This window comes from Podarcis raffonei, chromosome 10, assembly GCF_027172205.1.
Source record: "Podarcis raffonei isolate rPodRaf1 chromosome 10, rPodRaf1.pri, whole genome shotgun sequence".
In the NCBI taxonomy this organism is placed as follows: Eukaryota; Metazoa; Chordata; class Lepidosauria; order Squamata; family Lacertidae; genus Podarcis; species Podarcis raffonei.
The window spans coordinates 47,754,413-47,897,146 of NC_070611.1; the positions used below are offsets into that span (position 1 = coordinate 47,754,413).

Consider the following 142,734-nt stretch of genomic DNA (forward strand, 5'->3'; position numbering starts at 1 on the left):
TGCCCCCAGGGCCGTAGCTAGGGGGTGGTGAAGAAGGCCCCTGCCAGGGGTGCAGGCAGGGTCTCCCCTCAAAATCAGCTTAAAAATACGTCCATAAATATGTCTATAAATAAAAATATTGATTATTGCCTCATAAGAAAAGGTTTTAAATAGAGGGTCGTTATATGATATGCAGGAGCCCTGTTTTTCCCTATTTTTTGTGGCTAGGGGGCACAACCTGGACGGTTCTGCCAGGGGCAGAAGATCACCTAGCTACAGCTCTGCCTGCCCCCCACCCTTTTATTACATTAATGCTTAACAAGCTAACCCCAGGGGTGGGCAAACCTTTGGGGGTCCCAAGGACTGCATGTGATGCTGGACAGTGGTTCTGCATACTTACATGTGTGTACACCCACAGAAAAACACAAGTACCCTCCCATCTCTCTCTCTCTCTCTCTTACACACACACACACACACACACACACACACTCCATCAGGACATGAAGGAGTTAAAATAGCAAGTGAGCGGAAGGTGGGGTACCACCTGCCAGAGCAGGTAGCGAACAGATAGTCTGTGCCCAATTTCCTCTTTGATCTCCCGAGGCCCTAGTTATGCAGGAAAAAGGATTCCTTTGCCATTGTAAATCTCTTTCTGTCTGTTAAACAGTTTTGTAATAAGTGGATATATGGGTTGGACTTCTGATTAAAACCAGGCTCTCAGTTCATCAGACTGTCTCCACAGTTCTGCTATTTATTAATTTTATGCGTTGCATTTCTAAACTACCCTTTGTTCAAATGAATCCCAGGACAGTTTGGAAACAAATCAATAAAATACAGGTAAAAATATGAACTACAAATAGGACAACAGTTTAAAACATTAGGATAGAAAGCAGCAGCAAATAAAAATAATAATAATTAGGGCTGTGCACCTAATTCAGCCTAGGCTTAAGGCCAAGGCCAAAGCAGGCATATTTGGAGGGACTCAGGTGTGAGACAAATCAGGTACAGACAGTCATGGCTACAAGTTAGTTTGGAGAGCCCAGAGGGCAGAACATCAAGCAAGAATGAGAGGCAGGCAGGGTGGGAAAACCACATGAAAAGGGCAAGGCCTACATAACCAGCAGTGGCGTCTTTCTAGGAAAAAGTAGGTCCAATGCTGTGATTTTCCTTCTTGCCAGCCTGACACAGGATCAATGCCTTTGCTCAACAGCTGTTGATCAAAGGCACTGTGGGTGTGGCAGTTGCTTTAGAAGCAACCTTCCTGCAGGAAACCTACTTGTGAAGCAGCACCGCACAGAATCAGATCCTGTGTGGTAACAGGTGCTGTTCCTTTGTGCAAAGCCACTTGCAAAAGAGCAGGACTGCCAGGATCAGATCCTCCTGCTTATTAGCTGTTAAGCAGGAAGATTCAATCCTATATGGTGCCCCTCCCCATAAATCAGTAGCATAGTGTTCCCCAAATTTCCAAACTTTGTGGAGAGTCTAATCTAGACTTCTGCACCCTGATGCCCTCCAGAAATGCTGGACTCCAACTATTGTGGCCAATGAGTAGGGATGATAGGAAACAGTGTCTAACAACATCTGGTGGACACTAGGTTTATCTGGAGGGAACCAGGTTAGTGAAGGATAGTTCAGTCGATACCCCTGGAAGATTGGGGAAACCATTGTGTTTTGACTTGCTGGCAGAAGCCCATGAAGGGACTGCTCTTGGAAGAGTATTCCAAAGACTTAAGTGCTCTCTCAGAGATGGCCTTCTCCCCATTGCCATCCACCACAGAAGGAGAAGGTCCCTGCAGAAGACTGAATGTAATGGGCAGGTTGATTATGAGCATTGAATTCGCCTACGACCATGCACATTGCTGCGGACCCGGAAGTAGCAGGAAAACAAAAATGGTCCTAAAAGAGTGTGAAAACTGCAAACACTGGCACGAAAACAGTGTCAAGCAATCCCACAAGCATTTGCAAGTGCAATCCCAGGAGCCCTTGCACCGACCTTTGAGACCTGTGGAGAGTTGGAGTTCGAGTGAGGAGGTTTGGAGGGTGTTTGCCGGCTTTATCAATGGTGTTCCCCATACCATTTCACCTAAACGTGCCATTCCCGTATAGGCAAGGCTTGTGCTCTACCGTTAAACCCTCCTTTAGTCAAGAACTGTCCAATCTTCCCTAAGTGGGAAACAAACGCAGAAAATGTTCAGCTTCCTCATATCCATTGGCTTTGGGCAAACAGATAAAAGAAAATGGGAGAAGTAATGTTTCATGAGTTTCATCAAGTTACCAGAGCAAAAGATACCGGGGGGTGGGGAGTTCATGGTGTTGCATCATTCACCCCCCTGGAAGCAATCAAAGAGAAACAAAGCTGATTACTAGACCAGTTCAAGACAGACAGAAATGCACTGGCTCTAGGGTAACATTCAATCTTTTCCTGAAAATGATAGTCCAATTTAGGAGTGACACCAGATGCATAAAATAAATCAAACACACAGCCAGCATCATATCTGGTTGTGGATTCCAGGTGTGCTTAATAGTGCAGGTGCAGTATATGATTCTATGATTCTATGATTCTATAAATAGGACACAGACTAGATGTGATCCTGAACAGGTACATTTTATTTTTCATACCTGACATCCCTTTTTTGTTGGGCCTGCCCCACACTTTGAGAACCACTGGACTGTACTAAACTGGTCCCCCCTTTTCTGAGTAGTTTCACAGATGTCACAGAACAATCTCAGTGGTACAAATGCTCACATTTCCACTGGCTTGGAAAGCAAATTACAACCTACAGTAGATGTGAAAAACCTCCCCAGTTCTTGAAGACCCTTCCATAATTCCCAGAGACCTCAGTTATCATGACTAGGATTTTGGATCAGCCCTACTTAAAAGAATATCTATCCACCCCTTCCTGACTTGGCAGCACATTATGTTAATTCTCTCTGTGTGTGTCTTAAAAAATAGCTGCTACTTCTCCAGACCTATATATGGGCCATGGTGTTAAGAGGAAAGGGGCTTTAACCCTTTGCCTCCCATCACGGTCCTGATGAGAATAATGCTTCAAAGCTGCTATTTGCCCCAGAAGGGAAGTTGCTGTTGGTGCCAATCATAGAACAGCATTTCATAGCAGGTATTTTCATTAGGACTGTGGGAGAAGCTTAACTTCCTCTCTACCAGCACCACAGTTATGATTTGGATGGTAGTGGTAATGCTGGGGGAAGGAAGACACCTGCTAAAACACACCCACATAAATGCAAAGACACACTTAACATATTGTGGAGTTTGGCCAGTTCTTCAAGAACACCCAAAGTGAGTGTACCTGCTTTGACAAATGAAAATCAGTTGCCCTACTGTGTGCTGGGCTCCCTGGCAGTAGCTCTCCATGGTTTCAGGCAGGATTTTTTCCAAGCTCTACTTGGAGATGTGAGGTTCTGAACCTGGGACCTTCTTCATTCCAAGGAGATGGTCTAACACTGAGCTGTGGCCTTTCCCCACATGCTGCAAAAATGTTGGCAAGCAAAACGAACCCCCCTTCTCCCCATACGGTCTTAAAACCCATGATGTTTGTTTTTAACACAAGTGTGCTTATTCATTGCTTTCTTATTTGTATAGACTTCCCAGTTTTCTGCTTAGCAACAAGGAGAAAAGGATGAGAATAAATCATCAGGAAGATCACAGGATTTGCAATAAGGCTGATGATATGGTGATAAGATACTGGGCTAAATCGTGTTATGGGTGAAACAGTAAAAGAAGCACTAACATGGCCTATTTGTCTTGCTCCTGACCCAAAGAACACATGCCTTGCCTAGAGAAGGTCGCAAGTTCAAGAAGACTATCAAGACTCCTAGCCATGATGCCTATGTTCTCCATCCACTATGTCTCTGAATACAAGTTGTTGGGAATGGCAAGTAGGCAGAATGTTGTGGGACCAAGATACTGGACTAGATGGGTCACTGGTCTGATCCAGCAGGATCTTCTTAGGTCCTTGGGTTGGAGAAGGCTGTTCAACTGAGTCAAGAACTAGAAAATATTGAGAATGAAGCAGATCTGACCAGACTATGACCTTTGCCTTGCCACTTGCCTAAACAGATTATTATGGCCTCATGCTGCTGTTTCTCATCCTGTAATAAGGAAAAAGTTATGTCAGTCGATTAAATGGACTGAGCACCATTTAGGGCAGAAGTACTTTATGGATTTAAACAGGGTTGAGCTGTCATTGCCTCTCCCCAGAGAACTCTGGAAATTGTATTTTGTGAGAGGAGCCAGGAATCTCCTCACAGAGAGTATAGCAGCAGTGAGCAGCGGAGAACTGTCAGCACCTCGCCTGATCTTTGCAGGTGGCCATGTCGGTTAAAATGCTACAAAACCAGGCTACAAGTCTAGATAGGCTCCCTAGACTTCAGACACGAGAAGCTTTGGAGGTGGCACTGGCGAGCTCTTAGGTCAAATGATATTTCTAAAATAGAGCTGAATGCCTCGCAAATGCAAGGACCTGGGACATGAATAGAAGGAGTCATGGAACTAGTCAGCAAAGTTACATTCATGTTCAGAATCAAAGCTGGAGACTTTACAAGCATCATAAAGAAGGCATTCCGTTCCCCCTCCCTTGCCGAGCGTCATGCTAGGGGCGACCTTACACAAAGAGAATATTTTGCAGGCCCTCTGTAAATTTGTCTGGCAATTTACTGGCATTTCCCCTTTGCAGTCTTGATGACGATTCAGCTAGCTGTGTGTCACCCCAGCGGAACATCTGTGTGTGCCCCCACTCCACCCTCCTGCAGTTGAAGAACTCCCACCCCAAACTTTTAGCTTCAGGGGACATTAAGGCTGCAGTCCTATACCTGTTTACCTGTGAGGAAGCCCCACTGAATTTGCTTCTGAGTAGACATGGCTATAATTGCACCATTAAAAGTCCCTGCAGCAAAAATTGTTATCTATAATAGAGAAGGGATATAAGAAAAAATAAAAGTTATGAACTGGCCAGCTACGGAAGGAAAGAAGGAAGGAAGGAAGGAAGGAAGGGCTGGGTCAGGATTAGAATTCTTTATATACCCGTAGATACACACATGCATCATTGCCTCTTCAGGATCCTCAATGCCCTCTTTGCCTCTGTGATGATGCTATCATAGCTGCCAAGTGTCATCTTCACACATGAGCCACCATTATACTAAGAGATTAGAAGCTGTTTCCTTTTGGAGGAATGATTGTCTGGAATATTTTGGGAGGCTCCACATTTGTACCCTCCCCCCAACAGTCCCAGCATGGAAAGATTAGTGACAATCTCTCACCTTTGCCTCACACATTCCTTTCTCATTGATTCTGGAGGTGTACAATCACCTTTCAAATCACAGAAAAAGAGGAGAGAGAGAGAGAGAGAGAGAGAGAGAGAGAGAGAGAGAGAGAGAGAGAGAGAACCCAAGAGAGGCAGACTCTGTGGTGGAAGGCTCTAGAAGCTTGCACGAGTGTGAAAGAAAGTGGTTTTTGTGTGAGGCACAGCAGAGGAAGAAAATGAAAAGAATCTCTGTGGGTCCTTTCTTTGCTGGAATCTGCCTCTGCAAGGCTTCAAGGCATATGAAAGACTCCTCGGACCTTGAAGAGGAATGGCTAATCGATTGCCACTGCAGGCAGCCCCTTCTTCAATTTCTGTGTGACTTAAAAAGTGGCGTAAATAAAGATGACTAACCTTCAGCTCTCTTTTCCATCCCCCTGCTTTAGTTCCAGTGAGACTTCCTGACACCACCAGCAGTGACAGATAGAGGCAAGCAGACAAGCAAAATCCATGCCAATTTACTGCTGTTTGTCAACAAGGCCTGAGTGACTGGAGTCTGAGAGAGAGCAGACCTCAAAACCAAGAAGAATGGCATCAAATAGGGTTTCATAGTTCACTTCAGAAACAACGAAAACCTTCTCCTCACAGCCTCCAAATATTTGATGCTGCTTCTGTATCTATGGAGAAGCATTCCATTTGGGGACGAGGCACCCCAAGCCCTTGGAGGTTCTCTGGCTGTAGGAAAAAGTTCAGAGCGACGACAACGACCCAAAGGCAGCCCTGTTGTGGCCTGCAGCCCGTCTCTTGACGTCTCTCAACTCCTCGAAGCCCTATCTGCTCCTTGGTTCTCTGAGGCAAGGCAGGACGGGCCTTTAAAAAGCTTTGTGCATGTGTGTGGTTGTGTGTGTATTAATCACATGATTGTTGTTCACCTGTATCTTGAACAAAGACAGTGCACTGTTAAAAAGCCCAAACAAGAAAGCAGGCAAGGGAAGGGGGGAGAGAGTGCAGAGGGAAATTGAAGGGGTTGTTGAGAGAAAGAGAGAGCCCTTATCAAACTTCCAATTCATGGGTCTCCCATTCCGTCAGCACACTGGTGTTATTGTTCGGCCGTTGTGTGTCAAACTTCTTCTGCCCTCCCCTGCCCAGTTCTGCTCTACTGTATAGAAATATTTAATTGTGTGAGACCCTCCATTTTTCCCCTCAGGCCGCTTTGGGACAACACTAATTTTGTGCCCCTAAAGCAGGAGACAGACAAAACAGCTGCCACCTTCTTATTTAGGCACTGCTGTAAAGATAGTGACGGCACATGCATACCTGTGCATGCAAGTTCATTCAAATGTTTAGATGAGATAATGAAGGGCTAAGGGGGCTTGGGGGTTTGATGTGGAACACCTTGAGACTGGATTTTCTTTTCATATATGGATTCCACTTACCAATTTCTCTTCTGGTGGACTAATCTTCCACATTGTTTAGACCTCTAATCCAGGCATAGGCAAACTCCGGCCCTCCAGATGTTTGGAACTACAATTCCCATCATCTCTAGCTAACAGGACCAGTGGTCAGGGATGGTGGGAATTGTAGTCCCAAACATCTGGAGGACTGGAGTTTGCCTATGCCTGCTCTAATCACTAGCAGGAAACTACTATGACACCATTTATATAGGAGTACGTCCCCTTGAATTCAGTAGGACTTACTTCTGAGCAGACATCAGGGAGGGAGCCTTGATGAAACCATTTTCTTCCTGATGAGCTACATTCTGGGTAGGGCAACTGTATGGTCTAGTCAAGTATGGTCCACCATTATGCTGGAGCTTACATACCACTATAAATATACCAGCTGTTTACTTTGTGACAAGTGGCAGGTTGGAGGACTAGCTTTGCTATGGGTACAATGCATAAATACAAGAGCAAGCTCATAGGCCTGGGATGGAGAACATGTAGTCCTTTGGATGTCCCATCATTCCTGAGTCTTGGCCATGGTGACTGAGGCTGATGGGAGTCTGAGTCTCCAACATCTGGCAGGTGACCACAGGTTCTCCATCCCTGTCATAGGCAACACAGTTAATATGGCTAGCAGCTTAGTTAAATATTGCCCCTTAGATGAGCCAATGAGACACTGAGCAAGGGAAGCCTCCTCTTCCTCCTGCTGCTTTGCGAACTGCTACAGTTTCTTGGTGTGGAGAAACATGGGGCGGTGCTATGGTTGCCAAAAGAGGCTTCAGTCTCCTGTCTCCAGTCCCCTCTCTCTCTCCCTGAGTTTTTTTAAAAGGAGCTCCAGACCAGAGCTTCCAATGGAAAAATGTCTAAGGCTGACACTGACCATAGTGCAGTACTGAGTTTCTCATGGCTCCAACATTCACCCTGGAAGAAAGCGCCCTTTGTCAAGGTTGGAAAAGATTGCCAACATAGCTGAGCAGCAAGTAGCAATGCTGAGAAGTTTATCAGAGTGCTTTTTCTCTCTTGCCTTCCCTTTTGCAACCAGCAGAGACTTCTCTTACTCACATTGAATGCTCTTCGTGGTCTTCACCTCCCAGTGGTCTTGTTCATCTTTGTCAGGATTCTGAACGTCTCTTTTACCATTTGTATCCTAAAATCTTCCAAACTGTCTTTTGTAACTCCATGCCATATTCTGCTTTGCTGGTGCTACATTCTCCACGATCTTGCTATAAGCCACTGCACGCTTTCTTATCTCCTCCCAGAACAACTGCATTTCATCCACCGTTTTTATATTTTATTATTACATTCTTATCCTGCCCTTCCTTTAGGGAGCACAGAGCATACAAGCCCAGCCCCTTGCAACACCCCTGTGAGGTAGGTTCGACTGAGTGACTGGTCCAAGGCCACCCAATGAACTTTGTGGCCTGAGTGGAGATTTGAGCTTGGGTCTCCTGATGCAACACTCTAACAACCTATTCTATTTTATGCACATTTATACTGTTTTTCTGCCCTAGCAAGCACCCTCAAAACAGTTTACACAAAATAACAAAAAATACCATAAAAACCCCAAAACAATGATCATCAATTTAAAATCAGTAAAGGCCACATGAAGTAAGAACTTTTGCACAGCCTGCCTAAATGCCAGCAGGTATTTAGTCTCACCTCCGCTGGGAGAAAATTTCCCAACTGCGGTGCTGCCACAGAAAAGGTTCTGCCTTGTGTTTATGCCAACCAATTCTCTTTTGATGGTGGAATCTATAACAGGGCCTGTGAAGATGGTCTCAGCCAGCAGGCAGGTTCCTGCTGAAAAATACAGGAACCCTGGCTCTCCAAGCAGCCATTTGTAACTCCAAATCTTTATTTCATTTTCATTTCATTTCATTTTTCACCAATTAGTACATTTGCCATGACTGTTGGGATTGTGTGTCCCATTCAGAAAACGCTATCAAGGCTCATCTATTACATCCACTTCAAAGAGAGACTTGTGCTTTGAATTTTGTTTGCATGTCAGTTACTATCAAAATCAGCCAAGACATAAGAGGAAGCTCATTATCCTTTTTAAAAATAAAAATAAAAATCAGCCTGTAGAAATTTATGTTTCGGACATGGGCTGAGATGAGTGACAGGACTAGTTTCCATGGTGCACCTATCATGTGAATGTGCCGCCATGTGATAATATCTCTCTGTTATCACTGAAACATGTCCTGCCAGTGATAATACCTTTCTTTTTCATCGTGTAAGGAATTTCCATGCTAGCACCAGCCCAGAGAACAACTCTTAGCCATAGCATGGACGGTCCTTCACACCCTGAGGCATTAGGACTTATTTGTGGTGCTACAGGGCTAGTCTGCACAGGACGACTCCAATTCAGAAATGCCTCTGCTTGATAAAAACATAGAAAGCTGCCTTGGGCCAAATTGTACCATTGCTCAGGGTTGTCTACACCAGGGATTCTCAACATGGTGCCTCTGGTCTGGACTACATCTCCCACCATCCTTGTCCATTGGACATGTTGACTAGGGTTGATGGGAGTGGCTGTCCCAGAACATTCGAGGGTTTCAGACTGTAAGATGCCAAAGACTGAACCAGGCCCTGGTCGTTATAACATCATTTCATGAAGCATCTTCTCCATGCCAGTACCACTACAAATCCCCTAAACGGGATGGTGGTGGTGCAAGTTTCATGTTATGTGAGGAAGCACCATACACTTTGGGACGCGGGTGGCGCTGTGTTCTAAACCATGGAGCCTAGGGCTTGCCGATTGGAAGGTCAGCAGTTCGAATCCCTGCGACGGAGTGAGCTCCCGTTGTTCAGTCCCAGCTCCTGCCAACCTAGCAGTTTGAAAGCATGTCAAAGTGCAAGTAGATAAATAGGTACCACTCTGGTGGGAAGGCAAACAGCATTTCTGTGTGCTGCTCTGGTTTCGCCAGAAGCAGCTTAGTCGTGCTGGCCACATGACCCGGAAAAACTGTCTGCGGACAAACGCCGACTCCCTTGGCCAGTAAAGCGAGATGAGCGCCATAACCCCAGAGTCGTTCGTGACTGGACTTAACAGTCAGGGGTCCCTTTACCTTTTTACCATACACTTACCAGTGCTCCCCATTCAAATAGCAAAGGGGTGAGGGGAGTCCTTCATACAAAGGCATTTCCAAATGAAAAGAATGAACTAGGCCAGAGATAAACGCAAATGAGCTCTTTATGCTTAACTGAATTACTTGTTTACCATCTGAACATCCAGATTCCTGTGACTGTATAGAGTTAGTGCTAGGAAGATTCTCACTCCCCACTTTTTTGCCTCTGTTTATTTCCTGTAATAAATATCACATTAATTTGTGACTCTGCACGATTCATCACATTCGTGACTTTGTATAAGTTTTAGGAATATGCTATCCTTTGGGGATGGTAATTAGCCAGCCAAAAGAGGGTCTATGAAGTAAACAAGTTGCATGCATCCCTTGTCTCGTGGCATAATAAATCACTCCATGTTTGCACCCCCAGGTTTCCAGAACACATTGGTTATGGAAAGTTTTCTGGCTGCTGGATTCAGAACTTGAAGGGATACATGTAACTATTAAGAGTTGCAGGCAGGGCCTGGTCTTGTTGTTCTGAGACCGCTGTATTCCTCTCGCAGAGCTACAATTCCCAGGGTGGTTTAACAATAAATTCCTCTTCACAGGAAACTCTGGGAATTGTAGCTGTGAGGGGAATAGGGGTCTCAGAGCCTCTATGCTTGAAGAGAGAATGTCCATCTTTTTAAAAAGGATCCCAGAGGTGGCTTCCCAGAGTGGCTTGAGCTACCCAGTTAGATGGGCGAGGTACAAATACTATATTTTTTTCTTGCTTTGAGACTGCAGAAATATGGACTCCCCCATATGACCTGTTTACTGAGCATCCATCCTGATTTGCTTGCACAAAGCTTACGGTGAGGTTAGACCAGGGGTCAGCAAACTTTTTCAGCAGGGAGCTGGTCCACTGTCCCTCATAGCTTGTGGGGGGCCGGACTATATTTTGGAGAATAAATGAAGGAAGTCCTATGCCCCACAAATATCCCAGAGATGCATTTTAAATAAAAGGACACATTCTACTCATGTCAAAACACGCTGATTCCCGAACCGTCCACGGGCCAGATTGAGAAGGCAATTGGGCCACATCCAGCCCCTGGGCCTTAGTTTGCCTACCCCTGGGTTAGACAGTGCCTGGTATTTATTGAGCATTCAATGTGATTTGTTTGTGGGGAGGTTATACAGCAATGAGCATTCATCCTGCTTGCTTGTGGGATGTTTATACGTCTTCCTGTTAGTCACTTGTTAACCCGACTCTTTTTAGTGCATGTCCCTGTCACCTTCCTAACCATAAAAATTCTATTGTCCATATTCAACCAACCTGTTGCATTAGCTTCTCCTAGCACAAGGTGGATTCCTTCCCTCTCTTCCTGCTAGGTCTTCTGCCGGCAAGTCGATGTCTCACTTACTCTTTCTTTTTCATCTGGAGGCCAGCAGAAACTCTGCACCTGGGCTCTGGGGTTTTTGTTTGGCGGGTGGGCTGCATGCCTCTTTCCCATTGTTTGCTGCTTGCTCTTCCCTCCACCCTAAGCTGAATATTACCCTGACATGGGAACAATCAGGCCAGTGTTTCCAGGCCATGGTGATATCCCTGTGGGACCAGGAGACAACCCCCTTTTCCACTCCCTGAGGCTGCTCCTTGGTCTGGAGGCTTTTCCATCTCTCACACTGGCTCAAAGAGCTCTAACAAGGGGGAAGTGGGCACTTTGCAAGCTGAGTTTATGCGATACAATTCCATCGTCCAAAAGTATGCACTGGGGATCATTCATTATTCCCTTGGGTAGAAGTTACCAAGCTCTGTTTGTTAATTGATGGGTTGCTGCATGGTTCATAGCATGATCCCAAAGGGTCCTGTTTTTAAATGGCAATCAACTCTGTGTGGCTCATTACATTCTCTGAAGGAAATGAATACACAACTATTTGTGCCAAACGTAGCAGGACATTATATCCATAGAGGTATGGGCTCCACTAAACATAGGTAAAGGTAAAGGGACCCCTGACCATTAGGTCCAGTCGTGGCTGACTGGGGTTACGGCGCTCATCTCACTTTATTGGCCGTGGGAGCCGGCGTACAGCTTCCGGGTCATGTGGCCAGCATGACTAAGCCACTTCTGGTGAACCAGAGCAGCACACGGAAACGCTGTTTACCTTCCCGCCGGAGCAGTACCTATTTATCTACTTGCACTTTGATGTGCTTTTGAACTGCTAGGTTGGCAGGAGCTGGCACAGAGCAACGGGAGCTCACCCCGTCGCGGGGATTCGAACCGCCGACCTTCTGATCAGCAAGTCCTAGGCTCTGTGGTTTAACCCACAGCGCCACCCGCATTCTCCATTAAACATAGTTACTAGTTAAAAGGATTTAGGGTGCAATCCTATACTCATGTGAAGCCTCATGGAATTCAATGGGACTTTCTTCTGAGCTGGCATGTACAGGAATGCACATGTTAAGACACATGTGGTAATTGATATACATTCTCAATAGGGTTCCATTTTGATAAAACATTGGATGCTCATGTGAAAGCAGATTCCTAGGGAATTGGAGTCCAACAATATATGGATACTCCTGCCTTAAACCATTGTCAGAGATCATGCCTACAGCAGTAGAAGATGCAAGAAGCAGCTCCCATGCCCATTATTCCAAGAGTGGACTTGGTGTAGCAAGCAGAAGTTTACTCTCAGTCCCACCCTCCAGTAGCAAGCAGGAGAGGAAGACAGGTGAAAGGACCCCTGGAGCACCTGGACTGGATGGGAGATAAAACCAGCCACATCACTCTTTCCCACTTTTGACTCTGTAATGCTACAGCTATGATTTCTGGATTAACATCTGGCAACCTGATCAGCTACAGAGTCCTCGGAAAGTGGCACTGATTGCCGCTTAATTAATTAATCACCCATTATTAGTGACCAAGCCATAAGAAAACAAAGATCATAGCAAGGGATGGGGGAGAAATTTGGTTCAGTTCACATTTTAATGCAAAACAACCTAACTTGCATTTCCCAAAACAATTCTTCCAAATCTGCCCTTCTCAAATTCTTATGGTGCAGTTGCAGAAGAACACATGGAATTGACATTATACTTTTCCAACTGAGACATGTGGCTTGAAACCTTGTTCTCCAAGGATGAGATAGACATCAATTTTACACGCGCACACACACACACACACACCAAATATTTTTATTTTATAGATTTTCTGTCTTTATTTCAGAGGATAGAGATGTCTTCTTTTATATACAGTGGTGCCTCGCAAGACGAAATTAATTCATTCCGCGAGTCTCTTCGTCTTGCGATTTTTTCATCTTGCGAAGCACAGTCCGTCGCAACTGCGCCTCTTCAAGCAGCTTTGGGGAAAAAGCGAAAAAAATCGCAAGACGTTTTCATCTTGCGAAGCAAGCCCATAGGGAAAATCGTCTTGCGAAGTGACGCAAAAACGGAAAAACCCTTTCGTCTTGCGCGTTTTTCGTTTTGCGAGGCATTCGTCTTGCGGGGCACCACTGTACATCCTTCATTACTGTGAAAATCTGGTTCCAACCCTCAATCCATTAGCAATACTGTTGTTGTGAATGTGTTAATGCTTGTGCAACTGTCACAAGCACTAGTTGCACAGTGCCTAAGATATCACTTATGACAAGGGAACAAAAAATATAGTTTTAGAGAGTTTTCATTGGAGGGAGAGGTGTTAAATAATCTGTTCATAATTTGGGGAGAACTCTCCTATCTTTCCGCACAAATGCTCATATTGGAATGGGCAATTGTGGTTTCTCCAGGTTTCTCATTTCTTTCAGTCTTAAGTTCAGTTCTCCACATTTCTACACCAGCATTTTAGTGTGGATTTGTTCTAATTTGCACATTTTCCTATGCAATTTTGGCCAACATGCACATTTTTGCAAAGCAATTTCCCCTAATATAATGCATTGGGCATGTTGCTGTCATTAATATATGCAATTTTTAGACGCACTGCACTTTAGTACATCCATTTTTGGACAAGTAGATTGGCTAAAGAACTTCATTGCAAAATTCAGAACATTGCAAATTTCAAAGGATTGTGGTGTTTGGGTTGACATATTATTTTGGAATGTGCAAGCTAGGTAGGTTCACCTTTAAATGCAAAATGAAATTTTCCCTCATCCCTAGCCTCAAATAGCCTTTTCAAGCTTTTAATTATATCTTCCCATCCTGGTATCTTCTAGAAATGGATCCCACAACCTGGAGATGGCAGAAGCAGATATTTAAGATTCTAGCTATTCCTAGGATGTTCCATACCATTTCTAGAATATTCTGTACCATGTGTGCAAGATGAAGACACCCACCCTGAAGGACCTGCAAGTGAAGATGTTGCCATCTTTCTCTTCCCCATAGGCTCCAATAAGTGTATGCATTGAGACATCTAGGAAAGCCTAGGAGGAGGGACACAAAGGCCTCCAGATCGCACATGTTATACAAGTTCTACGCTGAAGGAACTTCTATATAGCTGTGCTTACACATTCATATTTCCCCTTTGTGGTGGCTACACGAACGTAGGTCTTCTCTGTGAGAATATGCTGCAATACTCTGGGCGAAGGCAGCTCTGCAATGCATATACAGCTGCCACAACAAAATCTCTGTGTGTGGTTGTTGACACACAAACACACACACACTCCATTCCATATAGGAATTTTGTTCAATGCAGTCCTTAAACGCCATCCCTTCTTATACCAAATAGGCCTAAAAATGCCCAATGTTAACCATCCAATGTAAAAACAAATTAAATAAATGTTGACTGCACCACCTTCCCCCCCAAAAAACAACAACAAATAACAACACGCCTCTATAAGTGTCAGTTTGAGATGGGGGCTGAAATGTGCAGTTGTGGAGGGGGGTGCCTTAGAATCTCCTGCCTGCATACAATGAATGCATCTGGGCCATAAAGAGCTCTTAGCTCCACCCTCTGTCTTTCCCTCCCCCTGTGTAAAGCGGCAAGCCAGTCACAGAGACATTCATCCAGGGTATTAGGAAAAACCAAGCCTCCCCTTAGGAATGGCACTTGTCTGAGAGTTTCCTCAGCACACAGCTCCTGAAAAGCCACCAGGCTTGTGAAAGGAGAACAGAGGGGCTATTGGGATACAAATTACAGCTCTCTCAGGATTTGCCCGACAGAGCGGCCGATGTAAGTTTCTCTACCTGAGCTTGGTAACTCACTGTCTCTTTCTCTCTCCCCCTCTTTCTCTCTCCTTTTTAAAACACATCTGACAGTTTTCTCCTTCCACTGAGCTTTGGGTGAAGAATTACAGATTGAAAAGGCAGCCAATTTGGGGTGGGGGCTAATTTCTTTTACGTTAGGGAACCAGCTAGGTGCCTGTGCCAACTTTATTTTTAGGTATTGCTTTCCTGAGGTTGGTTAATGTCTGACAGGGTTGAAAAGTGATAGAAGCTTCAAATTTTCTAGAAGTTTTTTAACATACGTATATATATTAGATATATGCGATGCACACAAACTTTAAAAATAATAATATCTGGAGCGTAAGTGAACCAGGAAGGGAATATGAAGCCAAAATATTTCCAGCCCATTCTATGATGCCTTTTACCTGGTCTGCTTCAAATGGCGCAGTGTGTTTGAGACGCACTCCGAATACACTAATTCTTACACAATCATGAGGCGTTTTGTCTTGATCCTTTAATACTTATAACCACCCATTTCCCCCCAACTGCTGATATTCTTGACTCCAGTATCAAAGCAAGTTAAGAAACTGCAGGCATATTTGGGATTTGGAAGGAGAAATTAAGAAATAGGTCTTGTTTTTTGGTCTTCACCCTCTTGAAGACCTCCCCAATCTTTGTTTGTAAGATAATATGTACAGCAAAAAAAAGCGGATTCTCATGTTAGAGAAACTTTATGGCACATGTCAGAAGTTTCCAGCTAATTAGAATGTTTTCCACTCACATTTGATCACGGCTTTTGTAGGTCCCATAAAACAACATGTTAATGTGGTAGGATCCACAGATTTTTATTAAGCGTGTACCAAATCCTTTCCAGATTATTCAGATATTTTGAACTTTTTTAGCTTTAGTGTTCATTTAGACCTTTTTTGTGTGTGTGGTTCCAGTTGGAAGACGTTGGTACCTGAGGAGTAAAACAAAGAGGAAACAATGACAGACGATCAAGACCTTTCTGAGGTGGAGATGAGTCCTGTGGGTTCTGAAGACCACCACTGCCTCTCTCCAGGACCTTCCATGGCATCAGATGTTAGCTCTCACCTTAGCAACCCCAGCAGCGGTGAGATGGGGAAGGTGAAGAAGGAACAGCAGGACTCAGAAGCGGATGACGACAAGTTCCCAGTGTGCATCAGGGAGGCCGTGAGCCAGGTGCTGAGTGGCTACGACTGGACCCTGGTGCCCATGCCTGTGCGGGTCAATGGAAGCAGCAAGAGCAAGCCCCATGTCAAGCGGCCCATGAATGCCTTCATGGTGTGGGCGCAAGCAGCCCGGAGGAAGCTGGCAGATCAGTATCCTCACCTCCACAATGCAGAGCTCAGTAAGACGCTTGGGAAGCTCTGGAGGTAAGAATGGCTGGGAGAAAGACACCACATAAGATGAGGGGAAACTGGGGTGCACTAGAGAGTGGTGGAAGCTCAGCAGGCATCGATTGATTGGTTTTAACTTTTGCTTTGATGTGGTGATAAGGGGAGAGCAGGTGGGGTGATCCAGGAAATAAGGCACAGATAAGTGGCGTAGGGAGCAAAGCATAGAAGGCACTTTCTTTCTTGATTATGTGCTGCCAGTATACAACTTGGTCCATGTTTTGATTTGACCTGTAATCCTATTCCATTGCAAGGCCCAGTTAATCTGGCCGCTAAGCCACAGTCCCAGCAGTTGGGTTTTCAGAAACTGCATACTTCACCTTCTCCTCTTGACCTGTTGCGTTCCTTCTTTCTACTACACTTTTGGGGTTCTTCTTCAGTTTTATCCCCTAGTGAAATCACAAGTCTCTCCTCTGCTACATGCTGTTTATCCAACAGTTCTGAAGTCCAAAACAAGCAGTGTCATGGTGGTGAAATTAAGGGAAAGATTAATTCGAAAATGTAAAGTTGACAGCTTTCATGGCTGAGAGAAAAGAAAAGTGATTTTCATGGAACAAAGGCTGAGCAGCAAAATGACAAAATTGTGCTCCCCTGTATGCAAGCTGGTTTTCATTTCATGATTTTGAGCCAATCTTTGATTTGTGAAAGTTCAAATTGGAGTGTTTGGAATTTGACATTCTGTGTCTGTTGAGTTTTCTAGCCTGGCATTTGTTTGTATTTGTGTTTTTTGTTTTTAAAAACATCCTTAAATGTATTTGTACCTGTCTTGAAGACAGAGTGAGCATGAGTTGGCATGGCGGGAAGGAAGGAGCAGGTATGGCAAAGGACAGAAACTCAGCCCCCTGTTACAGACCATCGCATTGTTGTTTAGTCACAGATATTGATAATTGGTGATTGCCTGAAGGTGATTTGGATTTGGAATTTGGCAGCTGTGAAATATACGAACAATGAAGAGTCGTGGGGTGGGGGGAGGCTAATGGAGCAATAAACAAGGCTTGTAATAAAAGGCTGATGGAGAGATAAGGAAACACAATCAGAATATAAGATCCCTTATATTGCCACTGAGCAATCTATGCCAATGCATTGCTTCTGGCTAATTGGACTGTCACAATTTGGGGTTGTTTCTGTTTATGGAACAACATGTTACTCCAACCATAGTAGAAACAAGCCAGTGTCCACTCAGGTAGCGAGAAGGCACTTTATGTTCCTTATTCAGGTGCACATATGTTCATATAGTAAATCTTTGAAGACAACATTCCTTTGCAAATTTACTTGGGAGTAATCCCAACTGAACATACCGGAACTCACTTCTAAGTAAATATGCATAGGATTGTACTGTTCAAGACTTTCCAGATTATCTGTTTATTGTGCATTTGTTGTGCGGCTCTTGCTCGCCATTTAAATGGAATCTAAGCATCTTACACTAAGGAAGCATGACTGTTTCAGAGACATTACATTTCCCTGGCATTCCAGTAACACTATGTTGCAGGTGGGGAAATGTGATTATTTACCCCACCTAAGAGGACTGTTGTTGTTTGGAGCAGTGTCTAGAATCATGCAGTTGTGAGAATGTCATGGGCACCTACTGGACAGTGTCCATGCCCTCATGCATTATGGCAGGCGCAACTCTGCCTCCAACCCACGTTCTCCAAATGCTAACCTGCAAAGAGAGGGCTAGCAAGTTGGAGCTGAAAATAGCAATCCTTGCTAGTTTCTTGCCCCCAGCAGCCAGTCTCCACATGCCTTGTCTTGAGGCTTTATCTGGACTTATTGCTTTGGTTGATTTGATAAGAAGCTCCTGAATGTTTAATTTTAGCTGGTTTCATTCCCAAGTGAATCCTGACTTTGTAGGCAAAATACTTCCCTTCTCCGGAACATACATCAGAATTTTTTTTCTTTTTTAAATTGGTACCTCCCTTGGCACAAAGGCTGGTTGTGCATTTTGTGAGGATGGGCACTGCATTATTGCATTGACACAGGGACTTGTAAAGCTCTCCTGTGAGATTTGAAATGCAGTGGGGCTGTTCATCCACGTAAACCTTTAAGAACGAATTCCACCAAGGCAGGATATCCCTTCTACTTCAGCTTGCAGTACTCTGACAGCTTAAATATTCAAAACCCACAAAAAACACTCAAGTTAGGCTTGAGCAAAGCTTAAATTATTTTCTGTTTGAGTTGAATCCTTGAGGTTATGGTAAGGATGTCAGCTTTTATCTGAAAATCTGATTATTAGAAAATACCTTCAAGACAAAACAAAATGGAAGACGCAGGGCTTTTCTTTAAAAAATAATAATTATCACATGACTCTTGGTTTTGAGTGAACAGATTAGATATATGCAACATGCTGAAATCTTAAGATCCGGCCACCCTGTGGGTTTTTTCCTCTCTCTTTTTTCAAATTCTTCTCCCATCCACACCCTAACTGCCATTCCTTCATCTAAATAAGCAGGGACCTAGTTCATGTGATTAGCTTTGCTGAGCAATTTGTCTGTGGAAAGCCATGCAGAATCCATGTGATTGCTGCAGGGCCAAGAATGCCACTTCTTTTCAGGCTTCTTGTTTATAGGAAGGGCTGTAGCTCAGTGGTAGGGCATCTGCTTTGCACGCAGAAGGTCATGGGTTCAGTCCCCGGCATCCCTAGGTAGGATGGGGAGAGACTCCTGGTCTGAAACCCTGGAAAGCCCTTGCCAGGCATTGTAGACCAGGGTTTCTCAAAGTAATCAGTACTGACCCCCTGAAGGTTGATGAGACTCTTCAGGGAATGTATAAAGACCCATGGGTCAAAAGGTCATCGTGGAAGTTTCTGAGATACAGTACAAAAAAATTAATTAGGAATTACGAGCCTCAGAAATAAAGGCCGTGGGCATGTACAGAGTGCACATCCCTTGCCAATGAGTAACGGTGAGCGATTGTTAATAAATATCAATTATATCTTGATCTATTTTCATCTTATTTCATTTACATTACAAAGAATTTGGGATGGGGTTGATGACGACTTTATAAGCTCATCAGTGAGTCAATGAACTCAGAGGTTTGGGAAATCTTGTTGTAGAGACAATACTGAGCTCAGCGGTCTGACTCAGTATAAAGCAACTTCCTATATGGAGAAATGCTTTTTCACTGCCACGTTAGAGTGGTCAGAGACACACCCCTTTCTGTCACTGATGTCCCCCCCCCCCTTATGGCAATTCATAAGAATTCAGACTGAGCTTCAGTTAAAGGGTTTGGCTCTCCACTCTTTCCGCCATATTATATCTGACAGATAACCCTCTTTCTACGTCTAGTGGGCACGAAGCAGAAATATTAAATACAGACATTTAAAGGCAGGACCTTTGGGTTATATCCATTTTTTAGTTTACCTCTGTGGTGACAGAGAATAGCACCCATCAAAACCTTTTCCTCTGTCTATCAAACCACCTCCTCTCTTTTCCTAAGTCTTCTGCCTGCAGTACAACTCAAACAAAATGGCTTCCTCAAAGAATTAAAATGGAGAAATGTGGCAGACCGTAAATTAGATTCCTAAGGCTTGGCACCAGTTGATTTGTCCTGAAAAGAAAAATCTTGCTAGATCAGGCCATAAGCCCATTTATTCTAGCATCTTATACTCACAGTGGCCATCCAGATTCCTCTGAAAAGCCAGCAAACAGGACCCGGGTGCCACAACATTTACCCCACGTGCGATTCCCAGCAATTGTCCTGCCTACATATAAATTTCTCCCAGTCTAAATATTTAGCCATCATTCCCATAATGCTTCACTGGTATGTGGACTTAAATGCTTTGCTGAACCTGATTAAGATTTTGGAAAGATGTGTACACCACTCACCTGACTCTTCCTATACACATTTCCTACTTTATCCACTAGTCATCATCATAATAATGCTATACCTAACTGATTTAACCCAACTGACTGTTGTTGTGGCATACAGACAAGTTGACTGTAGTTCAGTCCTAGGCAGGGAATCCTTTGAATATTCCATTTAGCCATTCAGTTAAAGGTTCTCCTTTTTCTCTGTAGCTTTTATTTTTAAAATTGCGGGAATACCTGCGTATATTAATTTTCTTGCTGCTTGTCAAATGGTGGCTCAAGGGATTCTTTGACTCATTTTTGCTGTGGATAGATTTGTAGTAAACCTACCTGGGCAGGCATCTCATTTAGCTCAATGGGACTTACATCTCTGCGGGACTTACCATAACAGCCCAAACCTTACCATGTCTGCTCAGAAGTGTGTCCCATTGAACTCAGTAGGGCTTTCTCTAGGGAAAGTGGACAGAGGATTGCCGCCTAAAGAGTGCGTTGCAGTATAAACCAATAGGGAAACCTATGTCTCTATTGCATTGGTAACAGTAGCACATACATCTGTGTAATGCCTTGGTCTCTGTTGGCTGAGAGGAGCAGACTGAGTGTCGACAAAGGTTAGTTATAATTGTCTGCATGTACTTTCTATGTAGTCCCAGTCAGAAACCATTCCTTTCTCCCCGACCCTTATTTGATGTGATTTTTCAGCGTTGCAAATGTTTAACCGCTCCACAAATGTAAGGATTCAGTTATTATAAAATCTTTTAACCTGTGTAAGAAAAAATCCAACTAGCAAACAAATATCTGAAATATATAAATTATGGTGGAGGGAGGCAAAACAACAACAACATTTTTTGAGTGCCGTCCACTTCCCTAACTAGCTACAAGCTCAGTGATGGTGTAAGGTTGCAGTACCTGCCTTTTAAACCCTTCTCTAGTTAGTCTGATATGTGAATCGCTAAACGGAATGACGATATCTTTGGATCTCAATATCCTTTAACTCATGGCTGCATTTACTTTCATTGTTCTTATATTATTATATTTGTCTTATTAATGTCTTATTAGCTCCGCTAGTAGAGCATGAGACTCTTCATCTCAGGGTTGTGGGTTTGAGTCCCACATTGGGCAAAAGATTTGTGCATTGCCAGGGGTTGGACTAGATGACCCTACAATTCTATGATTATTTGATATCTTTAACACATTTAGGCCGTGATTCTAAATTTACTTATTAGTGGCCTGGATGAGGCTCACTGAATGTAATGGAACTTATTTCAGAGTAGCAAAAAAAAAAAAAAAAAGAGTTTAGGATAGATCTGTACTGTGGATACTGGTATTTTTATGGGTCTGCTCATGCACTCCCTACAGTGAAGAGAGCTGGATACTACCTTATGCTTCCTTTTTGTACTAAAAAGTGCTTATGAATGCTCATCGTTTAAGGCAGAAGTCTGGATAATATTCAGCTCCCTTTTAGCCTTAGATCCCTTGGTATTTGTCCTGCATGCATAGTTCTGGTTTTAGGAGTGTATTCACAGCATGTCCCAGTGGCTTCCACGAGGACAACCCATGGGCCAAATCAACATGGCTGCCTTGTGAAAAAAAGGGAGGGGGGAAACACCACCAATGTACGCCTTTACTTGTTTAGCCTTGTTTGCTTTTGCTAACAGAGACTTCCTTGTGTGTCTCGCCACTAACATGGCTCTACACGCTTTCCTCATTTTTTAAATACTCTGCTGCCGCCAACGCTTCAAAATCAGCAGAAATATTTTAAAATAAATACTACACCAAAATACACTTACCCTTTTTTTTTTTTTTTAAAGAGAACTTTCTTAAGAAGGAAAACTGAAATGCAACTTTACTTTGCAGTTCTGATGTGGCAGCATTTGAGCCTTTAGAATGAAGTTCGTCTTCCTGGGCTCTGTTGCGTAGAAAGGAAGTATACTACTACTAATCTATTATTGTCATTATTATTTTGATTCTACACACACATATATAAATCAGAGAGGTCACGCCATTTACCAAATACTATAGTTCTGCGACTTCCACTCCTTTCATTGTGGCTGGGGTAGGTTTGTGTTTTCTTCGCACAAGTGGCCAGTTTCAAATAATAGGGGCTGCACAGTGGCATCATGTCTGGTGGATCGCTCCCAGAAAGATTCCATTGTTGTTGTTCCACTTGAGTTGGGAAGGATGGGAGATAGCAAGCAGAATATAAGAGTTCCAGAGCTCTGGTTTGCCGCTAGAGGGTCTTATCTCTCTCCCACCCCCCACCCCCAACGCTGCTTTGGTATGTTACAGCAGCAGTGCTACAATTACATTTTAAAGAAGGGGGTGGATAAAATGTATTTGCTGGCTCTTACTGGACTCCAGTTTCTATTATCGCTGACCATTGGTCATGTTGGCTGGGGCTGGTGGAAGTTGGAAGTTGGAATTCAAAAATGAATGGAGGACTACAGGTTCGCCACCCCTTGTTTTAGAGGAATGAGAAAGATGGTGGAAGGAAGGAAAGATGGGGGCGGGGGAGAGAAATGGTGGCATTGTATATAAGTAAGTCCCATGTTGCACAGGTTGGTCCTAGGTCCAGAAGAGTGGATGGGTGGCATTCTAGAGCCATTGTTTCAGGCTGTTTTCACTCATGACATGAGGTTTAAAATGTGAGTGGAAAACTTGCACTTGGCCAGAATGACAAATGCCTCTCCTCTGCATTATATTCTGCATTGGGAACAAACAAACAGGCAAGAGAGATGTAAAGGTATTTAAGCTGCAGATATGAAAAAACTTACAGCACCGGGTTTGGGAATTGGGATCAAATGGTGACTGGCCTTGGTGCCCCCAAAAGCTGATGCATTAAAGTCAAATGATGAATCGCTTTGGCAAAATATAAATACAACTTGCTCCTCTTATTTTGACCTGTGGTGTGGTTGTTGCTCCGCTTGTGCTGTTAGTAGTTTCCACATCCTTCCCTTTCTGTGACTACATTCTGTAGTAAAAACAGGAGCTCCAGACAAATTTTTATTTATTTTATTTTAAAGATTTATTAGGCTCCACGGTAGCCTTTCTTTCCCCTTCAAGGAATGCAAAACTATTGCCTGAATTTCCAGATTTCTGTTGTTTTAAGGGACACCCAAGAACATTACAGTCCCTCAAAACATAGCAAATACTGTTGCACTCATGTCCTGCTTGCGGACTTCCAGTGGGCATATTTTTGGCCACTGTGAGAACTGGGTGCAGGATTAGATGGGCCTTTAGTTTGATCCAGCATGGCTCTTCTTACGTTTTAACAACAACTAGGCTGTTTACACACCATATCTTGCATAAATCGTAATGCACGTCCTTTGTTTCCAACCCCATGGTTCCAAAACATTCCTTATTCCTGAAGTGTTGATCTGTCAATCCAGTCCTGTGACACATGCTCCTCAGTCACTGCACTATGGGAACCGCTGTCTATAGAGACAGACACCAAGGGGCAGGGCATTATTCATATCTGCACATCAACACGACCTGGGAGTTCATTGGGGGAAGGAAAACCTGCAGTTAGTACTTCCAAATACACTCAGAATTGTAAAGATAGGCAGCACTTTAAATTTGCAATGTGCTTTAGGTCATCTTTCCCACAATATGTCTTGTTTTATGGTAGGGTAGCCATGTTACATACCTCTGTTTGGAAGGGCAGTCAGAAGACAGCCCTCTATTTGAAGAGTTGTTGATGTTGTTGTATTTCTATACCACACTTATCCAAGGATCACAGGGCAGTTTACAATTTGAAAACACCGGAAATACATAATGTAAAAACAAACAAATCTGCCCCATGTCTGGTTTAAATAAATTTAACTATAGAAAGAGAGATCAGGAGCTTAGAAGCCACTCATCACAATTAGCCACCCCTGGTCAGTAAAAAAAGCAGGCACACCAGTCACTTGGTGTCTTCCCCACTATGGTGTGATGTACAGTGGTACCTCGGGTTACAGACACTTCAGGTTACAGACGCTTCAGGTTACAGACTCCGCTAACCCAGAAATAGTACCTCAGGTTAAGAACTTTGCTTCAGGATGAGAACAGAAAATGTGTGGTGGCAGCGGGAGGCCCCATTAGCTAAAGTGTTACCTCAGGTTAAGAACAGTTTCAGGTTAAGAACGGACCTCCAGAACGAATTAAGTTCTTAACCCGAGGTACCACTGTATTGTAGTTCTTTTTAAATTATTGGAATTATTTCTAGAGCCATGTCTATACATATGAATTTCGTTATGTGAATGTTATGCGAAGTGATCTTTTTTTGGTCCATACAAATCCTCTTTTTTGGCAGTCCATAACTGGCCACCCTATTTTACTGATGAGGAGCTCCAATACCCCCTCCCTCGCTGCACAAACACACCAGGTCTGTAGCTGAGTTGAGCTTTAACTAAATAGATCTCTCAGCTACTGGGCCCTGCTGGTTCTTAAAGGCAAAGGCCAGTTACTTCATCCACGATTAATTTCCTTCACAGATGTATATTTTACTTAGGGAATCACATGCACATTCCTCAAGAGTCCATTTTCTTAAGTGAGGAACGCACATGTAGCAAAGCAGACGTGTTGCGTTCATTACAAGTTACAGCGCACATGTGGGTTACATGTAATTCGCTTCAGAAAAAGTATGTGCAGCCTGTGTCGCTATTTTGCATGGCAATGTACATATATTTGGAATCCTTGCCTTCTCGTGTGCCTTCTTCTCTTTGCTCGTGATTTTGCAGAGAACCTGTTTGTCTTTTGAAATGTTGCTGTCAGGTAGTGCAGTAGTTGGGGTCGCTGTACACTGACGGAATCAACAGTTGCACGGGCATCGGCAGGCTTGTGAGCGTGGCAGAATAAATCTGAGTGAAGCACACTCAACTGCTATCTGTCCCGTGGGCAAGTCATGATAAAACCACACCTCTGGGAGACATAAACAGGCCTTTGAGTGGTTTGCTGATTACTCTCCCACTGGTTTGTTGTGTGCCTTCCCCATATGCTATAAGGCTTACAGTGTGCCTTGAGTTTTAATCGTATTCAACTGAGTCCTACTTGAAGTAGATTCATTGGAATTAGTGAACCTACATTAGTCGTGTCCATTATTTTCGATGGGTCTACTCTGAGGAGGACGAGCTTTGAATACCTCCCATCACAATTATTGTTGACAATGTGAAGGGCAATTACAAGGGAATCAGACTCTGTGGCAACATCCGTGATGCTAATGGCTTCATTTTCATGCTGTAATTAATCGGTCTAATTAATTCCCAGTTATTTATCTCCTTTGTTGAGAACAGCTATTTTGCAGCCTAAAAAGCATGTTGTCTTCTCATGATGCTCCATTTTACTGCTGGCTTTTCCGGTGGTAACTGAGGCTGAAATCCTAACCCTGTTTACCTGGGAGTAAGCCACATTGAATTCAGTGGAACTTACTTCTGAGTAGACACGGTATGGGTTGCAGCCTAAAACATCAGACCACTCTTCACAGGCTACACCTTGGCTTAAGCTCAAGGTCACCAGAACTCAGCCCTGTAACAAAATTTTAGAGCTGCTCAACCGTGGAATATATGGAATTATAAATGTGTATGTCTTGATGTATTTTTAATCCTTGTAATCACTTGTAAGCTGCTGTGGAAAAACATCTATTTTGAAATGTGAGATAACAACAACAACCAACAGCAGCCGCAATGTGAAATGTTAAGGTCCTACGGCACGGTTTTCAGGGTCAGCTTCAGTTGTAACTTCTAGAAATGAACCCCTAGATGCAGCAAAGAGAAAAAGGAATTAGAGACCTCCACCCTAGTTACGGTGCTTCCAGATTATCACTATTTTAGGGCGGGATTCAATCACATACAAGCAAATTCAAGTTGTGCGGTTATCACTGACTCGGACTTGGGGAGGTCTCTCACAACAAATCCACTCCCCACCCTCTGCAAAATCTGACTTCTTTGCGAAAAGGAAAATGATGAGTAAATAGAATCATAGAATGCACTGGAAAGTGTGCTATAATACTTGCTTTGACACGGTGTCAGCTAACCTCCTTGTAAACAAATAAAAATGAATGCTCAATAAACAGGCTGTTTGGAAGCACCCTTAAATAAAGAAGTTACAAGGGGTGGGTGGGTGTGTGTGTGTGTGTGAATGCACACGTGTTTCTTTCGACTTGTCGGCTTGCCGCCTAATGATCCAGTTTCCCAGCTGAATGTGTCATCTGTCTCTATTATACAGTATTTTATTTTTGGTTGTAATCCTTCTCAGAAAATGTGGAAATTTAGGCTTCTGGGGTTAATCTGTGATAGACGATTCAAACATGCAGGTTATCACTGGACATTTCAGCTAACAACAATGCTTCCTTGGGAACTTAAAAGCAGCGGAAATTAAACTGCTGCCCCCACCCTGCCATTCTGCCAACTTTGGTGAGGCTAATTATATAGAGCTGATTTCTTTTAATTTTTTTTTAAATGCATCAACCTAGAGTAGTTTTGAAATTGAATCTAGTTGGTTAGTTGACGCTTTTCAACATGTTCCTGTAAATAACAAAAATCGGTATCCAGTGCCTCAGACTGAATGCCAAGAAATTGCTGGACCCAGGATAGCTGCCAAATTCACTTGGCCTTCCCTAGGGCAGGGTGTGTGTGTGTAACCTGTGGACCACAACTCCCATCATTTGGCCATGCTGGCTGGGGCTGATGGAAGTTGGAGTCCAATGAAATCTGATAGTTCCATACCCTGCCATAAGGAAACCTGAATTCTTCTAACTTAGTCAAATCCTAGAATGATACTCTTTAAGGATGATTCCAGGTGGGTATCTATTGTGGGGCAGGTGCTGCTTAAGCTTACATTTTTTGCAGCACTTTCACAACTTCATAGGCATCAAGAGGTCTCTGTGGCGCAAGGGGTCATTGTGTCTGGCTGTTGGCCAGAAGGTTGGTGGTTCAAGCCCACTCAGGGGTGACTAGGGGCAGAACCTGAGGGTTAAACTCAAAGACCCTCAGGGTCCCTTCCAACTCTACAGTTTTATGATTCTATCCCATATTCCCCACTTTAATCTGGATTTACCTTTCCGGTAAGAACTCACAAAGTTAAGGCAACTTATTTGCAATATCTGAATACAATATTAAGTCTGAATCTGGAAGCACTCTTAAGTCTGAAAGGATGATCCTAGGCGTGACTATTCAGAAGTCAGTCCCACTTAGTTGAGCTGAAGTTGAAGAGGTAGGCTGAAGACAGTCAAAACAGTGAGATAGAGGGAGAAACGGGGACAATTGGTAATACTCAATGGTGTCACACCTATGGGAAGGGAAGTGGTGGCTTTCATACACACACACATACATGCAGGGTATCTACAGACATTCTCCAAAAAAGCCTGTAAACAGGAGCCTCGCCCTTTTGGAAGCAAGACAAAACAATTATCAGTATCTGGCATAATGCACCAGGAGAGCAAACTTGTTTCACAGCTTGAAAAATGCAACGCCAAGATACTGGTGTCCGCAGCAGCACCCTCTACTGGACAAGAAGTCAAATAACAAACAACTGGTCACAGGAACGAGCCGCAGAGGAGTAGCTGTTGTTGCCACAAAGGAGGAAAAGAGGGAGGGAGGAGAGTGCTGAGGCACATTAAACACAAATTAATTTCTTGGTACATGAATTTATGAAAGAAGTGAGATGAACCAAGGCGCATTGGAAATACTCCCTGAAGCGCCTTCGTTTCAGTTGAGCATGCCCAAGAATTTCAGTAAGCAATCTGGTCACAAAGAGATGTTAACTCTGGAGGCATATATACACACGAAACATATATCCGTATTATAGCAGTTTAAAGGTTTTCCCAGACAGTCCTTGGGAGATGTAGTTTAGTGAAGGTTCTGATAATTATGTTAGAAATCCATAGGCATGGACAAGTCTATCCGGTTTCTCAGTATTAAGTTCAATTCTCCACATTTTCACATCTGTTTACTTTTCATTAAAGAAGCTCTTGTGAAAATTCGCCTGCATGTTCGTGCCATTTCCCCCCTAATATACACAATTTTGCAAAACAATTTCCACCTGATATAATGCATTTTTGTACGTTGTTTTCACAAACATATGCAGTCGTATGCACACTTTATCCTAGTATGCAAACATTGCCTGGATGCAGAACTGCATTGCAAAATTCAGAGAAGTGAGAATTCGGAAGGGTTGTTGTGTTTCAGTTTGTGTGCTGTTTCAGAAAGTGTGAATAAGGCAGATTCACCTTGAAGTACAAACTGAATTGAGCTTCTTCCGCAAACCCCTCTCCCATCGCTAGAGATTCCTATGATCCTCATTGGACTATGGTTCACAGGAAAGGGGGGGGTTACTTGTTAACCCATTCTATGCCTGTAAATAATAGGCCCTCACATTGAGCCTTTCCATACAATAACTCAAAGTGTGCCCTGGCCACATTTCACCTGTTGTGCAGTACTTGCACAAGTGATGCAACCAGCAGCAGTACCTCAGTATCCCATCTCTGCATCCTAGTTGTAAACATAACAAGTGTGTTGTGGAAGTGGAATATTTTTTTCTGTTTATTGCATCCCCTCTCTCTCTCTCTCTCTCTCTCTCTCTCTCTCTCTCTCTCTCTCTGAATGCCACAATGCACATGCTTCTCTTCATGATTTGGGAGAACACAGCTTTCAAACCCAAAACCTAAAATGAAGCATTAAAAAAACCAAAACCCAGACAAACCCTGAAATGGATCTGGCAACCAATAGAATGTGAGGGAGAGAGGGAGGAGCTGTTTTCTGCCAGGAATGACATCACAGACGGCTGGGCCCAACAGGTGCCTATGACCCTCATGCAATAACAATCCATGTGCTACATTGACAAGGGCTATAAATAGTGCCGAGTGTTGTGACACTTGTGACATCGCAAGAACAAAAGCACAGCCTGAGCTTCATGCCCACAGACTGTGCTCCACAAATGGCAGATAATTGTAGAAATCTTCCACATTCAGTTCACCTTGCAATTACGGGAACTACTTTCACACATAGTTCAGAGCTTTTTGAATGAATTTTGCTAAGCTAAAATAAAGTTTTAAAAGGTGTGACTGGCAAGACCCCACCAACAGCATACAAACTGATACGGCTAACTTGACCCAACAACCCTCCCCCCCCCCCCGGAAAGAAAACTCACAGCAGTCGGCTGAAGGCAACTAACCATACCCTGAGTCCCCAACCACTCTCAAACCAATGAAAACTAATTATTGAATAGAAAGGGAACCTACACATGTGTACCTGACACAGAAATATCACACATACACTATGTAAAAGAATGAAAGTTTACTACCCCCTTTTTCTCTCCCCAGTTTTCTCTCCCTACCTCTCTTCTTCCCCAACCTTCTACTGTATGCAGCATCAAAGTCTCATATCGAATATAAATGATCTGAAAAAAGGACTTTATGATCAGAAAACAGAAACGATGTATGTACTTTTGTAACCCAAGAAAGTCTTAATAAAAACATTTTTTTTAAAAAAAAAAAAGATGCGCATGGCTTTGAATAAAATTGATGCTTCCTAAATTCCCAGAATCAGCCTGCATGCCAGGCTTTAGACTGTGAACATGTGAAAAAATATTAAAGGTGCCTTTGAATAAGTATATTTCCCTTAAGTGATAGCTTCCCCTTTAAGGCAGAATACATGCCTTAGGACTTGCATGTTTATTGTGGCATATGCTTTTATATGTTAGGGTGCCCCTTCGTGATCCTCAGTTAGCATGTTGGTGTACAAATCTCTCTCTCTCTCTCTCTCTCTCTCTCTCTCTCTCTCTCTGTGTGTGTGTGTGTGTGTGTGAAAGTGTATGCAAGTGTGCATATGTCTGTAAGTGTGTATATATACATGTGTGTTGTTTTTTCTCTGGGCACTGGGAAAAGGGAGCCCTTTCTCAGCACTCAAAGAGAGAAAACAGCAAGCTGGCCATGTAGGGAACTTCCTGCAGGGGCAGATCATTTTGTTTTCCTCTCTGCGAATGAGCATGAAGTGACAGGAGGGGTCTGGGAAGTCTGATCCAGCCTTATAGTTCCCCACCTCTGATGTAGAGAGCAAAAACTGTCAACAGTGGCATCAAATGGTTAAAAATTATAGCCTGCTGCTCTGCTTATTTTGCATATGTGTTAATTGAATTGTCAGAAATGCATTTAAAAACTTAAATGTACGTTTTCAAAATAAGCACAGTTAATTACTCACACCTATAATGAGACAGGAAACCACTGTCTCCATTCAAGTCTGAGTGGATAGCAACTAACGTTTTTATAAGTTAGCAGATTCATGCTCAAGTCTCTTTAAAGTTCCTTTGGTCTCTCTCTTCTGCATTCGGTGCATGGCAAAATAGGATGTAAAAAGTCTTTGGGGTGTGTAAATATGGAGGATCCTCTCTCGGAGCAGCATGAAATGAATCCATTGGCTGCCATAGATTTGGGTTTTTTTATTCCATGCCTGCATGCTAGAGGCAAGAGGCCTATCAAATATAACAGATGGGTTGATGGGATATCAGCATGTGGATAACAGCTGAATCTTTCTCGGCACACACCGCTCTGAGCAAATTGTCCCTTGGAGCAGTGCTTGCAACATCTGCATTGGGTCTGTACACACATATGCATAGATACAACTGATCTCTTCCCCCACTCTATTCCCTGCCTTAATTCTCCTCATTGCTCTCTATGGGACCAATGGCTGAGCCCTTCTTATAGCACTGACTCAGCTGTAGCAGACACCGATGAGTAAAGAGGCTTGGCAAAATATATCAGCCGCATCCTTTGCAGTCACCCACTAATAAAGCCACTACACTATAGACATACTGTATTTTTCCATGTATAAGACTAGGTTTTCCCCCCTAAAAAATAATGTCCAAAATTTGGGGGCATCTTATACACAGATAGAATAGATCTCCCCCCATTTTCTTAAATCAGAGTCCCCCAAAATAGGGGGCGTCTTATACATGGGGCATCTTATAGACGGGAAAATACTATACTTTGGCACAGATGGCCAAGGTGGTGCCCTCCATATGCATACCCTCCCACTGCCCCCACAATGCCAGGATTGTCACGAAAACCCTTAAGCCATTACAGCATCTCACTTCCTCATGCAGAGTCCCAAATTCCCAAGGGCCCTTCCCTTCAGTACAGCATTTCAATGTGTTACTAGAAGTTCAGTTCTGTGCATCCTTCTAACACATTTACTAGATGCGCTCAATATGGCGTCACTTCCTGTTTTTATGAAAACAAGTCACCTGAATGCCCCCAAGAAAGTTTTTCACCGTTTCCCCGCCCCTCAGTCGGTTGGACTCCCATAAAGAAAGTGGAGAGTGGGGGAGCGAAGGGGGTGGGGCCTTCTGCAAGGCCATTGCCATGGCTGCAAGGGGTGTTGTGGGAGCTGAAGAGCAGCCATTATGGTCACTTGGCTCCAGCTTGGTTCGTTCGGCCACTGTGTCTGAGTCCATGCCCTAGCCTCTGAGGAGAAGAAGGCACGGCGGATAGCAATGATGACACTGAGGTAGACTATGTCCCTATTTTCACCTGAGGAATGTTGGAGGGTATGCCGTATGTTGTCAGGCCCCAGCTCCCATCAACTCCAGCCAGTAGCAGTTAGGGAGGATATGAGTTGTAGCATGGTGGTGATGTGGGGGGGGGGAGTAGGTAAAGGATCCCTGGACGGTTAAGTCCAGTCAAAATCAACTCTGGGGTTGTGGCGCTCATCTCGCTTTCAGGCTGAGGGAGCCGACGTTTGTCCACAGACAGCTTTCCAGGTCATGTGGCCAGCATGACTAAACCGCTTCTGGTGCAATGGAAACTCCGTGACAGAAGCCAGAGCGCATGGAAACATCCTTTACCTTCCCGCCGGTGCGGTACCTATTTATCTACTTGCACTGGTGTGCTTTTGAACTGCTAGTGTTGGCAGGAGCTGGGACTGAGCAATGGGAGCTCACCCCCGTCGCAGGGAATCGAACCACCAACCTTCTGATTGGCAAGTCCAAGAGGCTCAGTGATTTAGACTAGTTGCATGTGCTACGACTACAAATGTAGAAGCCACGGCAATGGATCCCCTCCGTGATCACAAAACTGGAGTGTAGATGCCACTCTGACTGCATCAAAAAGTATTCTGCCTATGGGGAGGAAGGAGGAGAAGGTCCAGTTAAAGCTGCCTTAATACCAATTGCATTTACATGCCAATCTTTCTTTCTTTCTTTCCTGGGTGCCTGCAAAAATTCCATTGCACGAAATGTCATGAAGTAGGGGGGACGCCAAGGCAGGAAACGAGTGAAATCCAAATCCCGCAAATCTCCTGGCCTCTCTGCCTGCTCATACCGGTTTCCCTTCGCTAAAGCTGATTTGAAGTTCTGATCCCCAGGAAGAACAAAGGGAAGCCAGGTGACATAGCAGGAGAAGACAAGGGCAGGGTTGGGCCACGGGGTAGGGTGGGAGGAACGGAAAAAGGACTTGGTTGCACAATGCAGTCAGGGAATCTCAAGAGCAAGGCTGCTATCGAGCACTGCAGTTCAAATCTGGAGTTCACTGTTTCTGTGGCTTGTTTCCTCCTGACAAACATGTATCTGTAATATTGCACATGATACATTTTTCACAGTAAAAGGAAATGACATCCTAAACTCAGAAGAAGCAATATGGTTAGGCACATGTGGGTGCCATAACTGAAAAATCCATCCCTGTGCATGCACTGGGGGTTGTAGCTCAGGGCAGAACATCTGCTTTGCATGCAGAAGATCCCAGTTTCCATTCCCAGCATCCCTAGGTAGGGCTGGGTAAAGCCTTCTAGCTGAAACCCCAGAGAGCAGCTGTCTGTCAGTGTAGACAAGTACTGGGCTAGATAGCCCAATACTCTGACTGACTATAAGGCAACATCCTATGTCCACTAGCATAAGCAAGGGATGGAAGCTCTGGAAAGCTTGCAGAAACCCAGTTCCCCACTAGCTTGTACTCAGACCCCCCAAGTGTCCCAATTTTCCAGGGACATCCCTGATTTAGAGAAGCCGTCCTGTTTCTGATTTGATGCCAGAATGTCCCACTTTTCCTTAGGATGTCCCTATTTTCACTGGAGAAATGTTGGAGGGTATGGAGTTATCTGACCCCCAAGCCGTCTGAAGAAAATCCTGTATAGGGAAGGTTGTTTTATTAATGTTCATTGTTTTATCATGCTTTTATATAGGTTGGAAACTTCCCAGAGTGTCTGGGGCAACCCAGTAAGATGTGTGGTGTATAAATAGTAAAATTATCATTGTGAAATGGGACATCCCTATTTTCATTGGAGAAATGTTGGAGTGTATGTTGTACTTAGTACCTTCCAGGTTTAAAAAAGGCTGGATCCTTTGCTGGAATGAGTTTTTGCTTCTTCCAGTGTCAGAAAAAACCTAATTATGCTATCCTAAATTGTTCCAAGCACGATTATTCAACGAGTCTAAGCCCAGCTCCTCATTGTCTCCAAAAAGTGGGAGACCCAGGAATTAAACCTATCTGGAAACCTGTTTGGGGGCTTTGGGCAGATCCAAACCATACATTTAAAGCACATCCAGTGTACATTTAAAACTTATGACTTCCCCCAAAGAATCCTGGGAACTGTAAGTTTCCTACTCACAGAACTACAATTTGCAGAGCCCTTAACAAACTACAGTTCCCCGGATTCTTTGGGGGAAGTCATGTGCTTTCACTGTGTGTTGGGTGTCCTTTAAATATAAAGGTGCCAGGCAAAAACATCCCTCTTCCCTCAGGCCTTTGGCTAATTAAATGATCTATAACCTTTTAAACTGTTTGGGGGAAGTATTGTTTTGTTTGTTGCTACGTTATGTATTCATGTATTTTTACATTGAAAACTGCCCTGTGATCCTCAGAGGAAGGATGGTATAGAAATTTAATTTAAAATAAATAAAGTAAATAAATATGGTGTGGATCTACCTAAAGCACCCAGAATAGGTTTCAAAATGGGTTTGATTCCCAAGTCTCCCGCTTCTTGGAAACCATCAGGAATAGTCTTGGACTCATTGAATAACTGTGCTAGGAGCAATTCAGGATGAGAGAATTAGGATCCTTGGGGACATTTGTGTGTGATAAATAGGGGCAGGAAGGAGACACAGGAAAGCTGGTGCTGAACTCAGGGTGACTCAATCGTTTTAATCTCCTGGATTAAAGCCATGGTTGGAATGCAGTTATGTGGCGGAGACCCTCTCAGCCTGGTGTGAAGTTAGGTCAGCTCCACTAGAGGTACCACTGCAGGACATCCTGCCCAAGAGGGAAAAGGAGACGCTCAATCCAGGACTGCCCCAGGCCATTTGCTTGCTGAAGTGAAATGCAAAATGGTGTCCCTACCATTGTGTACAGAAGCGGACTGGACTGGCAGTTGGGTCATAATTCAACCTTGGTGAACGAGGCAGCGCCCTCTATGGCTTCATTGGATAGCAGAGGCATTTGAGGGAGGCAGGGCAGGTTCCTCCAACACCTTGCTGCCACTCCTCACCCATCAGCACATGCTGCCTGAGGCAGCGTCCTCAGTCTGCCCAATGGCCTTAACAATTCTTAATACTATGTTTTTAAATTGGTGTAACTAGCCCTGAGATACCACGGTGAAGGGTGGGTGAGAAATGTTGTTGTTAGGGCCTGACTAAATCAGTCTTAAGTCTGCCACTACTTTTGCTATGGGCTGCTTTGCGTTCATTATTGCTGCCATTAGCTCTTTCCCCCTTTTTTTCTTTGTCCTGAGTTTATTTACTTTCTAGCAATAGACTCTGCAGAAAGTTTGGTTCTGCATTTGCATAGGCCCTCAGAAGCTTCTTCAGTTTATACTTTCTCCAGAAGTTAACTCAAATTTTCAACTAGAGAACTTGCATATAAATGAAAAAAAATTGCATGTGAGATATTACAGTTAGGTCTGTCTTGGCTGGAAATGTCACCTAAGCAGCTTTCACACCCTGGAGCTTTTCCGTTTCCTATAGAACACAGAACGGCATTTGGGCTGGTGGGGAATAACAGTCAATTTGTGTTGCAAAATAGAATGACCATGGAACCATATTCAGAACAGAAGACAACACCGAAACTGGAATTCTGGAATCTACAAAAGTTGTGTAAATTATGTTTGAGCAAATTAGATGGGCTAAATAAGCATATTTGGGAACAAAGATAAGAAACGTGGTCCACTCGATGCTGTTTCTTATGAGGGAAACTGACAACAAGCATGTACACGACACCTTGATTAAAATCTGGTAAGAGTTGCCAGGGTCCAGAAAAAAATTACTCCAGGGTCACCATTTAGCCATTCCTGATGTAGTATGAAAAAAGGTTGTGGTCAAAGCTTGATAGCACCTGCAAAAGAGGTATAGGAATTTGTCTAGTCCATGACTAATATGATGAAGAGCAGTGAGATTCTGTTCTAACTGGAGAAAACTCAAAGTGCTACAGGAGTGACCGTACCGTTCTATAGTGTCTTTCATCATGTGTTTTCAAGGCTCTGTGCTGTGTATTTAATTAGTCACCCCAAAACAGCATCTAATAAAGCAGCGCCTGTTAAAGAGAGTGGAAAATGAGATCAGAACACAAGGACCCTAGAATTTTGTGTTTTTTTAAATGCAACAATATCTGGGATAATTAAATGGGACATTCCCAATTGCACAGCTTTCAAAACTACACAGAACAAAATAAAGAAAATTAAAAGACATTTTGCCCGTGTTACTGAATCTAAATAAAACTGTGCTTAAGGTCAACATCTTTGCCGGTGTGATTGAATTGCAATTTACTACTGATAAATGGATCAGATGGCTCACTGGCTGAGACTAGAACTGTATCAAAAAATGGGGAGCTGATCACATATGCAGGTCGTTCATAAAATGGCCCGAAGAGCCTCACCCTGCCACTGCAAAACCTCTGAAAGGGAGTGCAGGGTTGACAGGGGTCACAATGGAGCAATCCACTTTCAGAACATATTTGCCCCTCTTTCCTCCAATGCTATGGCTTCTGGTGGGTTTGTGGTTCCACTTTTAACAAACTCTTTCCGCGTGTCCTCCCCCAACACCCCCCTTCCTCTGTTTCTTTAAGATTGTTGAATGAAAGCGACAAGCGTCCCTTCATTGAGGAGGCGGAGCGGCTGCGAATGCAGCACAAGAAGGACCACCCTGATTACAAGTACCAGCCGCGCCGGCGGAAAAATGGCAAGGCCGCCCAGGGTGAAAATGACAGCCAGGCCGAGGGAGAAGCTGGTGGAGCAGCTGCAATACAGGCACATTACAAGAACGCCCATTTGGACCACAGGCACCCTGGGGAAGGCTCTCCCCTGTCTGACGGGCACCCTGAACACCCCTCAGGTTAGTCCCATAATACAGTTTAATCCACAGACATAGCCTGAAGATCAGCAGCTGGGTATATCAGGGGTAGGCAACATGGTGTTATTTTTTGACTCCCACTCCCATGTGCCCCAACCAGCATGGCCAATGGTCAGGGATGATGGGAGTTGTAGTTTTACCTTCATCTGAGGACCGTCACTTGGCTGCCCCTTGTCTAACTGTAGAGTACCATCGTGAAAACAAATGGTTGATTTTGTTCCTATTTTTCTGACCTGGCATAGTTAAGATATGGCACAAGTGAGTTTGGCAACTTTTTATTTTTTTAAAAACAAACCCTCATGGTTCATCATTGCCAAAGTCTAAGGACTATATTTAACCCAGCTGTCATTTTGTATTTCATTAGCTGCCCAATTTATTTTTGCCTCTTCTCTAAGGAATGATGCTAGCACAGCTTTCCTCCATCTAGTGCAACGGTTCTCAACCTGTGGGTCCCCAGATGTTGTTGGACTACAACTCCCATCATCCCTGAGCTCTGGACCCACAGCTTGAGAAAGGCTGATCTAGTGCCTTCCAGATGCTTTGTGCTCTGGCTCCCATTGACACCAGCCAGCACGGCCAATGATTAAAGGTGATGGGAGCTGCATCTCAACAACATTTGGAGGGCTTCAAGCTAGGGAGCTGCTCTAGCAGGTCTGTGCAGCGAAGGGAGACAGGTCAGCTGCTCTCTTCTTCTGCTATGAAGTTGTTCTCTCTGCTTTATCTGCGGCGAGGTGGTAACTGACATCTTCTCTTGGCTTCCTCCTATGTGGTTTTCATATCACAGGTCAGAGCCACGGACCTCCCACACCGCCGACCACTCCAAAGACAGAATTGCAGTCCGGTAAGGCTGACTCCAAGAGGGAGGGGCGTTCCCTTGGGGAAGGAGGAAAGCCACACATCGACTTTGGCAATGTGGATATTGGGGAGATCAGCCACGAAGTGATGTCCAACATGGAGCCCTTCGACGTCAATGAGTTTGACCAGTACCTGCCGCCGAATGGACATGCTGCTCACCCAGGTCATGTCGGAGGCTATGCTACAGCTGCTGGTTATGGCCTTGGGAGTGCCCTGGCTGCAGCCAGTGGACACTCGGCCTGGATCTCCAAGCAGCATGGAGTCTCCTTGTCTGCTGCCACATCATCGGTGGTAGACTCCAAGGCACAAGTGAAAACAGAAGGCTCTGCTCCGGGGGCCCATTACACTGACCAACCCTCCACTTCACAGATAGCATACACCTCTCTCAGTTTGCCCCACTATGGCTCAGCTTTCCCCTCTATATCCAGGCCTCAGTTTGACTACCCTGACCACCAGCCCTCAGGACCCTACTACGGCCACTCCAGTCAGGCTTCTGGCCTCTACTCGGCCTTCTCCTATATGGGGCCCTCCCAACGGCCCCTATACACTGCCATCTCTGACCCGGCACCTTCAGTGCCACAGTCTCATAGCCCCACACACTGGGAGCAGCCTGTATATACGACCCTCTCGAGACCCTAGGGAACGGGGAGCAGTGACCAAAGCAGCAGCGGAAAGGCTCCGGAGAATCGGCCCCAGAAGACGAGCCTCCGGGTCCCGAGGTCATTCGGTGTAATCCAGTCGCCAGAACCCACAGAATATCCGGGCGTGTCTATCTTGACCGCAGTTATTGATGGCTCACCTGGCTGGAGGAAGGTTCCCAGCCACCCCCCACAATCCCAGTCCTTGATTGGCTTCCGAGGTCCCATAGGCCTTCTAGATGAGGACGATTCTAGGCACGGAGCAACTAGTCATGGCGGGTTTTTTTGTTTTTGTTCAGCATATTAAGGGTTTAAAACAAAATAAAATTGAGAGATAATCCCTTCCCTTCTCTCCCCCTCCCTGAAGTTGTCCAGACCATCATCCTGATGGTTTAGAAAGAAACACAATGGACGCAATTCTGCCACTCGCTGTGGGTGAAGGCTAGGTGGGCACCCTGATGGGGTAATGTTACAGGTGGAGAAGTAGAATGGTGCAGCCGTCCGATATGGACCATGCTCTAGGACATTCCTGCTTCAGAGTCGCACGTGCATGAAATGTTGCTCCCCATTGGAAGACCAACCTATGCTTGCTTTTCCTGTTGATATTTGGCACCTGCGCCCACTTTCCCTTATCCATTCCATCGCCTCTCTGCTGCCTGGCTCTCTTAAGACTTAACTACACAGTACTTTGGACTCAGGAACTGCATTATATGCTCTGGCCGCCTTTGCATCGCAGCATGTAAGCATGTGCATACATGCTGGTCCCTTGGACCGTAAAAAAAGCGAATGGGACTGAATCCAACTTTGTTGTTATGAACATTTTGTATTCCTAGTTTGTTTCCAACACTTTGTGGCTCCCTTCTAAACTCCCCCAGCTACCTTTCTAACATGCCAGAAGATACCCTACCAAAGCCAATATTTTTCCTTCCGGCTTACAAGAGTGATTGTGTGTCTATATGTGTGTGTGCACATGTGTGTGCAGAGTGGGTGAGGGAAAGCAGAAAGATATCAGTGCCTGGAACGGTCAGTGTGGTTCTCCTATTTTCTTAAACACAGGCCAAATGTGCAGGGAGAACTTCTACATGAACACAATGCTAGGACAGACATATCCTCATTCCCCCACGAGAGACAGCTCAAGGCGTTTTGGTGCCCGAGGCAGAGCATGCACATGGCTTGCCAAAAACATTATAAACTAAATCACCAATCATTTGCTCCCGCTTTCCAAAATCTGCTGTGTGTCAGAGGCTGCCTCACCCTGCCTCCTGGCAGGGCCAATCCCTGTCACATGTTCAAAATTGTTAGCAGCTAAGTTCTGTCTTTGCCACAACAAGGAGGACCTTGCTGGTGTAACTGATGTGGAATGGGCATTTAAAGAAGAAGTAGGGCTGTGCAGAATTCAGATGAACCCATGTTCACTTTTGAGTTTTTCAAATGGAGGCAGCCTCTTCAGCTAAATCAAATTTTGCCTTTATTTTCCTCTTCTCCGTGGCCCTGATGCATGCCCATTCCATAGCTTCAAAAAAGGAGAATGAGCATGTCACTTTGATGGCTGCCGTGACTTAGACAGTACCAAAAACACACCCCGGAGAGGCCAGACACTGTGCAGTTGCATGAGGATAGACCCACAACTGGCCACCATGTACATTGTGGTACTTGCTGTTGTTCCTAACCCCTTTGGATTGAGACGACTGAGGCTAACCTCCCCAAAAGTTATGAGCTTTATATATGCTTGACTCCATTTTTCTGCTATGGATGATTATCTCTTCTCCATGGTGTTTGAAAAGAACATGTAGTATGCCTGTAATCCTTGTATGCATGCAATCTATTAACTGCTCTACACCCTTATTTATGGAAGTAGCACATCCTCCCCTGTTCCCAACACCACAACCCTCTAGCACCATTAACTTTGCATCAAATGTATGGAATAATAAACTTAAGAGGTTTCAGCTATGCGTGTCAATTTCTATTTCTTCTTTTCTCTTTCTCAATCCCCACCCCCACCGCCCAAAAGGGGTGTAAGGAAACTATTTCTATCTACACATACCCTTCTGGCTCACGCATTTTCTTCTTCTTATTTATATGTTAAATCTGAATCTCGCCTTTCCTCCAAGTACAGTCATACCTTGGTTTTCGAACAGCTTAGTTCTTGAGCATTTTGGCTTCCAAAAATAGTTCGCAAACCCGAAAGTGATTGTTCCGGTTTGCGAACTATTTTTGGAAGCCAAACGTCCAACGAGGCTTCAGTGGCTTCCGATTGGCTGCAGGAGCTTCCTGCAGCCAATCAGAAGCCGCGCTTTGGTTTCCGAACGTTTTCGAAGTCGATTGGACTTCTGGAACAGATTCTGTTTGACTTCCAAGGTACGACTGTAGTGCTCAAGGCGGCTAATAGCAGTAATGCAAATGCAATATGAAAATGGTGTTTCATATTTCTTCCCTAAACATTGTTGAAAGGGCACAAATGGTAACTAAGAACTGTCTTTGCTGGGTGACCATATTTCCACCCAGTTAGTTTTCAGGTATAATCACAAATGAGATCCACCCCCTGGTCTGCATCTAATCTTTTGGTAGAAGCACCCATTCCCACCTTCTGTGGGAATGTAGTGACAGGGGACTGGACTAAGCAAACGCTGAGGTCCGTCGCAGCTAGACATGTTCAAAACTATCCATTTCAGTTTCTCATTTTTCCAGACTTAAGTTCAGTTCTTCACATTTCCACATCAGGCCCCCAAACTATTCATTTTAAAGTCCTCACCAGTATTTTAGTGTGAATTTGTCCCTGAATAAGCACATTTTTGCATGCAGCTTTACCTAATACACACTTTTTTGCAAAGCAATGTCCTCTAAGTTAAAGCATTTCTGTGTGTTGCTTCCATAAATATATGCATTTTTGTGCACATGGCATTGCGAAATTCAGATAAATGCAAATTTCAAAGGCAGGCTGTGTTTCAGCTTGACTATATCTTTGGGAAGTACAAATTAGGTAGGCTCATCTTTAATTGTGATCTAAGCAGAATATCTCCCCCATCCATACCTGCAACTGATTCAATGCATTTGTAAGTTACACACTGCATTAAGTATGACTTCGTTTTGTAAGCCTCCTTCTAATCTATTCCACTGGGTAGCATCACATTCTAGTAGTACTGAAACACATACAGAGAGAGAGAGAACTCAGAGAACCTGCCTTTATCATGCATAGCTCAGTTAAAGCCAAAGGTTAAGTAAAAGAGGATGTTCTGCCTCCTCCATCCCATCGCTGCCTGCACACCTCCACCAGATTGCTTATGGCAGCAACAACCCATCCTTTGCTCCACACCACTGGCATATCCACTCAAAACCATGATTCCTTTGTTTCAAGCCTCTGCACTACCCTTGAAGGCAACTGATACCCTCTGATCTCGGAGCTGTCATACTGCACAGTAGTCAGGAGGAGAAAGAAACACCATTTACAGAAGCTTCCCCCGGCTTTTCCACTCCATCAGATAAAATGGTTCCACAGCCAGCCTTTCAAGATGACGAACAGATGACACATCCTTTCTTCACTCTGAAATATCTTTTTGCAAGGCCAAGGGTAGCAAAAGGTAAGAAGGGGGTGATACGCAGCCAGAGGTCACTTCAAAGAGTTAGGAAATGCCACGTTTTTGAATGACAGAGCAGACACTTTGCCCGTTTTCTGTGCGTGGGCACATGCAAAAATGCAGTAGGCGAGTGGGTTATGCATTTGGCCTGACATTATCCCGACTGGCTTTAATGGGAATCTTTGGCTCCACGCCTACAGAGGGTCTTTCCAGTTCAAATGCTTTAAATGCCCAGCCAAATTAAGCAATTTGGACCATGCCTCCATCATGGTGCCAGAAGTTGCCTAATCAAGTGAGGGGAGGTACTCTGCCTCAGTTAAGTGCCCACGTAGCCACCATTGCACCCATGGATTAAAGTAAGAGGAGAAAGAGGATTATAAAGGTATAGGTCAGCAAGCGGAAACATGAAGAACTGCTCTTAATGTATGCATTACCCCATCTCTCTTTGTAAAAACAAGCCCAGAGCAGAGTTCCTTCACCATTTAAAAAATGCAACACGTGTAATAAACCACTAAGAAAATTATATTATTCACAAACTTAAAACACCCAGTAAAATCTAATACAGTGGTACCTCGGGTTACGTACGCTTCCGGTTACATACGCTTCAGGTTACAGACTTCGCTAACTCAGAAATATTACCTCGGGTTAAGAACTTTGCTTCAGGATGAGAATAGAAATCGTGATCCGATGGCACAGCAGCAGCAGGAGGCCCCATTAGCTAAAGTGGTGCTTCAGGTTAAGAACAGTTTCAGGTTAAGAACGGACCTCCGGAACGAATTAAGTACTTAATCCGAGGTACCACTGTAATCAAATACGGCTCAACTGCTAATGCACAGCAAACACCTGGGCAAATGTGGCCTCTGGCTGGCACTGGAATCTAATCAGAGTCTGTACCAGCCATGGCTACACATTCAGATGCCTTCAGATGGCAAATGAGACAGAAATTAGGATACTGCTTAATTCTAGAGGGCACTTGATCCTTCATAACAGATTTATTGTGGCATAAACTGTGGTGAGCTAGAGCCCACTTCATCCGATGCATCCCAAGCTTATGCCAACATAAATATTAGTCTTTTAAGATCCCAAAGACTGTTTTTGCAGCAACACACTATCACAGCTACCCCTCTAGAAGTTGCTCCCTGGATATGCAGGCAAAAGCAACAGCAGAGCAAATTGCCTTGTGGTTAAGTGCACATGAAGACGTGCCCTTGGAAAATCCAAGGCAGAGAAAATATTTTAAATAGAGCGATGGAGAAAAGCCATTTTTAAAAGTTAAGAATAAAGTGCAGGTTCAAATCCTGCCTTTGCAGAAGCACAGCTGGGATTTGGATTAGGGGAACGTGCAAAAAAGTGATGCACATGAGACCAAACACCCAGCCTAATTCAAGTGATCCCCAAACTTCCCTATGAAGAAGACTGCTTAAGAGAGCGGTGGCAGGCTCTCTTGGTCACTGACTGGCAGGAGTTAGTGCCAACGACTCCACTTCTGTCTTCCCAGCAAAAGCAGGATCCAGCACCCACCAGCTTCCACACTGGACACAAAGGGGCTGCACGTTCCCTTTCGCAGTCTGGTGGGAGCTGGCCTAGAGTCCCTCGCTATCCCTTTAATTGTATCTGATATAGATGCAAGGCTTGGGCTGGGGGAAGGGGGGAGCATTAAAACAAAGAAGCTTTTTTTAAAAAAGAGGACCAAGAAAACTACTCCCGCGCTCCATTGCAGATGCCAAAATGATCGCACAAAGGCACATTTCATTACTGAAATTTCATCACGCCAACGTGATTAAACGCCAGGGGGAGCGGGGAGGACAAGGAGGCCTGTAAGCTTTAACTCCACAGATTAACCTTTTCCTGGCCAGGTTGCTGGGAGCACACAGCACATTCCTTGTGGCTTCAGTGCCCTGCTGCTGCTGACAGCTGCTTATCATACCCCTTTAAAGCAGTCATTTCTCAAAACTGCCTCTTAAACCGCTCCCTTGATTAAATCGCCATTCGCATCTCTGCATTCCATTTTCACATGGGAAGACATTATCGATGGGTTGCCTGAAGCAACACACAACACAGAATGAAGGCTGTTGGTATTTGAGGGCTGCGGCTGGAGTGGGGGGATACGGCCATATCAAATCTGCCTTGTCAGATGTAGCTCGGGATTTCATGGCACCCACGGCAACTGTTGGTCACTGGCAAGGCACATATGGCCTACACTGGTCACATGGATGAGGAGTAACAGGAAGCTGCTTTAGACCGAAATCAAGGCTACTGATCCATTTAGCTCAATACCATCCCCACTGGCTGGCATTGGCTCTGCAAGGTTTCAGGCAGGAGTATTTTCCATAGCGCTTCCTGCAGATACCTGGGACAGAGCCTGGGATGTTTTGCATGCAAAGTGTCATGGACTGACTAGATGCAGAAGAGTGGCAGGAACCAAGGAAAGAAGGTTCAGAGCTAGGGGATCGGTGGTGGGATGACGACGAGTGGTCAGAGGGAGAAGACGGGACAGTCTGGAAGGAGGAAGAAGCTGAAGGGGCAACAGGGTTTAGTGAGCAGGAAGAGGCTGGGGCAGAGAGCAGTCCTTATTCAGAGGAGGTAGAGGAGGGGGAATAGGAGACAGAGAGGAGGCTGGCTGCTGAAGAATCCAGGAAGTCTCCCCGTCCTGATGCGACCAGCTTCCCTCGCCACTGGTCTGCCAGAACACAGAGAGAAATGAAAAGAGCAGGGTAGAGATTGCATGCAGACACAATTCCAATTGCTTGGGGGAAACCCTGGAGAGGAGGGGACTTAGGCAAGACCTACATGGGGGCAAGACCTACTGAGGTGACTAGGCCTGCACTGTTTTGCTTTATTTGAATTGCTGACCTCCACTGGGCTCCAGCTCCTGACACAAAGCACGTGCTCTACTGCTGGGTTTTAAGGCAACATTTCAGTTTTGCAGCTGTCACATGATGCGGTGCAATCACACCATTTGAATGGCAATGCCCATCAATTTTGGGAGTGGGGTCTGGCTCCCTCAAATATTTTATGAGGGGGGGCTGAAGACCCCTCAGCCCCAAGGAGTTGTCTCCTATGAGATCAATTCAGATATGTCTTCCTCTTAGGACTGATGAATCCAATTGGTTTCCAAACATTCTGGAGATGTTGCCAGCTGCTCCCACTAGTGTTTTGGTTTGTAGCCAAGTTGATTATTGAAATCAAAAAGTATTTTGCCATGATCTCTTATGCTGCTAACAAGAAGGATTTCTACTTGGTTTATGGAGTAGTTCTTGGCAATGAAATTGCAAGGAAGAAGCAACCTGAATACAACTGATGGTAGATTTGTGCAGAATTTAACTAAAGTAAGTTTACACTTAGACTCTAGATCAGGAGTAGCCACCTTGGTGCTTTCCTAATATTGTTGGGCTCCAATTATTTCTGGCTAATAGTTATGCTGGCTGGGGCTGAGGCAAGTTGTATCCGCATCTGGAGGGGATATTGGCTACCACAGATCTAGATTATTAGAATTCAGCAGACAGAGTGTAACAGTGCTTCTTGACCTCAGTGACTTTCACCATTATAGATCAGAGGTAGGAAATCTGTGGCTCTTTAGATGCCCAGACAGCATGGCAATAACCAGGGATGGTGGGCGTAACATCTTGAGTCCTACAGATTCTTCACTCCTGATTCATGCAGCCTGGAAGTGCTCCTTGACTGTGTATGGCTGATTAATTCTCTGGTGGAGAAAGTGTCCAGTAATGTTTATCATCACCTTTTGTTGGCAAACCATCTAAGACAATCTTTTAGCCCAGAATTTTGCTCCTATCGTCTCTGTGATGGCAAGGCCTGGTTTAAACTGTTGCAACGTGCTGCCCTGGACTGTTTGGAAAGGTAATACAGAATGCACTTTCCACCTACTGGCAGCTTTGTCTAGGACAGATCATATTATTCCGATGCTGATCTGTCTGCCCACTTCTTTTTCGGCCCCAATTCAAGGTGCTGCTGTTGACCTTTAAAACCACTTTACATGCTTAGGGAGTGCCTGCTGCCTCATGTACTTCCATTTACATTGCGATCAGCAAATTAAGCTCTGCTTTGTAACTCGTCATGTATTTATTTATTTTGATTTATTACATTTATATACCACCTTTCCTTTGATGATCACAGAGTGGCTTACATTTGGTGGAGTCTGTAAGAGCATAGTATAGTTAGGGGTTCTTTCCCCCACCCCAAATTATTAAAATTTCACTTCTGGAATTCTTTGCCTAGGGAACTTCAGTTGTCCACCCACTTTGTAGCTTTGTCATCCGCTTAAGATGTTTTGTTTCTGACACTTTCACAGGTTACCACCAACTGCTTTTTAAAACTTGCAGTGCAGCAATTTAAAGGTGGTGCTGTTTTTAAAGGGTGGTTGTTGCTTTAAAATCTGCTTTCAGTACCTAAAATCTGGAATTAGTGCTATATGCAGATCTTTAGATCATCTAAGATACACAGCAAAAACAATGAAGAGGCACAATTAATTTGTCAGTCTTTAAGATGCCAAAAGACACTGTTATTTTTTCCAGAACAGACTAACACAGAAACCCATCCAGAAGCATCCAAATAGCTGCTCTTTTCTATTTTGTTTTTTTCAAAAGTGAATATTTCCATTTGTTACCCACAGAGTGCCTCAAACAGATCCCTGCCTCAATAGTGGTTGATTCACTAAAATTTAAGAACCTCACTTCCTTACAATAGGAGGACCAGATGTACTTACATTAAGGCTATGATGGGATCTGTGGGAAAGAGGTGCACTGATACATACCGTAAATCATAGTTTATGCCTAAAGATGTAAAACAGAGCCTCACTAGGTTGGGATTCATAGAGGCAACTGTGCTTTCTGCTGCAGAACTGCCACTGTAAGAGGATCCTGTTGATTGATAAGAAGCTGGGGCAGAAGAAGGGAACAATGGGAGATTTGATGAGAGTTGCTCTGTGATACTCCTGAGAAGCCCACAGAGCCAGCCCTGATCAGAAGGGAAATTGGGGGTTTCCAAGGCAACTTGTTCCCAGGCACAAAGGCATGTCTGTCTGCTGGCAGACAAGAGAAAGGTCTCCTCTACTACAGGCCCCTGGAAAAGGGTGTGGGTTGGGCAGGGGGGAGGGTGTCTCTCAATTGCCTTAGAGGGCACCTGGCAGCTGCACAATCACTTTAAAAAACACTTAAATATACAACATGGCAGTCAGAAACAAGTACATGAGAGTCTGTTCTTGTGGCCCTCAACTAGTTTGCTGATGTAGTATTTCAAAGCTCAAATCTAGCAATAGGCCAAGTAGCCTAGAAGCTCCAGAAAAACAGAAAGGAAAAAAGGATACTATGACTTCTTCACAGAATTAAGTTGTAAGAGGAACAAGTAAGCAACTAAACATTTATAGTGGGGTTTTAGTATTTATTTACACAAAAATAAAAACATCTGCAGTCAAAGTGAAGTCAGAGCACAGAAGGATAGCTGATCAGTCTGTGATAATTAGCTCATCCACACCCCAATCTTCATAGCTTCCATCTGGCAGATACCGGCGGATTATTATGGGAATCTTCCGGGCTCTGCAGGGAGGAAAGAAAAGTATATAGAAGAAGGCACTTTGGCCACATCATGGAGTTTCGCATCCAAGGGCACTTTGGTGGGGTAAGATCACACAAAATGTTTACAAAAACTTCTGACATTAAGTGATGAGTTCCCCCACAGCTCAGCAGGAAATGGTTTGATTTAGTAATACTGAATCCCAATCAATGGATCATCCCCGCCCCACCCCCCCGAGGTGAAGAAACAATTGAATAAAGATCCTGCTGGGATGACACAAATATCTGACACATGTTGACCTATCTATAACACATCTGTCTAGCAGAGTCTAAAGAGCTCACACACCTCATCAACCACTGAAACGGCCCCACCTTTCAATGGAATACAATGGCTGTAAAAAAGCATTTCTAAAAGTGAACATTTCAGGACTGAAAGGAAAGAAACTCAAATCCAGATTAATCTAAGTACGACTTTTTAGGTCAACAATGTAATTAGCCAGCTTGGAATTTGTCCAGGACATCAGGCTTATAATCTTGCAGCACATGAACAGTAAAAAAAACCCCACATGAAAATCTTTAAAAATCACAAGAATTCATTACATAGCCGTGTCCAGAATGGCGTAACTGGTGCCCCTCATCATGACTCCTTCCACACAGCTCAAACATGCAGTAAAACAAGCTTACAACAAAACAAGCTTACATACTTTTAATGTTTGGACTATTCAAACTTGTTTCCATGAAGTTATATAGACACAGATGTACAGATGCTAAATTATATGGAAAACAAGAGCCAAATCTCTAGACTCTTACGGAGAAAGCCGAGCTATAAATAAAATATATAAAAGTCTAGCACAGATGTGAGGAAAGGTTGATTGATTTGTCCTGCTTTTTCTCATCACTTCTGTAATGTGTGAAGCTGAAGTTATGAATCTCACTTGTATTATAGCAGAAGCACAAGTCGCCAGCACTTCTTTCACAACTCCTACGTAATTTATGAAGTGGCACTATGGCTTTCAAGCTAATGAAGGTTCTACTGCACTTTTAATAAGAAAATGAATTTTCCATTTAAACTCCATATCAATACCAGCCTTGTCTGTAATCTACGTGTGAATGAAATGACAGCAAATATTAAGAGATGGGATGAAGCCCTCTTCTTCACATTGCTTTATATCAACTTTCCTCTTTCAGGGCTGAGCATTCTACAACAAATCACGCACACATGGTTAAAATCTCCAACTTACTTGAGTTCTTTCATTGCAATCAGTAACGGGTCTGTCTCTCCTTCTAGCTCTACCATCACTGGGGCACACATGCTGGGAGGAGGGGAAACAATTCCAAAATCATTACAGCAATAGGGATATACTGTGTGGCAGTAGCAACTCTATTCTCAGTTCAGAGTGGGCAGTGAATTCCATCTTGCATCATATTTTTTATTTAACCTGTATTTTTATCCTTCTACTGTTAGCTTTTTGACCTAGTTTCATGATTTCTGCTTGCTGCTATTTTAACTGAGGTCACTTAATACCACTTGCTTTATTTGAGATGTTTTGATTGTGTTTTTTAAATTTTCTATTGTAGTTTTTAAATTGAAAGCCACCTTAGGGGCCCTTTTGTGGGCAAAAAGGCAGAATAGAAATATTTGAAATAAATAAAGCAAACAGAGAGTATAATTGTCAGACACACACATTATTCTGACAGGCGCCAGCAAACATGTCTCAGCTGGTTTATCAAAGCAACTGCGCTATGTGGGACTCCTATTAACTTCAGGGAGAAAAGCAGTCCAGGGATCTTTTGTATCTACAAACTACATTTATTTTTGCCCTTTCAATGTTGTGGAAAGATACTGTTAGGCTCAGCTCAGGAGTACTGTATTGCATTACACTGATTCCATGTGCTTCCCTGAAGCCCTAAACAGAAGATATTGCCAAACACTGGACATCACTTCACTTTCAGTGACCAGTTAATCCTGAGCAGAGAAGGGCTGTTTTTCACTTCCAGATTTTACAGAATGCCAAGCAGGGAAAATCTCCATCTTCTGCAAGACATCAGGTATCTCAAGTAACAACAAACACAGGTGGAGCAAGGTACTTTCAGTACCTCACCCTAAAGCTTCCCTTTCTCTTTGCCCAGTAGACTGGAGTAGATGTAGTAATTTTGGTGCCTAGATAGATATCCCACCTCCTGCCCTTCATACCTTCCCTTGTGTGAACAGTGAAGTTATTATGTGCTAATATAAGTAGCATCAATGTACTAGAAAAAATTGTTTTACCAGGAAACTTAAGAGACTTGGACCACACATCATTTATTCAGAGCATACAAAATGTCTAGACCAGGCATCCCCAAACTCAGCCCTCCAGATGTTTTGGGACTACAACTCCCATTATCCCTAGCTAACAGGACCAGTGGTCAAGGATGATGGGAACTGTAGTCCCAAAACATCTGGCAGGCCGAGTTTGGGGATGCCTGGTCTAGACAATACACCTTAAATTCAAGACAGTTTTTATTTTAACAATTATGGATGCAAATTAGCTTTCTAAAGCTAACATGAATAAGATTGCCTGGAAATACTGGTCTTTTTATGAAATAACCTGTATATTATTATAACCAAAACATGCACTAAGCCAATGCTGCATTCACATCTAATATTACACCTGGATGAGAAGTTGAAGAAACATTCTCAGCAAAATAACTATGCATGCTATACTGATCTAGCTCCTACAGGCCTATATTCTGTATTCATGGCATATTAAGTTATACAGCAACAGGTATTAACTCAGAGATACAGAATGGGAACCTCTTTAAGAAGAAGAAAACACTTCTCCTTGACTAAGCTTACTTATCAATGTAAAGAAGATTGTGCATCATATACATTCACTGAAAAATGAAATGTATTTACTAACTACAAGAATATAAAATATGAAGAGAAAAAATGAAATATTATGTACCATTTTGTTATATAATTAGTATGTAAGCTGATAAGTTTGTTTTTCCCTTTCATTTCCACTATTTTAAGTATAAACATTTTTTTTAATTGAGTTGATGCTTAAATTATTTTAAGTTTTAACCTTTTCAGGTTTTTTGTTGTTTATAATGGATTTATTGTTTGCTTGTTTGTGGACCCATAATAAAAAAGACCAACCCCCCCCGCCTTATCTTAGATACTTTAAAGCACATCTCCATAACAGCACTCTAGAAAAATGAGATACCTACATTTTATGACAATATAAGGGACTGGAATTATATGAAAACCTAGAACCAGAGTAAAAGGTGCAATTTCACATGCTCATATGAAAAGCTTTCAGTGGGTGGCAGATTATATGCAACCTATTCTTTGTCACCCCTTATGCACAGCTTACTTCTTTTGGTGATCCACTGCATGTGTAGTTGACACACATGTGGCCCCTCAAGACCAGAGTTTTGTGTGGGTGTATTCTGCAACATGTCACTGTCACAATAACCGTGTGTTACTGGCCCATCCACACATCATGTTCTGAAATGCTTCCCAAATGTTATTTTATTATTGCTTTCTGGAGGGGCACTGTTGCACAATGGGGCAAAAGAAGGGGGCAGAAAATTATAGAAAAAGCCTAAAACCTTCTGGGATTTGGCTAAAACACCTAACTTGCTTTATAGCACAGGGGTATTATCCTTGGTTGGAACGCCAAATCTCCTGAGGGGGAGGGGACTGAGATAAGAACTAGGTGTAGATCTAAACAGAAGTAACTTTAAACACATGAAATAAGTTCTACCAATTTTCATTGACGAATATCCATATTCCTGGACCAAAATCATACTTACGCTATCTGGAGAGCACGTGTACCAAGAACTCTGGCACGCTCATATTTGGTCATATAAGGAGTGGTGATTCGCTTCTGGTTTGCCTGCTGGCGTTCTCCAGAGGGGAGGATTTCTACATTTTCCTGACCCTCCTGTAATACAAACATAAGGAATTATAACCATATTCACAGAGTTATATGTGTATTAGTTGTTAGAGCCACTTGAGATCAAATTCAAATCTACAGAGAAGATTTCAATAAAATATGTTAAAATAAAGGTCTGAAAGAGGAAAACCATTAGAGAGAAGTATTTATTTGATTAACACAGAAGACTAAGTTTTACCATTTCAAAAAAAAAAAAAAGAAAGAAAGGCTATGAGATATGTTCACCTTAATAGATTAGAACTTGTTCCCTAATCTTTTTCTATTGTTCTCATCACATGAGTTTTGGAGGAGTTGTTGACGTTAGACATAGGAACCGTGCAGGTACAGGTTACAGACACAGATACAAGAACTGCAGGTAAATGTTGGGATGTTTACATAGGCTATAGGACATCATATACTGAAGTCACTTACCTCCTCAGCATTTTCCAGATCATCCAGTCCTTCATCTTCCTCCACATCATCAAAATCATCTCCATCAAAACTGGAGGAAGAAATGTATCAAAGGCTTATATAAAATTTCAGAGCTCAAATCTTACTACATCACTGTCTTCAAATACTCTCTTGCTTGTTTTCATAATAGCCACTAAATACTCAAATAACTTTTTGTGGAATTGGCTAGTTACTGTATCTTGCTTAAACTTTACTAACAGCAAGATTCCCTTTGCAAAATCATCAACAAAACATGTTCAGTTCATCTCCTTTGCCAAGGCTTCCAAGATTGGAGAACTGAAACCTGCCATCACAGCTCTCGTACATCGTCCAAGAATCTCGAAATCCCAGCATGAATCTTTTGCATATCGCAGAAGACTTGGGGAAAGGTTGGTGGCAACATGCAGTAGTGGCTAGTCAAAGTTTGTGGGCCACTAGTCCTGCTTCAAGGCCTAATGTGACTCACTGGATTCCTTCCAACTTTAAGACACTTTGGACCAGTTCAAAATACTATACATAATATGAGGTGAGAAACTTATGAGCATGGCTGCCATGACATGAGATACATAGCATGTACCTCCATGTAAACAATGCACCTTATTCTCACAATCCTTTCCATTGCATTGAGTGGAAGGTTTGGAAGCTAATAGTCAAATTAATTTATGAGAGTTTGAACTGAATGCTTGGCTTATGTTTCAGCTTGGCAACTAGTTTAAAGAGCGACCACAGACAAATCACAGCCTTTCAGTTTTTTTCACCTTAATACAGTATAAGAAAAAGGGAAAGAAAAGAACCCAACCACCACCTACCAAAATCTGGATTCAAGCACAAGACTGCTCTCCCCTCCATGGACATAGCCAAAGGGGGCAGGGGGGGCAGCTGCCCCCCCCCGATCAAGTAAAACAATAGAAAGACAGTGGTACCTCGGGTTAAGCACTTAATTCGTTCCGGAGGTCCATTCTTAACCTGAAACTGTTCTTAACCTGAAGCACCACTTTAGCTAATGGGGTCTCCTGCTGCTGCCATGCCGCCAGAGCACGATTTCTGTTCTCATCCTTAAGCAAAGTTCTTAACCCGAGGTACTATTTCTGGGTTAGCGGAATCTGTAACCTGAAGCGTATGTAACCCGAGGTACCACTGTACGTAACTAATTGACCAATCACATCACTTCTGCCCTCTCCCCTAACAAAAGTCCTCCCCCCAAAAAAATCCCACGCTCCCCTCCTGTAGTTCTACAAACTGGTATTCAAAGAGATTACTGGTGCCAACTGTGGCAGCAGGGCACAGCCATTGTGGCCAATAGTCACTGGCAATATTTGGTCGATCCTCTTCTAAAATCATCGAACTTTTGTGGCCAACACCACCACAAAACTGTTGGTCAGCCACGAAGCTCACTGGTTGAGTTTTGGCCAGTCCCTCTCTCTCCACCTAACCTACCTCACAGGGTTGTTGTGTGGATAGAATGTGGATAGGAATAACCAGGTATGCTGCCCTGAGTTCCCTGGAGGGAGGACGCAATAAGAATAATGTCAATAATGGCGTTTAATATTTGGGAATCCGGCGGCACAGCACAGAATAAGCGCCCTGCGTAAATACCACCGCTGCTGCTTACAGAAACCCCAGCGACCCACCCCTTTCCCCTCACGAGGGTCCCTTACTTATCCTCGTTGTCAGACATGCTGTGGTTTTTCCGGGTTCGGCGCGATCTCTCGCGATACCAGAGTCTCCGACGAGAAGCGAGGCGCCCAGCACGAGGGAGCCAAGAAACGCCTAACGGCACCCCGGCCGCCGCGTGCAAGCCTCGCAAACGTTCTACCGGCAACGATTTTCTCGGCGCAAGTCGTTCCGGGTCGCAGCTGACGTCACCGGAAGCGGACGCCGGAGGCGGTTGCTATGGCGACGGCAGCCGCCAGCTCGGGCAAAAGGAGCAGGAGGATGTGAGGGTTTCGTCTTTCCCTTACAAATGAAGGGAACAATTAAGATCCTATGAGGGAACTTTTTTCTTTTAAAGGTAAAAGGGTGGAATTGGGGCGTCCACGGTATATGTAAGGCGGAAGAAGACTGTCCCTCCGTTGTTTGCGAGGCAACAAGCTGCTCCGTGGCATCACGTGCGATGCCAAAATGCCCCCTAGAACCAGTCAGGAATAAGAAATGCGCGCGGATTGTTGTAGCAACATGCACGAGGGGCTGTGTGTTCCCTTATGGAATTGCTGCTTCGTTTGTATTTTATTGTTTATGAAACGTGTTCTTATCTTGTATTTTTATACCGGGAACTGCCCTGAGATTTACGGATGAAGGGCGGTATACAAATTTAATAAAATAAAATAATAAAGATATCATTTTTGTCTTTAAATTGGTCTTGTGAGAAATTCTGGCTGAGTGCCTCCCCCCCCCCCGCCCCAAAGCACCACAACTGTAGTTTAGCCATCACTGAGCTGCAGTTCCAGCACCATTAACAAACTACAGTTCCCAGTATTTTTTGCGGGGGGGGGGGTAGGCATGTCGGCTTTAAATATATGGTGTGTATACAGCCTCAGCATGAGAAACTCATATGTTGCAATAATACCTGAAATATTTGGCTTCCTAGAATCATAGAGCTGGAGAGACCAAAGAATCCGCTAGTTCAGCCCTCCATCACATGACAGATGACCATCCTGCTTAAAAACCTCCAATGAAAGAGAGTTCACCACTTTCTGAGGGAGTTCATTCCACTGTTGAACAGCTCTTACTGTCATAATGTTCTTCCTGATGTTTAGTCGGAATCAGCGTTCGAAACTCCCATTGTTCTAGGCGCTTTGTATTCTTATTAAGAAGTGTGTCTAGACACTCCATTGTGGTGCCTATAACCTAGGTTTAAGGTGCCATTTAGCTCCTAGCTTTCATATCTCAGTTTGTAACACTGGTCAGAATATCTGTTCTTGTAACTTGAATCTATTGGCTTGAGTCCTACCCTCCAGAGGAGGAGAAAACAAGTTTTCTCAATCTTCTGTGTGACAACCCTTTAGATCTTACTTGGTACTAAGTCCCACTGAAGTCTGAAGGGCTGATTTCTGAGTTTTTATGTGTTTTTATTCATAAGAGAGGCATATAATAAATTAATCAATATTTAAAATAGCATCTCAAACACAGTTCTAAAAAAAACCCCAGAACTGTAACAGCATCAGCTGCTTTTTGTAATTTGCCTCCTGTCCACCCAAACCAAAAGCCATTTGAAAGAGCCAAAGATTTGTAGCTTTTCAGGTCTGATATCATTATTCAGAATGAGAGCAAATGCTGTAAAAAATCTGCTTCTACCAACTGAGGTTCCCATCCCCTTCAATGATGGAATGCAAAGGGTTTTCAAGGTTAAAACCAGCACCATGAATATGGACTGGAAGCACATTAGCAACCAGTACCCAGTAAATATGCATAGGACTGGACTGCATATAAGGCAATCAAATCCTGAATTCATTTAAACCATTACCTGTAACATCTCAAAGTATAATTTTCACTCCCCATCTTTTTTTCAGTAGTACCTGACAGCACAGTGAAAGGGTAAAATTTGTTGATGTTGACCAACGTTTATTTGAAAAACTATATTTGGTGTTGGAATATGTCTTAGAGCTGTAGTTCTAACCAATGCAGAAAATGCATTTCCCTACCTTTCTTTTAAAGGTGCTGAAATGGCTGCCCGAGAAAGGACCACACCTGCTGTGGCAAAAGGCTCTGGATTCTGGCATGTTCCCATTGTAACCGAATATAGCCAGGAAACACAGAAACTGTTGAAAGGTAATTAAGGCTGTTAAGCAGATATTAGAACAAGACTGAGCTTTCGTAGACCTTGCCCAGCAACTCTGTACCCTGCACCAGATCATTTGGCCATGCTGCCCTGTATAATCTTCTGTGTGAATGCATTCCCACGCACATAGGTCCTTGAGATTGTAGATCCACATTCACTATCACAGTCTGCAGTCCATCTAGCACTCATCGCCCCTCTTTTGCGTCCTGTCTACACCTTGGGCAACAGCAAGTGCAGATACAGCAAAGTCTCTGCAGTTACATGAACACTGAAAGGTGCTTTCTACCAGGTCAGATCATTGAGTCATCTCAATCAGTATTGTCTGCAAAGATTGTATGCAGGGTGGGAATCTGGGACTCTCCAGATGTTACTGAACTCCCACCATTCCTGTTTATTGTCAATGCTGGTTGGGCCTGATGGGAATAGGAGCCCAACAGCATCTAGAGGGCCACAGATGCCCCACCACTGCTCTATGCTGACTGGCAACTGCTCTGCAGTCTTACCCAGACTGCTTGGACAAACAAGGGGCTGACATCATGCATACTACCACCGTGATACAGGTTTTCTTTGCGCCAATAATAATAATAATAATAATTTATTATTTATACCCTGCCCATCTGACTGGGTTTCCCCAGCCACTCTGGGCGGCTTCCAACAAAGATTAAAAATACAATCCACATGGCATGAGTATTATTGTATAAGTGCAAGAAAATGGAGTTATCTAATTTGTGGGCTTCTCACACTTCTGATTTAGCCCTCTTTATCCATGTCTACACTTAAGAGCACAAGCCAAAGAATATATATTACGTCATAATACAAATAATTTTTAATGGTGTTGAAAGTGCAAATCGGGATTATAAAGTAAAGGCCTAGTTTCAGAACCAATTTCATAAATGATGACTACAGAAACAAACCTACATCAAGTCCCTTCTTTGCCTAGCATGTGCCAGGAAGGATTTCCACACCTGCCACGATGTAGTGGAAGCAGCTTTTGGCACACTACCATAAGCTGCCCAAGCTCCCAACGCATGGAGACAAGTGCATGTGTCCTATTTGCCATGCTCTGCAGTTAGCTCCATGTCGGCAAAGATTGGGTTTCTCTCACTGCTGCTGTCCACTGAAGTTTTAATGGAAACAGATTCTAAACTGATCTGCAATTTTGTGTTAAAAAAAAAAAGCTTCTGTATAATGGCATTTCTGAATAATACTTTTAAAAATGAAAGATCCAGTACAAACTCATAAAAGTGTCTCTTTCCTTTGGATTTCTGTGGTTCAGAAGGTATTTAAATATTTGTATTCTTTTTCAGAAATATGGGGAAAATCAATTATTCCATTTGGGGGTCTCTTGAAAAGTTCAAATAGTCATCACCATTTCACCCAAGAATTCCACTTATTGAGATCAGTGGGAGCTGATGGCGAATCACGCATTTGAAGATTTAAGTAGTTATTTTGCTGTATATACTTTAACCCCCCCCCCAAAAAACCCCCACACACGTTACCTAAGATCTTTTAAGAATCTGTAGGACCATTGCTCTTCCTGTTTATGTTAAAACTAATCCTGTGAAGGTGATGATGTCCTAGGAATTTTCAGGCCATGATATTTACAGATAGCTTCTGTTTTTCAGTGATGATGCAAGAATCCAAACTTACCAACTTCCAGCAACGTCATCTCACAAACTGCATAAAGCGTGAGTTATGTCTAATTTCAGCCTTGCCGTTACACTTAGCATTGCTGCTGAGTTGTTGGTTGTTACTAGTCCAAATACGGTTTAGTCACATTCATCTTATCCATTTACAAACAAACAAATCATCCCTTTGGAAAGGAAATTAGCATTGACTCAAGCAGCTAAACAGAATGTAAGTGGAAATGAGTCATGGATGATTCCCTAACAGATACTAGTTCTATCCAGCTGTCTCTGTAGAGACATAATAAAGGCTGTTTTATTGTTCTGGTCACTGCATATACTGTAAAACTAGATTTGTAAAACTAGATTTGGGTAGTTTTTATTAAAAGCTGAGAATCAAAAGATTCTGAATGTTAAATGTCATCTACCATGCTGCACCATGCATTTGCAGCCAAACCAATTGCCAGAGCCACTGCTGAGAGGTTGTGAGTAGAGCACTGTGCATCTGCTTGGCTGTGTTAGGCCTTTGGTTCAAATCTGAGCTCTTGAAATGCTTGGTTTTTACCAAGTATACCTTTGAAGCCTCAGGATTACATTCACTTACTTCTATCAGTAAGTCACAAGATCTACTTCAATAATAATAATAATAATAATAATAATAATAATAAATAATTTATTATTTATACCCCGCCCATCTGGCTGAGTTTCCCCAGCCATTCTGGGCGGCTCCCAATCAAGTGTTAAAAACAATACAGCATTAAATATTAAAAGCTTCCCTAAACAGGGCTGCCTTCAGATGTCTTCTAAAAGTCTGGTAGTTGTTGTTCTCTTTGACATCTGGTGGGATGACGTTCCACAGGACGGGTGCCACTACCGAGAAGGCCCTCTGTCTGGTTCCCTGTAACCTCACTTCTCTCAATGAGGGAACCACCAGAAGGCCCTCAGTGCTGGAACTCAGCTGAACGATGGGGGTGGAGACGCTCCTTGAGGTATACAGGACCGAGGCTGTTTAGGGCTTTAAAGGTCAACACCAACACTTTGATCTTCTGCTCTTGGTCTTTCCTTCCTTAGGAGGTGACTCCCTTCCTGATAAATGCAACCCAACATCCAGCAAAGAACCAGAGCTTTCCAAGCCTGTCTCACCACCAAAGGCTTTTTTGTCCATCAGTCCATATGGAAGACCTCGTCTCCGGCCTGCTGAGATGTGCCGGGCAGGCGATGCATACATCCGGGAGAAATTCAGGCCCCAGGCCACCCGTAAGGAAGCAAACCTTTGCAAATGATAACATTCCCAGGGGGCTAATTTTGAAATGGGAGTTAAGTAACCATGACAACATTTTGCATTTATGTAGCGCTTCAGAATGTAAAACGGATTTAGTGCTCTTCACAACAGCCCTATCAGGTCAGCATTAACAGTCCTTCCATGTGCAATGGGTGGGTGTGTTTGTGCTGAAGCTGGTGGATAAGTGACTTGCCTAGGGCCACCAATAAGTTTATGGTTGAGGGCAGGATTTGAACTGGGAAATTCCTGGCTTCCAGCTCCTAGCCACAGCAGTGCAGTAGCTCACAAGCTTTCTTTGCAGTAACGTTTATGAAAGTTCCTGTTTGTGAAAGCTCAGCAGAATTTTTAGACCACACACTGAAATTTTACAGGTGTTAAACCAGTTTTCACACCTCTCCTCTGAAAAGCTTAATAGAATCTAGTTTCCAGGACGTTGGATCTGAAAGGAGAATGAAACAAGATTTGGAATATTTTATAGGCCCTATTTTCAATTATGGAGGTTTGGCTGGAAGGAATGTGGATGCTGTTGGGTTGGAGCTTCCCCGAGATTTGGCTTTTAATACTAAAAATTATCAAAAAGACTGGCAGAGGGGACATGAAAGAGACTTAAGAGCCTCGGATTTGAGATCTCCGGGCTGATGGCTTTCTGAGATTGATGGACTTATGCTGGGGACTGAAACCGGGAAGGGGTTTGGGTGGATTGGAAATTGGGAACTCAATGTGTATATAATATAATTTCCTTTTTGTTTTTCTTTTAATGAGCGTAGGGAAATCCGTGGAATGGAATCTTTTTCGACCCTAGGGAAACATATTAAGAATAAGTATTTAAAGTATACCCTTAAAAATATCGCAAAATCAAGGATTGTTAGAAAGATGTTGGAAAAAGAAAACTAGGTGGTTTTGGCAGAAATGATATAAAGGATTAAGTAAAAATGAACTGATGAAATTGATGAAAGAGAGAGCGCAAAACTACAATATATTAAAATAAATTTTTAAGGTTAAAAAAAAGGTTGGAAGGATTTGCTGAAATGAAAATTTTTGAACTAGAATACAAAAATGGGAGGTGTGAGGAGGTCAAGGAAATAAGTAAAAGAAGAAAGTTATGTAAAGGTTTAACTTGCTTTTCTTTTTTTCTTTTTTTTTCTCCTTTTCTAAATGATTTTTATACTTTTTTTGTCTTTTGTATTTCTTTTTTCTTTTTCTTTTTTTGTAACCTTCAAACTCTGAATAAATATTATTTTTTTAAAAAAAATAGAATCTAGTTTCCATTACTAAGGCTACAAGCCTTATGCATGTTTACCTGGGAGCAAGCCCTGTTGAACATAGTGGGACTTAATGCCAAGTAAATATGAATAGGATTGTGTTGCAACCTCTGCCCTCCTCTTACCAGTTTTGGTGCCCGCCATACCTTGCTGTGTTCAGTTTGTTTCACATTAACGTTGCTGATTGATTTGTGTCAGAACTTCTACCCAAAATATTTGTCATTTTCATGATGCATGGCCTCCGCAGCCTACAGTCTGTGGTGCCTGATTTTGATAAGTCTCCTATGCAGACACCTTTGTAGGAGCTCTCAATATCTAGCACAGAAACTGCCTGAAGAGCTTGCAATAGAAGAAAGCACTTCTCCCCCATGTTGTACATCATCTGCTTGCTTTGGCATTTGTAGGAGACCTGGAGAAGGAGAAGGAAAGACTCCAAAACATTTTTGCAACAGGAAAGGACAAAGTTGAAAAAAAGCCGAAGAAAGAGCCAGTCAAGGTAGAAGAGAAGGTCCCAGAACCAGACCGGTTTGAAGAATGTATGTACAATGGATTGCCTTGGTTGAAAGCAGTGATCTGATGCTCTATGTATGGTAGGGAAGCTGCTCTCCCATTCTGAAGCATAGGAACTGGTCAGAGGAAAGTAAGGGTTGTATTATTGGGTTCAGGGAGAGCCCTAAGTAAAGAAATCTCCCTTATTGTGTCTTGTCAAAGAAAGTTACCTCACTAAGTAGGAACTATAGAGTGCAGGACAAATTCCACCCTATAAACATGGTCAGTAGTGCCCTCTGTTCCCCGTGATGGCACTACAGCAGTCTGATACAAGATTAATACATATTTAAGATGGGTATAATGAGTTACAAGGGCTAGTTTCGTGTCTGAGCACATACAGTGCAGACCTGACTCAGTAAAGCTGTCCAAATATACAAGCAGACTAGGCAGGCAGCCTAGTTTTCCTAGTTAAATGAACTCCTGCCACAATAGAAACAGCACATGTATTGTGGGCTTGTGTCCTCTGTGTAAAGTGAATTCACACTGCAGACTCCCATTAGTTTAGGAGCCCCAGAGGTGCATCCCATTTGCATGGGAACGCCTTCACAGTGCCAGTGCCAGCTGGGACATCAAAAACCTTGAGTTGAGCTCATTCTGAAAAGCATCTGCCAGTGGTGCGGGGGAATATTCTCATATTTGATTTGGAAAACATGCTGAGTAGGTGATATACATACATGCAAGTTGGGAAAGCTATGCATATTTTCCTCCGCATTCAAATATGTTGATTGGTGGTGATCAGGCAAAAGTCATTTCATAAACTGCTCTGATGATTGGTGGGAGGATGGTATAAAATTAAATACTTTTATAAATAAAAATAAAATAAAAAGGAAACAAAATGTTATTTTAAATTTTTAGGACAGTATTTTTACAATATTTGTAATTGTTTACCTTTTTTTAGTAATTGTTTTATACCATTTTTTAATAGGATTGTATTTTTAATGTATACTAAGGCACCTGTGTGGTGTATCAAAACTAGAAGGGCAGAATATAAATGCTCTGATGAAAGATTCCTGCTGGATCAGCGTAAGGGCCATCCAATCTAACATTCTGGCAAGCAAATGCTGGCTTGTACTTGTTGCCCTCCAACCACAGCAAATAGAACTTATATGCTCAGCTCCTCTGAATTTGGAGTTCCTATTTAGTTATTATAGCTTAGCCTTCACCAAGTGAGTAGTCCAAAACATCTGGAGGGCACCACACCCATCTTCCCTGGCCCTTGAGCCATGCTGCCTGGGGTTGATGTATATTGGACACCAGCAAGTTGATATCCATAAATTTGCTCAGTCCCATTTTAAAGTTACCTAAGGCTCTGACCGCCACTTTTATATTGCAGGCAAATTCGACAAATTAATTTGGCACTGTGGGAAGACTTCCTTTTCATACATGTAAATAAACCAATTCAGTCATCAAGCTTTCTTTCCAAGAGAGCAATGGTCCTTTCCAAGTTTAAAGAGCATACTAAAAATGAATACAATATGTGTAGTAATTAGGAAATTGGATAAGTCAGAGTTCCGGGAGTACTTATGTGTTCCTGCCTTCAGGCTCCCTCATTCCATTGTTTCATTTTCTCTCCCCCCCCCCCCAATAAAATACTCAGTGGTTAATGAAGTTCAAGATAGAAAGAGGTTTCTGGAAGAAATGGAGGCCCTGGGACAAGGCAAATTGTACCGAGGGATCATCCTCACTGAAATATCACAGGTATGTGGCCTCTTCTGGTTTGGACATTCTGTCATGTATAGTACTGAGCGTTAGTGTTCTAGTCTGATAACTGGCCATAATCTATTTTGAGAAGGTGGGGAAAGATTGACCGCCAGGTATATGAAAGATATGAAGAGCCTTAAAAAAAATGCTACAGGTGTGGGAGTAAATCTCTGATACTTGTTGCATGTAATTTTGTGATGAAAGTGTCTGGAATTCTCACTGTCTCCCCTTTCCCTGCTTTTCGCAGAAGGTACGAGAGATGGAGATCATCGACAAACAGAGGAGTGCAGAACTGAAAGAGGCGATGGCTAAATCCTTCAATATAGGCAACAAACCTGACCCTGAATGCACAAGTCAAGAAGACCAGTAGTCCTTTCCCACTCCAGAACATGATTATTGCACAAGGGTGCCAGAACTAGGCTTTCCACAAGACAGTTTCAGAAATGGCTCTTAGCCCTTAAGTGGCAAATGGAAGTTTCAGTGCCCCCAGGGGCTTTGTTTTTGCAGGAACTCAAAACATTCTATTTTCATAGCTCTTAACAGCAAGAGGCCTTTTCGAGGGTGTGGTTTAAAAGCAGCCATAGGATTAATGCCTGGCTACAGTAAAGGGCATGAATGGGCATTTCTTCTTTAAACAGACCAGCAAGGGGTAGAACTTCCACACACCTATCTAGTCTCAATATGAAGCATAACAGGATGCAGTTTTCTAGAAGGTTGTGCTTCTGCTTGTTAAAATCACAATAGCCTATTATAGGAAGTGTTTGGGTCAAAAGCTTCTGTCTAAGCTCATATCCTTTACTTTTCACACATTTTCCGGTGAAAGTTAATGCTGCCGTCTCTTACAATCTTGTGTACAATTATACCTGACAAATAATGTTGCCTGCTGCTTCAGAGCTAATAAGAACACTGTGATGACTTGTTTTTAATTTTATGGCTACCTCAGTGAGATTGGGAGCATGTAGGAACATGTCAGGACCAACCTAGATATAACAGAGGGCACCCATGTTTGTTTAGTCACAGGCCTACCCCATTCATGACTAAAGCTGGGGTCGAGGAGGGCTGATATCTTATTTGCTTTAACTCACTGTGCTCTGTCACTTGAAACATTTTCTGGCTGTTTAGCTCATGGTTGGTATTGGAACCAGGGCAAATGCCTGAAGTGACAAGAATGGAAAGAGGTAAATTGGGGAGGGAGGAGGCAACCAGCTCCCCTTACCTTTTATTGTAAAAAGAAAACTTACTCCAGTTTAGTTGTGGGGCAGAAGTGTGAATACAAAATACAGCTGCCCCCTCAAGGCTAGTTTACCCCTCATATACTCTTCTCATATTATTATTTTTAAAAACAAGACTGGTATGAAATATATACCTGAGACGTCTCTATTTTATATGCCCTGGGACTACCTTTATATGAGAGGGTCTGTTTTGTTTCTACTGTGATTCAAAATGGAGAAATAAACACCAACACTGTTGCTAAATACAATAGTTTTATTTCATTTGTTTGTTCCCTGCATGTAAGTGGAGATTGTGGTTAATACAGTGTAATTCTGTCCATCAGGGCTAGGGGGATTTGTGATGGGAGCCTCTCTGGTGGCATTTTGTAACAGTTTTGTTTTAGAGGGGAATGTTGTGCTCTGGGATCAAACCCCAGGGTGGCCTTTCTGTGGAGAGCAGGATTCAGCAGGAGGTCGTCATCCACTTATGGGGAATGATAACAAGGCCCCGAACCAACCCCGGCAACACTGATGAACTCAGATCCCCTTCTGGGACAGCGTAGGCTGAGCATCATAGCCAGGGACTGGCCAAACATTCCATCATATTTGGATAAGGCAGCACAGCAATTTGCTCTGGGCTGGTAGTCTACTCTGCTAACAAGAACCCAAGACTAACAGCTGACTAACCAACACCTACAATACTATCAGTGTTTAACTCAGACCAAACAAACATCTCAATAAATAGCTCCTCCACTCGGAGGAGAAGGCAGAAAGGAAGGTGGGAAGGCCCCTTCCCTCCCAGCACACACGCAAACACACACACGCGCAAACAAATAAAAACAAAGCTGGAAGGGAGAGGTGGAAATTCAAGCTAAGGAAGCAGTATAGAAAGGAGCCCTCTTGCACTCTTAGGAAAGTATATACATGTCAAGCTGAGGGGGGAGCAGCTGGAATCCCCCCCAAATGGGCTAAGGGTGGCACTGGTGAGCAAGGCAAAAAGGAAACCTTGTTGGCATTGAGTACAGCATCAGATCTTACGCCCTCACAGTGGAGGGGAACGTTGGACCCTTTCCCAGCCCACTGTGTCCCTTTGAAGAGCACCATGGATGAAATTTAGCAGCAGCAACCAAGAGGGTGAAAAGGCCCAGTGAGTGTCCAATTCAGACCTTATCAAGTACATGAAAATCCAACCCCCTTAAGCTTTCCTCCCTGCATTGCTAAAAACAGTTTCCAAGAGACTCGGCATTTGCAGCACATTGGCAGCAGGAGAGAAATAGGCCACTGGTTAGCTCTTGGCTGTTTCTATCCGCCCTTATGGCATGGAAGCATTTCCCATGATACTCGGTTTAACAGTTTTAAGCCAAAACAAAAAAATAACCATGCTCCAAAAGCCCAAAACCTTTCCAAATGACCCAAGTGGGATTTCTGACTAGCAGGCTAATGAGAAAAGGGATTTGGAGCAGGGGAGAGGAGTCCCCGTCCCTGGACTACTATGGAAAGTCTCCTCCTCCCCGAAGGAGAGGGGTACGAGGCACATGTGACTATCACAGTTGAGAGACGGGAGGGGGACAATTAGTGCAAGTTTCCCACAGACACCCAAATTCTGCACCGCTCAGAACCAGTAATAAGAAGTACACACGTACAACCGAGGAAGCCTAAAGCTATTTCACTTTCCCACCCCTACCCAGAAGCCAAAGAAACAAGTAGCTTCCTCCTCCAGTCTGTCCCTCCAACTATTTCAGTGCTGACTAGGCTTGCCCCACCTCTCTCCCCTTTTACTAGGCAAAGGAGCTTCTGTTGATGGAAGCTGACGGAATTTCTCCGAGGGAAGCCAGCTTTGGTGTATGGCGAGGCATAGCATTGGTGGTGGCGGGAGGGCAGGGAAGGAGCAGGAGGCAGAAGCCCCATTTGCCAGGTGGCCGGCCAAACAGGACCGGTTTTGTCCCTCCCCGCTTCTGGCTGCCTCCTGCTTTAGCTTTTCTCCTTGGGCGACTTGCTCTTTGACTCATGTTTGTTCCCAAGCAGTTTCAACACTTTCATGGGCTTGAATTTCCCTCTCTTCTTGCTTTCAGCTTCGGTCTCCTTATGAAATTCTGGAGAAAGGAGGGAGGGGGAGAGAGAAAGTACAGTGATCACTTTCTGTGGAATGCACCTGGGGTTGGGCAAGAGAGGAAGGTAAGAAACTGTTTTCAGCTGAGTCAGACAGGCGCTCAGCACTGGCAGCAGCTCTCCAGGGTTTCAGACAGGAGACGCCAACACTATTTGGAGATGCCAGGGACTGAACCTGGGCTAAAGTCCTCCCATATATATCAGGATCTTCATGCAACAAGTCTACACAAAGCCTACCCTGGCAAATGCTTGTAACATCATGGATGCTACAGTTCTATACTAAAATTAAGATTCAGTAACCAGAAAATCCAAATGCCTCAAGGGATTACATTAGCTAAATTAGCATAAATCTGCTTATTTGCATGCTTCAGACAACAGGCCATTTGTCAAGTCAGGACAAGCATTGTTTACAGAATCTGGAATTATTATTCTGCAAGGGATTGAGAAAGGAGGATCATCACCTGTGGAAAAATGCAAAAAGGGAGGAATAGCAACCACTAAATAGATTTGTGACCCTTGCTGTTTGCCAAAGCAAATATGCACCTAAAGGGTATATTAGATGACTGTATTAGAAACAGTCTCAAGCTGGAATTATCCCTGGGTGTTCAGGGTTGATCCCAAAGCTTTGTACATCCTGCCATTCTGCAGGAGTCCAGAAAAAACCTGTAATGTTTTCTTAGTCACTGAATTTGGTTTCCTGATTAAAAGAAAAAAGAAACCAGGAGGACAGAAAAAGGTTTCTAGCCTTTTTGGATGTGAAGAAAATGCTTGTAAATGCAGTTAAAATCTCAGAAGCCATAAAGGAGACTGAATTTCCTATGTTTGGGGGCAGGGCTTTCAGTGCCTTGCATAGTTTCTTGCCCTGCCCTGTGGCTAGCAAAACCAGACTAAATTAGCAAATTAGCAAAAACAAGCATGCATCCATGAAAGAATTTCCATGGCTTTCATTCTTCCTCTAAAATAGTTGCTGCAGAAGGGAAGGGAAAACTTAGATTCCCTTTGCCCCCCAAGCAACTATTAAGAGGGAAGGATTCAGATTTAGGTGCAATGTCTCAGAGCTTCCTCCTTCTGTATTGCAACTGCTTCCGAGATGAAGAACAGGACCTAGGCTATAGGGATTATGTGCTGCCCTGTGCTGGGAGCGATATTCCCCAACAACAGAGGAAACATGCATGCACCACCCATGGCCAAAGGCAGTTTGGGGAGAAAGCTGAGGAGCATTTGACATCCTTTCCGTCCCAAATCCCCCCCACCTCGGCTTCCTGCCCCTACTGCATCTGCAAGCAGAAGGCTACTTTCCTGAGTGATCAGCAGGATTACAAAAAATAAGAAAAATTATGCAAATTTACTTAATTTTGCATTTAAGTCATACAATTCAGCTTTTCTTGGAGCAGAATTCAAATTGCTTGAGTGCATACTTTTAGTGTGTTCAGTATGGAAAGGACACATAAGCACACTGTGTCCTGGTTAACAGTCGTTTTAACTATCTAAATGAAAGGTGGGTTAGAAATATTTTAATAAATAATATTCAGGAACCAATGCCTTAACTCCTGGACCTCTCTTACCTTTCTTTTTAATCATGGCTTCCAGCATTTTGTCCTCTTCTTCTTCCCTGGTAAAACAAGGGGAAGGAATAGTAAGATTTGGTCTTTGCCAGAACAGGTCAAATTTGCAGATGACACCAAACTGGGAGGGGTGGCTAACACCCCAGAGGACAGGATCACACTTCAAAACGACCTTGACAGATTAGAGAACTGGGCCAAAACAAACAAGATGAATTTTAACAGGGAGAAATGTAAAGTATTGCACTTGGGCAAAAAAAATGAGAGGCACAAATACAAGATGGGTGACACCTGGCTTGAGAGCACTACATGTGAAAAGGATCTAGGAGTCTTGGTTGACCACAAACTTGACATGAGCCAACAGTGTGACGCGGCAGCTAAAAAAGCCAATGCAATTCTGGGCTGCATCAATAGGAGTATAGCATCTAGATCAAGGGAAGTAATAGTGCCACTGTATTCTGCTCTGGTCAGACCTCACCTGGAGTACTGTGTCCAGTTCTGGGCACCACAGTTCAAGAAGGACATTGACAAACTGGAACGTGTCCAGAGGAGGGCAACCAAAATGGTCAAAGGCCTGGAAACGATGCCTTATGAGGAACGGCTAAGGGAGCTGGGCATGTTTAGCCTGGAGAAGAGGAGGTTAAGGGGTGATATGATAGCCATGTTCAAATATATAAAAGGATGTCACATAGAGGAGGGAGAAAGGTTGTTTTCTGCTGCTCCAGAGAAGCGGACACGGAGCAATGGATCCAAACTACAAGAAAGAAGATTCCACCTAAACATTAGGAAGAACTTCCTGACAGTAAGAGCTGTTCGACAGTGGAATTTGCTGCCAAGGAGTGTGGTGGAGTCTCCTTCTTTGGAGGTCTTTAAGCAGAGGCTTGACAACCATATGTCAGGAGTGCTCTGATGGTGTTTCCTGCTTGGCAGGGGGTTGGACTCGATGGCCCTTGTGGTCTCTTCCAACTCTATGATTCTATGATTCTAGGTGAAGTAAAGCTTCTAAAAATATGTCATTATGCCATAGAACACAAGAAGCTGCTCTTCTCCCGATCCTGCCCAGCCAATGGTTTCTATGCTGGGGGATAGGACCCTATGACCCTCCCCTGGAAGCTGTTGGGCTCCAACTCCCATCAGTCCCAGCCATCATGGCCAATGGTCAGGGATGATGGGAGCTGTAGTCCAGAAACAACTGGCAGGCCACAGGTTCACCATCCTTGGCCCAAGTAAGAAAGTCATTCTTTCAGATCCCAAATGTACCACATCTTTGGGCAAGCTCCTAGCACCAGCTCCCTTGGACAAAGCTCTTGTGTCTTCTCTAGGGAAGATGTTCACTATAAAAATGGTATTTGGGGCCATGCAACTACAGCCATCTTTACAGTCACCCCAGCCCTGTTATTTAGAAGTAGGCAGGCCATTTCCAACCACTCCCCCTTCTGCTACCTTTGCCGGTCCTCGTCCAAGCAATTGACAATGGCATTCCGCTGCTCAATAATGGTCACCAGTTCTTGCATCAGCACCTTCTCCCTCACGCGGTCCTCATCTGTCCAGTCTTTCTCTGTCCACCAAGAAAGAGAGAGGTGAGTAGGCGATTATTTATTTACTAGGTGTTTGTACTTATAAGCCCACCTTCCTTGAAACCATCCCGGAGCGGATTACAAAAAAATGTGACAATTAAACAAGTACAGTTTACGTTAAAATCGTAAAATGAAAGCACAAGAACACCCAACAGCAAAACATCAGCACAGAATAGCAGCAAAGAGCAATGCAAGAGTTATGTGATGGAACTTCCTAGGGTTAGATGGTCACACTTCTGCTCTGCGAAGGATTACGTGACAAGTGTGCACTTGAACCCTGTGTGCTCCTCCTTTTAACACAAACAGTGCTAAAGTCTGAGCAAAGTTCTGGCTTTCTAGCCTAGCACATGCCACCCAAAAGATAAAAGGTGGCCCTTATGAAGGGGCACAACCCATGGAATTGTGTGGGACAGAGTGTGTCAGTTCCAGATAAAATGGGTGAGAAAATCTGTGTCCTTCAGAAGTTGCTGGACTACAACCCCCATCACCCAACACAGGGTGCTGGCTAGGACAGACAGGAGTTTTAGCTCAGCAACCTCTGGAGGGACCCAGGTTAGCCACTCCTGAGTCGAAGGGGTCTCAGGTAGCAGAGTTGAGGAAAACCTCTGTCTGGGTCCCCAGAGAGCCACTGCCCTTCAGAGTACACAGAACTAGGCTGGGCAAAGCAATGTGTAAGGCAGTGACTCAGTACAAGAGTGCTCCATGTTCCTTTCTTGCCTGCGAGGCTGAACATCTTCCAAGTTCTCCTCACAAAGGGTCAATTGTGGCTCAAGAAACACTGGGTTTTGCTCACTATGTTCTTCCCCATACCTCTCTACAGATCATCCGTGCCTTGAGACTGTTTTGAGAGCTTCCCTCTTGCTGGACTTTCATTAACTAACTAGGGCAGGAAATGCCATCGACTGAAGGCTGGCAGTAGGGAAAGAACCTCTCGTTTTATTGAACAGTGCTCTCTGCTGGCAGTCAATGTGCGTTGAGATAATATTCTGCTCTGGATAGTATTCCGCCTACATATAGGTTCATGTCAAAACTCTGAAATCCTTCAATCTCAGCAAGCCTTAGAATAGCCCTGTAAGGTAGGCCACTATTATTCTGTTCGTACTGCAGATGAGATTGAGGCTGGGAATCTATGGCTTGCCAAACGCCACCTAATGCACCCATGGCAGAGAGAAGGTTCAAACTACGGAGTTCTCCTCTTAGCTGACACAGTAACAGCAGTTGTCTAAACTAGCAACACTTGGGCCATAGTGAAAGAACAGCTGCTGGGCCCCAGGTATCAGGCAGTTTCCTAGCCTGCCATTCCATCAGCCTGAAGCATACGGAAGAAAGGACCACTCCATCAGCTCCACTGAGAAGCTGTCTCCAGCAGGCTTTTCTTCTCCCTCAAATGCCATCTTGCCATTGTGTTGTACTGCAGCAGAGCAAAGGGAAGGGAAGCAGGACCACTTTACTGGCTCTGATGCAAAATCAGAAAACTTTTGGCTGTTCCTCTCCTTGAGCAGTTTCCCTTCCAGTAGTCAAATGAACTCCATATCTAAGAACTAGTTTCTGAGTTTCGTTTATTTCCTCCTCCTGCCCAATCCTTTTTCCTTTTGTGTTGTGTCTTTCAAATTTTAAACCTAGGGACAGGGGTGTTTGTGGAATGCTCTCCTTAGGGAGGTGCGTCTGTACTGACTTTCAGAAGAACTCTAAAAACATTCCTGTTTCTCCAGGCATTTGATGGCTGAAAGACACTACTCTTGGCAGCCCTGAGGTCACCGAATGAAATAATGTATTTAGCTGGTTTTTAGAATGTGTTTAACATGCTTGTAACTGTTTTTAGTTGTGATTTATCATGGCTGTTTCTGCCGTCCTAGACTTTTTCGGCAGGAAAGGTAGGATATAAATTGGATGAATGATTTATTGATTGCTATTCAGTCTTTTTTTGGCTGAAGAGTAGGGTAAATAAACAAGCAAACGGACATACACAGTTTTAAGGATACTGAAGGAATTGTAAGCACCTTATGAAGAAACATACTTAGGCTAACACTCAAAGTGAGCAGCCTGGAGCACTGGCTCTCCCAGCAAAACCTGAGCACACCAGGGGAACATGAAACAGCTCACATTGCCTGGCATGGTCTCCTCACGTAGGTCCTGTAACACTGCTCCCTTCAAATGCATCCAAAATCATTTTCAAGTCATTCTCAAATGCTACGGCAAAGATCACTTTTTTAAAAACTGCTTGTATCACACCCTGAGAGACATACCAGGTTTGTTGAGGAGGCATCGCAGCTCATACTCCACGTCAGCCTGACGCTGCTCCAAGTTCTGCTGCTTAAAACTAAAAGGAAGGAAAAGAGGAGAGTTACATGCTAGCACCAAGATGTGGGAGCAGTGGGATGGGAATCTTCAGCAAGGCAAATATATTTTTTATTTTTAACAAAATTTGCATAAACCGCTTAACTGGAAGTAAAACTTGGAAGTGGTTTACAAAAGGCATAAAATATACATTAGAATTATTGATAAAGTTATTTTTAAAAAACAATATATATAAATAAAATCAGCTAGGCTAAAATGGCACATTAAAATGTCTGTCAGTTTTTACATGTTTGGGTAAAGTTTCTGGAAGGTGCTGAAAAGAGTACAGTAAAGGCACCTGCCTGGTGTCAATAGGCAGTGAGTTCCAGAGTTTTGGTGGTGCCCCCCTGCAAGATCTACTTCTTACAAGTGCAGAACTAATATTATGTGGCATCTGTAATAGTGTCGGTTAACTAGCTCATCCTTCTTGCCATTATGGCATTCCCTACCACAGCTGACTCAGCAAAGTCCAGATTCTTTCAGAAGGTTGAAAGATCCACTCCTGGATGAGGAATCTGAGCCTCTCAAGATGCTGCTGGATGACAGTTCCCATCATTGCTGACCACTGGCCATGCTGGCTGGAGACAATGGGAGATGGAGCCCAACAACATATGGCGCCCCAACCTCTAATCTACCTGTTTGGGATGGCCTTCGGCGCTTGGGATTGAGCCTGCAATTGCCCCCTAGAAAGCGTGTGGCCATTCATCAACCATGTGTACTTACATATAGATGAGTTCAGACTCCCGGCGCACCAGCATGTGCTTCTCGTGGATGAGCTTGAACCAGTCGACCAGCAAGCCATCTTCAGGAATATCTGCTGGTCAAAGGGACGGAGGAAGGAAAAGAGCTGAGAAGGCCACATGGGTATGAAGCTACCTTATTGTCCTGGCCTATCTCAGATAAGAAAGATGCACATCTGACAGTTAACTCTTTGTTGGCTAGAGAAACACTTACAGCAGCTTCCATCGTGCTCTGGATACACATACTGCACTCACACACTTCTAGCCTCTATGCAGCTGTCCATAGGTCTGGGCCCTACGGAGAAGTTGCAGCTACAATGGGGCCCCCTCCTATCCTCAGGCTTATCTGACGGGTGGCATGCCCTCAATCTGAGACGACCTGCACAGAAGTTGTCACTGCTCTTCCCTTTTCAAGCCCCTCCTGCTCCCAGGAGACAGTGGGACAGAGGAAGGTGGGGAATCTACTGACCTGTCCCTTGCCTGAACCGTCTCTCCTTCTGCCTTGAATTGCCCTGGCTCCTGCCTTGTGGGTGGCATGGCATCCCATAAATCACTGGTCCCTCTCTGGGGTCACTACCCTGTCCGCCTGCCTCTGCCACACACTCTTCAGAGCCTGACACCAATACTGAATTAGACCATTGGTTCATCTACCTTGGCAGTGGCTCTCCAGGGTTTCAGACCAGGGGACTTTCTCAGCCCTACGTAGAAATGCCAGGGACTGAACCCAGATCTCTGCCACGTACACCATGTGCTCTACCACTGAGACCTTCCCTGAGATCTGCCCACCACAGAGGCAAAGGGATGAGGCAGCTACAGCAGCTCTTACTGTGAGTCCACATTAGCTTCAGGGCACCTGAAACCTAGAAATGCTATTTTTGAAGCAGAACCAGGACACGCATAGAGGCATTTCCTCAATCACCTCCATCTCCGGACACAAATACCAAACAACCTGGAGGGTTGGCTTTTGTTTTTAAACCTGACCCATCTTTTCCAAATTGCCAACGCTTAACCTCTTCCCTCCTTGCCTTTCCTCTGAACACAGAAACCCTTCTGCCTGAAAGTTCCCTAACCAAGTATTACGTGGTATATATTTTAACAAACATGGATAATTCATATACATAGAATATTTTTTAACATTCACCCCATGAATATACACAGTTGGATAAGCAAAGATGGGCAGGTGGTGCCCAAGCCGTGGAAAAGCAAACTTGGCTGCTTTATATCAGGTGCGGGAAAACCTTTGGCCTTCCGGGTGTTGCTGAACTACAACTCCCAGCAGCCCCAGCAAGCATGGCCAAAGATGACGATAATATATCCTGCGAATCTTCCTGCCTTCTGCCTCGCCCTGCGCAGCCTCACAGGCAGCGATCCACCACCCTACCATTATTTTCCATGCTGCGAAGCTTCCTTTCCAGCTCAACCCCTCGATGCTCCAGCTCATCCAGCTGTTGCTCAATGCTGTCCATCTCGCCGTAGATGTCCTCCACTGGAACATACTGGTCTGACTGAACCTGTAAAAAAGGCAAGGAACCAAGGATCATGCTTCCTGTTTCTAACAAGGCAGGCGTGGCTTTCTAGAAGATAACTACTGACTCCAGGGTGGAAGTAGGGAGATAAGAGTCATGGGGAATACATTAAAAAAAATATGTATCTGTGAATTAGGGCAAGATGTAGGGCAGAACCTGGCAGGGGTGTCCCACCCAAAATCCCTCCTAGCCTCCTTACCTAAAATTATCACTACTGAATGTTTCAGATGGTTTCCTACACAATCATGAGGGGCAGAAACTTGTTTTGGCTGACATTCTTAAGCCTGCAGGCCTAACTAAACATGCCCTGGCCCCACTTTGACCTGTGCTGTCATTTCCCCAAGCCTTGCCCCAGCACCTGCCCCAAACAACTGTTCCTTTGCAAGCAAGGCTTGCCTTCAGCACCTTTAAAGCCAGGTTTCAGACTCAGCATTTAGAATCTGCCCCAGCAGCTTTTGTTATGGTGTAGCTTTCAAAGGAAGCCACAACCACTGCATACAAATGCCTCACACCAGCCCTTAGCTCTCAATCACCCTGCTAGAAAGTATGCAATCCCTCTCCACAGGGGTGGTATTCAATTAAGTTTTACTCAGAGTAGAACCCACTGAAGTTAACAAACACGACTGAGTTAGCTCAGTTAATTTAAATACTCCTTTTGTGAGTGATTTGTGGGAATTTAAGTAGCATGGCAAACAAGACAGAAGCCACCAATCCTCGTTACCTTCCGTTTAATTAGCGGGAAGCCATGTCCCGGAGCAGGAGGCCTCGCTGGCTTGGGTCCCTTTGGAGTTTTCTTAATGGAGGGGGATGTGACAGGCGACGGCTTCCGGTTGAAGGGATTCTCTTTGCAGGATGACTGGGGACAAACACACCAAGCACAATATCAAAATATACCTCTTGGGCTGAACCACAATGGGATCCTGAACCTGCCACTCCACCCTGGCACTTTTGAGGACCATATCTCTGGAACAGGGACTCAGCTCTGGCACGGGGTAACCAGGCCTCTTTTGCAACAGACACAGGCCAGAGACTCCTGATTCTGAGCAAGGGAAATGAGGCAGTGCACAAGAGAAATCACAAATGCTGAGGACACTCCCGACAGCCATGCTCAGCAACTGAGGACATGCCAGCCACAGTAAGACTGCCCTGCAGTTCAAGGGATCCTGGTGGTACAGGGAATTGCATGGTGGAGCAGTGGGTTTTACATTTCCCAAGGTAAAAGATGGAGGGAGAGAGGCTGACACAAAACCCTGCAGCACTCTGTGGCTGGGGAGTTTCGTGCCAGCCCCCTCGTCAGCAGCTCATGAGCCACAGGCAGCCTTCATTTCAAGCCCTCTGCATGTGATCAGTTTAGGCCTATGTTAATGGGAAGGGGGAGAGAATGGAGCAAAAAGCCAAAACTGATGGGAGAGATAAAGCAGGAGTGGGGGAATCAGAAGCCCCCCAATCAGCCCCCCCTAAGCACCATTAAACACAGCCCTAACAGACCTTTCCCTTGAGAACAGCCTTTGTTGTGCATGCCATCTTTAAAGCAGCATTGTCGGAGGATCTGAAACCCTGTGCAATACTTCATAACAGCAGCTTCTACCCAGAGTTAATTATTTGTAAGGCTGCGAAATAAGCAGTACATAACATAACCAGCGGGTGGTGCTAGAGGCGAGAGTGGAGAGCAGGCCAAGAAGTTGTCATGTCTCTGGGAATACAGTGGCGTCTTGGTTTACAACCATAACCTGTTCCGGAGGTCTGGTTGTAAACCAAAACAGGTTGTAACCGAAGGCGCGCTTTCGCCAATGGGTCCTCCCCCCCAAAATTGGTTGTAATCCAAAAAAAATGAGTTGTAATCCAAAATAGGAAAACACACACTTCCGGTTTTGACGTGGTTGTAATCCAAAACGGTTGTAATCCAAAGCGGTGGCAAACCAAGGTACCACTGTACGAAGACAGTGAAGCCCTAACTCTGGCTGGGACTTCCTGGCCAGATGCTTTGTTACACACACAAACATGCACATGGACACATAAAAACTTCTCAGTTCATTTCAGGGACCTTTCAAAGTAACAGAGCAAGGCAAAAGGTCATTGTTTTTCAAAAACCTGCAGGGACGAAGGATGGATCTCATGACCAGAACCTAGGAAAGCGACTCCAACTTACCTTTGGCTGTGCTTTGGGTGATGGAGAGCTCCTGGCAGCCGCACCACTCAGCTCCGAGGCCAAGAGGATAGGCGTGGGAATGGCCCCGGCCGAAGGCTTGGGGGAGGCTCCCCCAGGAGAGGTTTTCAAGTTCCCAGATGAAGAGGTTTGGGCAGTCTGTGAATGTCCCCCTTGTGCCTCGCTGCCATCGCCAGCCAAATCGCTGGAGGACGAAAAAGAGGAGTTGGCTGAGCTGCTGGGCAGGGCCGTGGGACACTCCTCACCAGAGGAGGAGAGGCGGGGGAGTGGGGGGCCTGAGGAGGAGACGATGGAAGTGGTGGCCGGGACGTGGACTGCGGGCTCCGAGGAACTCTTGGGCACGGAGGTCTCATCTGAGTCGTCCGTGCCCTTGGCCAAACACTCAGATGCGATGCTCTCCAGGCTCAGGGCGGGCGAGGGGGTGGAGGAAGACGGCTCCGAGCGGGACAGTCGGGAGATGGGGTGGTGAGCTGCAACGAGGGGAAAGTACAGGTGAGACGAAAGCGGGGGAACTCAGGCCCAAGCATGGCCCTTTAGGCCTCTCTGCCCAGCCCTCTGAACCCTTCCCATGCCACACCTCCCACTGGCCTTGCTTTGGCCCCCAATTTGCCTGCATGGAATGTGTCCTTGAACTCCGATGTTGCCTCTTGATTGTCCATTTGGAGGAGAGAGAACGATGTGTGCTTGCAAAACCTAGCCTACTGCTCCAAAGGCAAAATTTACCTTTGCTGCTCCAGCCAATTCCACCCCCCCCCCAAGCACCCAGGAGTGAAGGCAGCGCTTGGGACAGAAAAAAAGTCATAGCATGACAGAACACCTTTTCCAGACAGGCCCATTCAGAAGATGGGAAACCGGTGCATCTCCCCTTCAACGTTGCTGGACTCCAACTCCCATCAGCCTCAGCCAGCATGGCTAGTGGTCAGGGATGATGGGAGCTTGAGTCCAACAAAGCCCTGAGGGCACCCCAGCCACAGCAAGCATGGCAGGCCCAGGTCTCAAACATCCAAGCCACGTTGGTGCAAGCCATGAGAGAGCTCATTCTTTTCCTTCCTATCGGAAGGCAGGGTGGAGACTCACCAAGAGGGGATGCGTTGGGGGCCCTTGGAGCTGGGCGCTTCTTGGTCTTGGGGCTGCTGGTGGGGGTGATGCCGTACCAGGGGTGAGCCCCCTTGGAGGTGGGCTCGCCCTCACTCTGCTCTTGCTTTGGCGTGCTCTGTTGCGCAATGACTCCCTCCTCTTCTTCTTCCTCCTGCTGCTCCTCCTCATCATCCTCAAAGGGGTTATACGGCTTGGGCTCCTCCGGAGTGGGCTTGCCTTCCCTGCCTTGTGCTTTCCCTTCTCCGCCTTCATCCTCCTCCGAAACCCTCGAGGGGCTCTCCTTGCGACTACCCGGCGGGGGAGGCGGAGGGGCCAGCTTCTTCTTGGGCTCTCCCTGGACCAATGCAATCCAGGGAGGGTCTTTGGGCCGTGGGCACTCCCCAGTTCTGGCAGGAGAAAATATATGGGGTAAGGAAGGATGAAAGGGGGAGAGTACGAAATGGAAAAGAGGCTCCTCCCAAGCAGGGAGGGGCCCACCTGTCTGTCACTGGAGAGAAAGTAAGACGCTCGGTCTATGAAGCCCAAGGCTGCACATATTCTGCAAGTGTGCCACACAAGACCACAAGCTGATGCTGAACACCACATTCACTCCCCACCCCCGCTGAATCTTAATTTACTTCATAACCCTTTGCTTAAAAAAAAGAAAAAAGATAGACACATGTATATTTTGAAGGCTGAAAAGCAGAAAGCAGATTTTCTTGGTACTGAATCATGACTTTTGTTGTTATGTTTACAATATACACAGCCCTGTTATTTTTTTCTCCAATCTTTCAGGCAGGAATACTGAGCAGCAGCTTTGGATTCTCAAGCTAAGGATAGGGATAGTCTGATGCACTGAGAACAACCCTTTCCATCTGTGCTGGACTGGGAGACATCAAGTGACTCAGACATGACCCTGAGCCTTTCCATCTTCCCCTCTATGTGGCTGAAATTGCTAAGAGCTGCTTAAAGCATGATGAAGAGTCTTGTGACACATTAAAAACTACCCGATTTCTTAGCTTTGCTAGTGCTTAAAGGTGCCACAAGACTCTTTGCAATAGGCTAACATAGCTATCCTTTGGAAATCAAGACATGCTGTTCTTCCTACACAGGGTTCACCTGCATGATTTACTATCTAGTCAGCCTTCCCAACTGGGTGCCCTCAATATGTTTTTTAACTCCGCTTCCCGTCAGCCCCAGACTGCACAGGAAGTGTTCAGGGATGGTGGGAGTTGCAAGCCAACATCTGGAGAGCACCAGCTTGGAGACGTGTGGTCTACACAGTTGTTTGTTAACTTGCATTTTGACAAGAGATACACAGATTGAAGGGGGGTGTTGCTGTCTGTATTGCTCTGCAAGGACCCAGGATTCTCTCTTCAATAGACTGGGGGGGGGGAGTGTCACTACTTCAGAAAAACAAGTTCTGAATGAGCCCCCATCCCTCACTTAAAACCTCCAATGCATGCCCATCCTGCAGCTCGATTTGCATGCATAGGGAAAAGGAAACTGGAGGGAAAGTCGACATTTATCTCGCTGTCTGTGTGTGATTTGCAAGCGAAAGGGACATACCGCTCGGAGGACGTGGGTCTGCCTCTGGGCTTCGGAACAGGAGGACAGGGCTCAGGAGGCCTACCTAATCCAGAAATGAATAACACAAGAAAGGGTGCAACATTAGGGGTTTTTGTGTTTAGGGGGGCGGAAAGGCAAGTAAGGGAGAACATGATAGATGTGTATAAAACTATGCACAGTTTGGAGAAAGTGGATAGAGAAAGGATTTTTCTCCCTCTCTCGCAACAGTTTTCAAACACTACTGAATTTGTTGGAAAATTCAGAACAACAGTTAATACTTCTTCACATAGCACACAGTTAAATCTATGGGCTTCATTTCCACAAGACGTAGGGATAGCCAGCAAAATAGTTGCCTTTAATGGAGGCTTAGACAAAGTCATGGCAGATTGCCATAATGGCTAATAGCTCTATGTTTTCCCCCCTGTACTGTCAGAGGCAATCTGCTGCTGAATAACAGATGCTGGGAACCACAAGTGGGGAGACTGCTCTTGAGCTCTAGTCTTGCTTGCAGGCTTCCCATAGGCCTCTGGTTGGCAACTGTGAGAGCAGGATACTGGACTAGATGGGCCTTTGGTCTGATCCAGCTGGGCTCTCCTGATGCTCTTAACATACCCATGTGTCTCATCTCCTAGCAAGGACGTCCAAATCCATTACGCTGGGATAACTTGTTTTTATAGCCAGGGATGAAAGCTCCCAACATGCAGCTGCGCAGCATCTTGCGAAACCTCAGAAACTAGGAAAGTGGCCAAATAAATCTTCTCTTGCCTTCTGGGAGCATGACTGCACAGCCACACAGCTCCTTTCCCTCCACTCTGGCTATGGCTCTCTGGTCTATGCCCAAGGCACACCCAGCTTTGAATCTCCACGCCCTTCTTTCCATCCACTCCACTGGTCCTTACCAGAAAGTCGTGCTTGTGGAAGAAGAATGAAGTATCACACAAGGAGTGAATGCAGTCAATTCGTGGGCACAGAATCCCGGTTATCTGTCCCATCAGAAGGGTATGTTTCACAGGACAAAAGGGCTTTTGCCAAGCTGCTCAATGCTACAACTGAAAGGTACCTCCAAAGGTTTTCTTGTACAACCCCCTGCCAATTGTATTTATTTATGCAGAAAATTCTATACTGCCCCTCAACAAGAATGGCTGCAGTGCAGTTTACAAAAAAGAGACAGCAGGGAATCTGCTCCTGCAACATCATGGGTGGCCACCTACCAGAGATGTTGTAGCAGCAGGTTTCCTGCCTCAGGAGTCTAACTAGATGGCCTTTGAGGTTCCTTCTGTGATTCTAAGATTCCAATCCACACAAGCTGCAAATGAGGGCTCCCATTTCAGTTTGGCTATTGCCACGGTGCTGCAGATGGGTTTTTCACTACTTCCCTCTGTGCACGCATTTCCTTACCATTGGCCAGTCCAGCGCCAGGCTCACTGGATCCCTCGCTTAGCACGTTGGCTCTGGGCTTCGGAACAGGCTGGGAGCTTGGCGGTGACAGGGCTGCTGCTGTGTCTGTGCTCTTCCTGGGGGCAGGCGTGGGCCGAGCCTCCTTGAGCTGCCCGTGTTGCATGAGCAGAGGTGGCTTTGCTGGCACAGGAGGTTTGGGGGGTGTTTGGGAGCAGGTTTCAGATCTGGGAGCAGGGGCGAGTGTTTCGTTCTTTGGCTGCGCAAGAGGCATCTCGTTCTCCACTCCATCAGCTACCCTCTCCCCCGTTTTGCCTATCTCTTCCGCGGCGGATGGGTGCTCCTCCAGTATCCCGTTCTCTTCCTCCGCACCAGTGCTCACTATCCCAGTCTCTCCACTTTCCCCCGCGTGCTGAAGATCTGGGCTTGGCCTGCGCTCCATCCTCCCGCTCAGGCCCAACTTGCCACGATGCTGGGTGCACACAAATGTGCCCAGTTCAGGTCCAGGCTTGTAAGAACCGGGGAGGAGAGTGCTGGAGCATTCCTTACACCTGCCAGAGACACAAGCAAAGCCTGTCACCAAACAGTGGAGATAGGCAAGAATTGTGGAGTTGTATTCTCAAGGAGTAGCCATTCTTTCAACCAGCAGAAAGCTGCTGATTCATAATACAGTTTAAGGTCTGGCAGGGCAAATATGCAGGCAGTATGTTCTCATGACTCAGAGAACAGAGATGATCTACATGGGCTAGGCATAATTAGAAAGCCATGCCTGGCAAAGAAGGATAAGGCTACAGGAGAGCAGGTGGCTCCGCTTGGTCTTCAGTGAGGAGGAAGAGCTTACCTGAAGCACTGGCGGTGGTACAGCTTGCCATCAGCCAGGTAGCGCTGGACCAAGTGGACGTGTTGTTGGCAAGCTGCGCAAGTGCTGCTCAGGGTGGTTCGCTGGGACTGTTCTGCCAGGCCTGCAGCATCCTCATCCTGTGGCAACAGAAAGGTGGCGTAAGAATGCCTCCACAAACAAAGAGATTCAGACATTCTTGGGACTGGCCTCAAGAGGACTCTTGTCTAGCACAGCAGAGCCTCAAACCTGAAGAAAGATCTATTCAGGTACTAGGGTTGCTTACCAACTTAAGGCTCTACTGTGCTGCAAATTCCTGCCCCACCCAGTTCAAAGTATTAAGAAGCGACTTATCCAACATCCGCAGCCCAGATCTCAGCAAGATGCTCTGGCTCTCAGCCAGTCTTGGAATGAATGGAGCATGATGCTCTTTCCTACGATGACTGCCAAGGAGGAAGAGGGGAATCTTCCAATACCAGTTCAATAATGTAAAATTCTCAACAGCACATGGGAACTACTAAATCTCTCAACAAGACCCTTGAAAGAGGCACATATATAGCTTCCAGGTTACAATATTCTTTTCAGAATAGAAGCCGTATCTTGACTTTCCTTCTTCTTCAGAAATCCAGTTGTTACCTCCAATTGGTTTGCATTATCTGGTTTATTCTCAATTTGCAGGTAACTGGTTTGTTTTCTGTAATCAGGAGTGGCCAAGCAGAGGTGTACATGCCACATTCACACACACACCAAAGCAATTTTCTATGGACTCTGGTTGTTCCTGCACCCTCAACCCTTCTGATTAAGTTATGGTAAAAGGTCTGTCTACATTTTCACTTATAAAGATGAAAGTTTCTGAGTTTCAGCAGAGAGGCATGCTATACTCTCTTTTGGATTTTGAATGTATTGTTAAGCCTGAGCAAATGTGCTGCACGACTTTGCAGGATCCCTAATTCACTGTCGCCTCCTTCTTCGCATGCATGTTTCCATTCCCCGGATGATTGCAGGCTTCTGTGTTATTGTTTGACATGATCATGTGGAACTGTTGGCAGTAGAAACTGTTATACTGAGAAGCCATGGAGGAAGCCAGTACTTTGTCTTCATGCATTATTGCTGACTGGAGAAAGACAGGTGTTTATCGTACAGCAACCCAGTCCAGAGGCAAGCTTTGTTTCACAGTCTCTATGTGCAACTGAATACTAGTTTGAAATGTGCATGGCAAGGTTTAACAGGTTTGCTATTTGCCCTGGGCAAAAATGTTGACCCTTGTCGCAGGAGGTTGTTTACAATAGAATTGTTTTTATCCCAAGGTGAAACAAGATATGTAGGGCTGATATCCTGTAAACACAGCAACAACTGGTGAGAGCTAAGGGATAGTTATTTCAAAATACTCAATTATGAAAAGAGGGGGGGGGGGAAAGGCCCTTGGATATCAGGAATAACAGCAACTCTCTACACCAGACCTGCACAATTTACAACCCAAGTATTGTGGCATGCATGGTGCTCAAACACCCCTTTTTTGCAATCCCTGGCAGGTAGCATAAACATAAGGTTTAGCAAACCCTTACAAGAGAACCTCTAACCCTATAGATATTATTGGACTACAACTCCCATGATCCCTGACCATTGGGCCATGCTGCTGAGGCTGATGGGAGTTGGAAGACTAACAATACCTAAAGGGCCACCCCTGCCTTTGTGGGCTGTTATTAGTGGCACAACGGCTGCATTCAACTTTGTGAGTAACACCTGCTCTATACACTGCATTCCCCTTCCTGAAATATACATATCTCTGTGCCAAGTGCATAAGCAATATAAACGCTGCCACAGTAACCACAAAAGGAGACCCGTAAATTCTTCAAAGCTGAAGAGGACAGAATGATCAGTCATACTTTTTGAATCGCTCGCTTTTGGAAAGATTCGATTCAGAAACTGGAACCTGAAGCAGGTTAGAGACATTTGACCTATCAGAGGAGCAGGCTCAGTACCTTGGGGGCTGATGTGGTCTCGGAGGCAGGCACAGGTTTGTGTGCTGGCAGAGTAGGTGAGGAGGCAACTGCAGGGTGCTTCATAGGCGGGAGGACTCTAGCTGCAAAGACAGATAGGAACCAATCCATGATGGTGGCTGATGAGTCAGTAAAAGACAGAAGCCCTCTTCAGGTGCTCACCTGAAAGCATGTGGGCTAAAAGTGGGCATGTACCCAAGCACATCTCTGAACACAAACCAGAGGGGAAGTCAGAAAAGGGAGTCTTAATGTATTTGGGTGAGCGTGCTTAGGCTCCTTGCGATCGAGAACCAGCTAAGGCATGGAGAGGCTCATGGGGAGGATTCTAGGCCTGTTGAGTGAACGCATTTAGAATCTCCCTTCAGACTTCCCCTCTCAACATGGGTCTGAAGCTGAGCTGCTAAATGCAGGGACACTGGAGATGGATTTGCATATCCACCCCCACCCCCTTTTAGCCTGTATGCTTTCAGGGCCAGAAGTTGTGAACAATCAGTGCATTTGACAAGGTGGAATTGGCCTACCTGGATTTTCTCACTTCGCTACTGTCTCATAGTTGAAAACACCTAGACAGGGGTGGCAGCACACAGCCTACATGAGTTTCTGTTCTTTCCGGTTGTTGTGGGCAAACTATTCACCCCATTCCTTTATACTTCAAAGCTGCGATGAGCCCTTAAGCTCAACTTTCAGCACAGAGCCCAGAAACATTAAGCAGCATCATTAAACCCATAAGCAGTTCTGGGGATCTGCAAAATTTGGCCAATTAGGAGCAGGCAAGTATTTGTGCCCTGCCCCACGCCAGTCTCAGGAAGGGTGATGGTGTATTGCTCCCAGTATGGTACTTTGGAATCTACTAACCCACTCACGAAAGGCAAGACTCAGCAGCTGAACTACAACTCCCATCAGCCCCAGTAAGTATGGCCACAGACAAGGGATGATGGGAGTTGTAGTTCAGCAACATCTGGAGGGCTAAAGGTTCTCCACACCTGCTCTAGGAGAAGGGCATGGATTCATCAAGCTTGGAGAAGTCAGTGCTCACCACTGCAAACAACTTTATGGACTGCAAGCGAGCAAAGGTGCCAATATTGTCATGGAGCGGGGGGTGGGGTGGGGTGGAGAGCCCAACTCCTCCCCTGTGTCATTCAGACCCCTGGAGGGGTAACTGTAGGAAAATGCCCCGCTTCGGAGCTCTCACCTTGGTTGGGGTTGTTGAAATGGTTGTAATACTGAGAGACGTAGGTCATGATGCTGAGGCAGTCGGGGACCTTCATGGAGACCATGTCACTGGGATCCAGCAGGGCAGGGATCCCCAGCTCTTGCTCAGCCACCTCAAAGGCCTGCAAAGGCAACAAAGAGAAGACAATCAGGAAGCGGAAGCTGACTCTGAGAAAGAGACAGGCACGCACCACTGGTGGAACAAAATAAGGGCAGAAGTCGCCAAGTAGAAACTTGCAGCACAGAAGGAACTAATACGGAAGATGACACATATTGGGACCTAGGCCACTCATACCACCTCTTTCCATTGGCATTGCTACCAGTCACAATGACTATGTTTTGCCTCCACTGTCAGATGCAGCATGCCTCTGAATGCCAGGGGATCACAAGTTGCCAGGAATCACAGGTTGGGAGAGTGTTGTTGTGCTCAGGTCTGCTTTCGGGCTTCCCATAGGCATCGGGGGCCAGAAGAGGTGGGCCTTTGGCCTGAACCAGCAGAGCTTTTTTATTGTACACCTCCGAAATTTCAGCAAGGGTCCAATGATCCTTTCCACCATTTTAGTTTAACACCCCCTCCCCCCAAAAAAATTATATATCTCTCTCTCTATAATATATTACACACACACACACACAAATTGGGAAGAAGTTAGTGGCAATAGAAGTGCCCCTGCCAGGGTATGTGAATTTCTCCAGTCATTAGCAATTGCTCAGGGACAGAGAATGAAGCAGAATAGAGATGACGACGCTATATTTGCTTCCAGCATGGCCCATTAGTCAGAATTTGGACTCTGACCAATTCTCAGCTGCACCACAGACTTACTGGGCGACCTTGAGGCTCTCTCCCTCAGTTTGAGAATGTTGGCGCTTATCAAATATAAAGCATAAATCATATTGTGAGGGGTATATATTATTTATTTGTTTGCTTAAAATTGCTTTCTCCCATTCCGCCCCCCCCAGAAATATGTGTTCAAAGTGTTTGCAATCAATATAAAACATAAGACAAAAACACTGAACAAAACACTAGGAAGAGATGCATATTAAACAAATACCAGTCACAGAGAAATGGGAGATCTGCCCACCACAGCAGCAGGAACCTAGGAATCTGTTTTATACTGAATCAGACCATAAGTCCCTCTAGCTCAGAATGGTCTATGCTCACAGGCAGTGGCTCTCAAGGATTTCAGTCTCTCCTAGTGCTACCTGGAGATACCAGGGATCAAACTTGCAAACTTCTGCTTGGTTCCATTTGGTCTTGGGCTGGAAATTTAAACACAGTAAGAAAGCCTGGTACCATGACTTTAGTGCCAAGGGAAACATAAAGGCAAAACTTCAATAAAGGCACTCTTGACTAAGTATGCCTGAACATTTGTACGGTACATATGGTTTGCTCTGGCGTTTTCCAGAATGGAACCACAAAGGATTATGTCAGAACCAGCCCATCTCCAGCAGAGGTCTGCAATTACATCAACGCTTGTTTGCCCAGCTGAGATTATTATTTACACTTGCTTGGTATCGCTGGCAGGCCACAAAGAGAAATCTAAGCACATTCCTCCACTGTCATGGCAAGTCCATCATGCTGGGCTGCATATTTGGGTCTGCAAGTTTGCTGTGCAAATGTGGAATCTCATATGCTACCCTGGAAATCTGAACTTGATTTCTGTTTTTAAGGAACAGAGTGGCGGGGGGAGGGGAAGAGAGTTTCTAACAAATACAGTCTGGTTGCAACTAGTTTTATTCAGTCTGTCTGAATAAGGATGGAGCTGTACACTGACCACATTCAGATGGCCATATCTCATCTTAATAAGTCACAACCTCTTTTGGGAGGAATGGTGGCATATGACATTAATAAATAACAGAAAGAAAGAAAGAAAGAAAGAAAGGAAGGAAGGAAGGAAGGAAGGAAGGAAGGAAGGAGAGGAGAGGAGAGGAGAGAGTCTTTGAGGCCTTTGCCCCATCCTTCACACAAGCAAGCAAACATGTCAGGGAGTCTTCAGTTTACGTCTAGTCAGCATCAGACTGTCTAGAGACAATGGAGTGTGCCTCCGAGAGTGAAACCAAACCGCTGTGTTAGCAGCACCAAAATGATCTTCCTGGGGCACAAACCTGGGCAGTGTGTATGGAGGTCTTGGACTGCCCAGGCAACAAAGCCCCCCTCTTGGCCTCACTGATGTGGTCCAAAGGAAAGCAGAGCAGTATGTTTGGTACCAGCTTGGCTGCAGGAGTTGCCAGAAGGAGGTGTAAAAGGCACCATCCAACCGTCTTGAGGACTCCAGATTTGTCTAGGGTTTACTCCTCAGCTTTTTCTTCTCCCAAATATATCCCACAAGACAGCGGAGGTTTAGGATTAGAATTTTCCTCTTCCTAGATGGGCTGCCTTCCCAGGTTGCCAAGCCCCTTCTGCCCCTCACCAACTTAGTAATGTTCTTTAAATTCCATGACTCTACTCTGATTAAAACTTAGCTGAAAGGTTTCATAATTCCAGCTTGTTCTGAAGCTATTAACCATAGTTTCCTAGTTCAGACAAAATGGGAAACTATAGCTAAAAGTTTGTTTGTACAAGGAAGAAAGGATCCAAGAGTCTGTGTGTACAGCCAAAAGTCTAATTGGTATTTCATCTTATTAAGCTGAGATAAAATCATACAAACTTCCTAAGTGAACACATTCTTCCTTCTTTTCAGTACTGGCTGCTTTCAGTTTCATTTCTGCTCCTTTTCCTATACAAACCAATTCCCTTGCCAGGCCCATCTCTATCCCAGAAACATTAAGCAGCTCACGATCAAAACCTTTGGTCCACATGCCTTGCACGCATCCATTTAAACTTTACAGAAAACTGAAGGTCCAACACTTTCCAGAAGCAAAAGCTGGTAGTTACTGGACAAGGCAGTTGACATTCATAAGATGAAAAGGGAACATCCTCATTTCTTTATATAGACTGAACATTTGGAATTTGCAAGCGAGTGAATTGCAGAACCTGGGTACTTAGAAGAACACAAAAACAGGAGCACACAAGATCATCCTGGTGGGCACAGTAGATGACCTTTTGGGTGATTCTATATTTATTATTAATTAATGACTATTTATATTTATTTATACTTCAATATCTTCACTTGCTGGATATCAACATATTTATATTTAGGTGGGAAGAGATAAGAGGGATAATCCCCTCTGTACTTCAAGAAGTGAATGCAGCCATCAGAAACACAATCATGCAGCCAGGGTTGGAAACAGTTGCCAAAATATCTGAGTGCCAGCATCGTATTTTCTAGACACCTGGGCAACCAGGTACCTGGGATTTTTTTCAAACCCTGTTGTAAGCCAGAATGGCGTCAGAATTAAGTGAAGTAATCAAGAGGGAAGACAGAGGCGGGGACTCACCAAGCGGTTGTTCTCGTATACATTGTCCTTGGAAAGCGAATTAAAGTCCCTGAAAGAAAATAATAATAATAAATAAAGGAGGTGTTACAAGAGGAGCAGGAAGCACAGTTCAATCTATACCAGATCACACATGAGATCTGAGAGGCAGCATCTCTGGGTAACCATTAGTATAGAGACACTTCAAAGCACACTTTTAAAACCACAGAATCTTTGTAGTGTAATTGTCCTTGATGTTACAGGCAGGAAAAGAAAGCTTCCGACTATGGCATTTTACAAAACACAAAGGCAGGAAATGCAGGCTGTAGAACCTTGATTTTAGGGCGACCAAAGATAAAAAGTGAGCTTTGGTTCTTATTATTATTTTCAAAAGAAAACCAACACTTCCACTGCTGCTCCACAAAGGTACTGTACAGTTCTACACTGTCAGGGAACTGCCATCGGAACGAGAGGAGGAGGAGGGGCTCCACGACGATGCTGGAGAGGGGCCAAGTAGGGAGAGAGGCAGGTCTCCTGTTGGGGAAGAAATTCAGCGCGACACCAGGGATGGAGGGAGGCCAATGGGGGAAGCGGAGAGCAGGCTCAGAGACTCTTCACTGGACACCAGCGGGGAGAGCACAGGTCCTCCGCTACCCACGCCCACCCTGCGCAGAAGGCTTCCACGCAGGGAGGCTAGGAGGAGCCTGGGCGTCAAACAACTTTTATGTTGGAAAAGGTTGAAGAAACGCCCACTGTCGGATTCTGCCAGCGACTGAGCAGCCACGAAGTGAGGGGCTGTCCAGCCAGGAAAGGTTTAACCAGGCCACCTACCCAGGAGTGGCGGCAACTTACACACGAGCAACCCCATAACCATTAGAGCATGCATACTTATGGTATGACAAGGTCAAAGCACATAAAGCATTTAAAAATCATATTGTCAGGAAAGCATTGTTTAATGTTTGGATAAGATATAAAGATTTATTGGAAAATAAAACTCCAAGGTGGTTATCACCAATGGAAGCAAAAGCTCAGAAAAAGCTCAATATGGAGGCCAAATGGCCAAAATATTGGGAAATTTTGGAACAAGAAGGAGATAGATTGAAATTGCAGAGTTTTGAGAAATTAAAAAACAAAGTGCGAGATTGGCTACATTATTATCAGATAATGGAGGCATTCAATTTGGACAAGAAAATTGGCTTCCAGGTGGAAAGATCAAAGTTAGAAACAGAGCTGTTAGAACCTAAAACTAAGATTTTGTCAAGGATGTATAACTTGCTGTTGAAATGGAATACTCAGGATGAAACGGTAAAATCTGCTATGATAAAATGGGCACAAGATGTTGGTCATAACATTATGTTTGCTGACTGGGAACAGTTGTGGACCACCGGTATGAAGTTTATGGCATGTAATGCCTTAAGAGAGAATATTATGAAAATGATTTACAGGTGGTACATGACACCAGTCAAGCTTGCAAAAATTTATCACTTGCCCGATAATAAATGTTGGAAATGCAAAGAAAATGAAGGTACATTTTTTCACCTTTGGTGGACGTGCCCAAGGATTAAGGCTTTCTGGGAAATGATTTATAATGAAATGAAAAAGGTATTTAAATATACCTTCCTGAAGAAACCAGAGGCCTTTCTCCTGGGCATGGTCGGCCACTTGGTGTCAAAGAAGGATAGAACTTTCTTTATGTATGCTACAACAGCAGCAAGAATACTCATCGCAAAGTACTGGAAGACACAGGATCTACCCACTCTGGAAGAATGGCAGATGAAGATGATAGATTATATGGGACTGGCAGAAATGACCGGCAGAATCCAAGACCAGGGAGAAGAGTCAGCGGAAGAAGATTGGAAGAAATTTAAAGATTATTTACAGAAACACTGTAAAATTAATGAATGTTAGAATTATGTTGGATAGAAATTAAGTGGTTTCTAGCTGTAATGTTTAAAGAGAATATGGAAAAAAAGGTTTAGAAGTAGGGTAAAACTTATTGATAAGGATTTGCTGAATTAACAATTTGAATTGTAATACAAAAAAGGGAGGTATGAGGAGGTCTGGGAAACAAGTTAATGGAAAATAAGTAATGGAAATTTTGTGTGTTTTTAATTATTCTTATTTTTTGTATTGTTGTTATTTTTTCTTTTTTCTTTTTGATTGTTTTTCCTTTTGTATTAATATTGAAAACTTTAATAAATATCTTATTAAAAAAAAGTAATTATCTAAAAACAAAAAAACAAAATGTTCTTAGCCAGTGCACATATGACATTTCAGTCTATCCAAACAGGAATATACCATCATGTGGACTGCTTCACACATGACATTTCCCCTAGCAGAGGGCTGCTATACGTCCAGAATTTTCTGGACATATCTGGGATTTGTCTGTTGGAAATAGCGCCTGGGCGCAATTTCCCAAAATCGGTAAAATTGTCAGGGAAAACCCGGGTGTATGGCAACCCATGTCAGAAGTGTTGGGTTTTTGGCAAATTTCCTTTAAAAAACAGCTCAAAAACTTCAATTTGGGGGGGGGGGGAGATTTTGGCCAAAACAACAACAAACAAAAAAACCTTTTTTGAAATATGGCAACTCTACCCTAGCATCCTGTAGTTGAAGAAAAACTTTGTGTACAGCAATGACAGCATCATAGGGGAAGGCTGTGGTTTGCCACACTGTGAAGTAAGTTAGTGCTTCCACCTAAAGGGGGTGGGGTGTAAGACCATTACATCCAGAGTCTAAAACTACCCTTAATTGCTAATGGTGTGGACGCTTGTTCAGCAAAAGAGGTAACATTTGCCAAGATTTCCAGTACCTTTCGCAAAGGAGGAAACTTAACAAGCTAGGGCATGATCTGCAAATGTCTGAGTTGTTGCACATCCACCATAACAGCAACCATGATTGGTTATGATGGCACCATCTGCCCAATGATCTCAGCAATTGTGTGTGTATTTTAAACCTTTAATTAGGCATCTCCATGGACCTGAGATGAAGTCAAAGATCATAGAATTGTAGGGCTAGAAGGGACCCAGAGCGTCATCTAGTCCAACCCTCTGCTGCTTCATGTGCAGGAAAACAAGAACTTTGATTAAGGATGAGGCTAAGCTCCCTTTCTTCGCATGGATGCATTTCATCAGTTGCACAAGAATTTTATTTTTAATTTAGTCTGTTCTCCTGCTACCCTATTCAACCCTGCAAAGCAAAGAGTTTTAGCACTTACATTCTCTGCAACGTGTCCTGTGTTAATTTACGAACTGCAGACTTAAGGACAACAAAATCTAACTTTGACTGAAATCTTATGAATACTTTCTCAGGAACTCCATATGGCTAACTTCCTGAACAAACATATGTAGGTCTGGTCTATGCATGTCTTTCTTTTCCTGTTATTCATGTTACTTATAAAAACTGCCAAGTAAGAAGAGTTTCAATTTGTGGGCCCTACCTAGCAATGTTCCTCACACAAAACACAGAGAGAACTTTGCCATCTCACTGGCATATTGCTGAGTGAGTACCCTCAAGAGAAAAAAAGGTGTACTTTTTTAGCCTTAAATGCAAGTCCCGGAAATAAGAGGGACCTGAGAGTATAGAAATAGAATTCCGGCATTAGAGTAAACATTGCTTTTTATGCACCACCCAGTAGCATTACTGCATCTGTTTCAGAGACGCACATTTCAGGCCCCAAAAAGTTTGATCTGCAAATCAGCCTAAGCAAACCTAGCTAGCACGGTGTGGGTAGTCCCATTACTGAAGTGACCTCAGTGAAGAACCTTCTGGCCACTGACTAACTACTAGATCCTTCAGGGAAAGGTGGAGTATAAGGCACTCCTGTTCTGCATGAGCTTTCCTTGAGCAACATAAGCTTGCTGAGCAATAGTGAAAGAGGGAGGGAAGAGCGAAGGAAAAGATGCAGCTGAGAGCAGCAGCTCAGAAACACGGTTTGAAATGTGCTAGTTATAGCCGGAGTCGAGGAAGTTCACAACTGGATAATCAAAGACACGTGAAGCTAAACATTCATTTTTCTCCAGGAGGACAAAACACTTTTTTTCTCATCCAAGCAAGGTTCGTGTATTTCCCAGCAAGGCCTCCTAGCAGTACTGCTTTTAAGCTCATTCATCCAATGGAGACTCAACTGCAGGAACTACTCACTAAGAAAGGATGGGATTTCAGCACAGATACAGCCAGGAGGGGCTCGGCTCAAAGCTGGAGCGGGTTTAGGCAACGCAGAGGCAAAAGTGGGTCATATGATATTGCAAACTTCTCTCTCTGTGCAAATAATAATCTTAGAAACCTACTTTGAGAGGTGAGGGGGAGCTGATGGGCCTTAATCCCTATCCCGTACCACAGATGCTGATTTCTCTATATCCATCTTGCCCCCAGGTTGGCAGCACAGAGAGCCAGGCAGCGCCTCTCAGGAGCCAGGTTTAGCCCAGGGCCTCTAGCTGCTAATTCTAAAGCAGCAGGGATTTCTCTTTGTGATTTATTTGTTAATCTCCTCTGTCATCATCTCACATACAAAAAAATAAAGCACGGGAATTATATGCAGCCAGGACACAACATTGACTAGCTGCTCGTATATAAATGGTGTCTTAATGCTTGGCATGTACAGAGGCACCACAGCCCAGAGAAAACTTCACTGAGCCCAAGGATGGTATTAATACTGATACAGGAGAGAGAGAGAGAGAGAGAGAGAGCTCATTGGTCAAATTGAACCAACATGCAACTCACTGGCCCAGGGTTTGAAAAGCTGTGTCTGATCCCAGGCTCCTCTGGTTCATTGTGTAGTCAGAAAAAGGAGCGACTACCCTGAAAACAAAAGGGCAAGGCTTATTCCAGGTGCGAGTGAACGGCAAGGAACATATGGGTTGCCACACATCACCTTCACTGAATGGCCACAATGAACAGAGAGGGTGGAGGGGTCTATCATCCTCTTCCTCAACCCATATCTAGTTCACCACCAATGATGTATACGAAGGCAGTTTCAGTGCCCCCTACAAATAGAGCTGTGTGTATTCCACAATGGTGCGCAGGGAAGGGGGAAATAACATAATTCAGCTTCTTTGGTGCCTATACTTAAAAAAAAAAAATCAAGTTCCTAGTCCTTAAGATTGTGAAGATATGCTTAAAAGCACGTTGACAACCCCTGGTGAAATCTCAGGTCAAAATGACTGCAAGATTTCACATGGCCAATAGGCAGAACATTCCTCCCCTATAACTAGTGCAAGCTGAATAAGTCAGTAAACATACAGACTAAATTACACAAAATAAGAATTTAAAAGTATTATATTCAAGTCACAGAAATCTTTCCTTAGTGGAGTTTTGATTTATTTGGTGGTAGCGCAGCTGGGATAGCTCAGTCAGTAGAGCATGAGGCTCCTAATCGCAGGGTTGTGGATTCAAGCCCCACTTTGGACAAAAGATTCCGGCATTGAATGGGGGTTGAGCTAGATGATCCTCACCGTCCCTTCCAACTCATCAATTCTATTACTTTTTACCACACAAAGCCCTGATCATATGGTCTGTGTAAGCTGTGGCAATGATTAATAGCACAGCTGCATGTGAGCATTCAGGGCTTTTATAGAATTCACTGTGGTCTAAGCAGATTCTTTGAGTTCTCCAAGGCCTCAGCTGAAACAGCCAGTCCATGTGGAGGACCTTGCAACCACAGCCAGAACCCATTAATATGAAGGGAAGGAGAGAGGGTCTGCTTTTGATCTGTTCGAGTGGTTCTTTCCACTCTTAGATTCCCTGCTTCCAAATCAAGGCATACTAAAGTGGTTAAAATGATTCAACACTCCCCTTAGATGCTGCTTCGAAAATCCTTTCTTAACGTGCCATGTCCTTGTAAGGTCCTATGTGTCAAGTCTGCAGTATAGTTCACTAAACTGAGAAGTGCTTAGTTAGACCATCTGCTAGAAAAGAGATTTATGTCCTGGATATTTAGCAGCAACGACTTCTGCTTAATGGGATAGGAAAGCTGTTTGGAGGAGAAGTTTGCCACTGCTGAATGTAGCTCTTCTGACCCACTTGTTCAGATGCTGGCTTAGGCCACATGCTCATTAAACAGCTGCTTTTTGGACCCTTAACAGCTGCCACACACATCTAAAAAGTGTATGAATTGTTCACTGTTTTCATGCCTGTCTGTCATCGCACGTCAATGTCACACATCACTCCGTGGAGACCCTTGGCAAGAACTTCTCCACCTGTGAAGATAGAATAATGTCCTAGTAACAAAACCTTGTTTGCTACAGGTTGTGGGTTTACTCTCTTGCATGTGGTGCGGACCTGTGCTAAACCGAAGCTGATTTAATTAGCAGCTAACCTTCTGTGTCTACACTGAAAACATCTCAGAATTAGAGTAGAAATCACCAAGATAATGTGTTAGCACAATTCAGTCTCCATTCTGAAGAGTAGCAAATGTTCTCATAAAAAAGGGCCAGTCATGATGATGATAATATAACACACATATAACAAGGGAATATTTATTTTTAAAATTACGTTCTGCTTTTCTTCAGTTATAGAATCCAATGCAGGGTACATAAGGTGCCCAGATGGTCACCTATCCAGCCAATTGCCTAGACTTTCTTAGACTTCAGCAAGTCTCATGCACTTTCAGGTCGCACCTTGGCACCATTTACATACATTACCACAATAAATTATCCTTATGGCTTTGTAAGGTAGGCCAGTATTCTTGATTCCAAATAGCAGAGAGGGAAGGGTCTGAAGCTGAGAGACTACTGGCTTGTGTAAGGCCGCCTTGCAAGAAAATCAAAACCAGAGACTTCACGTGTTTCTGGAAAATCTACCCCAGCAATCTGTCTCCTGCAGAGGTCAGTAAATGCCCTAGGAACCTTTGAGGCAAAGCATGATGAAAACGAACCTACTGTCCATTACTGTTGCCATCAGTAGCCCTGTTCTGCCACCGAAGGAGGTGTGGCTAACAGTAAAAAGACCTTCTTGGGAACTACTCAATTGCTGAATTCTCTCTCCCAAAAGTTCAGTTGGCCCTTTTGTTCATAGTTTCCCAGTTGACAGACAAGACTTCTTTAAAAAAAAAATGATGGTCAAGTTTTTAATGAGTTTTAACTGTATGTTAAATTTGTTTTTATAACATTTTTACTATTTTCAATTTCTATCGTATCTAGACTGTGTTTTTGTTTGTCCCAAACTACCATACAGGTCCTAATTCAAGAATTTTTTTAAAAAATACCATCCCCTGTCTGCAGCAGGGCCCTCTAGATACTGCTGGACTCCAGCTCCCACAGCCCCAGGCAGCATGGCCAATGGTCAGGGATCATGGGGCTCGTAGTCCAGCAACATCTGGAAGGTCATGTTTCCCAGTTCTCACCTACATGGTTATTCGAAATGCTAGTTAATTTTTAAACTTTTTATTTTAAATTAAAACCTTTGCCAAGTAAGACCTGCATTTGAACACTCTCAAAGTTCTACATAAGGAAGTTTCCTGTTGAAACGGCACCAATTTTTCTTCCCAAGCACTTAATCAGATCATAAGGAAGCAGCAACCAGATGCAACCGTCCATTGTAATACAAGCACAGAAGTCACTGAAGGACACAAACTAGGTCACATTCATCAATCTCTTGCTTTTGTCTATGGATGTTATTCTCCGGTGCTGCAATTCACAAGTCATGTTTATAAATAGTAATATGGAAGGAAGCAGCACATTGTCTGAGACAATGCAGGAAGCTTTCAAAATGAGATTAGAAGGTGAAGTATTAATTACTACACTAAATGGCAACGATAATACTGAATTGTCAGGAGAAGTTGGCACTATCACATATTAAAGGCAATCTGTCTCTCTTTCAAGAAAAAGGCTCAACCAGTTTGCAACAACCAGGTGTGTGATAAAGAAACCCCACAGTGTACTGGGTTAGATAAGGAAGCTGAACTGATCAAAGGTTGCACATGAAAGGTTGCATTCAGATTTTAAGACGGCACCACCAGCACCCCAATAATCAGATGCCTCTCTTTTGGCTGGAAAGCTCCTCTATGATTTCAGAGCAGCTAAACCAATGGCAGTCTGAGGCCACCACTCCCATCAGAGCAGCCCAAACAAAGAGGAGGCCCATTATCAGGTTCAATCTGCTCCCTCCAAGTCCTCTTTGATAAGGATGTTTTCAACCGCCTAACTAGACCCCAGACTTCAGAAAAACAGTCTACAACCTCTCTTCCTTGATATGGATCGAGGACTTCATCTGGTATTCCCTTATATATGGGCCTAGTTTGCACGTAAAACTAAGCCAAACTATGGCTTAGCACGAATGATCAAATATGCAAGTCCCTCCCAGCCTAACTGCAGCCATAGTGCTCCTTTCCCAGCCCTAATACACTACCCATAGTTAAGTCATGGTTTACATTAGTGTCCCCTCCAGACTCAGGTTTATGGTTTGTCTCCCGCTCTCAAAAAAGAGAGAGTGATAAACCAAAAACAGACTTTGGTTACAACGCACGGTGCCTCTGCAGCAAGACCGAACCATGAGACCGGGTTCAAGCATAACACCATGGCTTTGCTCGCTATAGTACAGCAGCTGCCGCTATGATCTTTGGTCTAGGAACTTCTACGTCTGCTTGTTCAGGCTAAACCATGGTTACACACAACCTGGGTCATGAGATCACCTTTAGGCAGATTAATTACTCCCACGTTTTAACTACCCTAATCTCTATATACATCTATGGGTGATCAAAGAAGGATTAAAAGGGCGGACTCTCCTTCCAGCCTTTTCTAGGCTCCCATTTTTGAGGCGAGGCCCTAATTTGTACTGGCAACTGTAATGAGCAAAGGACAGAAGTCACTCAGGATCAATGAATATGGAGCAGAAGGGTGTGCGGTTGAGTGCATGTTTCCGTTGACAAGGCTTCCCCTCCTACCTGCCAGGTGTGGCAACCTGGGCTCCCTCTCCTCTCTCCTAAAGCGTCTAAATCCCACTCGAGGACTACCCCACATCTACCCCATGGCCAGGGGGCTTCCTTCCTTCCTTCTCTACGGCTTGTTCCGCCCCTGCCCTCTTTTCAAATCTTCATTCCGCAGCCGCAGAGGAGTCGTCCCCCGGGCGGGCTGCTTGCCCAGGCGAGAGCGCGGCTGCTGGCCTAGTCCCGGAGGGGGGCGCGGTGAGGTGGGGTCGGGGGTCTGAGGCGCTCGCCCGGTACTCACAGCAAATCAGGCCGGTTCCTATGGAGGATGGCGCAAAAGGCCAGGCCGTCCCGGAAGGAGCTGCTGAGGTCTCGGATCTCCACGCCCGGGTAGCCCTCGCACTGGCGGCGGCACCAGGCCTGCAAGGCGCTGCGGGGCCCCGACATCGGGGCGGGCGACGAGCCGAGCAGCGGGGCGCGGGTCCAGGCTCAGGGAGCCGCCGCCGCCCTGGCCCGGCCGAGGGACATGGATGGGGCGGAGAGGCAGCCGCGCCAGGCTGGCTGGGCGCGCCTTGGTTGGATGCGGGCGGCTCCTGCGCGGCTCGAGGCGGGTCTGTGCCTCCCAGCCCGGCGCGGCTCCTTTGCCCCGTGCTTGGGCGGGGAGGCTGAGCTCCGGGGCCCGAGCTCAGGTTCCCTCTGCCGGCTCCCGGCTCGCCTCCTACCCCCGGGGGGCGCCTCCTTCCTCTCTCGCCCAGCCACACCGCCGGGCTCTGCTCAGACCTGTCTCTGCCGCCGCTGCTTCTCCGCCCATGATGATGATCCCCGCGCCGACCCCACCGGAGCGGTTACTCATGGAGCGGCCCCGGGAGAGAAGCCCGTCTGGGCCGCGAGCTGGCGGGCGAAGGGAGGTGCGGCGCGGCCGCCGGGCTGGAGAGGAGCAGGAGGGCATGCCTCGCTCCCCGGCAGCCGAGAGGGGACGGACTCCGGCAGCGGAGCGCGCTGGCTGGAGATGCGGCAGTTTATTTTTAGGAACACCAAATGGAGCTTCCATGGGCAGAGGCAGCGGGCCGCTCAGCGCCAGCTGCATCCGCGGGAAACGGGTCTGTGAGCTTCCCGGAAGCACCGAAGTGGCTTCTGTGGGAAGCGGGATATTTGGTCTAGAGATCAAGGGGCGGGGGGCAAGCTTTGGTCTACCAGGTGTTGCTGTACTACAACTCCCAACACTCACACCCCGACCATCGGCCTCTGTTGGCTCGGGCTGGTGGGAGTTTTGAGTCCCTTAGTTGCTTCAGGTTCCCCACTTCCGGGGCTAGATGGGTTTTTGGTCTGCTCCATCAGGCTCTTCATGACATGACACTGGGCTGGAGGAGACCAGGCATACAAGCAAGAGTTTGGTGCTGAAGGATTGGTAGTTGTGGCAGGGAAGGCCTGAGCGAATGCCAGACCAAACTTAAATCTGTAATATCATGTCCCAGACTCAGACTGAGTCCTGTGGGCTAAGCTGATTTTCTGTAAAATGGTGTCTACCTAAGGCCATACATAGGTTACCTGTTACTGAAATGCCCCCGAATTAAGCTGAAATAATACTAAATCCTAACCCCCTTTTTTCCTTACAGAGTCATTAGGGTAAGGTTACAAGATTTTTTCCAATGAATCCAGGGACACTTTTCAACTTCAATGGATTGTATGAGGACTGTCCCCAGGAAACAGGGACGTCTGGTAACCTTACACTAGGGGGAAATGTGCAGGTATATGTATCTACTATTCACAGCTCTAGGGTTCTGGCCAACCAGTGCAAATGTTTTGGGGGGAAATCCAGCCTAGATAGTTGCACCTAATTCCCTTTGCAATCAATGTGATTTAAGCAGGTCATCATAACTATTTTTTTCACATGGATCCTCATGGGACATAAGGGCAACTAGTTTAGTTAGTCCGGATCCAACTCAAAGACTTGTAAGCATATTGGACCACTTAATTTCAGGTTGTCATTTCACATTAATTTACAACACAGATACTACCTGCCTGGCACATATTATTGTTGCAGAGTCTGGAAAACCTTCCTTTGTTAGGAAGACGGTTTGTTAATGGTCCAGGATGGCCAAGGGGGAAATCTCTCTGGGAGAACTAATTATCAGGAAATGGTTTCTGGATGCAGAGATCTCTCAGAAATATTTGGGGCTGAAAAAGCCATCAGTGTGTGTCAGAAGAAGAAAGTAAGTTAAACCATTGTCTCTTGCTTCCCTTGGGCAGGTAGTGCTAATAACTGTTGCAGAGAGACAACAAGAGAGAGAGAGAGAGGAGTGCCTGTGCCCCCAGATATGTTCTACCTGTATAATGGTAAATAAGCAAAATATTGTAGAAACACAGTTTCCAGTTCTCCACTCACACACATACCCCAAACGAAACCGAACTCTGGCAGTGCTGCTTTTTTAACTACTCACAGTTCAGGGAAGTGAGGAGCATGTGACTTCTAAAAAGTTGCTGAGAATTGCCTGGCCTCTAGAGCTGAGCTAAATCAGAGTGAGCATTACTGCAGAAAAAAGGTACAATTGTGAAGGAAGAAAAGGAGTCACAAGTGCCATGTGTGAAGCCTTTGGCCACTTTCAGACTCTGGTTATTTTGCAGGAGGGATTCAAGTACAAGCTGGAAATTTAGGTCTGTGCAATTTAAGTAGCTTAAAGTGCTCTGTTGCCCTTGCACAACAAATTCACTTTAAAAAAGAGACATCAGACTTCTTGTGGTTAGGGAAGTGTGCCCTTTGTGGTCTGCATGCAGTCTATGGCTGCCCAGTGCATGATATGTCTGCACAATGCTATACAAATCTGTGGGGCATTTCTTTGCAAACTGCACTGAAGAGCCAAGCTGGTCTGTACCAGCCCAACCTGCCTGGCAACCATAGCATGAGCTTTCCAGCCACCAGTGGGGAAAGGAGGCGGCTGTAGTAGTGCAATACGACTCCATTCCACTCTCACCTGCTAATCCAGTTTTTCAATGAAATAGTCAAGTCAGCATTCCACAACTTGGTCCTCAATGTGCTCTTTTTGTCGCCGTCCCCTTTTGTATTTTTAAAATCTGCAAACCTTGGGGTTTCCCCCAACCTCCAGCAAGTGTATGTGTGGTGCCGTTGCCTATTTTGCCTATATAAGCCAAGAATGGAGAACCTCTGGCCTGGGAGCCAAATAAAGACTTCCAAGGCTCTCTCTGCCCCTTGGAACTCTCCCCAGGCCACACCCATCACTGATCTTGCTTCAGAGGATAGAATGAATATCTGACCCAGTTTCTCGGAAGGCTCTAATAGAGGAGGCAAGGGAGGGGGGACCCATTCATTGATTCTTACAGTAGTTGGTTGTCCCCAAAACGATGCAGCAAATAAACTTCTTGATGGCTCAGGCTAAAGTTATCAAAATTCTAACTCCAACCCTCCCATTAACACTCAAGACAGTTACCTCACTAAAACATGCAGAGTTTGTACTGCCTGTTTTTTGATCATTTGAATGCATCTGAAAGACAGAAATTTAGCATCGAAAGGAAGGCCGTATTTAGCATATATTGCTTTTTGTTTGTGGCTTTGGACCCCCCGATGAAAACCAGGACTCTACTAAAACTGTATAAATCTACAGAAATCACATACATTATGGCATTAGTGAGTTCCAGTTGGCATCTTTCAAAACGTCGTTGCCCATCCTCTCTGGGAATGAAAGAGAAGCAGATTTTGGTCCCACGTGTGACACTAATGAATGTGCATATTGTTATATGTTCCCCACTGCCAAGCGTTGAGAAGTTCCAGGGACAGCACTACAGAATTAGTTTCTTTTGAATGAGAGAGCACAGGACTATTGTGGCATCATTATTTTTTTGTAATATTTGCTTTTAAAACAGATAGGCAAGCCAAGCATAGTGGAGGTGAGAGCTACTAATCCTTCATGAAGTCTACAAAAGGTGCAACTTTACACCAAGGATGCTTCAGCCAAATCAACACACACTCTGCCTCTGAAATTCATACTGCAGAACTGGCTCTAAACCATTTCACCTCAGTATCTGCTGGGAGAGGGCTGGAGAGGGAGACTCAGCTATTAAGGAGCATTAGCATTAGCATTCTTGTGATCAAAAGTCACTAGCCATTCATTCAGAATTATCAAAACCAGGCATAAACTCAACAATATTGTGTAAACCTCTGGAGGGCTAAGGTTCTCCACACTGAATTAAGCTAAGGAATATGTGATTGAAAGAACCACACATTCATCTCTTGCTTGCCGATTTCCTCCCAACACTTTCCTCAGTTTCCCTGTCTCTTTTAGATTGTAAGCCCTTTGGGGCAGAAACCTGTCATACATGGTTCTTTTTAAAAGCACCATACATATTGCTAGGTAAAATGATGATGATGTGGTGAGAAAGGAATAATTAAAAACAGTAACAATACTGTTTGTTTCCCCCCCACAAGTTTGATATTTTGCTTGACGGTAATAAAACCTCAAATAACATAATATTGGATCAGTTGTTTGGGAAAGCAAACACAGCTAGTCCAAGTCGTCTCCCAAGAAACCCATGCAAAAACTGGTCAGACCAGGGGAACTGGAACGAGGAGCTAAGCAAGGTAGGTGTGGAAGGGTGTGTCCTGCATCTAGACAGAGCCGTGACTTCACCTTTGCAGGTACACAAGAGGATTTTGGGCTCCTAATAGCCAGTCACCTGGCAGCGGTGCCCTGAACCAGCCCTGCTGCAAGGAACTATGGAAAACAGCAGCATTTTCAGACCAGCGGATACAATGAGTTCTTTGTGGTCTCCAAAGCCAAAAGGGCAGGAGTAGGCGAGCAGAAAGGCTGGAGGCAAAGCAATTCGGAATATGACATGCTTCTTCCAGAGATAACTGCAGATGTTATGGCCTTAGCTAAGCCAGAAAAGATCCTCTTTGCTGCGGTCAGACTGCCCCTCTTCACATGTTTTCAAACAGTTTTGTGGTTTCCTTGATCCAGGTAACGAGGTTTACATGTCTCAAACTCTTCACAGAGGGTCCTTTCTTCTCGTTCTCTATGCTGCTCTTAACCTGAGAACTGAACACTCCTGAGGAGAACCTTTATTTCCAACCAACTTACTCTATTGTTATCAATAAGGGACTCTGTAGCCACATAAGATGATCTGTGCAATTTAAGAATGGTTTACCTTAAAAGCAAAAGTATTTTTTTTTTCATTTGACTGCAAGCAAGAGGAGAGCGAGCTTCTTTGCTGCTGGCTCTTTTTTCTTGAGTTGGATTCCTGCGAGGGATTAAAACTGAGAGAAACAGTGCTTTAGTTGAGAGTCCTGCATGACAGGGGGTTGGACTAGATGACCCTCAGGAATCCCTTCCAATTTCAAAAGTTATGAAGTGATTGCTGAAAGCAAACCGGGCCTACTGTGTTCAGCTAATTATCACTGAGACTGCTGGGAGGAGCACTGTTAAGTTGTCCCATGTTACAGAGGCCAGACTAACCTCACGGGTCCCATGTTGTGAAAACCTTCCTGCAGAGATTCGATAGGCATCCTCACTTGTGACTTTCAAGCATCTCTTGAACACTTTTTAATGCCAACGGGTCTATGCAGAATTTTAAAACTGATTGTTTTGTATTGTTTTTAAGGGTGTGTTACATCTTAAGTATTGCTGTACGCCTGTTGTTGTATATCGCCTGGATAAATAAACCACAATGCTAAATGTGCAACAAATAAATAAATTAACTGCATACAGCGTGTCTTGTTCAGACAAGAGTTGCTTCGGTATGTGCATGCAATTTTAGCATGCCAGGGATCAGATGTCTGAACAGGCACCATGATAGCATGTTAATACCGGACGCAGAGTTGGCCAATGGCCCCATTTAAAATATGAAGCCAGGAGCAGTATGGCATGGTGTGAAGATAAGTGCTTCTTCCTGACCTAGTAGCATGGTTGCTCTGCAGCACCTCCTCGTCCCCCCCGCCCCTGTTTGCGTCACCTCTTGCTGACATGAGAGGTCTTGAAGAGTTTGTCACTATTTAGTCATACTTTGGTTGATTGATTTTGGAGAGCTTTTTTAAATGGACTAACACCTTTGCTTTTTACACCTCACTCCAAAATCTCATGAATGATAACTTTCTTTTCTGATCTGACAAGTGTTTTACCTTCCCAACGGCTACCAACTTTCAGAATCTATCACAGCAGCTGAGCCTGGAGAGGAGAACCAACAACAATGTTGCTCCACAAAGGCTTCACCAGCATTTCAACAATTGGACTCTGTTGATGTGGCTGCGTGCTCCAAATTCCTTTTGCCTTCTGTCGGTGCCAGGCACAGACTCTTGACGGAGCCCAGCCTTCCTCTCGCAGCAAAGAGCAACTGGCCTGATTTTTTTCCAGGAGGTCAACTGTGGTGAGTGGAGTGAATCTCTCCTAACCTTTAGCGGCTTGTGGGGGGATCACAGTGGCTTAAGTGTGCAACGCATGACATAAGCCATTCCCTACTAAATTCCCGGGATTGCGTAACAGGTGCAAGATGCACAAGTTCCATATTTAAGCCCCAGGCAAAGGCTGTTTTGTTTGCTGTACTTTTTTTAATCACACATGTTGAAAACGCAACATGTAGAAGTAAGGATCATTAGGAAAGGAACTGAAAAACTGCCAATACCGTAAAGGCATTATAAAAATCTATGCTGCAACTGCTCTTGGAATATTGGGTAGAGTTCTGGTCACCTCACCTCAAAAAGGAAATTCACACCCACCAGAGGTTGTGATGGTCACTTCAATGGCATTAGAAGAGGATTAGACAAATTCATGGAGGATGGGCTATCAATAGCTACATTCTCCCTCCATTGTCACAAACAGTATGTCTCTGAATGCTTTGCTGGGAATCACAGGTGGGGAGGGTGCTGTTCTGCTCAAGTTAAGATTGCAGAATTCCCATGGGCATCGGGCTGGCTACTGTGAGAACAAGATGCAGGACTAGACAGGACTTCGGCCTCATCCAGTAGGGCTCTTCTGATGCATGATGGATAGTGGGTATGTCACAATAGGCTGCAACTCTTTGTAGCATGTGAGTCTCCCAGGACAAATATTTCTGCTTCTTTTGTCTCACATGGCTCTAGCCATTCTGAAACGGCAATATATGTGCATGTAGTCCTATTCCCGCTGTCATCATGAGACTATGTGTATGACTACAGCCAACTGTTACATTGGCTGTTCTCTTTTTCTTTGGAAAGCTCACTATGACAAAGTTGGAGAACCAGTTTGTTAACGGTCCTGCAAACTACATAAGCTTCTGACACCCATTCATATAAACAGATCTTCTCAGACTAATGAACAGGACCTTCAGTCAAGAGTCATCATACACTGCAAATATGTACATCAATCACCCATTAATACCATTTAGGCTTATGCAGAATGCTAGAAGGTTTAAGTCTTCTCTGACTGTACAAATAGTTGCTGCATGCATTCCAAATAAATATCACCCAGCAGCAAGAAGCAGTTATGTGAAATGTGTTCAGCAAAGTTGCGAAATACAGTGTTTGCAGGACTCTGGTTTTATATGGATCTGATATCTCCCCCATTTTGGAGGTGAGCAAACAGTACAAGGAAACCTTCAACAGGAGGTAAAAACTAGGGATAGACAATTGTGTTCTGTCCAAAATTGCTTTCAAAGCCTTCAAGCATCGCCCATTCATTACCAAGCCTTATTCTGCAGCCAGGAATGAAAAATGTTTAAGAAATTTTGCTTAATGGTTGCCATCAACTTGATTTTAATTAATTTTTATAATGAAATATTTTTAGAATGTTTGATTATTTGATTGTTGTTAGCCGCCCTGAGCCCGGCTTCGGCTGGGGAGGGCGGGATATAAATAAAATTTATTATTATTATTATTATTATTATTATTATTATTATTATTATTATAAAGGAACAGAGAGCAGATGCAGGTTCTTTGGATGCTAAATTGAGAAGGATCCAATTTGGCTCTTCTGTGGCAAACCTCTGAAGTGAGAGATAAACATAGGCCTACTTACAGTTCTCTCAAGCAAATCCTTGGGAGGCTGCAGCATACGCATTCACAGAGCTCATTATAAGACGCCTCTTACAGGATGCAAACAAGGTTTCCAACAGGTGCTAACCTCACACTGAGGGGATGGATGAAAGCTATTTGCAGTCAGTTTCACATACTTGCTCCTGCTGGGGAAATCAGGAAGGAGTCTAACTTGAACAATGTGCTCATGGTTCTTTCAGCACATTGTTCCATCACTGTAATAAGCCTTCCCCAACACCTGTTGCCCTCACTTACACTCTGAAAGCTATCCTGGCATCAGATTCAAATATAAATAAGATGTATTTGTGCTTTGTGCAGCTTGATCCTGTGCAGGAGTACTCTGAAATCAACCCCAATGACTTCAATGGGAGTTACTGCCACATATGCATCAACAGGACCCCAGCCACAGGTTCTTTTATTTTATACAAAGGGAAACTGAAAGGCTCATTTAGACCTTCGCTGCTATATTTTCTGCTGTAAAAGACTTCTTTAAAGAAGGACAAGTAAAAACCATCAGTTTCAGCATGAACTATACAACACAAGGAAGTCTGAAAACCTTTTGATATTGTTGAACTCGTAACAATCCACTGTTACAGTGCTTAGTGTATGTTTACCAAAAGGACACCTAGCGATAGTAACACCACTGAAGGGCAAGCAGTGAATAGCTTGAGATCGGGATAATACTCTCTAGTAAATTGGACTGAACTCACATGACAGCCTAGAAATGCCTAGGAAAGATATAGCCAAGCCCTTTCTTTTAACAGTATACAGCATGCCAGGTCTCCTTCCTATGTTAGGAAACAAAGCAACAGGGGAAAGGGCAGATGCAAGCTTTTCATTGTAGGTTGTTTCTTAAAAAAAGAAAAGAAAAAGAAAAAAGGACAGCATCTACGGATCACTTTTCAAAGTAGTGGACGGCTGTCTTAGTGTCCTCATGTGTGCTCTGTCTGTCAGCTATCCCGACACACCTCCCACAGAGTGGAAGTGGGTGCTCTCCACAGGCTTAGTTAAGATATCAAAAGAAGCTAGGAAATTGGTCACCTCCCCCTGAAGGGACAAATGAACTAGAACTCCAGAGACACAAGAGATATTTCACTCATTTAATTAGATTTCTTAGTCCTTTTATATGAGCTCATCTGTCTGCTATCCAAGTAAAAACTGCAGAACCCTACAGAAAATTCCAAAATTCTTAGCTCATTCTCTCCCCCCGCCCCCCGCTTGCCCACTTAACAGAAAGAACCAGGCGGTTGATGACAAGTTCAAGACGACTTTCAAGGTCTTTGGCCCATCTTTTTCAGAGTGCGATTCAGCTGAAAGAGACAGACATCTAATTACAAGGGAATTCTTGGGGGCAGGGTAGAAAACACACACACACACACACACACACACACACACACACACACACGGTACTGTCCAAATTATGCATTGTTCACTCAAGGATTTGGGCACCATGCAAGAATCCCAAGTGCAGACATGGGGAAAATTAAACCACTTAGACCCTACCAAGATGGAGAGATTTGAGGTCAGAACACAGAAGAGTTGAACATCAAATAGAAGTTTGCATAACTGCGTAAGTTGCAAAGGATTGCAAGGATATTGAGTAATTTAGTATTTAGTAACAGGCAGCAAAAGGCTCCCCTAAGCTAACTTGTGGCCCTCCAGTGCTGTTGGACTTTTAATTCCCATCAGCCCGAGCCGGCAGACAGGGATACTCAGAGTTATAATCCAAAAATTTGGAGGGCCATAGGCTCCCCACCCCTACCCTAGCATTCATATGCCCAGTCTTAAACAAAATCATGCCCTGTCCATGTTCTTGCAGTTGGGAAGCAGCCAGCCAGACTGAAGTAGGCTGCATAAAACCTGTACCCATGGCTCCAGAATCTTCCTTCAACGTATTTTTGCTTTCTTGGACTGCATTTTAGAATGCCAAATACCACTCTACTACTATCTCTGCCTCTCCGACATTCTGTGCTATATATTCCAGTTCTTTCCCTAATCCCTAACCTAGCAATCTTAAAAAACTCAACCCTTAACTTACTGCTCACCTGCAAATCTTGTATTTATCCTTATTCTTACATGTTTAAGTAATGCACAGTACAGCAGAGGATGCCCATCTGTTACCAAGAAGGGCACTCTTCCATCTGTGGTGCTGTGCTCAGTGCTTTCGGTTAACCCAGCTCAAAGTGGCACTCTCCATGTGAGTCAAAACAACACAATGGCTATTTCCCCTTCATAGAGCTTTCATTTCCTCGGGTGGGACTCCTGGTGATGCAGTGCCCTCTGTGGGAGAGCTGGAACAACTACACTGTGTTCCCCCTTGCAAGCAGCAGGAGACATAAGAGGGTAGGTGACATTGGGAGAACTCCTTCCACTCACAGATAGATGGCACTGCTGCCACCTACGTTTTCATTTCTGACATTCATGGCAATGCTGTTTAGATTTCACTCTCTCCTGTACAGATAGAGACACACAGACACAGCTCTTCCTCAAACCCTGGCTGAAAGCGTGCAGATAGGTCACCCCATCAAATTTTGCAAACGGTTTCGAAAGTATATTTCACCTGCTCATTCAGCAAGTAGCTTACCTCTTCAAACTTATGGATCTGGCGAATGAAGAAATCCCCATAGCGACGAGCAACCTTTGTGTCTGCGATGTGGATCATGTCCTGCCAAGAGATAGGCAACAGTAAGGAACAGCCCAGGGGTGCTAACAGGCAACAGCTCCGTATGAAGTTCACTCTAGCCTGGAACTAGGGATATTTTTTCAGATAGGCTCCTTCATTCCTGAAGGAGTGAGGCCAACATTAACGTCTTCTTGGTGCCAGATAAGATCTACATCTTTTCCCAGGCATTTGAAATAATCTGATTACTTGGCTATCTTGGTCCATAAGCACTGTGATGTTTATTTTTTGTTGATGCATTATTGATGTGTTATTAATTCCAAGTGGCTATCAATGATTTGTTTCTATATCTATATCTATAACTATATCTATATTCCCCACTTTCTGCAAGTTGCCTACGGACTGTTTTATGATGCCACAAATAAACATAATACTACTCCATACTTATAAAGAAGAAAAGGATAAGCCTGTCAGGTATTAAGACAGGGTGCTTCAACCAATGCTCTCTCCATTGAAAACTGTCCTTGTATTCACCCCTCTCCCTAGGAAACTTCATCCAAGCATATGAGAATGGGAATTGATTTGGTGATGGTGTATCAGGATATAGCCCTCCAGATGTTCATGGGAGCTCAAAGTTGAACAACATCTGGAGAGCCACGGGGTTCCCATCCCTGGTGTATAATCACTAATGTATATGCCTTTAATCTGATGCATTTGCAGAAGATGAACTGATGGAGAAAACTGGGTGAGTAAGGGTAGTTGATTTCTAAAGGTGGGAGTGAATGGAACTCTTTGGGACAAGATTCATAGCTTTGTCCCTTTTAGAATGAAATGGGGGGGGGGGGCTGATGGTACTGAAAAACAAAGTACCTCCTATCGTAGGTGGCACTATGAATTTTTAAAAAGCATGCATCTATTCTTGGGAGAGCCTCTAACCTCTGCCTCTCCTGGCTTAAAGCTCATTTCCACTCCAGGAACTCTGCAGTGAAGAGCTCATTCCTAGCAGGTACCTCTGGCTGCCTGGAGATGGGCGCTCTAGGAACTCTGCAGGAAGCTGCTTTCTACCAAGTTAGACGACTAGTTCATCTAGCTCTGTCTTGCCTACTCTTAGTGGCAGCGAACCCAGGCTTTCAGACAAGAGCTTTTCTCAGCCCTACCTGGAGACCCCCGAGATGGAACAAGAGCCCTTTCGCATGCAAGGTAGATGCTCTAGCACTGAGTTATGGTCCTTCCCCACGTCACCTATGCAATCTGACCAACCCGGAAAGCTTCTCGTAAGGGATGGGGAGACGTGAACAGACAGGCGGGAACGTACAGACCTTGTCAATGTAGAAGTCCACCTCGGAAGCAGACTGGAACTCGCCATCCAGGGCAGAGATGCCGCTTGTCCAGACCAGGTTCTTCATTTTGTGTTTGAAGACGAGCAACTGGATACGGAACTCCTGCTCTGTCAGGTCCAGGAAGCCAGCTAGCTTGGCAACCGGCATAGTGGTGTAGAGCTTCAGGAAGCTGCGGATGGTAGAAAGCTGGGCCTGCTGCTGGACCTCATCTGCAAAGACCTTCAGCTGCTGCAGGAAAGGCTCCTTGTGGTAGTTGGGGTGAACGTTGTCATAGTTGGGGACCACAGGGGAGAGGAACTTGGGGCAGGCATAGCTGAAGAGCTCTTCGTACACTTGAGGGTCGCCTTTCTGCATGCGCAGCATCTTGTCCCCATATTTTTCTCGGAGCTGCAGGTGGATGCTTTCGTCAATGCGCATAGGGTACATGGTGAGCGCAATGGCCAGCAGGGCGTGCATCTGCTCGTTTTGTTTGTTGATCTGCGACACAAAGAAAGCTCGATAGAAACACTCCGCTCTGTATTTTCAAATTTCCACGTAAAGACTCGTGCAGCACAGTGGCCAAAAGTCTGAGTGACAGAAGCCTCCAGTCAAATCTCACCCCTGCTTTGAGTTGACAGGTAACTTTCATGGAGACCAAAACAGAATAGAAAGGCACACAGCCTGAACTGCCAGGATTAAACTGAAAGCTGCCATTGGCCATTTCGCTACACGGATTCAGGCAATGGAGTCACTCTTACCCTGCATTTCCATAGTAAGGCCTATGTGCCCTTGCACTGGTAACTGAAGAGTGCCAACTTCAGAAATGCCAATTAGGAGCGCCTTAGGATCATACTCTCTTGGTGGCCTTAGGTAAGCCACTATTTAGAGATTTCTAGGTGTTATTAATGTTTTTAAAATGTTTTCAATATGTCTTAGCTGCCATATATTTTAAGAAACTAAATTTTGCATGATTGTTCCCAAGATCCAAGTGCACATTTGCATTTATGTTTGGATACAATTGGATGCAGTTTTGAATCAATATGGCAGACCGAACCTTTCAAAACTGCACTGTTTTTTTGGTTTCTTTGAATTTCTGAGCAATGCTGGATATGAGGCTGCTAGTATAAAATACACAGAATAAAGTGTATTATTTTGCAAATTTGTTATTCCTCTCTTCCCCAGAATAGAAATGTAATAAATCAATCTTTGAGTCTCTTCCTCCCAGCTGCAGAACAGGAATAATGATACTGATCTACAGGGCTGTTGTAAATATTACTGTGATAATGGACATGAAACATTTTCTACAAGTGTTACTATGTGAACCTAAGCAAATATAATGGTGCATTATTATAAAAGACAAGCATGTTACTAACCCACAGGGAGAAGCCTAGAAATATGTTGTCCAAGGGGGGAGGATGTCAAGAAAGCTTCCTCTGGCTATTTCCCACCTATTCTTACTCTCTATTACTTCTCTCCTCACCCTTCAGTTCCCCACTCAAAACAAAAGTTACTGATACATGCAATTTTGGTAAACAAGTTTAATTTGTACAGTTTATTCTGGACAGAGAACCTGGAGTACCTACGGATATGATAATAGCATCCCAAACAGACTCTTCCCGCTACAATGAGACAGGTAATAACCAGAAGCGGAATGGCCTGTGTTGAGTTGCACCCTGACTCCTGAAAGATTTAATCAGCTGCATTCTGGAGGAGTTTGGCAGAAGATGTGAGTCCTGCAGGTACTATAAAATCTTCTAAAATACTATAGAATGAAGCAGCAAGAGTGTGTGTAAAGCAGTGAGGTTTAAGGCCATTGTACTCACACATTGCTAGCTGACTGAAACACTGCAAATAAGCCCTAGTGGGACAATTACAATACTGACTTACTGGTTTTAGGGATCCAGAGAACAAACTCAACAATTAATAAAGAGAGCAACGGTTTTGGCAGATCAAAATGATGAAGCTGTTTCAAAGTTGGCTCCTACTATTGCAAGGAGGATTAATACAGTGAAGGGGTGGGGATGGGGGGCGCGCGCGAATACACAGAGAGAGAACATCACAGCTGGTATTAATGGCAGGGGAAAGTGTGTGAGCAATGTAACAAGAGACAAGGTCAGATTAGCAGAAGAAAGCCTTGAAGGTGAAGACTAATTTTGATGTATTTGGGGCAGACAGTAAGGAGCCAGGGAGAAACTGGCTCCTGAAAGATTTAATCAGTTGCCTTCTGGATGAAGATATAGGTCCCCAGGAAGGCCAGTATGTCTGTGGCCAAATCAGGCTTAACTGCAGGTAATATAAAATGTGTTTTTTAAAAAAAGGGGGGGGGAGAAAACTTGATAATCTGGTTAGAAAGAACAATAAAGCAGTGATCTTGGTGTAGTCCAATTAAATACAATGGGAGTTACGTCTGGGTAGACAATGCATTAAATTACTCTGGACGTAGAGGAGCATAGTTTGTTTTACACGTAGCGCTAAGACATAGTTTATTTAGCCTAACTATGGTTGCCTGAATGTGCAAACCCACCCAGCTAAATAAACTATGTCTTAGCGCTACGTGTAAAACGAACCATCATGGTTTGTTGGCAAAAAATATGCCTTCCCCCACCCTGCTATGTTTGGCTACCTCAGCAGCTTAAAAAGGTAAAGGTAAAGGGACCCTTGACCATTAAGTCCAGTCACAGACGACTCTGGGGTTGCGGTGCTCATCTCGCTTTACTGGCCGAGGGAGCCAGCATTTGTCTGCAGACAGCTTCCGGGTCATGTGGCCAGAATGACTAAGTTGCTTCTGGCGAACCAGAGCAGCGCATGGAAATGCGTTTACCTTCCCGCCGGAGCAGTATCTATTTATCTACTTGCATGCTGACGTGCTTTCGAACTGCAAGGTTGGCAGGAGCAGGGACCGAGCGACGGGAGCTCACCCTGTCGCAGGGATTCGAACTGCCGACCTTCTGATCGGCAAGCCCTAGGCTCTGTGGTTTAGACCACAGTGTCATCCGGCGCCACCTCACCAGCTTACCATGCTACAAAAGTCAAGGGCAGCTGGAAAACAAACCATACTTTAGAAAAACAAGTCATGACTTGTCTGCTTGTTTGTGAGACAACTTGCGGTTAATTGGACAAATGGAAGTTCAAACAAATAATAGTTTAGCATTGTGTACAAATCTGGTCTATGCCTGGGAGGAAATAATCAACAGCATCAAGAAAAGGCGCTTGGAACAGAAGCAACAAGCAACTGTTTACCACGTGGCTTCAGGGCACCTTACCATCTCATACTTGTAGGTTGTCCTCTGGAACATGCTCTTGGTCCTCTGAATATACAGGAGGATATTTGCAAAGACACGGATGGCATCTTGGTAGCGTCGCATCATGAGGTATGCAAAGCCGACGTAATAATAGGTCGTGACCTGGCACTCTGGCACTCGTGAATACATACTCTGGGAAGGGAAAAGATTCAAGTGAGATGACTGGGGAAAATAATTTTCAATCACTACCGAGGACAGCTTTCTTCCAAAGGATATGGTGGAGGAATTCTGCTCAAGTTCTTTATGTTAGAAAGGGGATCAGTGGTAGTCCTGAAGTGGTACAACAGAGCAGCTCCATGCTATCTTTTTAAACCAGACTTGGGGCTTCATATATTATTTATTCCAGTTTTACACTGGGCATGACTGTTGCCTTTCTAATAGGTGTAACATTTTATTTGATTTACTAACAAACCTTAGCAAAATTTACAATTTATTTTTCAGCATGAAAAAGGGGAATGGGGTGTGCCTATTTTCCTGCAGATGTACAAACATTTACACTTGACACTTCCTCAGTGCTAAGATCCCATGTTGTGTTCTCAATTCAATGTACTTGGTCACAACGGATGACAATGCAATTAACACTTTGATACATTTATCTGCTTTTATTGAGACCAGCATGTTTGTGTGTACACAACATGCATGCTTTATTTAGAACCAGACGCTCAAGGATAAGATTTTAGATAGATGATGATAGATAGATAGATGATAGATGATTGATAGATAGATAGATAGATAGATAGATAGATAGATAGATAGATAGATGATAGATAGATAGATAGAAACATGGCATTCGGGAAAGGGCAGGTAATTCCTGAGGTAGTAAGCAGGACTGGCAACATAGAGAAATGGGCAGGTCATATTTGTAGCTTGCCTTCTCTGAAACATGCTCTTGGTCCTCTGATTGATATTGGAGAAGTTCAGAAATAGCATCATGGTGCAAAGGATACAACATCCAAGATAACAGGACACCTAGCACTCAGATACTTCAGAATATTAACTCAGGGAATGAAAGAAAATGACAAAACAGATGCTTTGAAGGAGATTCTTTGCATATTTTCAAATATACACCTCTAATTTAGAGAGCAAAAAAAGGTTTTTTCAGAAGAGCTGGATTCTCAAAACCCCAAAATTTTGACTGTACCTGGAACTGAAAACGAAAATTTTTTCACAGTACCCTCCATTTACACAAAATGGCTGTACACACAGCACTTAAATGGGGCAACAGAGATTTATATTTGCCACACATGACAGCATAGGAGAGAAGAGCATTCAGAAATCATTAGGTGCACAATCTCTTTGAAATCCAGAGGATTCCTCAACAACAAAAATGAATGTAACACACAAGAAGAGAAAAAGAATGTTCAATTTTAATGCTCTACTCTAGCATCTGGCAGGATTTGAGTCCTGTGCTCCGTTACCTTCTTGTTAAGTTCAATGTTCTCCAAAACCTTGATGGCTTGATAGTAATCTCCAAGGAGTGAATGGAGGCGCAGCAAGCCCACAAGACTGAAATAGCCCAACATCTTATAGAGAGAATGGCGGCCATACTCTCCAGCTACACTCTCAGGGTCACCTACGGGAGGAAAATAGTATTTGCATATTTAATAGGAATTTGAAAGTACCACTGTGCATTCTGTAGCAGGACAGTGGAGAAGAGACCAAATGCAACCTTCAACATGTTGTTTTATAATCAGCTTGATCAAACTTTCCATACAGAAAGTTTATTTGGATTCATCTACGGTAGGAGAGGCTAGAACAAGAACTGAAAGTGTTTTAAGAACCTTTACAGGAGTTTGAGAATTTACTAGTTCCACTGAGACATTAGAAGAATCAGATCCTCCTGTCTGAACAAACATCCCTATTGTGCACATTAATCTATCCGAAATAAGCACCATCCTCTGGTTTTGTACTTACAGTCACTACTATATCAGTGTACACAAATGGAGTAAAAAAAGATCAATTTCAACATATATAAAAATGTAAGAGTAAGGAACAAAGAGCCTGATCTATTTTTATTCAGAAATAAAACCAATGGTTTCAATTGGGATTACTTTCAAGTAAGTATGCAAAGAATCATGTCAGGAGTGGGAAACTGGTGGGCTTCCAGATGTTGATGGACTAAAAATCCCATCATCCTTGATCACTGACCATGTAGGCAAGGGTGGATGGACCAGAGTCCCACAGCATCTGGAAGGCCACAGCTTCCCCACCCTGAATTACAACCTAAAAATTACAAGCCCAAACCCCACTTACTTGGAAGTAAACTCCATTAAATTCAATTCAACTACTTCTGAGAAGACATAGTTAGGCACTCAGTAAGCTCACTGAACTCAGCGACTTATTTCTGAGTAAACCTGCTGAAAACTGCACTATAAATGCATTGGAATGAAAATAATCCATATTATACAATCTCAAGCATGCAGTTTACCAATTCAACTGAAGTAATTTACCACTAGTAAATTGTTTTAATGAACTGTTGATTGTTTTATGTATATTTGTTTTTCATCTTATCATTTATAGTCCGCTGTTTTTGTTTTTTAAAAAAATGAGTATCTTATACTATTATGTAAACCGCTAAGACTCATGTTTGATTAAAAGACCTACAAAACAAAACAAATATATTCAAAATGAAGTTTCCTTCCTGGCTAATCTACACACTGGCTAAATCCAAGCATTAGATTTAAGACTATTTAGCATCATGTAAACAAAGTGAGCAGGATAGAATTAGCTTAACAGGCTTGCAGATTAAACTGTACCTATCACACAGATAAGGAGAGCTATAGCTCAAAGCCTCTCAGTGATAGGATTCTGGAGAAAGAATACTAATAAAGGTATTGGAGGATAAAACCACAACAAATTATGTTACTTGTAGAAAACTACACACATACAGAGCTGGTTTTATACAAGTGAGTTAATACAAGAGAACTTACAGCCTCTACAGGTTTCCAATCAGGCAGGAACTCAGGGAATAAGGCTTTGTTTTATTATTTAATCTATTTATATCTTGCCCTTCCTTGATCATGGAAACCAACACATTGTGGTGAATGCATGGTTCTTCATGTGCCTTCACACCACAACCTGGAACCACTTCTCTCTAACATGCACCTTTGCATGGATCATGGAAACCAACACATTGTGGTGAATGCATGGTTCTTCATGTGCCTTCACACCACAACCTGGAACCACTTCTATTCTCTCTAACATGCACCTTTGATTCCTTCTTACCTCCACTAGTGTAGACCTCTAGTTGTCGGTTGATGTTGGATTTGTCCACCAGGGAATGCAGCACATTGAGAACGCTGTGGACATTCCAGATCTTGGGGTTTGAACGCAAGAAATCAATTTCTTCATCTGACTTCTTGGCTGTCTTGCAACGGTACTGACTGAAGGACTGGAACTGTGAAGGAATATAGATAACAATGTTGGAGAAAACTGGGTCAGTATATATGTTCACTTCCAATAGTTTGTGCATAGAGTCAGAATACAAATCTCAAATAAATAAAGGAGTTTCCCAGAGCAAGGCTGGAGGGAAGGCAGTTTATTAACATGCATGCCCAAATAACAGAGGTCTCTAACTAAATGGTATTTTAAAGATGAGCAATTTGAGCAAGAAAAAAACTCCCAGAGGTTTCTTCACCCAGAAGTCTAATGGTGGCTACAAGAATGGAGGATCAGGGAAAACAGCATGGAATCAAATTCCAACTTTAAGCAAAAATCTCACCCAAAGCAGCTAGCAATTCACTTAAGTCTTTTTCTGTTCAATATATCCACATTCTGTATCAAAGAAAATCAGATTCTAGATACAGAAAACATGTAAGCCAAGCAAGAGTCTGTCTAAGCCCATGTCTGTTTAGAAGTAAGCCTCTTGAGTTCAACAGAACTTACTCCCAGGGAAAATGTATATAAGATTGCAGCTTCTACTGCAGATGTCTCGGAAGTACTAAGAGCCAAGCAAAGTAAGAAGGTACATAACCCTCAATGAGAAGTCCTGAGCCCATATTGCATGGTGCACACACTTTCCAGTTGACTACAGCTAGGTTTCTATTTCTTATGGCTTTCAAACTTAAAGCTACTGCACCTGATAGATGAATTCATCTATGATATCCCAGAGCCACTGGTTGGGCAGTTCCAGGGGAGCTGGTCCATCTGCATCTAGAGAAGAACATTCACAAAGAATTTATAGTGCTTAAGAGACTGAAAGAGCAATCCAACCCCTTCGATGTTGTCTGCTGGAGGGAGCGACCTGCATGCACAGAGAGCTTGGCAGATGAAAAGCTACCGTCGGTGGTATTCCCACAAGTGACAGAAAGAATAGTGCTTCACAACAGGGTGTTCTGGGGTGGAGCAGAGCTGGCTATGGATCCACAGCTGCTCTGTCCCCCCAAGAGGGGCCCAATTTAGGTCCTTAGCTGTACCTGACTTGAGGTGACATAGCTAATTGCCCCCATTGCTTTCAGTATGTGTGGGTGGGTGATGGGGATTAAACATAAAAGGATCTGCTGGACAGAAAAGTTCAGCTAAACAGCCACCAACATTGTTTTGTGCATGGGTAGGATAGCATTCTAGGTTGATTAAACCCACCCCGGTATATAAATTGTCCTTGTTTTCTCTTTCACAATAAAAGAAAGAAGTTATATATACAGATCCTAGGAACTCACTGAGAATATAGTTGAATAGATTGCAGTAGTTGTAATATGACTCAAATCTCTGTTCCAAAGATGGACCACCCTGTAATTAAAAAAAGAATCAGAGTTGAGATGGTATATAGCTTAGGAGTTTAATTTTCTGGGCTTCAAATACTAGCTGAGCATCTCACCTAATTATAAGCCCAAGTCAAGGCAACCCAGGGATTCAAGGTGGATAAGCAACTGAATGAGTCAATTCACTTTCCATCACAGTACTTACACTGACTTTAGCATAGATGTGTCTATAATACAGCTCCTTGTACAAAATCAGGAAGACAGCATCTTCAAGAAAAAATAGATATATTATCTTATTTAAAATATTTGCATCCTATTTTTTCACCCAAAGAATTGATTCAATTCCAAACAACTTTTGCCAACCCACTGCTCACCAACTTGGCTGGGGCTGATGGCAGGAGGGTCCCATTGGGGGAAAAGGTGATAATAATGATAACGATAGTAACAACAACAACAACAAATCCAAAATATTTGGAGGACTTCAAGTTGGTGAAGGCTGATACAGAACAACCAAACAAGATCAAAACCACATCTAGATACATAAACCTTTCCAATCAACAGGAGAATGCCAGAAAAGGTGCAGTAGGAATGTAACAGAATAAAGCTTGGGGAAATAAAGTATCGTAATGAAAAAGAGAGGAAAGTGTTTCTCTCAAAATTACCATCAATTAAAAACTCTCTTCTCTGTGCTCAGACATTTATGAAAGAAGTAGGAATCTGCAAAACTAAAGGATCTAGACATAATCTGAAGGCTCCTTTGTGACCAAGCAGAAACAAGTTTCTTAGAACCCACACAATGGTGGTCGTAAGTATCTAGATTACATAGTGCAGATGCCTTTGGTCTCTTTTCCTGCCACCTCCCCAATCTAACTTTTTGCAGTTAAATTAATGCAGTTGAATTAATTGTCGGCCAATCGGCCAATACAATACAGAATAACTGTATCACAGATGTCAAACACAACCAAGCATTTCCAAGCATGAGTGGGGGCCCAGGTGAAAATGCAGCACAGAGTAAAGCTTGCTTCCACTCACTGCAAATTCCCAAACTGTCATGGTTCCATTTCTATTTATTTTTAATAATAGGTTAACTGTTCCAATGTATGACAAAGGGCACAATGAGTCTTTACCTTAAGGAAGTGATAAGAGAACCTGCAGCCCTCCAGAGCTCCATCAGTTCTGGAGGGCCGCAAGCTCCCCATTACTTTTCCTTATTAAGCTGACCAAGGGAAATGAAAATACTTACCATTTCCAACCTGCGGTGCAATAGCCTCTGCCTCTGGCCATGGTGTGTTTTTAAAGAATCTTTCTGTCAGTTTGGTCCAACTGCAACACACAGAAATGTTTAGTAAATCAAGTGCCTCACTCATTAGTACTAAAGAAACCAAGACATAACATGGCCAATAGTCATTAAGTCATTGCTGCTGCAACTTGCATTGCTTTTTCCAATTTTTTAAATCAAGCATATGTAAATATGGATTACTGATTTGCTGTGAGAAAGAAATCTACCATCTATAGACAGCAATAGCAAGACTTTTCATTTACACATGTCTGTTGGTGAGACCTGAAGGACCCCCTTCAGAATGGAATGAAAAGAAGTCTTCTTCTGTAAGGACTATAGCTCTGCAGCACAGAAACCCCCAGGTTCAACCCCAAGCATCTCTGCTAAAAAAGATCCTCAGTATTATGGCTTAGAAAACAACCTGCCAGAGATTTTGCACAGCCACTACCTGAGATGTTTTGCCAAAATAAACAGAACTAGGCTAGTTGCACGATTGGACCAACAATATAAACCAACTTCCTACACAAACCTCAGCTAACTTCCCAGAATTTATAAACAAGGCAACTGCTGCGCATTTTTGTCCCATGAATTATTCATTCTCTTACAGGTGTTGATGTGAGGGACTCGATGAAACCACAAGACATTTATATTTGCAAACTTCACACTTCCCTGAGAAAACTGAATCTTACCTGTTTTCATAGATGTCTTGGATCTCATAAACCTTCTGATCAATAAGATCACTAGATACACGACTAGCCTGAAGCTCATACACTTTCTGGTCAATCAAGTCAGACACAGTCTTGTGAAAGTACTGGATAAAGTTTTTTATCACCTCAGGAATCACTTGATAGGTTTGCTGCTCATACTGTCTTTCATAGGCAAGATCCTGTTTTGGATCTCCTGTGAGACAGAAGAGATGAAAGAATATTAAAACAGAACAGGAAGATGTAGAACAAGGTGGCATTCCAGATGTTGTTGAACTCAAAGTCCCATAATCTATGCCAATCGTCATGCTAGCTGGACGGAAATTGGAGTCCAACAACACATGGAGGGCTACAGTTTCCCCACTTTTGATGTGGATTAATAGGAAACAGTTTGCACTCCAGCCTTCAAAAGCACTTGGCACTTAGAACCCCACTTCCCTTCATAATTTCTTTACATGCTTAATTTCCAAACATCCATACACATTACGTAAAATAATACTGGAACCCAGGAACAGCAAGATCGTTTTAATCTAAGAAATACAAATAACCATCATGTTTACTAAAAAGAAAAGTTTTAGGTCTTTACCTAAATTTAGGTCTTTACCAAATTTAGACATTAAATTTGGTAAATAGATATATTTCAAGTTAATCCCCCTCATACCAAATAAAATACAAGAATATAAAATCAGTAACAGTTTAATAGTTACTTTGCTCTGTCAAGATTTTCCTATTAATTAGTACTAATGGAAGGAGACAACATTGAGGGTAGCAAAGTAGCAGGAAGAAGGACGCTCATCAAGAACCTCAGGTATGGGGAATTTATGGTGCTCCAGATGATGGATTACAATTTCTGTCAGGGATAATACAAATTTTAATCAGAAAAGTACCTTATCTAATCTTCAAGGGTTGTCAGATTCAACACAGGAAAAAGTTTGGTTCTTTTAATAGTGGCCCAAAACAGAAAATTCCAAACAATGTTGTAGAATTCTGATGCAGCACTTGCTGCTGGTAAAATTCTCTTAGCAACTTTTGTACAGCACCCCCTTTTTTAATTAAATATCAGCTCTGGCCTGTGCATATCCCACAATGTACCATGAAAACATCTTGTGTAGCACATCCACTTTGTCAGCATGTATTGGGAGTGGGCAAGGTCCATGTGTCTTCTTGGTACTCCAGGCCTAGAGGGGAGCCTCATTCCATAAGGACACTTTTTTCAAAAGCGGCACCCTGTTTGCGGACTGCCCTCCTGTTACAAGTACATTTCCATTTTGGCACCAAGTGAAGACATGTATCAGTCTACTAGGCTTTGTAGATTTTTAAGAAAGGAGTGGGTGGTGGGTTAACCTTCTCTGCTTATTTGGTTCTAGCCTAGTGTTTCCTGGTCTTTAAAAAAATCCCAGCTTTTGGTTGTTGTACTACAGCCTGAGATGAGAGAGTAACAAAAACATTCTAAAAAGTTTGGGGGGGGGGTTAACCCCAAAAGATCTTACAATTTAGCAACAGTACTGATGAAGAGCAGACGACCATATTTTTAACAAATAAAATAAGAACAAAATAACTCACCTGTGTGCATATCATACTCCCCTGGATAAGTATAGGGATCATATGAGCCCTGAAAACAGAGAGAGACCAGAATATCAACACACCTGACCAGTGTCAGATTTACGTATAAGCTAAACAGGCTATAGCTTGGGGCCTCACTCTCTCGGGGGGCCCAAAAAACTTAAAAAGGGGAAAAACCTGGATGTACATTTCCAAAATATAAGATAAAATCAAATCAAATAAAACCTACATACAGCAACAGTGTTTTGTGTTGTGTATGGACCTATTAGGTCCATAAATTACCATATAGCATACAGTGGTACCTTGGGTTAAGTACTTAATTCGTTCCGGAGGTCCATATTTAACCTGAAACTGTTCTTAACCTGAAGCACCACTTTAGCTAATGGGGCCTCCTGCTGCTGGATCACAATTTCTGTTCTCAACCTGAAGCAAAGTTCTTAACCTGAAGCACTATTTCTGGGTTAGCGGAGTCTGTGACCTGAAGCGTATGTAACCTGAAGCGTATGTAACCTGAGGTACCACTGTATATTCAACACAAAAAACAGCGACAATTTGTTGTTGACAAAGGACAGCCGGACATATAAAGGGCCCCATTACCTTCAGTAGCTTAGAGCCTCATCAAACCTAAATCCAGCCCTGCACCCGACACACCCATAAGATGCTTTGCCCTTTCCCTACTCAGATGCGGACTGCCAGCTAACCAGAAGGCGACACACCACGGCCTCGCCTTCCTTGGGCTGCTCGGCCGCCCGACAAAAACCGCCCTCGCCGCCTCCCAAGGCCAGCAGGGCTGCGCTCGCACCCCCAAGACCGGCCAGGCGAGTTATTTCCAGCCGCCAACCAAGACCCCGTGTGGGGAGTGAGCAGGCGAGGCCGGTACCTCTTCGTAATCCTCCGCCGGGTAGGACATGGCGAGGCTTTCGGAGCGAAGGCAAGAGGAACGCACACCGTCAGGGAAGGAGCGTTGCAGCAAAGAAAGCGCTCCGGTCAGCAACCCGCGCTACTTCCGGTGCCGACCGTCGGCGGAAGTACTCCGGGTGTTCGCTGAATATTGGCTATGGGAGGAACGGAAACGCAAGAAGCGGTTCCTTTTAAGCGCGGTTTAACGCGGGTTGTTCTGGCGCAGCACGACTGAGGATGAGCCCCGCTGGCGCATATTTGGCACGGGAGGGGTTAAAAGAATGAGGAGAGTGCTGTTGGAAAAGAGCGAAAGGCGCATTTAGCGCGGTATCCTATTCCCACTGGCCATCAGCCAGATCGAGGAAGCCTGGTGAGAAACATCTCGTTTCTCACAAGGTATCAGATGTAATAAACAAAAAATCTGCAGTTATTCCCTTATGGGGGACACAAGAGCCCTTATAGAGTCCTCTGTAGGTTCTCCATCGGTCGGAGGAAAAAACAAGAGGCCAACCAGAGAATACTGAGAAGCAAAGCAGCTAGTAAGCCTGATCTTTATTGATCTGTTGCAACTCACCACACGCAGGAGGGAAGAGGAACCCAGAACAATGGCATGCAAGGCCTTATTTAGACATTTTAAATTCCCTGCCCTGGAGCTCAAGACCACCCCTCCATACATCACAGAAGGGGTGTAACCCAAGACCACCCCCCACATACCTACATAACAGAAAAGGTGGTTAAAACAGAAATTTGAATGTTGTTTTTCCTGTTTGCCAGGTTATCTGATTGCCTTTCCTGATAGTATGTCACCCATTAAAATACTGATTACTCGATTCCTGAGACAATGGGGAAGGCTCCCTGACCCCCCGCCCTCCTTGCAGGGAAAACATTTGGTCAGTTTGGGAATCAAAATGGTTTCAGGTCGGACTTCCTGTGCTGATCTATGTACGTGCTTGGTTGGTACACGTATGAACATTTAACATATCTAAGACCTCAAAATTCCTATCACAGTATGAAAGAAACTTGACAAGAATATCACTTCCCCCACCCCCTGATGGCGTTTTAAAATACATCATGGCAGGCAGCAATTCTGCAGATAGAAATGCCGCAATGTTAAAAGCTTCACCGGTTGAATTTACACAAGCCAAGGCCCAGGAATGTACCTTACGGCTTCTTTCTGCTGCAATTGCTTTGAAAGCATTTCTGAAATGGGGCAAAAATAGTTTTTATTTAAGGGAGAAAGCGAAAGGGTATTTTAACCTTGCTGTATAATGCAAATCATTGTGGATTCCTACATGTGAAAAGTGCAACAAAGGGAGCACTTTGCACATGTCTGGAGCTCCAGCCGGCTATCCCATCCTCCCAAGATACTCCATTTTACTTCCCTTCCACAGTTAGCATTCCCACCCAGCCACATCAAGCTTTTTTTATTAAAAGAAAAGAAAACTATTATTAACATTAACAGCTTGGCCCGTCGATGTAGCCCCGCATATGGCGGATTCCTGCGTGGTGGCTCCTTTCTCAAATAAAACATCTCCTTGGCGCACGACCCCTCTTCTGACGTCATTTGCCCCGCCTCTTAGAGTCGCTCGCCTTCTGCCATTGGCTACGGGGCGGCTTCTGCGGAGCTCCTGAGTGGATGTTTGCGGTGGCGGCGGCCGGACTATCTCCTCTTCCCTCTTCCCCCTCCCCCAACTCCTCGCCCCACATTCTATTGTTCCTATGGTTACGCGAGTTCGCCCCCGCCTTCGCGCTCTGAGCCTGGGCCCGCTTCGCTTGAGATCCGGACGCGTAGTGGCGCCTCGACGGCGGGGATGGAAGGCGGAGGCGCCGGCAGCGCGGGAGACCCGAGTCCGGCCTCCGCGAACATGTTCTCCCTGACGGGCCTCGGCGCCGCGTTGCGGGCCGTTCCCGAGGCGCCGGATCCCGCCTCGCTGCACTACCTGCAGCTGCCGTGGCAGTGCGAGCACCGCGTGTGCAAGCTCGTCGGCCGCCGCCGCAAGGCCGCCCGGCTGCACCGCAAGGTGGGGCCTACCGGCAAGGAGATCCACGGTGAGGAGCTGGGCGCGGAAGGGGGCTGTCCCCGTCCGCCTTGTCGGCGCGCCGCGTGAGGGAACCTCCAGGCCGCCGCCGGGCCTGTGCTGGGAAAGATTTGTCCAGGAGATTGGGGGGACGGTGGTAGCCCAGAGTGGCTGGGGCAACTCAGTCAGATGGGCGGGGTATAAATAATAAATTTAATATTATTAGTATTTATTATTGGTAGCCCAGAGTGGCTGGGACAACTCAGTCAGAAGGGCGGGGTATAAATAATAAACTTTTTTTAAACTATTGCACGACTAACAAGCCCAACCTGTGGCATGCTTTACTGGGAGGAAATCCTAATGGGTTCAGCAGGGCTTGCACCCATGCAAATATGCATTAGGGGAGTGTAACTTCAGTGGGGATTCTTGGGCAGCTGTGCCCCAATAAACACGCACAGAGTTGGGCTTCCATCCCAAATGTGCTTTCTAGGAAGTGAGGCCTGTTGTGCACTGAATAAACAGCCACAGGACGGCTTTCATGCTTGGTCACATGGTCAGGTATTTCAGCTACACTGCCTGGAAGTTGTGATCCACTGTGCTTCAGCTGTTATGTTGCTCTATTGAGGACCCACTGTAGTGTAGCGATCAGAGTGTGCTTATGGGGCACAAAGAACCATGCTGAGCTCCGCAGAAAAAGGGTGGGATGCAATTGTGATACTCAAATATGAATTAACTATAGTGGCTTGGTTTTATAGTAACTGGAACCTTCATTTTACCTGTTTTACCTATTGAAGGTTTGGGGCATGTTGCTGTCTTGATTGGGAGTAGAAAGGGTATCTGAAGTCTGTGAAGGAGTAATTGATCTGTTTTGAATAATTCTGAGTATGCAGCCTTACAAGAGCAAGACTATTAAGCATGCTTATGCAGTGGAAATACCACTGGAGCTTGCTCCTGGGTAAGTGTGCATAGGACTGCAGCCCAAGTGAAGTCAGTTTTGGCTTTGCAGAACCTGGAGAAATAGCAAACAAAAGAGAAGGGGGAAAGATACTCTCTTCTGGGTCACTGCATGGGAAGAAAAGAGATGGGAACACCCTGTCGATTCATACTTGTCTCTTTATACAAATACAGCATCACTTGAAGAGTTTCTTCAGAGTGCACTTGTATGAGAGGGTGCAAAATGAGGAAGTGATTTGAGAGAGAAAACAGTTTGCAGGTAGACTGGCTACATGAATGCAGCCAGGCTGTGGATAAATTTACACTCCCCTGTACAAGATGGGGCAGTGCAAAACCTTCAAAATCCTTTGTAAAACTTTACAAAATAATGAGACTATCAGACAGGGTGGGGGAGGCCTTGTTGCTGTTTGCACCTGTAGTTTTTTTTTCTTCACAGATGAGCGCTCTTGCACAAGAGTTATATGATGGGGAAGCAGATGGCCTTTAGATATTTTTTTAAGGAGTGCATATGAAAGTAGAATAGTGTTGAAATGCAGGAAATACCCAGTTTAGTGTCAATGGGAATTGAACAAGCAACTTCTGCATGGCAGTCACAATGAATATTAGCTAGTCAAAAACTGTATTTAGCTGGGTGAAATAAATTGCATTCTGTAAAAATCTTAAATGCAGACATAAATTAGAAATATTATTTGTATAATCAGTCCTAACTTTTATCATGCATATAACATAGCATTATGTTAAGTTCTTACCCTTAAACAATTACAAATGCCATTCCATTCTTTGTAGTTTCTTCTTTGTTTCTAATATTATATAAAATTATACTACAAATCCAAAGCCCTCTCTAGGTTTTCTTATAATTTAATTTGGTCATCGGCACCATGCTCAGTAAGTTTCTATTCCATTCATCTAATAATGGAGATTGCTGACTTTTCCAGTTTTTCTGACATTTCCAGTTTCCCCCCTTCAGTATCAGAGCAGTTAATTAACATAGTTCCTGCTAACTTTCAAAGGTTGTATCCCATAAAATAAGTTCAGCCTTGTGAAAAGGTATGGCTTGTGTACAGGAAACGAGAAATGAATAAGCATCTGTTTTGCAAAACCTGAATTATTGAATTATTACTTTTTAGAACAAGCCTAGGAGTCAGGAATTAAGCAGTTCTTCTTGTCCTATTTGCTTTCCAAAAAACTCACCCTCTCTTTTTCCACAGCTTTGAAACGCTTGAGAGAAGCTGCCAATTCTAATGATTTAGAAACAGGTACGGTTACATGATTTGGGCCCTAGTGTATATCTTTGTGTGTGGTTGTCTTCTACATCAGTTCTGGTGATGTGTATCTTGTAAGCTAGAAATGTGGCCAGCAAGAATGTGGTTTCCTGCATGGTAAGGAGAATGCTTTGAACTGTGGATTTCGGTGGTTTCAAAATCCCCTTGGAAGGAACACCTTTAAAAGACTCTTGTCAATAGATTGAAGGAAATTAGTGGACTGAGGAAGTATCTAGTGACCAAGCTATAAGCTTCACTTATTTAAAGCATTTTTACCCACTCCTCAGCTGTCAAATGCCTTCAGAGTAGCTTACAACAGTCCCTCCTAAGGAGGCCAGTGCCCTCAAGCCAGAATCCATTGTGCACCTTACAAGGCCTGCCTCCTCATTTTGGCCATGCCCACCTGCCCTGTACCTGCTGCCAAATCTGACATCATGTGTGGGGCAGATGAAAGGGGTTTGCAGGCAAAACCTCATGCAAAGGGCTTCAAAAGACTTGGCTCTTTGGCAAATCCTGTAAAGTGCTTGAAAGGCACTTTGTGAAATATGCATTTGCCCTGCCCAGCTATCAGATTTGGCTCAAGGGGACTTAGTTGGGGCGGCGGGGAATAACAATCTAGCCCACCAGCTAGATCTAGTTCCACAGCCCGGACACAGAAGTTGGAATATGAATGATGAATCACCAACAGAACAGCTCTCTGAATGCTGTCTTGTCTTCCTTGGTGGCACCAGTGCAGCAGCTTCTGGAAGATGGGGTGGACCCCTGTGCAGCTGACGACAAAGGTCGAACGGCCCTGCACTTTGCTTCCTGCAATGGAAATGACAGCATTGGTGAGTCACATTGAAATGAGGTGGGCCTGTCAGCTTCTGGCCCCATTTCTCCAGGATAGATTGCTAATCATTTTCTTTCTATCTTTAAAAGCTGAGCTTAAGAAGACAAAAAAACACCCTTATCCTTTTTGCAAACATCCCACCCAGCATGTGCAACTAGACTGAGGAGTGATGTTATGCACACTGATAAAATTTTGGAATATTCTTCCTAAAATATTGTGGTGTCACGCAAGATTGTCAGAATATTTCTGAACAACTTCAAGAGGAGCTGAAGTTTTGTGTCATGAGTCCTGAAATGTTTAGTTAAAAGAATCTTAGAAAGCAGGAATAGGAAGGAACTTTGAAAATGCCAGAAGCTCCTTCCAAGGAAGAATGGCACATTGGTGCATATGATGGCTTTTTAATACTCTGTGTGCAAACTTAAAAGAGTTTCAGGGGACATAAAATAGGCATTTTATTACAGGAGATCCTAGTTCCTGTGGAGCACTTTGTGAGGGATGGATTTGGAGAGATTCAGGCAAGGGTACTTTTGCCATAAGAGATATGATTGCTCCCCTTCTTGTTATCATTTAGAAGGGCTCTAAAAATGTTCTTCTTAATGTCTGCTTTTAGTGAGCATATATAAGAGCTAGGGGGCTCTTGGTTTTTTATGGATGGCTGATGGAATTGAAGTAGAAGTAGTATTGATATTTGTAAGTCAGTCCAAGAGCCTTTTTGGCTAAAGGGTGGGGTTTAAATGCAAGAAACCAATCATTAAAAAGTGAAATGTTTTACTGCTACTATGATTAGAGCATTGCTTTATGTTATATATGCTTTTAAAATTTGAATGGTAACATATTTGTAACATTAATGAGTCGGCTCTGTTGAATAGGCAGTCTTATCGATTGTAGAGGTAAATAGTTCAGATCTGGTGGATTTTCTTTGCCCATCAAGTTCAAGACACACTTAGGATGGGTCTGTTTGTGTTTTAGTGCACTTGCTTTTGGACCACGGAGCCAACCCAAACCAGCGAGATGGGCTGGGGAACACCCCGCTGCATTTGGGTAAGCGTCCCTCACACCCACTGGACAGCAGCAATGTTGTCACATTTGGCCTTACCTTTGACCTGCCTATTTCTTTCCTTTATATCTTCTTTCCTTCCTTTGCCTCACAGTAGCAACTTGTGTGATTAAGTATATTTGGATTTTCTTCAGCACTACAAGGAGAGAGTTAGAAGAAGCTGTTCTGCCTTAGGGAGTTTGAAGCCAAACTGAGACTAGATTTGTATACCGCCCTATACTCATAGATCTCGGGGCGGTTCGCAACACAAAATGACAATATAAAAAACACAAAACACATTAGGAGGAACTGAAAGTAAATGCAGGTGAAGAGTTTCTCCTGGCTGTGCAGAAGGACGAAAGATGTGTGCATGAGGTTTTGCTCTGAATTGTTCCGGCTTCTGGGTGTAGCACTAAAAGCCATGGTTTAGGGTACATGCCAATGGGGACATTATCTCTAGAATCCTTATCTCCATACTGTTGAAAGTGATTGCTGAGGCAGCATTGGCTTGTTTAAGGCCGCCTAGGGATTCAAAGTTGAGATATTGAGGATTTCTTGGCACCTTTGTGAGAGTGCCATGTGCCAACCATTACCCCATTAAGCAGAGTCTGTCCCCCACGAAGTTACTGTAACTACTTAGTTGTGTGTCTCGTGTTTTCCCTCCCCAGCTGCCTGCACGAACCATGTACCCATCATCACCACACTGCTTCGTGGAGGTAATGCCAATTAGAAAGCTGCCTTCTCTGTTTATAGATATCCGGAGGGGGCTATCTTCATCCTTAAAACACCCTTTCTTCTTCTGCATGTGCATCTTCCAGGAGCTCGAGTGGACGCCTTAGATCGAGCTGGACGGACCCCTCTGCACTTGGCCAAGTCGAAGCTGAACATCTTGCAGGAGGGCCTCTCACAGAGTCTGGAAGCTGTGTGCCTGGAAGTAAAGCAGGTGATAAGGATAAGGAGAATGGGTGGGCAAGAAATCTAATACATAATATAGTATAATAGAGCCTGATTGCAAAATGTTGATCTTCTGTGCATAGAAGTTTCTTATGGAACTTTTTCCATAAAAGCCATTTTCCCTCCAGGAACCCTTGAGGAAAACAGGCTCCTGCCATGCACTTCTCAGATTTAATATGCATATAAAATAGGGGGAAAGTCCAATCTTAATAGTAGCAAAGCAGTCTGCAGATCTGAAAAGTATATTTAGTTTGTTTCTGTGCCAGTGGAAAAGCCATGGTGTTTGCCCCCATTTAGTTCTCATTTGTTCTGTTTTATTTATTTCAAATGCGCTTCCATTTTATTTCAGAATTCATCAAAACCTATAGCAGAATTACAGTACTTAAATTTTGACCTGGTACTTAGAAGTGTGAACCCTCTCCATTGCTCATTGTAAATCCCATCTCTCCTATGCTGCTTGTTTCAGATCATCCAGATGTTGCGGGAATACCTTGAACGCCTCGGGCGCCATGAACATCGGGAACAGCTGGATGATCTTTGCTCCAGGCTACAGAAGACTAGTACAAAAGAGCAGGTGAATGAATGATGGGGGGATTTTGTATATTTAATTAAAATCTGACTTAACCGAGTTTAAATATATTTCAGTGTTGCAAAATGACAGTGCCTTTTTGAGACTCCTGAAGGGTAGAGAAAAATATATTTATTAAATGATACACTTTAGTTACAAGACATTGTGGGGGGAAAGCTTTAGTTTAATAATACTTTGTCAAATTGGTGACAGTACATTACTTTCTGTTATTAGAAACATAAGGATGAAAAGTTCAAGACCCATCAGTACAGTTGGAGAAGTTTAAATTTTAAAGGCTATCCTGATTGCAACAGAGCATTGCCCACTCCACTTGCACGTGGTTCTTCTTGCTAGAAGCAATGTCGCAATAGCTTTGCTGTGAAAATAAAATTATTTAGTAGCTGTGGCTCCACTTAGAAGGAAAAGCCATTGTCCTGATTTCTTTTCCATCAAATCTGGTACAGGAGGAAGCTTGTGCAACTCTGCTTCTGCATGGCAGCAGATCCTTTTAACAGTCCCAAGTCTCACTGTCAGCCCTCATGAATTGGAGACCAAATTTTAAACTGTAGCTTTTGTTGATGAATTGCACCATTTTCAAAGCTTGCAATGGTCATTGTTGAAAAATGATTATTGTTAAAAAAAATTCTCTTTTCCTGACCATACCTATTCTTCAAGGTCTCTTACTTTTGTAGACATACTTCTCTTTACTCTCTGTCCTTCAGTAGCAGAAATTTCTCTGGCTCAACAGGACAATACCAAGTCCCAGTCTTCGTGAATTAATGAATTCTGTCACCTCACAAATTTCATTTCCTTCATCATATTCTTATTTGACTTCTGTAACATGTTCTTATGCTTTTTTCCTCCCCTCTGGAAGGTGGATGAGGTTACTGACCTCCTGGCCAGCTTCACCTCCCTCAGCTTGCAGAAGCAGAAGATCGAGAAGAGGTAACGGGATTTCCCACTGTTTTCTCAATCAAACGGAGAAGCCTGGGGAGAAAGAGCAACTGGAGCTCCTCCGCAAGATTTCAGACTTGCTGCTGCTGGTACCAGGCATGCTTTTCCTATTGGATATATTTGCTCAGCTGCCCAAGACTTGTTGGGCCACTATTACTGCCGTGGAAGCTTCCTTCAGGACAAGAGGTTTATACTGAGGCCCTGACTTTCAGAACAATGAACCACTCTTTTTAAAAAAAAAAATGCATCAGTGACAACTGTTTCAGTAAATGCGGTCACCTTGTACAGGGGAGTTGCCCCATTTCAGAAGCATCTCCATGGTCCTACAAGTGACAAATCCAACGTCCTTTGAGAACATTTGGGGAAACTGAAGCTGTTGGGCACAGCATCCCACACAAGTTGTCTGACTTCTAAGGACATGAATTGTTGAGCAATTGCATAAACAGTGAGAAACTACACCCTGTTGGGCAACTAAGTGTTAAAGGAGGGCTGTTTAAACTGAGAAAGGGCTAAAGGGCCAGCAATGCTAGCTTTGCCCACTAAAATGCTATTTAATCCCTTCCTCCTCTGTCCTATCCTCCAAAATAGCAGTGGAAGATTTTTACAGGGTTCTTTGCTTATGCTCCTCTCTTATGAACCATATTGTTATCATTTCCTGCCTTTCTCATGTACCTGCATCAGTAGCTGAGGTGTGCAAGAGAAGAATTCTGCCAAAATCTCTTGTCTGAGAGGGCGAGTGAGAGACTTAAAGAATTCCTTGCTTGCATCTTGTCAGCTTGCACCAATTTTTTTTGCATAGTTATGGGCTGTCTGGGATTCAGGCCTAATAGGGAGCTATAATGAGTCGCCAGGCTACCCATTGCCTACTCCTGCTTGTTACTGTTCCTTGGACTTTCTTTTGTTCTCTGTGCCAGTTAACATAATCTATATCAGTCCTCAAAAACCTGAGCTGGAAGTAATGGTGTCTCTCAGGGCTGCTTCGTACACTACTTTTCTTCCTTCAAAGACAGGACTGATTCAGAAGTAACAGAAAACCACAGTTTGGCGAGTTTAGACGCAGTGACAAATCACAATTTGTTCTGAAACCGGAACAGAAGCTTTAAATCCCTACACACACACAAGAAAGGGAGAGGGAAGATTGTGAGCCCAAGGTTTGTGATCACAGCAGCAAACCAAGGCAGTACTCCCAATGTGGATATTGCCATAAAGGGAAGAGAGAGGTTGCTTTCTCAGTGTGTGGGCACAGGCCTAGGACAGATATTTTCTTGATGACAATGCTGTACGTTGCTTTGGTTGAATGGGCCTTGGAAATGTATGTCTTCCCATTTGCAGTAGTTGCCTGTCACTGAAGCGAGGGAAGCTTGACTTCTCATTCTGCCGCTAAAATTAAAAAAGACAAAAAGACTTAGCAGCCCTTATGCTCACAATGAGAGAAGAACTCGTTTTGCCTGATACATGCCAACTCATCGGATTCAAGGATGTTGCTGCCACATAACAGCGTGTTTTGATTTCAGCCAACCCACATTTTTTAATCGGAGGAGGCAATGGGGCATTTGTAGCAAATCCATTATTGTGATCTGATTCGTGCATCATTGAAATTCCAAGGCTGCTTCTGAACCTTGAGCATAGTAGGCTATTGTGACTGTCTTTTGTTGTTGCTTTAAAAAGTGTGCTGCTTTTGTGAAAGACAAGATTTAATGGGATTCGTATCTTTCGACAGAAGTCCGCGTTTTCACAAGCTAAGCAGCTTTGATAGGAGAAATCCTGAATGCTCAGGGGAGGAAAGTTGGGGACTGACTTGACTCTGACCTTGCCAGAGCTGTCACTGTGAATACGGAGAATTTTAATACAATGTGCAAGGAGGGTGGGAGGTGATTTGAACTTTTCCATTGTAAACTTCAATAAAGTGCTGTCTGCTTTCAGGGTGGCTTTGCACATTTCTGCCTGCCTACTTTTCCTCTTTCTCCCCCACTGCCCTGTTGTCTTCTCTGCCTGGGGCCTGGAGGTGGACTCGGTAGTTTCTTCACTTGAACAAACTGCATTGAAATGAAAGCTGACAGTGTCTCATTGCCTTAAGCTCAAAGGCTGAGGCAGTCTGTAGACCTGATGTAATTTGCTGCCTCCGTCTTGTGTTTGCGGCTCTGATCCCACGGTTGCGGCCTCCTAACTCTTAATAGACTTGCTGAGGACTCCATGAAAATCAATGTCTCTGCTACCCCCTGCTAGTTTCCTGGCAGTCACTTACGTGCACTGTACCTGGGAAACAGCGAGGCTGTCTAACTGAATCACATTTTCATATTGAGCTCCTTTCGTGTGCAGCCGGCGAAAACAATCACAGTTTGGGGGAGGGGAATAGCTGAGAGGAGGGTGCAGAATGTCCTTATATTTAAAGCAATTCACCAGGTTGTGGGAAACGTGGGCGGTTTTTTTTAACAGGAGGACAAGTAGTAAAGGGCAGCACATACAAAGGGCCGTTCTGGTGATAGGAAAAGTATGTAGTACAAGAAGCATAACCTACTCTTCGTTTCTGAGAACATCTCATTAGCCACATTTTAAGACAGGTGTTGCTAAACTATACCTCTTGTCATCCAGTGTGGTGTGAGGTGTAGTTCACCTGTTTTAAAACGAGGAAAGGTCTATGTTGGAGGTGTGGTAAAGCAGAGGGGACATTTATACATGTTTGGCGGAGCTGTGAAAAAATCAAAAGCTTCTGGGACATGGTGTATGAGGAATTTTAGAAAATGTTTTAAGTATAACTTTATGAAAAATACAGAAGCTTTCCTATTGGGGATAACGGACACAGGTATAACAAGAGAGGATCAGAAAATATCCCTCTATGCCACAAGCATGGCAAGGGCCTTAACTGCCAGAAATTGGGGAAAAAATTGTGCCAACAAAAACGGAATGGCAGGATAAATTACTAAACTATATCGAATTGGCTAGATTAACAGAGGCAATTAGGGGACTCTCTAGACAAGAATTTCAAAAAGAATGGGGAAAATGTAAAGAGTACTTTACAAAACAGTGCCCTAAAATATACACCTGGACTTGTTTCGATTAATGTCTGCAGGAGACTTTGTGGTTTGTTTTTAAGTCATAATTTGAAAAATTGTAATAACAGCTCATAAAAGAAACAGTTCATAAGAAGTAAACAAGGCGGCCATGTCTTTTCTTTTGTTGTTTGTTATATTTTATGTTATGTTTATTTTTTGTTATGTTTATGTCTAATGTGGTGGATTTGTTTATTTGAGTTGTGGTGGATTTATGTTGTAAATAAATAAAATAAAATAAAAACGAGGAAAGGTCACTGCAAGTTCTCACCGTGTGGGTAAAGGAAGCAATAAAGGACCGTGCCTTTCTGCTTAAGATACCCATCCGCACTTGAAAATTGAAAATGGGGAACAATTCCATGGGAAGCTCTCCGGTGCAAGCCCTTTGGAAGAACAGGAGCTGCGTAAGACATAAGAAGCTGCCTCGCACCAAGTCAGGCGGTTGGCAGTGGCTCTTGAGGGTTTCAGAGAAGTGTACATACCCAGCCTTGTGTGAAACCTGCTGGAAATTGAACCTGGAACTTTCCACCCACAAAGCAGATGCTCTTCCTTTGAGGGACAGTCCCTCTCCAGTGGAAGCAGCCTGGTTTGTTGGCAAGGCGAACTGAAACACCCTTGTGTAGGAGAGGAACAACCTCTTTCTTCTGCCATGTAGTTAGCCTCTGCTGTAAACTGGGCCCTCCTCACCAACTGTTTACTCCCAAGAAAAAGGGTTGGGGAGGGGTAATGAAATCCAGGCTTCAGCTCAGGCAGGCAGGCATGCAGGGGACCTGATCCACTACAAAGTTCACCTCCAGTGGGAATGCTGGGAGGCTTGTAGTGCTCCTACACCATATATTTGCACCATCCTTGACTTAATGCACAGACTAAAAAGTTCTACGTTCATGCATGCTATTTCAGGCTCTGCCCCTTGTTACCGCTTCCATTTCAGAAGTAGTCTAAACTATATACACATCACAGAAAATGTCAGGTGCTTCATACTTCACCATTGTCCTTTGAATAGACATAGTTACCATGTTTGTTTATTCATAACATGGGCCTGAAGAAGTGTGCATGCACACAAAAGCTTATGCCCAGAACAAACTGAGTTGGTCTCTAAGGTGCTGCTGGACAATTTTTTAATTTACTTTTGATTGCGTCAGACTAACATGGCTACCTACCTGAATCTCTAGTATCATGGGCCTGAAAGCTTCACATTTCCTAGATAGATCTGTTTCCCGATTCAAAGATAGTATGGACATCTTTGTATTATCTATATACCATGGTACAATAAAGGTAGTTTGGCATGTAGTGTTAACAAATACCAGGGGGCACATAATAATGGGAATGGGAGAGAGTCTGCTCAGAAGCAAGTTTCACTGTGTTCAGATCTCTCCCAAAAAACTGCATAGGATTGCAACCTTGAAATAAGCTGGAAATTGGGGTAGTTGATAGCACTTAATGTTAGTAGCCCTCAATGTGCTATTGGACTGTACAGGGTTTGGAAACCTTGTCCCTTGTCGGAACCTGCGTTCGATCGAGCTCCTCCGGAATTGCCTCCGACGTGATTAATGACCGGAGCCCCTGATAAGGCTCCAGGCACATTCCCCATTACGCAGAGTTTCAAAGCAGCATGCGGAAGGATGAGAGAGTATGAGCTACATTGCAAAGAGTTTTATTCCTAACTACGCAGACAGAAAAGAAATAAACATGCTTTCTCTGTGAGAGCAGAGAGCAACTGAACAACAAAGGAACAGGAAACCAGTAACATCACATCCGTCTCCTGTCTTCCATGAGACTTCTAACAGCCTGGAATGTCTCTGGAATGTAAACAGAGTCTTGTGACTCCAAGAGCACTGCACAGTGGCAACACACAGAAACCAACAGGCCTGGGGGCCAAATACAGCCCCCGGTCTGGCCCTTGGAATGCTCCCCGGCCACACCCACCACCCCTTGCTTTGCATCCTCCTTTATTTTTGCCTCGCTGAAATGTGCCTTTGAACTCTGATTATGGCTTGCTTGCTTGCTTGCTTGCTTGGATGGAGGACAGAATGTCTGTAGAAAGTAGCCCTGCTGCAGCGAGGCCAAATTTACATCCATTGCTCCACCCACTTTCACCTCTGGCGCCTCCTACCTCCTCAGGGTCACCCAGAAGGGGAGTGCAGTTGTCAGGCTGAAAAGCCATTTTCTAACCCCAGGCTATAGCTCCTGTCCTCCCTGAGCATTGGCTTTGCAAGAGCTGCAGCAAAGGCCACAGATCTCCCCTTTCCCTAGCGCAGCATTTCCCCATAGTTATTTGCAGGTTGCTTTGTTAGTGTGGGGCATGCATTTCTTAAGAGCTAGCGAATGAGAGCAGGGATTGCAGTTCTGTGGTGTAATCTATTCCCAGGGATTTAGAGGACACCTGCGTGAACTTCACACTCTGTGCTGGGCAGTGATGATACGAAGAGGACCATTGACCCTACAGGGCCACAGGTTCTCCACCCCTTGCTATAGGCCATCAGCATTGTGATAACTACAAAAATCCAGCTCTGTCGCACTGTTTATCTTCATCTGGGGTGCATCTGCTATCATGAAGAATTCATAAATTCCAGATACTGCGGCAGATGTAGCCATACAACCTAAAATGAGCACCACCAGCTCCTCAGCTACTGAAATATTTAAGCTAGGCTTTGAGACAACTGGCATTTCTAGAATCAAAATATACCTTTGTCTTCCCCTCCTGTCAGTGGCGTAGCATGGGGGGTGCACGGGGGGCCGGCCACACCGGGCACAACATCTGGGGGTTAGGGTTAGGGGGCGCAAATCCACGGGTTAGGGGGCACAAATTACTTGCCTTGCCCCAGGTGCTGACAACCCACCCTACGCCACTGCCTCCTGTTAATTTCATACTCCAATCATTTGTATTCATTATCCCTCATTGGACCTTTGATCTGACTTTTGGGATGACACGTTTCTCACTACCCGTTCTTTGAACTCTCGTCTTCGTTTATTGCAGAACATGTTTGTAAAACAAGGTTCTTATTCACTGCAATGTGCAAGGACACTGCGGGGAGAGAGCAGCCATGTCTGTGGAGGAGAAGCATTTGATGAACGTGAGGATAAGTAAGAACTGACAAAGTAGGCTTTCATAACGTCTTTTTAAAATTATTTTTAAGGCCCCTTACAATGATGCTTTTAGCAAAGGGTTCACCAAGCAGCCAACTGGGAAGGTATTACAAAAACATTGAAGACTGAAAAATGCTGATACATATATACATACACATTCTTGGAGGCAGTGGAGTAAACGAAGAGGCAGAATGTATTGCTCATCACATCCCTAATGGTTTTAGTAACTACTGGAAGAGAGAATAAGAGCTGCAGAACAACTGATACTAATGGCCAATGAAACTGAACAAAATAAAAAGGTGTCTTTATTACAAACAGCTTTATTTTTTTTATAAGATATTTATTGAGATTTTACAAAAAATAGATAAGAATTTACAAAGAAAAATAAAAAGAAAAATACAGAAAAAAGAAATACAATAATCGAAAAAGTAAAAACACATAATTAAAAGAAAAGAATTTTTTAAAAAAAAATAGATCCATTTTTATGCCTTTTGCTTCATTTACTAGTTTCCTTGACTTCCACCCGCCTCCCCTTTTTGTATTCCCATTTACATAATCAATTCAGCAAATCCTTAGCTTATTTCCTTTATCTTAGCTCTTTATCTTGACATATTTATAATTGAATATTTTCATCCTTTGTCAATCTATTTTTAACATATTCTTTTTAACTTTGTTGCTAACACCTCTTATTTTCAATCCAACGTCAAATTAACATTCAATAATTTTACAATATTTCTGCAAATAGTCCTTAAATTTCTTCCAATCTTCTTCCACCGACTCTTCTCCCAGGTCACGGATTCTGCCAGTCATTTCAGCCAGTTCCATGAAATCCATCAACTTCATCTGCCATTCTTCCAGAGTGGGTAACTCTTGCGTCTTCCAATACTTTGCAATAAGTATTCTTGCTGCTGTTGTCGCATATTACAAACAGCTTTAATTGGTGGTATAATGATAACTGTTTTCAGTTCGGACCAAGAAGCCCTGGATTCAAATCCCTTCTCAGTCTTCAAGTTTACTGCATGATCTTGGGTCACTCGCTGTTCATCCTCAAAGGGTTGTGAGGATAAAATATGTATCAGAGGTGAAGAGTTTTGCATTCTGAGCTCTTAGGAAGAGGGGAAACAAGTGCCTAAGAAATAATAAACATCTTTCATTGCAAGTTGGACTCAAGTTGGATGGAGAAACCGCAGGATATTCTATTAACTGAATTGCAAGCCATGTGAATCAACAGTTTTGCTGATAAGATTGTATTATGACTACATGGTCCTTTCTGGCTGACTCAGAACAAATCCAAGTTATCATCCGTAGCTATTATGCACAGTACATTTTCACAGCCCTAATGGCGCTATGTTAGGTTGACAAACGGGTCAGCTTGACCCAGATTCTTGCTGTTCTTGTTTAAAGCATCCTCTGGTAACAAAGGGCAGTGTGGGGGGTACTAGGAAATGGAGAATTATTCAGAGAGTATGAATACCCTGCAGCAAATATGGCAGTGGTGGTCCAGTTCCTCATGGTTGATACAGTGATGAACCAGAGAAGAAAGACTGCAAAGGACTTCCAGCAGCGAAAAGAGGATAGAGAGTTTGATAAGGCGCACTGGCAAAACATGAAGTCCCAGAAAAATGTTTCGCCCAGTGTCCTCACTGCCTTGCATTGGATTGTGAAAATAGTCAAAGTAAGTAATCTATTTTCACTGTTTAGAACTATTTGTCGTTATTAGCACGATCCGTTCCATGTCTACTCAGAAGCAAGATCCACTGAGTTCAGTGGGACGTACTCCCAGGCCAGCAGGATATAAATAAAATAACAACGACAATAATCCATATAGCTCAGTTGCTCGAGCATGAGACTCTTAATCTCAGGTTTGCGGGTTCGAGCCCCACGTTGGGCAAAAGATTCCTGCATTGCAGGGGGTTGGATGAGATGAACCTCATGGTCCCTTCCAACTCTGCAATTCTGTGAGTCTATGAACTCATACGAAAAGGTTGCAGCATTTAAGGCTTTTTAGTTGAGAGAAAGGGCAAGGTAGAAGTTTTTAAAGTGATGAACAGCATGGAGAAAGTTTTTGTCCCTCATAACACTGGCGCTCATGGACGTCCAGTGAAACCAAATGTTGGGAGATTCAGGACAGTGAAAATAAAGTTGTTATTCGCACACCACATGGTGACACCAGGGAACTTGCTTCCACAGGAGCCAGCAATGGCCACCAACTTTGATGACTTTAAAAGAGGGTTTGGCAGATTCACGGAGGACAATGCTATCAAGAACTACTAGCCATGATTGTTTTGCTCTGTCTTCATGGTTGGAGGCATTATTCCTCCTTTTGCCACTTGTTGGGACTCCCAGGTGGGCAGAGTTATGTGGTGCTCTGGTCCTACTTGAGAGTTTCCCATAGGCATCTGGTTGGCCACTGTGAGAACAGGATGCTGGACTACAGTGGACCAACAGTCTTGTCTTCTGCTCCTATGTAACCCTGGCACCAGAGGACTCTGCACTGCCGCATTTTGTTGCAGGTCCCTTTTGTATAAGCTAATAGTGAATTCAATTCTCTCAGTGCCAGACCTTAATGCAACCAAAACAGCATCGCCCACACACGCAAAAGAGAGGTATCAGCAGGCTCAGGGAAATCCCCAAGGTTTGCAGGCTTAAAAATAAGATTTATAAAGCTTGTAAACCTCTGCTATGACTTTCCTGAGTGAAATTTTCCATTCAGACAGATTCAGCAGAAAAGCAAGGTAAAACAACGCATTAAGAACTCCTTGCATTCATCTAGTAAGTAAGATGGGAGAACGGCAAACCTCAACCCACAAAGTAAATGATTTTAATTAAAGACAGTGCCCAAGAGCTGAAACGTCACCATGTTAATTCATTTGGAGGAAGCAGCAGAGTTCTCCAGAAGCCAAAGGAAATATTAGAAATGTTCTTTTCCCTGTGAGCAGCTGTGGCAAAGGCAACAACAACAAAATACCCTTGTGGCTTTTTTTGCTCCTCTTCCAATGAAACTATCAGCAGCTCAGGAACATGGCTGCCCTTTGCTCACTAATATTGATTCTCCTCAAAAATTTATTGTATTACTAGCTAGAGGCCTGTGGGAGAGGGGAGCAGGTTGCATTTGCAGGAAGGGGGAAAAAGGCATCCACCATTTCCCTTTTCACTCCAGTGGTCCAGCTCCTTTTTCTCCACTGCGACCCCGTCTTCTAGTGACAGCCCAATATATTTTGTTGCCTGAAGCGAGGGACAAAATGGCTTCCCCTTCCTCTTCCACATACAGAAGCCAGCTAAACTGGCAGGTTACTTGGATGCTGGCAACAGGACTGTGCCCTCCTCTCACTACACCTGCAAGCAGGCTATATCACAGGCTATAAGAGATCTTCTTCAGTACATCTCTGTCACTTCCTGCCACATCTGCTGCCTGAAGTGACTGTCTTAATTTGCCAGTGCAGGGACGGGGATCCTGTGGACCGCCAGATGTTGTTGGACTACAACTCCTATCATCCCTGACTATTGGTCATGGTTGCTGGGACCGATGGGAGTTGGAGTCCAACAGCGTCTGGAGAGCACCACATTGACTATCCCAGGCCTAGGGTAAGCAGTGTCGGAAAACCTGAAGTACATGGGAGATGGTGCTGGGTGATAACAAGAAGTATTGCAGAGGCCCAAGAGGAGCCTTCCCCACTGTGGCTGGGATTGATGGGAGTTGTAGTCAAAAACTGTTGCCTGGGACTATACCCATTACACTGCATTGCTTCTCAGAGTAGGATTGTCAACACTGCTGCAGCTGCCAAGACTAGGCAAACAGTGTGCAGTGGGAACTAGAAGATTAGTTAAAGACCATAAACAGAGAACGGATGATGGTATTGGTTCCATAAGAAGCATTGGTGTCCACTGCAAGACAATACAAACATAATTACAGAATGCGAAACCCAATTACGAAGCTCCCAGAAGCTGCAGCAAACAGGAACAAAACAGCCCTGAAGTGACAAAAAAGCAAACAGCTACAGAACAGGGTCAACAAAAGTTCAAACGAACGGTGAACAAACAGGTACCCCATAGAGAATGGCATCCCTTTTGACAGTCTGCAATTGACTCCCACCTGTAAATACAGTGGTACCTTGGTTTACGAACTTAATCCGTTCCGGAAGTCTGTTCTTAAACCGAAGCATTCTTAAACCAAGGCATGCTTTCCCATAGCAGCAGGGGACTCAATTTACAAATGGAACACACTCAACAGGAAGCGAAACATGTTCTGCTTCCAAGGCAAAGTTCACAAACCAAAGCATCTACTTCCGGGTTTGCAGCATTCTTAATCCAAGTTGTTCATAAAATAAGCTGTTCTTAAACCAAGGTACCACTGCAGTGATATTCTAAAAGTGCCCATAGTCTTCCCCACTTTGGAGAAATACATTGTATTTGTGTTTAAATTATAGTATTTATTTATAAACTGGCACCTGTACTTATTAATTAGCATGTGCAAATCAGAGTACTTTTTTGGATTTCTTCTTTTTTTGGCAATGCATAAGTGTGGACACCTTAACTTAGCTGGGAGTAAGTCTCATTAAGAGCACTTCTGAGTAGATATGTATAGGATTGCACTCTAAAAAAACCAACGGTAATTATAGTGAAAGCACCAATATTCTTCAGTTGTAATGCAAACTTCAGACCATGGGTCTTCAGCTCAGATGCTGCTGCTCCTGTGTTCAGTTGCATAACCAGCTTATTAGTGGCTTTTGTGAAAGTGCAAAAAAACATTTGAGGCTGCAGGGGACCCCTTCAGAACATTAAATCCAGGCCACCTCCTTCCTACCAGTCTGCTCTGTGACTGAAAGGATGGTGCTCAGCAGACAAGAGCTGACTATGGGAGACAATGATGTGGGCTGCAATCCTATAATCATTTACCTGGGAGCAAGTTCCATTGAACCCAATGGATCTATACACATATAGAATTGCACTGTTGGAATAATAACAACAATGGATTTGTGGCCCATCTGACTGGGTTCCCCAGGCATTCTGGACAACTTCCAACAAATACAGTAACACATCAAGCTTTAACAACTTCCCAGCACAGGGTTGCCTTCAGATGTCTTCTAAAAGTCAGATATTTGTTTACTGCCTTGACATCTGATGGGAGGGCGTTCCACAGGGCAGGTGCCACTGCTGAGAAAGCCTTCTACCTGGTTCCCTACAACCTCACTTCTCGCAGTGAGGGAAATGCCAAAAGGCCATTAGAGCTGGATCTCAGTGCCTGGGCTGAACGATGGGGGTGGAGATGCTCCTTCAGGTATACAGGAAGCTTCAGGAAGCTTGATAAAAGTCCTTCTGTCCTTCTTTCCTTTCTCAAGAGCTGCAGCCACAAACCTCCATGCTGGCAGCATGTATGTGTGAATAGAGCCATCAACGGCGACTGGTTTAGCATCCTGTTGTAAACGTATTGTGACATCCCTCCCTCAATATCTTTTCCCACTTTAAAGCAGCAAGGGCCTGGAGTACACTCTCTTTCAGACTCCCGTACGGAATATCATTTTCTTCTCTTTCTAATTACAGTCACTGCTTCTGCTCTCTATTGCATTAGCTGGAATTATAGATTCTAGCCTGCGGGATCAATGAATTATTCACATGTCCCCCCCCCCCATTTGGTTCCCCATGCTTCTGTTTGCTTACTCCTTGTCTTTGGCATTATTCATATCAAGGCTGGCAGTACAATGTGTGTGATCCCAAATCCCAGTCCTAGTCCTTGGGTAGGCTTTAAAGAAAGCCTATAATATCCACACACACACACCCTAGGGATTCTGATGTCAGCTTTGTTCTCCTCTCTGATACTCAGTTAATTAGCTGACTGGTGTGTCATCTTTACATAAAACCCAGAACAGTGCATGAACTTTTGCAGTTCTGCAGCTACTGAATTCTTCACAGTCATTTCCTTTGGTTCTCAGAAAATGTACAATTTTATTTTAACCAGTGAGGTACCTGGTAAAGAAGTCCAAGGGCTCAACACTGCAGAGTCCATAGCTATACCCCCAAGGTGTGTCCAAAAATGTCGGCAGTTCTGTTGATACATTTTTTATACCAATACCCTCCCCCCAAAAAACCTCCAGTAGTACATAGCATATTACCCATTTTATTAGGATCAGCTGACAGTTACTGAAATATGAGCTGGCAAAGGGTGATTTGTAGGGATGGGCAAACATGTCAATTTTTGTTACTCTCAGTTTCTCATTTTTCCAATTCAGATTGCAATTTTTGCAAAAAAAGTTCTCATGAAAATTCATCAGCAATTTTAGTGCAAATTTCTCCTAATAAACATATGCAATTTCCCCAACTATAAAGCATTTTTGCATGTTATTTTCACTAATTATTTTCACTAATATGTGCAGTTATATGTACACTTAACACTAATAAACACACACACACTCATTCATATACAGTAAGCCTGCAGGAGTTACATTCCAGGGATCACACCTAAACCAAAATCACGTATCGTCAAAACCCATTGGACTCAACAGTGGCTGGGATTGCCAAAGGTATTTTCCCCAGATGCCTGCCCCCTTTCCACCCCCATATATATATATATATATATATATATATATAATATATGCTATACACATAATGCACACAAGTTGAATGCATGTAAGTTGCAGACTTAACTGTACAATGGTACCTCGGGTTAAGTACTTAATTCGTTCTGGAGGTTTGTTCTTAACTTGAAGCACCACTTTAGCTAATGGGGCCTCCTGCTGCCGCCGCGCCGCCGGAGCACAATTTCTGTTCCCATCCTGATGCAAAGTTCTTAACCTGAAGTACTATTTCTGGGTTAGCAGAGTCTGTAACCTGAAGCGTATGTAACCTGAAGCATATGTAACCCGAGGTACCACTGTACTGCAAACTCCAAATTAGCATGAATTTGGGAGGAGGGTGGTTCACATCTTGTTTTGGAAAGCAAGTTTGCCTTTACGTATGAACTGAATCGGATTTTGCCCCCATCTCTGAAGGTGTCAGGGTTTGCACGTTGGACCTAGGCCAGGTTCACACCCCAATCAACCCTGAAGCTCACTCAGGGTTTATTTGTTTTTTTATCTTATATTTTGGAAATGTGCATCCAGGTTTTTTTCCCTTTGCATTTTTTGGGGGTGCCCCAAGAGAGTGGGGCCCTAAGCTATAGCTTGTTTAGCTTATATGTAATTCCGGCACTGCATGCATATAACATATATATGTTTTGAAATTCAGGAAGTCAAAAAATCAGGTACAGCCATTTGTAATTTTACATAGAACCATATAATTGTAGAGTTGAAAGGGAGCCCGGGGATCATGTGATCGAACCCCCTGCAATGCAGGAATATCAGCTGAAGCATCCATGACAGGTGGCCATCCAAAATGGGTTGGGTTTTGTTTTTGTTTTTTGGTGCGCCACTCTTATCTCCTTAGGGAGGAAAAGCACGATAGAAAATTGTAAATTGCAAAAAGTAATAAATGAAAAAGGGCTCGTTTATTCAAAGGGCTGCTGTGCATATCTTTGACCATCCTGGCAATAGCCATGAGTCATGGATAATACCTGTAATAAGATACTTTCTGCTTCTTTCCTTCCTTGCAATCTGAAAATGCTTCACCATGGTGACAACTAGCTACTTTGCAGTTCTGAGACATGTTCCTCCCCAAAGAATTCCATTTGGAGAATGTAAGCAACATTCAGCAACTGCTTTGATTAGGCAAGATCATTAGGAATTGATGATACAAAAGGGCATCTCTTTAGACTGGCAGCCGGATAGATTTAAATTGGTCCCTTTTCCAGTTTTCGCCTTAGTGCTATCCAAATGCTAACCCATACTGATTATTATTTTTATATAGAAAGAAAAACAGCATACATTGAAATGAACTGACATTTGCACATGAACAGGAGCCAGGATTTTTGTTTTGAGTACTCTAGCTGGGAGGCTGCATATCATCACTGAAGACTTCACAGAGCAGAGAGGAACACATCTTTCTATGGTGGAACCATCACCTGCAAAATCACCTTTAGATCTAAGACCAAAACACTGTGCATGATAACTTGGGAGGACGCCCCATGGTACTCAGTGGGGCTTATTTCCAAGTAAACATACAATGTACAGGGCTGTGTGAATCATATTGGCCACAGGATGTTGAAAAAAATGGCTGCAATTCAGAGGAAGACTAGAGGAAATTATTTATTATGGGAGAAGATGAAAGTCTATTGCACATAGCTCTGATTATTAAAAGGGAAGACTGTACAATAATTATTCAGAAGCCAAACCAAAACCATCAAAGCCCCTGAACGGTCAAAATAAACAAATTCATAATTATGTATTTGGAGTAACACCCTTATGCCCAAAGGAGCTGTATAGTGACAGAGGAAAATTGGGGATGAGTAAGGAAGATTCATAATTCATAATTTTGAATTATGGTGTTGGAGGAGACTCTTGAGAGTCCCATGGACTGCAAGAAGACCAAACCTATCCATTCTTACGGAAATCAGCCCTGAGTGCTCACTGGAAGGACAGATCCTGA

At 44.1% G+C, this 142,734-nt stretch overlaps 6 protein-coding genes across 9 annotated transcripts; 3 read left to right on the top strand and 3 right to left on the bottom strand.

Annotated features, from left to right (window-relative positions):
• Positions 1 to 14,700: 14,700 nt before the first annotated feature.
• On the top strand, positions 14,701 to 39,844 carry SOX10 (SRY-box transcription factor 10). Its single transcript, XM_053405729.1, has 4 exons — positions 14,701 to 14,882; positions 15,820 to 16,272; positions 36,118 to 36,383; positions 37,186 to 39,844. The coding sequence occupies exons 2-4, from the start codon at positions 15,863 to 15,865 to the stop codon at positions 37,893 to 37,895; spliced, it is 1,386 nt and encodes a 461-aa protein (XP_053261704.1). The 5' UTR covers positions 14,701 to 14,882; positions 15,820 to 15,862; the 3' UTR covers positions 37,896 to 39,844.
• Positions 39,845 to 46,852: 7,008 nt separating this feature from the next.
• POLR2F (RNA polymerase II, I and III subunit F) lies at positions 46,853 to 53,191 on the bottom strand. Its single transcript, XM_053407100.1, has 5 exons — positions 53,026 to 53,191; positions 51,350 to 51,419; positions 50,796 to 50,926; positions 48,239 to 48,310; positions 46,853 to 47,021 (listed from the first exon to the last, which is right to left on the bottom strand). The coding sequence occupies exons 1-5, from the start codon at positions 53,043 to 53,045 to the stop codon at positions 46,931 to 46,933; spliced, it is 384 nt and encodes a 127-aa protein (XP_053263075.1). The 5' UTR covers positions 53,046 to 53,191; the 3' UTR covers positions 46,853 to 46,930.
• A 59-nt stretch (positions 53,192 to 53,250) lies between these two features.
• C10H22orf23 (chromosome 10 C22orf23 homolog) lies at positions 53,251 to 63,044 on the top strand. Its single transcript, XM_053407095.1, has 7 exons — positions 53,251 to 53,378; positions 55,022 to 55,135; positions 56,771 to 56,833; positions 57,842 to 58,027; positions 59,719 to 59,850; positions 61,461 to 61,561; positions 61,812 to 63,044. The coding sequence occupies exons 1-7, from the start codon at positions 53,354 to 53,356 to the stop codon at positions 61,932 to 61,934; spliced, it is 744 nt and encodes a 247-aa protein (XP_053263070.1). The 5' UTR covers positions 53,251 to 53,353; the 3' UTR covers positions 61,935 to 63,044.
• MICALL1 (MICAL like 1) lies at positions 63,036 to 95,631 on the bottom strand. Of its 2 annotated transcripts, none has more exons than XM_053407080.1 (16): positions 95,400 to 95,631; positions 86,260 to 86,308; positions 82,865 to 83,006; positions 81,655 to 81,755; positions 79,676 to 79,812; positions 78,838 to 79,385; positions 77,440 to 77,503; positions 75,871 to 76,277; positions 74,776 to 75,263; positions 73,348 to 73,482; positions 72,482 to 72,611; positions 71,084 to 71,174; positions 70,270 to 70,343; positions 67,890 to 68,004; positions 66,450 to 66,496; positions 63,036 to 64,868 (listed from the first exon to the last, which is right to left on the bottom strand). In XM_053407080.1, exons 1-16 carry the CDS (start codon positions 95,543 to 95,545, stop codon positions 64,747 to 64,749), a joined length of 2,796 nt encoding a protein of 931 aa, XP_053263055.1. In that variant the 5' UTR covers positions 95,546 to 95,631; the 3' UTR covers positions 63,036 to 64,746. The 2 variants fall into 2 exon arrangements, with proteins under 2 accessions (XP_053263055.1, XP_053263054.1); XM_053407079.1 differs by having other exon boundaries at positions 71,084 to 71,177.
• An 8,570-nt stretch (positions 95,632 to 104,201) lies between these two features.
• On the bottom strand, positions 104,202 to 119,610 carry EIF3L (eukaryotic translation initiation factor 3 subunit L). Of its 3 annotated transcripts, XM_053407082.1 has the most exons (13): positions 119,483 to 119,610; positions 118,603 to 118,651; positions 117,025 to 117,235; positions 116,300 to 116,379; positions 115,262 to 115,323; positions 115,015 to 115,084; positions 114,435 to 114,508; positions 113,582 to 113,753; positions 111,775 to 111,929; positions 110,318 to 110,488; positions 107,055 to 107,552; positions 105,700 to 105,780; positions 104,202 to 104,425 (listed from the first exon to the last, which is right to left on the bottom strand). In XM_053407082.1, the coding sequence occupies exons 1-13, from the start codon at positions 119,510 to 119,512 to the stop codon at positions 104,387 to 104,389; spliced, it is 1,692 nt and encodes a 563-aa protein (XP_053263057.1). In that variant the 5' UTR covers positions 119,513 to 119,610; the 3' UTR covers positions 104,202 to 104,386. The 3 variants fall into 3 exon arrangements, with proteins under 3 accessions (XP_053263057.1, XP_053263059.1, XP_053263058.1); XM_053407083.1 differs by lacking the exons at positions 104,202 to 104,425; positions 105,700 to 105,780 and adding an exon at positions 106,652 to 106,671 and having other exon boundaries at positions 107,027 to 107,552; XM_053407084.1 differs by lacking the exons at positions 116,300 to 116,379; positions 118,603 to 118,651; positions 119,483 to 119,610 and having other exon boundaries at positions 117,025 to 117,103.
• Positions 119,611 to 121,151: 1,541 nt separating this feature from the next.
• On the top strand, positions 121,152 to 130,002 carry ANKRD54 (ankyrin repeat domain 54). The gene is made up of 8 exons (XM_053407099.1): positions 121,152 to 121,551; positions 123,683 to 123,730; positions 124,468 to 124,566; positions 125,538 to 125,609; positions 126,273 to 126,320; positions 126,423 to 126,547; positions 127,025 to 127,132; positions 128,001 to 130,002. Exons 1-8 carry the CDS (start codon positions 121,314 to 121,316, stop codon positions 128,073 to 128,075), a joined length of 813 nt encoding a protein of 270 aa, XP_053263074.1. The 5' UTR covers positions 121,152 to 121,313; the 3' UTR covers positions 128,076 to 130,002.
• The last annotated feature ends 12,732 nt before the right edge of the window (positions 130,003 to 142,734 follow it).

Coding starts and splice junctions, on each gene's coding strand:
- MICALL1 (XM_053407079.1), bottom strand. CDS start 95,545: ATGTCGGGGCCCCGCAGCGCCTTGCAGGCCTGGTGCCGCCGCCAGTGC. Junction 70,344..71,083: donor GAGTCTGAACTCATCTATAT/GTAAGTACACAT, acceptor CCTTCCTTTTAG/TTTTAAGCAGCAGAACTTGG. Junction 66,497..67,889: donor TTGGACGAGGACCGGCAAAG/GTAGCAGAAGGG, acceptor TTGTTTTACCAG/GGAAGAAGAAGAGGACAAAA.
- ANKRD54 (XM_053407099.1), top strand. CDS start 121,314: ATGGAAGGCGGAGGCGCCGGCAGCGCGGGAGACCCGAGTCCGGCCTCC. Junction 124,567..125,537: donor CAATGGAAATGACAGCATTG/GTGAGTCACATT, acceptor TTTGTGTTTTAG/TGCACTTGCTTTTGGACCAC. Junction 126,548..127,024: donor TGTGCCTGGAAGTAAAGCAG/GTGATAAGGATA, acceptor TGCTTGTTTCAG/ATCATCCAGATGTTGCGGGA.
- POLR2F (XM_053407100.1), bottom strand. CDS start 53,045: ATGTCTGACAACGAGGATAA. Junction 50,927..51,349: donor ATCTGGAAAATGCTGAGGAG/GTAAGTGACTTC, acceptor TTTGTATTACAG/GAGGGTCAGGAAAATGTAGA. Junction 48,311..50,795: donor ACACGTGCTCTCCAGATAGC/GTAAGTATGATT, acceptor CCCTCCTCCCAG/CATGTGTGCCCCAGTGATGG.
- C10H22orf23 (XM_053407095.1), top strand. CDS start 53,354: ATGAGGGAACTTTTTTCTTTTAAAG. Junction 55,136..56,770: donor AACACAGAAACTGTTGAAAG/GTAATTAAGGCT, acceptor TCTGTTTTTCAG/TGATGATGCAAGAATCCAAA. Junction 58,028..59,718: donor ATTCAGGCCCCAGGCCACCC/GTAAGGAAGCAA, acceptor TGGCATTTGTAG/GAGACCTGGAGAAGGAGAAG.
- SOX10 (XM_053405729.1), top strand. CDS start 15,863: ATGACAGACGATCAAGACCTTTCTGAGGTGGAGATGAGTCCTGTGGGT. Junction 16,273..36,117: donor ACGCTTGGGAAGCTCTGGAG/GTAAGAATGGCT, acceptor TGTTTCTTTAAG/ATTGTTGAATGAAAGCGACA. Junction 36,384..37,185: donor GCACCCTGAACACCCCTCAG/GTTAGTCCCATA, acceptor TTCATATCACAG/GTCAGAGCCACGGACCTCCC.
- EIF3L (XM_053407082.1), bottom strand. CDS start 119,512: ATGTCCTACCCGGCGGAGGATTACGAAGAG. Junction 118,652..119,482: donor CGGCGGAGGATTACGAAGAG/GTACCGGCCTCG, acceptor CTCTGTTTTCAG/GGCTCATATGATCCCTATAC. Junction 115,085..115,261: donor ACATCTATGCTAAAGTCAGT/GTAAGTACTGTG, acceptor TTTTAATTACAG/GGTGGTCCATCTTTGGAACA.